The sequence below is a fragment of the Rhinoraja longicauda genome, chromosome 16 (assembly GCF_053455715.1).
Source record: "Rhinoraja longicauda isolate Sanriku21f chromosome 16, sRhiLon1.1, whole genome shotgun sequence".
Lineage (NCBI taxonomy): Eukaryota > Metazoa > Chordata > Chondrichthyes > Rajiformes > Arhynchobatidae > Rhinoraja > Rhinoraja longicauda.
In genome coordinates, this window is record NC_135968.1 from 45,209,684 (window position 1) to 45,343,512 (window position 133,829).

General features: G+C 45.6%; 3 protein-coding genes and 1 long non-coding RNA gene across 4 annotated transcripts; 2 read left to right on the forward strand and 2 right to left on the reverse strand.

Annotated features, from left to right (window-relative positions):
- Positions 1-5,238: 5,238 nt before the first annotated feature.
- On the reverse strand, positions 5,239-10,961 carry LOC144600975 (uncharacterized). The gene is made up of 3 exons (XR_013548208.1): positions 10,868-10,961; positions 6,777-6,877; positions 5,239-5,629 (listed from the first exon to the last, which is right to left on the reverse strand). It is a non-coding gene; the product is annotated as an uncharacterized LOC144600975 (long non-coding RNA).
- Positions 10,962-19,601: 8,640 nt separating this feature from the next.
- cep55l (centrosomal protein 55 like) lies at positions 19,602-44,534 on the forward strand. Its single transcript, XM_078412887.1, has 8 exons — positions 19,602-19,778; positions 23,721-23,999; positions 30,811-30,864; positions 33,415-33,541; positions 35,399-35,715; positions 37,276-37,347; positions 43,339-43,464; positions 44,102-44,534. Exons 1-8 carry the CDS (start codon positions 19,602-19,604, stop codon positions 44,288-44,290), a joined length of 1,341 nt encoding a protein of 446 aa, XP_078269013.1. The 3' UTR covers positions 44,291-44,534.
- Positions 44,535-63,639: 19,105 nt separating this feature from the next.
- Positions 63,640-92,565, forward strand: LOC144600840 (free fatty acid receptor 4-like). The gene is made up of 4 exons (XM_078412728.1): positions 63,640-63,851; positions 77,943-78,492; positions 90,772-90,900; positions 92,143-92,565. The coding sequence occupies exons 1-4, from the start codon at positions 63,640-63,642 to the stop codon at positions 92,563-92,565; spliced, it is 1,314 nt and encodes a 437-aa protein (XP_078268854.1).
- A 387-nt stretch (positions 92,566-92,952) lies between these two features.
- rbp4 (retinol binding protein 4, plasma) lies at positions 92,953-107,796 on the reverse strand. The gene is made up of 6 exons (XM_078412888.1): positions 107,644-107,796; positions 106,805-106,939; positions 106,580-106,713; positions 104,380-104,486; positions 100,707-100,919; positions 92,953-93,156 (listed from the first exon to the last, which is right to left on the reverse strand). The coding sequence occupies exons 2-6, from the start codon at positions 106,922-106,924 to the stop codon at positions 93,143-93,145; spliced, it is 588 nt and encodes a 195-aa protein (XP_078269014.1). The 5' UTR covers positions 106,925-106,939; positions 107,644-107,796; the 3' UTR covers positions 92,953-93,142.
- Positions 107,797-133,829: the final 26,033 nt, after the last annotated feature.

Sequence of the window (133,829 nt, forward strand, 5' to 3'; positions counted from 1 at the left end):
GACACAGGAGTTTCGACCGCCCCGACACGGGAGTTACGACCGCCCCGACGCGAGAGTTTCGACCGCCTCTACACAGGAGTTTCGACCGCCCCGACACAGGAGTTTCGACCGCCCCGACACAGGAGTTTCGACCGCCCCGACACGGGGTTTCGACCGCCCCGACGCGGGAGTTTCGACCGCACCGACGCGGGAGTTTCGACCACCCCGACGCGGGAGTTTCTACCGCACCGACACGAGAGTTTCGACCGCCCCGACGCGAGAGTTTCGACTGCCCCGAAGCGGGAGTTTCGACCACCTCGACGCAGGAGTTTCGACCACTGGCTGCGGGTGGTTTGACTGCCCCGACCGCGGGAGAATAAAGAGGAAGGAGATTGGACTTTATTACCTTCCATCACAGTGAGGAACATGGGGAATCCGCTGTGATGGATGTTTACGTTAACCTTTATGTAGTTGTGTGTCTTGTTGCTTTTTTTGGTATGGCGGTATGGTAATCTGAATTTCACTGTACCTTAATTGGTACATGTGACAATAAACTGACCTTGAAACCTTGAAAACCTTGCAAGGATGAGTGAACCAGGAGCGGTCTCTGCCAAAGACAGGAAGGGGTGGTGATGGGAAGAAGTAACTGGCGGTGGGATATCTTTGAAGGTGGCAAAAGTGTCGGAGAATGATTTGTTGGCTGGTGAGGTGAAACGTAAAAATGAGAGGAACTCTGCCCTTGTTTCTCTGGGGGAAAGGGGAGCAGGTGTAGAACTGCAGAACACAGAGGAGACGCGAGGGAGGGGTCCATCTATCACAGCAGGGGGGAAAGCACATTTACTAAAAAACACAACATCTCAGATGTCCTGGAATGGAGATTCTCATCTTAGTTTAGAGATACAGCGTGGAAACAGGCCCTTTCGGCCCACCGGGTCCGCGATGACCAGCGATCCCCACACATTAACACTATCCTACACCCACTAGGGACAATTTTTACATTTACCAAGCCAATTGACCTACATACCTGTACGTCTTTGGAGTGTGGGGGGAAACCGAAGATCACAGAGAAAATCGAGGTCATGGGGAGAACGTACAAAATCCGTACAGACAGCACCCGTAGTCGGGATGGAACCCGGGTCTCCGGCGCTGCATTCGCTGTAAAGCAGCAACTCTACCGCTGCGCCACCGTGCCGCCCAATATTGAGAGCAGATCCAGCGGAGATGGCAAAATAGAGCGTTGGGGATAGTGTCTTTGCAAGATGCAGTGTGGGAGGACTATCTGCAGTAGTCCAGATAACTGCAGGAGTTGGTGGGATTGTAATAGACATGAGTTGATAGTCTTGCTGGACAGTCTTGATGGAAGGACAGTGTAACGGAGACAGAGAGATCACGAAACGGGAAAGAGGTGTCAGAGATAGTCCAAATGTATTTGAGGGTATGGTGGAAATTTGTGGTAAAGTTAACAAAAGCAGGAGGCAGCCCTGATACGGTTGTCAATGTAACAAAGAAAGAGTTGGGGGTGGGGGGGAGGGGGGGTGGTATCAATGTATATTGACAGGGCGGCACGGTGGCGCAGCGGTAGAGTTGCTGCCTCACAGTTCGGTTCGATCCCGACTACAGGTGCTGTCTGTACGGAGTTTGTACGTTCTCCTCGTGACCTGCGTGGGTTTTCTCCGAGATCTTCGGTTTCCTCCCACACTCCAAAGACGCACAGGTTTGTAGGTTAATTGGCTTGGCAAATGTAAAAATTGTCCCCAGTGGGTGTAGGATAGTGTTAATGTGCGGGGATCGCTGGGCGGCACGGACCCGGTGGGCCGAAGGGCCTGTTTCTGCGCTGTATCTCTAAATCTAAAACAAAAATCTATATTTGGTACAAAGGCTGTTTTCCATAACCAACAAAAGGTCAGGCATAGCTGGGGCCCATTCTACACCTTTAACATGAAGAAAGTGAGACTGTCAATGTTAATGGAGATGTTGTTGAGGGTGAGGATAAGTTCCTCCAGGTGGGGGAGAGTGTTGGGAAATGATTGGGTCTCAGTGCAAGGAGGAACTGGAGATCCTGATCCCTTCCTGGTAGGGCATAGAGGTGCAAAGGGACTGGACGTCCATGGTGAAGATGAGGTAATGGGGGTCTAGGAGTTGAAGAGTTGAGGGGCATTGTCTCCGATGTAGGTCAGAAGGACTGGACAAGGGTGGATATGATGTACATTTGGAGATGAGTTCTGTGGGGTAGGAGCAGACATAAACAAAAAATCCAAATTTAACGTGAGGTAAGTCAGTGATTTCCGATCTTTTTCCTCTCTCCCTTCTGTTTTAGAGGAGTGTGCTTCCTCATGGATTCTGACATACTCCCTTCATAATTTATAAACTGCATATTAAGATACTTTATAAGGTGAATTTTCATATAATCCAGTTACACTGAAGCAAGGGGAGTTGTAAAGAAATCAAATGTATTTCTTGCATATTTATTAACTTGCCAATCTGATCTGTCTTTCCAAATTCTTATGAAAACACTAGACCAAGTTGATCCGTTGGGCCCAAACCTCTCCTGCATTGGTGCAGCACCCTCTCCTCTCCCCTCCCCCCCTCCCCCTCCCCCTCTCCATCCCCTCTCCTTCCCCCTTCCCCTTCCCCCTTCCCCTCCCCCCACTCCATCTCCCTCAACCCCCCTTGTCCTCCCCTCTCCCTCCCCCCCCTTCCTCCCTAGGAGATAGATTTAGACTTTAAAATGTGAATAACTTTAAAAATATGACACCGATTTCAATGAAACTTCTTCCATTAGCACCAGAGGGGCGACGGTGAGTAAGGTGGGCCTAAAATTGTTGTGCTATCGTGCACCGTTTTGGCTGAAGTTCAGGAACAAACAAACAAACAAACAAACTAGAGTCTTAGTATATAGATGGCCTTTTGGTCCTGTATAATCTGCTCTGTCATTCAATAAGATTGTGGGTGATCTTTTACGTCAGTAGCATTTCCCTGCTGTAACCCCATTTTCTTTGAATCCTTTTTTATTTTTAGAAAATACTCAGCAACTCAACCTCTTCAAAGTGAATTGATTCACTTCCTTCTGGATGAAGAAGTTTCTTTTCATTGCTACCCTGAACATTTGACCCCTTATTTTGAGACTGTGGCAACCGGATCGAAACCCTCAACCAATCGGAAACATCAAAATGGCATCTATCCTGCCAAACCCTGCAAGAATTTTTCAAGGAGATTGAGATTGGACAGATATGTGCAAAAGTGGAAACTACAGAGCAATAAATAATAGAGTTGAGGACTTTGAGAACAATGTAAATTCTGATCGTTTACAGTAGGATAAACGAGAAACGAAATAACTTTCAGGATGGACTAATTTTTTTACCAAGTCCTTCAGAAATTAGAAATTCAGAAATAAAGATAGCAGAATTCATTGTAAGAATTCATGTAAGACTTTAGAAAGGACTGGTAGATGGGCGGCACGGTGGCGCAGCGGTAGAGTTGCTGCTTTACAGCGAATGCAGCGCCGGAGACTCAGGTTCGATCCTGACTGCGGGTGCTGCACTGTAAGGAGTTTGTACGTTCTCCCCGTGACCTGCGTGGGTTTTCTCCGAGATCTTCGGTTTCCTCCCACACTCCAAAGACGTACAGGTATGTAGGTTAATTGGCTGGGTAAATGTAAAAATTGTCCCTAGTGGGTGTAGGATAGTGTTAATGTGCGGGGATCACTGGGCGGCACGGACTTGGTGGGCCGAAAAGGCCTGTTTCCGGCTGTATATATATGATATGATATGATATGATAGATACAAAATGCTGGAGTAACAGCATTTGAGGACAGGCAGCATCTCTGGAGAGAAGGAATGGGTGACATTTCGGGTCAGGACAATTCTTCAGATTCTGGTATTAGTTTATTATTGTCTTGTATACCTACATACATTGAAAAACTAACTAGATACATGAAACACTTTGTATAGTATCATACTATACATGAATACAATCAAACCATACACAAGCATGGCAGGTAGTGCAAAGAATGGTGAATACAGTGTTATAGCTTTATAGTTGCAGATTTAAAAACAGAGTAAGGTCTGCAAAGAGGTATGTTGGGAGATCGGGACTACATCCTTAGTTTATGAGCAGTTTACTGCTCAGTTGTCTAATAGCAGTGGGGAACAAGTTGTTCCTGAGTCTGGTGGTGTGTGTGCTTTTAAGCTTTTATATCTTCTGCTCGAAAGGAGAGAGAAGAAGGAGGAATGAAGAGTGTGTAAATGATCATCATTATGTTGGTTGCTTTCCCAAGGCAGCATGAGGTGTAGATCAAGTCGATGGTGTGGAGGCTTGCTTGTGTGATGGACTGGGCTACATCCACAATTCCCTGCAATTTCTTCCCAATAGTTATAATTAAAGTCATTTGGAATCAGGGGACTGCTAATCCCAAATACGTGCAGGTTTGTAGGTCAATGTGCATCTGTAAAATTGCTCCTAGAGTGTTGGCAATGGACGGGAAAGTGGGATAACATATAACCAATGTGAATGGGTGATCGAGGATCGGCGCGGACCCGGTGGGCCGAAGTGTCTGTTCCCATGATGTAGCTTTTAATCAATCAATTAATCTGCAAGGGGGGGTGAGGGCAGATGGAGGGGGGGGGGGGGGGGGGGGGAGAAGCGATGTATCGATGGTGTCTTTCACTGCCATAAAATCTGTGATTTTCACCTCTTAAATGTAAAACCCAAGCGGTCATTGGTGAATTTCCACTGAGCCATGAAGCGATGGGGCTTGATGCTGGTGAACCTCACTCATTGAGACATTCACCACTTAGTCCGTTTGCCATGGCAGAGATCGCTATCCACGAAACACGTTGTGCATTCATCTTGTCCCTTGCACAGCAAATTCGGCACTGCCCAGAGTCTTACACTCAATCCATAAACTCTCTTTTTGTAATGGGAAAATCCAAGTTATTGCATTTAAAAAAACAAATTGACCTAGCTGTCAAATAATGTGTAAACAAAATAAAACTGAAGTGTGACTTTTTCACTACAGTTTGCATTAAGGGTGCTATAGGAACTTGTAAGACGGGCAGACTAAAAAGATATGTATCCGTAGCCATATGTTTACTTTGAATGTGCGAAATTCTAAATGTGGTCCGATATCTGTTATACCTTTGTTATGACTCTGGACGGACCACAAGTACACGTGTTTAAAAGGTTATAATGCTGGAGCTTAAATCCAGGCTGTTTATTCCACGGCCACCTGGAACCAGAGTGACCACCTAATCACCTCATTCTCTTATATACACGTTACTACACAGGCAAACAAAGTAGTCCTTGTGATACAACAAAGTACTCCTCGCAATATCACAACACTAAACGGCAAAACATTTAACAGCATCTTTTGCACATAATTACATGGAGTGTTTAAGCGCAGGTTGTCGTAGTTTCTCGTGGTCCCTGCCGTAGGTGGACGTCCTAGGTCGCGAAGACTGGGTCGCCAGTTGTCGGCAGCTTGCCGTCGCCTAAGTGGTAGGTTGTCGTAGCTTGTCGTGGGCATTGTCGTGGTCATTGTCGTAGGGTAAAATAAATTACGTTTATCGGCGATCTGCTACGACTTTGACAGTGGCCGGCAAATCGCGTAACTGGGACAGGCCCTTTATAAAGCACACATATCACATCACTCCTTCAATAAAGGAAAGCAAAAGGAAAACCATCAAAAATAACTATTCACTCTCTGCATATAAACAATAGACAATAGACAATAGGTGCAGGAGTAGGCCATTCAGCCCTTCGAGCCAGCACTGCCATTCAATGTGATCATGGCTGATCATTCTCAATCAGTACCCCGTTCCTGCCTTCTCCCCATACCCCCTGACTCCGCTATCCTTAAGAGCTCTATCTAGCTCTCTCTTGAATGCATTCAGAGTATTGGCCTCCACTGCCTTCTGAGGCAGAGAATTTTGACACAAAGGCCTCTGGTTGTCTTGCCACACTTTGTTGAGCCTCGGTTTTCCCTGTTCCATCTGTATGTTCACCTGTGAGCTGAAGTTATGCTTTTTATTCAAACATCCTTCATTGTCATGGCATGGTACACCTTTGCCTGTCCTATTTGGTCTTCTGTACTTATTCAAAGTACAGTGGAGGAGTATACTTATGGGTATCAGAAGATATCTTGCAATGAAATTCACAAGAATATTTTATTTATCTGCTAATTGTCTTGGCTTCATTAAGCAAATATCCTGCTTGCATCTATGGGACTGTTATTTCATTTCTGTGCAGACTGCAATGTGTTCAGAATGCATGTAAAGCTTTCTCCTGGCTGGTGTAAAAATTGCAGAGCAATTTGCATTAGATGTGGACACAAAAAGCTGGAGTAACTCAGCAGGTCAGGCAGCATCTCTGGAGAGAAGGAATGGGTGACGTTTCAGGTCAAGACCCTTCTTCAGACTGGTGTCAAGGGAGGGGGCGGGACAAAGATAGGATGTAGTCGGAGACAGGAAGACGGGTGGGAGAACTGGGAAGGGAGAGGGGATAGAGAGGGAAAGCAGGGACTATCTGAAGTTAGAGAAGTCAATTCTTTCCTATGCATCAGATCAATAAAATAAAATATTTTGGTTCAATAAAATATTTAAAATACCAATCCAGCTCTCCAGAGCAGAATCTGCCTTTGTGAAGCGGGGCTGTGGTGGGGATGGGTTCTCGATGGGCTTGCATTTTTGGACTGCCTTCAATTCGTGTTAAAATTCCCTTCTAAAATCCCACATAAAGGCAATATCCAATCACAAAGAAAATCTTTGAATTCCAATCGAGAGAAAATAGAGAAATCTCACCTTCACCTTCAACCTCTTGGCCATGGTGTTTCACATGGGCTCACTACTCCCATCATCTTTATCACTAACAAGGTTATCCTTGATCAGAGGTCACGCAGCATCTGTGGAGAAAGTAAGATGGTTAATGTTTCAGTTCGATAACCTTTCATCAGAACCCAAAATCCTAAATATCTAGTTTTTGACCCATGAACTATCACATTTTTCTGCAACTATCAACCAGCTCAATCTCCGATTTTGTTGCCCTGAAATCCCGCTGAACCCATGCCACCCGCTGCTTCCAATGACGCATCACACGCTCTTAACTCCAACAGGTGTAATTGTGAATCAATATTACAGACAAATGGATTAGCCACCCTCCAACAGATCTAGTTAAACAACAAAAGCAATATCAATTTGTCCCCATTATCATTCAGACCTGCTCACCAGGACCATGCTTAAAACCAAGGGCGGCATGGTAATGCAACGGTAGAGCTACTGCCTTACAGCGCCAGAGACCCGGGTTCCATCCTGACTGTACAAAGTTTTGTACGTTCTTCTCATGACCTGCGTGGGTTTTATCCGAGTCTTTTCGTTTCCTTCCACATCCCAAAGACGCACGGGTTTGTCAGTTAATTGGCTTGGTATAAATGTAAAATTGTCCCTAATGTGTAGGGTAGTGTGAATGTGTGTAGGGTAGTGGTAATGTGCTGGGATTGCTGGTTGGTGTGGACTCGGTGGGCCGAAGGGCCTGTTTCCGCGCTGTATCTCTAAACTAAATTAAACTAAATATAACCACTGGGTTATGTTTTCTGTGCCAAACTGTTTCCCTGAGAAAATAACTGCAGATGCTGGTACAAATCGAAGGTATTTATTCACAAAATGATGGAGTAACTCCCCATTTAGAACGGAGATGAGGAAGAACTTTTTCAGTCAGAGAGTGGTGAAGGTGTGGAATTCTCTGCCTCAGAAGGCAGTGGAGGCCAGTTCGTTGGATGCTTTCAAGAGAGAGCTGGATAGAGCTCTTAAGGATAGCGGAGTGAGGGGGTATGGGGAGAAGGCAGGAACGGGGTACTGATTGAGAGTGATCAGCCATGATCGCATTGAATGGCGGTGCTGGCTCGAAGGGCTGAATGGCCTACTCCTGCACCTATTGTCTATTGTCTATTGTCTAACTCAGCAGGTCGGGCAGCATCTCGGGAGAGAAGGAATGGGTGACGTTTCGGGTCGAGACCCTTCTTCAGACTGAAGAAGGGTCTCGACCCGGAACGTCACCCATTCCTTCTCTCCCGAGATGCTGCCCGACCTGCTGAGTTACTCCAGCATTTTGTGAATAAATGTTTCCCTGAGTTCCTCCATCTGAGCCTCCGACAAGTGCCATGAAATTCGACTGCAAATGCAGCTGTCTCCATTGTTTCCATTCCTTCTCCAGTCCTCCAGGGCAAACCTACAAACCCTCCCTCAGACCGAGTTCCAGATTGCCAATTTCCCCTGTGTTTTCTCTCCTAATACTTCATTATACTCATCTTTTTCTATGTTATTAATCTCCTGCACCGTTGGTCCTTACCCTTTTATCTGGATTCCCTTTCACTGCGGTCTCCACCCTTTACAAAGCTGCTGTGTCATTCCTTTACGACAGTGCTACCATTTCTTGCTCTTGGTAATTTGCACGCCTAATGTGAAAACATATCTACCCTGTTCACCTCCAGTTCTTTTGAAAATTGTGAAATGGGAAGTCATTCCAATTGCAGGTTAATTCCTGATTTTTTTTTTTAATCCACTATGTGCTGGCGTTGATGGCAGAGAATAGATAAATATGAATTCTATTTTTTTACCCGGATATATTCTAATTATAACTTTTCGGTTCTCTGAAATTTGTTCAACTCCAGTTGGAGAAGAATATTTGAAACAGACAGGAAGAGACTGACTGGAAATGTGATAAACCATTCTGCAGATGAAGCAACAAAGGACACACTCAGGAGTGACTGGAGTGAGTCAAATGTGTCATTGCCATAAGTTATAATGGTGACTCATTCTTCCCACAAAATACGTCAAGCAAATACAACTTCTAAGATAGGCACAAAATGCTGGAGTAACTCAGCGGGTCAGGCAGCATCTCAGGGGAGAAGGAATGGGTGACGTTTCGGGTCGAGACCCTTCTTCAGACTGATGTCGGGGAGAGGGAGCGGGACAAAGATAGGATGTAGTCAGAGACAGTAAGACTGGTGGGAGAACTGGGAAGGGGGAGGGGATAGAGAGGGGAAGCAGGGACTACCTGAAGTTAGAGAAGTCAATGTTCATTTAGCTGGGGTGTAAACTGCCCAAGCAAAATATGAGGTGCTGTTCCTCCAATTGTCGCTGGGCCTCACTCTGACAATGGAGGAGGCCCAGGACAGAAAGGTCAGATTGGGAATGAGTTGAAGTGCTGAGCCACCGGGAGATCAGGTTGATTGAGGGACTGAGCGGAGGTGTTGAGCAAAACGATCGCCGAACCTGTGCTTGGTCTCGCCGATATAGGGAAGTTGACATCTGGAACAGTGGATACAATAGATGAGGTTGGAGGAGGTGCAGGTGAACCTCTGCCTCACCTGGAAAGACTGTTTGGGTCCTTGGATGGAGTCGAGGGGGGAGGTAAAGGGACAGGTGTTGCATCTCCTGCAGTTGCAGGGGAAAGTGCCTGGGGAGGGGGTGGTGTGGGTGGGAAGTGATAACAATGAGCTATTCAAAGAAGGAACTAAGTTATTTGCAATTCTTCATTTAGTTAATGACACATTTCTCCCCACTGGAAGAATAACATGTAATTAGAATGGCATTTCACTGCTTAAAAATGAAGGGCAGAAAAGGGCTCATAATTTGCAGTTGTAATGACAATAATTCTATTGCGCAAATGGAAAATACTTTGAACATGGCAGATATGAATTGAAACCAGGAAATACTGGAAATTCTTTTGCAGGTGAGGTGACATCTGTGGAGGAAGGAACAGAATTAACACTTCAGGTCTATGAAAGGGTAACATTCGTTTTCTAAAGGTGTCAACAACTCTAAGATTGTTATGAGTGTGCAGTTTTACATATAAACCTCAGTTACTGCCAGTGGATGAATCTGTGCTGTTGGAACCTTCCCCATCCCATATCAAAGGGTTGGGTTAGGCCAATCAGATGGACCTGCGTTCACATATTCAAAAAGTCCTCCAGCAATAAAATACATTTTTTAGATTTAGATTTAGATTTTTTTTAGATTTAGAGATACAGCGCGGAAACAGGCCCTTCGGCCCACCGAGTCCGCGCCGCCCAGCGATCCCCGCACATTAACACTATCCTACACACACTAGGGACAATTTTTACATTTACCCAGTCAATTAACCTACATACCTGTACGTCTTTGGAGTGTGGGAGGAAACCGAAGATCTTCGAGAAAACCCACTGCAGGTCACGGGGAGAACGTACAAACTCCGTACAGACGACGCCCGTAGTCAGGATCGAACCTGAGTCTCCGGCGCTGCAATCGCTGTAAGGCAGCAACTCTACCGCTGCGCCACCGTGCCAGAGGCCTTATATCTTTAGCTTGGATACATGAAATCAAAGTAAGTTCTCAATTCTGTAATATGCCTTAAACTATTACTTCGCCATAAACGTTTGTATGTCTGCTACATATAATTATCGTAATTTCTGCCAAATCACTCGATTTTAATGTAAATTGTTCATTTGCATTTCAGATTCCAGTTTAATCATATGTGCATGTTTAGATTTTTAGCTAAAATTCTTTCCCACTTGAAAATCTATATATATTACTAGAACTCTCATCTTGTATATTTGTGGGTTTTGTGGGTTTGTGGATAGATTTGTTCCCGAAATACAACCAAAAAGGTACACGATAACGCAACAATTTTAGGCCCACCTTACTCACCATTGGCCTGCGGTTCAAATGGTTGTTATATTTTTTAAGTTATTCACTTTTTAAACTTTAAAAATCACTTTTTAAACTTTAAAAATCACTTTTTTAACTTTAATAAATCCCTTTTCCACTTGCCCTGCCCGTCAGCCATGTTCGACGTCACAATAGGAACCCAACGGGTCCGCGCCTGCGCAGTTGGGGCCCGTTGATCTAATACTTACGTAAGATGGCCGCCGGATCCGCGCGTACGCATTTGGGTGAGGGTTGCCGTTCAGAGGGGGGCCGAGTTACGGGAGTGGCGGCCAATGGGGGGGGGGGGGTGAGGAGAGCTCTCCTGCTGCTGGCTACCACGATGGCCGCCCGTGGCAGGATTGAGTGACTCCCTCTCCCCTTTCCTCTCCCCCCTCGCTCGCCCACCCCCGGCCCTGGAGAACACTCCCCGGTTGGCAACGGGTCCACATGTCGTCAGTTGGGGGAGGGTTGTCGGGCCTGCAGGAGAGGTTTGGACATAACGGGGGTTGCCAGGCCCGCAGGAGAGGTTTGGGCTTAACGATCCACGCCCGGCTAGTAGTGATTAAAACTTGCCCTGGGAGGATGCTGCGAGAATGTTTCAGTATTGGGCGATCAGTCGGCTTGATGACATTGCAGCCAAAGATAGACAAAAAAAATTCCGGTTTAAACCAGCATCTGCAGTTCATTCCTGCACATGACAATTGCAGCCATCAGGTGGCAGAGTTTTCTATCTGAACGCACACCTAACAGCTGCTGAGTCGGAGACTGAGAGACTTTCTCACCAGAATTCACTGGATCTTTGCCTTTATATAGAATCGTCGGTAAGCAGGAAATTACAACAGCAACTTCAGACATTTTTAAATGCATCCTTTCGAGACTGACTACAGTTCAATTTCAACAACTGCTCCTTGGTTTTCTTTCCTCCCAGACATGGATTTTCAACCAGTTTACTCATCTTTAATATCTAAAGTGATTTTGTCCCTTGATGAGGCAGTTCTGACCCCTCATCTCTGACCCCTCTCACCCTGTCCACAAACTCTTTGAAGCACTTCCCTCTGGAAGTCGACTCTGGACTGTCAAAGCAGCCACAGCCAGACATAAAAACAGCTTATTTTCCGCGAGTAGTAGCTCTACTCAACAACCCATAGTCTGTAGTCTCTTTTTGCTCTGGTTTATTTCACTCACATGTTTAAACTGTAATGTTGTATTCTTAATATTTTCATGTTTTATGCTTTATTCGTAATTGTTTACTGTATGTTCTTGTTGTTCCTTGCGAGCGGAGCACCAAGGCACATTCCTTGTATGTGTACATACTTGGCCAATAAACTTGTTCATTCATTCATTCATTGAAGTGGGGTTGTGGTGTCAGCGGGTTGGATTTACCTCGGCCCCATTTCTCCAGTCCCCGGGTTTCCATCGATATAAGTGGGCGAACACCCTGCTCAGTCGTGCCAAGCAACACACACTAATTACATCGCTCCCCCAATCGCATATCTGAGAACACCAGCCACGGATAAAGCTTGTTGGGGCACACCTACGAGCCCTGGGTCACTCAGCGAAGCGCACAGCGCTCCAGTCCCTTCATTTGGCTGGAGTGCTTCTCACTGGGAGATTTCACTCAGGAACACAGTTATGCTTTGCTGTGCCATAACATTTATAGTCATACAGGTCAGAAACACACCCTTCGACTCGCACAGGCTTCCTCCCACGGACCCTCCCATCGATCCCCCCCCCCCCGATACCAGCACCCATCTACATTAGGGGTAATTTGCAGTGGCCAATTAACCTAACAACCCACACATCACTGGGGCATGAAACTGCGGTACAGTGAAAAGCCTTTGTTGCGTGTTAACCGGTCAGTGGAGAGACAATACATGATTACAATTGAGCCATTTACAGTGTACACATACATGAGGAAGTGAATAAAGCAAGATCAAGCCAGTAACACCCGAACACAGATAATCCAAGGGTCTCTATTGACATAGATAGTAATTCAGGACTTGTTGTGGTGCCTGATAACAGCTGGGAAGAAACTGTCCCGGAATCTGGAGGTGTGGGTTTTCACACTTCTCGACCCACTCCAGCAAATTGTTTTGTGGCTGCAGAGATCAGGGTTGAACCTGGGACCCGGGAGCCGTGAGGCAGAAGTTCCAATTAGCCACGCTAGCTTGCAGCCACTTGACACAGCATGGATGGAATCATTCCCCCCACCACCACCATCCTGGACCTGACAGAAAACACACACACAAAATGCTGGAGTAACTCGGCCAGGCAGGCAGACAGGCAGGCAGGCAGGCAGCATCCATATAGGACAGGGATGTGTAGGAAGGAACTGCAGATGCTGGTTTATACCGAAGATTGACACAAAATGCTGGAGTAACGCAGCGGGTCAAGCAGCATCTCTGGAGAGAAGGAATGGGTGACGTTTTGGGTCAAGGCTTCTTCAGACTGAGAGTCAGGGGAGAGGGAGACGAGAGACATGGAAGCGTAAGGTGTGAAACGATCAAAGCAGAGGCCATGAACAAGGAAATGTAGACCAAGGATCATTGTTAGCTATGGGGATGGTGGCAATGAGGCATACAATCAGTAAAATTAATCAGGAGGACAGTGAAACTGGTCAGAGAAATGGGGTGAGGGAGGGATGGAGAGAGAGGGGATACAAGGGTTACTTGAAGTTAGGGAAGTCAATGTTCATACCGCTGGGGTGTAAGGTGCCCAAATGAAATATGAGGTGGTGTTGCTCCAATTTGCATTGGTCCTCACTGTGACAGTGGAGGAGGCCTAGGACAGAGAGGTCGGTGTGGGGAGGGGGAGGAGGCCCAGGACAGAGAGGCCACTGTGACAGTGGAGGCAGCCCAGGACAGAGAAGTTGGTGTGACAGTGGAGGGAGAAGGCCCAGGACAGAGAGGGTGGTGTGACAGTGGAGGGAGGAGGCCCAGGACAGAGAGGGCGGTGTGACAGTGGAGGGGGGAGGCCCAGGACCAAAGATACTAGAGGAGCAAGATAGACCACTCGACTCTAAAAACCCTAGTAGGTCACGGGTAAATTTTGGCGCCATTTTAGTAGACAGAATCGCTGGAATCGTCATGGCATCTACAAGCACAACTCACTATCCTGCTGTAAATTGTTCAAATCGCCAAAGCAAACGAACCGACCTGCCTTTCTTCAAGTTCCCCAAGAACAAAGAAAGGTGAGAAAATATAATTTTCTGTCGTTTATCATACTATTAAAATATTATTTTCACCTGGTGAGAATGTTTGCTCTCCCCCCCCCTTCCCAATCCAGGATACCTGGCTATACTTATGACATATTGTAACAATAATTTAAAAGAATATAAAGTATGCATAACTGAATAAAAACTCTTTTTAATAGTAAAGTTGTCCATTTTTACACTGCTGTACATTTTTGGCTTTGTTCTTGTGCTAAAGCATGCATGCTTAGTGTCTCAGGTCCAAAAGAGAATAGAATGAAAATGCTAAAAGGGTCTATGTAGGAAGATTTTAAAAAGCTCTTCTACATTTAAGGTAAATTGACATATTAGAGGAAAAATGCATCTTCGATATACAGGTCTCTCTCTCCCCACCCCCTGAAAACAATTGCACTGTGATATATCATCCATTCTGCAGGTTTGTGGTTAGAATCAAATTTCTTCTTATAAGTTAATCCTATATGATCTTTTCTGTAATTTCAGATGTCAACAGTGGGTCCAGAATACTTGTCGACAAGATCTCCTACACCGAACTTGGGAGTACTTGTCAAACCACTACCGTCTTTGTTCAGAACACTTCGAACTTCCAACAAGCAGACCAAGAACAGGCTATAATGGAATGCAGTTCCAACGCTCTTGCAGATCCCTGATCCACCGAAACGTCTGTCCACCCCACGCAGGGCACTCGAGGAAGAGTGAGAATCTCCCATCTTCACCAAAGCCTTCAAAGCAGCAAAGAGGTAGGCCTAATTGCAAGTACTATTTTCCTATAAAAAATTACATTAATTTTCTCCCTTTGGCTAAATTACAAATTTGTATTCCAACGATACAATTGGTACTGGTACAATATGTAATAACATGTATGGTACTTCTCTTTACATTTGTAATAGAATATGTACTTGTATTTTCTTTTGGTAGACTGAAATTGGTGCATCACATCTATTTTTATTTGATAATTAGTAGTAGATGCTGATTTATTTACATGTGTATGTTAAATCTGTCTCATTTGTATACTTCTCATTTTTTTTCCCCTTTCCCATGAATTTTTGTCTTGGCAGTGTCACACAACGCACAGGCCGAACATTCTTACTGCTTTGCTGCAGACCAAGTTCATGAGAATGAGCCCAGCAGTGTTTCTCCAACTCCTGATACAGATGATCCTGAATTCACACCAAATGTACACGACACCAGAGCTCTGAAGAAGGAAAGACAGCGTACGTTCCGCCTCAAAAAAAGAGTGGAACTGTTGAGAAGATCAACGGACAAGGAAAATAAAGAAAGTAAAACAATTAGTGACTTGTCCAGAGGAGCTGGTGAATTCTTACAAAAACCAGCACTGTCTTTCTTTGAGGCACAATTGCGGAATGTGTCAGGACGTAGATCAAGACAATAGACAATAGGTGCAGGAGTAGGCCATTCGGCCCTTCAAGCCAGCACCACCATTCAATGTGATCATGGTTGATCATTCACAATCAGTACCCCGTTCCTGCCTTCTCCCCATACCCCCTGACTCTGCTATCCTTAAGAGCTCTATCTAGCTCTTTCTTGAATGCATTCAGAGAATTGGCCTCCACTGCCTTCTGAGGCAGTGAATTCCACAGATTTACAACTCTCTGACTGAAAAAGTTTTTCCTCATCTCCGTTCTAAATGGCCTACGAAGAAGACGATGGAGTTATTCAGACAAGGTGCTTGTCTTGTCCGTCTACCACCAGAGTTCCCGTGCATACCAGTTCTGCCAGCGCATTTTCACACTTCCATCAATCACATCACTGCCTAGGTGGTTGAGTAATATGGAGGTGAGGCCTGGGTTTCTCCCTTATGTCTTTGAACTTTTGAAAGACAGGGTAGCAGGTGGAGAGGGATACGTTCTGTGTAGTGTCCTTTGATGAAATGGGTCTACGTGCAGGACTCTCATACAATATTACAGTAGATTCGGTAGAGGGTTTAAAAGACTTTGGATCCCTAGGGAAGGCGTCACGGCCTGCCAACCATGCTCTCGTTTTCATGGTCAGAGGCTTGATGGGAAAATGGAAACAACCGAGAGGTTACTTTCTGTCACAAGACACCACAACGGCTGACAAACTGGAAACATTACTGAAAGAATGCTTACAAAAGGTGAAGGCCATTGGACTACAGCCTGAGGCCGTGGTTTGTGACCAAGGCTCAAGCAATCTTCGAATCTACACAAAATTGGCTGTGACAGAAGATCATCCTTTCTTCATCCACGGGGGAGACAAGATCTATTGTTTGCATGACCCACCACACTTGTTAAAAAACACTCGGTCAAATTTGGAAAAGTATGTTTTTGAAGTCAAGAGAGAGGATGGCAATAAGAAAAATATCCGATGGTCACTTAAGTGCGGCACAGTGGCGCAGCGGTAGAGTTGCTGCCTTACAGCGAATGCAGCGCCGGAGACTCAGGTTCGATCCCGACTACGGCCGCCATCTGTACGGAGTTTGTACGTTCTCCCCGTGACCTGCGTGGGTTTTCTCCGAGATCTTCGGTTTCCTCCCACACTCCAAAGACGTACAAATTTGTAGGTTAATTGGCTGGGCAAATGTAAAAATTGTCCCTAGTGTGTGTAGGATAGTGTTAATGTGCGGGGATCGCTGGGCGGCGCGGACCCGGTGGGCCGAAGGGCCTGTTTCTGCGCTGTATCTCTAAATCTAAATCTAAAAATATTCGCAACTTTTATGACCTTGATTCTCAGTTGCCCATTAGAAAAGCCCATAAACTGACCAGAGGCCAGAACTTTGTTCTAAACAGCTTCTCTAAAATGAGAATTAACAAGGCAGCGCATGTGCTCAGCCATTCGGTTGCAGTGGGCGTCTACACGTATTCAGCTCTTGGAAAGTTGCCTGGGGAAGCTATTTATACGGCAGAGTTCATTGAAATGATTGATGGACTGTTTGATTCATTTGACAGCAGGTTTTTCAAGGACCCCAAGATGTAGAGGAGGCCTATCTCAGACAATTCTGCGCATAGGTCATTTTTTGATTCATGCTTGCCTGTACTCCAAAGTTTGACAGTGCTTGGATCAAAAATGTGTTGTTTGTCAAGGGATGGCAGCTTGCAATTGCTTGTGTTTCACGGCTGTGGCAGCACATGAAGGAAAGCACAGACGTTTGTTTTCTGTTCACATCTCGGCTTAATCAGGATATTGTTGAGAATGTGTTCTCCACTATTCCAGCAAAAGGGCGGATTCTCAGACAATACATCAGCGAAGGAGTTCCGATGTGCTTTCCGAATGGTTATGGCAGCTGAACTGATAAAGCCACTGATGAGTGCAAACTGTTCCCCCAACTCTGACACGTTTATCTTAAAACTGCAAACACTCACAAAGAACAGAGTAAAGAGACCATCTTCATCCATCTCCCATGCCAATAAGACAAAACAGGGCAATGCAGTCTACAGCATTTTACTTGATCTCTCTGAAGTGAATACACTGGCTTACATCACAGGTCACATCTGTCACACAATCATCACTTCACATGAACTGTCCTCAACATGCCAGACATGCAGAGAAGTTCTACTACGGCCTGATGCACCTTGGCCAAAATGGCGGCGCTGCCCTAGCAGCTGCGGCTTACCTGCGGTCCGTTTGTCTTTGTGTTTTGTTGTTTTTTTTGTCTTAATTGTAGATGTGATGTCGTGTTTTTGTGGCTGTGTACTATGTGTGTGTGTGGGGAGGAGGGGGGGAACTGTAAAATTGTAAATTTGTCCCTTCCGAACGGAGACCCGACCTTTGTTTTCTGGGTTGGGTCTCCGTTCCTGCTGTGGCCTACCATCGGCCCAACTCCTGGAGCTGGCGGCCTCCAGGGCTCTGGTTCGCAGAGCCCACGGACCGGACTCACCATCAGCGGAGCCGGCCGGACTCACCATCAGCGGAGCCGGCCGGACTCACCATCAGCGGAGCCGGCCGTTCTCGGAGGCTGCGGGAGCGGCTGCGACTCGCCTTAGGCTCGGGCCGCGTAGATGCCGACATCGGGAGCTCCGGTAGCGGCAGCGTGTTCGCCCGCCCCGGATCGTGGGGCTTGGGTCGGCCCGCCGCGGACATTTCACCGTCTGGCGCGGGAGAGGGGGGAGAGGGGGAGGAGGGGAGAGGGGGAGGAGGGGTAGAGGGGGGGAGAGAGAGAGAGCTAAACAAATAGAGGAAATCACAAGAAACTAGAGATATTTGTGTATTTTTACAATACTGGCACACAATAATGTGGCATAGGGGGTCAAATTTCAAATTCCTTCAAAAAAGATGACAAGCACTTTATTGGGTTCATGACTAACATAGTATCAACAAAAATATAAGAAAAGATAGCATATTGATGGCAAGCTTCCGAAAATGGCATCAGAATACGCAAATACATTTTGTGTAATGGTTGTCACTTGGTGTCCACCAGGGACCTGGTTGGCACAGTAAGTGCACGTATTTCTTATTCCTTTCTATGTTTATGAATACCACATGGACCAATAAAAGTGCAAACACCGTTTCCACTTCATTCACCTGATCATGTAGTGGAATACTGCATCCATCTGTGTGGACACTGCAACATGCATTACGTAAGAAAAACATACGTTACAATTCATTGTGTCTTTGGCTACATTTCTAAGTAAAGGTAAATTTCATTGGTACAACTTTGGTCCTCATGTTGATAAACAGCAATAAAAGTTTCCAAAGGTGATGGAAAGACTGGAGGAAAGACTCGGTGCTGAGCGCTCTCTTATACTTGCATTAAGGAGGCAATTAAAACACCTGAGCAATTACAAATGCCTGTGAAGCCATGTGTCCCAAACATTATGGTGCCCTGAAATGGGGGGACCGTGTATAAACATGGATAGGTGACGATTCACAGAGTGCTGGAGTAACTCAGCGGGTCAGGCAGCATCTGTGGAGAACATGGATAGGTGACGATTCACAGAGTGCTGGAGTAACTCAGCGGGTCAGGCAGCATCTGTGGAGAACATGGATAGGTGATGTTTCACAGAGTGCTGGAGTAACTCAGCGGGTCAGGCAGCATCTGTGGAGAACATGGATAGGTGATGTTTCACAGAGTGCTGGAGTAACTCAGCGGGTCAGGCAGCATCTGTGGAGAACATGGATAGGTGACGTTTCACAGAGTGCTGGAGTGGCTTGGCGGATCTCCATCTTGCCTGTCACAGAGTGTGTGTTTGAGCAATAAAGGGGGGGGGCTGGGGAGGAAGGATGGGGGGTAAATGGGCAGAAACAGTAAGAAATAATAAAATCGGAGAAATAAAGCAGGGGAAAACATTAAAAAATAAAAATAACAAAAAAACGTGAGTTGATAGGTGAGATATGTTTTGCATTTTAATGGTATCATCAGACATACTGTCCCCCACAGGCATGCGAGAGGAAGGGCGAACGGCGGGGTTTGCCTACTAAAATGGCGGCCGTTCCTTTGCGGACTACACTTCAGTGTGGGCGATATCGACGGAGTGGTTCATCGTGCTCCTCTAGTATCTTTGCAGGACAGAGGTGTGGAAATGGGGGGGGTGACGCGGAGCCGCGCCTCGATCCAGCGCCTCCAGCTGCGCATGCGCTGCGTCCCGAGATGCGCCACGGCCGCAAGCGCGCGGGGAGATTTGAATCGGTTCCGTCACAGTCTGGCGGTTGGAGAGCGGCCGCTCGGCCCCTCAGTTCCTGGTAGCCGCCGCTCGGCCCGTCCTTGCCTGGTAGCCGCCGCCGCGCTCAGCCCGGGCCCGCACCCGTCGCCGCGGAAAATGACCTCCAAGAACATCATGAGTGGCCGCTTCGGCTTCGGTCCCGGCAAAGCCGCCGTGTCCACGTCGGACGGCGAAGCGGACAGGCTGCGAAAGGAGAACGCGTTGCTGAGGAGGTCCGTGGAGGAGCTGAGCAAAGGGCGGACGTGGGAGAGGGAGAGGAACCGACTGCTGGAGGTGGGTCCCTGGGCTGGGCTCTCGGCCTGTCTGCCTGCCTGCCTGCTCTGGGGGATGCCCTGCCTGCTTGCCCTGCCCTGCCCCGGGGGGTGCCGAGCCGAGCCGAGGCTTGGTGGGGCTGGAGGCCGAGTCAAGGCGCGGGTGCAACGGGCTGTGGTGGGATGATGTTCTGGGGTAATATACAGACACATAGAGAATAGGTGCAGGAAGAGGCCCTTCGAGCCTGTACGCACCGCCATTCAATATGATCATGGCTGATCATCCAACTCAGTATCCCGTACCTGCCTTCTCTCCATACCCCCTGATCCTTTAGCCACAAGGGCCACATCTAACTCCCTCTTAAATATAGCCAATGAACTGGCCTCAACTACCTTCTGTGGCAGAGAATTCCACAGATTCACCACTCTCTGTGTGAAAAAAAACTTTTTCATCTCGGTCCTAAAAGACTTCCCCCTTATCCTTAAACTGTGACCCCTTGTTCTGGACTTCCCCAACATCGGGAACAATCTTCCTGCATCTAGCCTGTCCAACCCCTTAAGAATTTTGTAAGTTTCTATAAGATCCCCCCTCAATCTGCTAAATTCCAGCGAGTACAAGCCCAGTCTATCCAGTCTTTCTTCATATGAAAGTCCTGCCATCCCAGGAATCAATCTGGTGAACCTTCTCTGTACTCCCTCTATGGCAAACAGAGAGTGGTGAATCTGTGGAATTCTCTGCCACAGAAGGTAGTTGAGGCCAGTTCATCTTAAACTGTGATCCCTGATTCTGGACTCCCCCCAACATTGGGAACATTTTTCCTGCATCAAGAGTGTCCAATCCCTTAAGGATTTTATATATGTTTCCATAAGATCACCTCTCCTAAATTCCAGTGACTGACTATAAGCCCAGTCGACCCATTCTTTCATCATATGTCAGAACCTACACTGCACTCCCTCAATAGCAAGAATGTCCTTCCTCAAACTAGGAGACCAAAATTGCACGCAATACGCCAGGTGTGGTCTCACCAGGGCCCTGTACAACTGCAGTAGGACCTCCTTGCTTCTAAACTCAAATCCTCTTGCTATGAAGGCCAACATGCCAATTTTCTTTCTTCACTGCCTGCTGTACCTGCATGCTTTCTTTCAGTGACTGATGTACAAGCACACCCAGGTCTTGTTGCACCTTTCCCCTTTTCCTAATCTGACACCATTCAGATAATAACCTGCTTTCTTGTTCTTGCCACCAAAGTGGATAACCTCACATTTATCCACTTTATACTGCATCTACCCAACCTGTCCAAGTCACCCTACAGTCTCATATCCTCCTCACAGCTCACACTGCCACCCAGCTTTGTGTCATCCGTAAACTTGGAGGTGTTACATTTAATTCCTTCATCTAAATCGTTAATATATATTGTAAATAACTGGGATCCCACCACTGAGCCTTGCGACGTCACACTAGTCACTGCCTGCCATTCTGAAAAGGACCTGTTAATTCCTACTCTTTGCTTCCTGTCTGCCAACCGGTTCTCTATCCATGTCAATACCCTACCCCAATACCATGTGCTCTGATTTTGCACACTAATCTCGTGTGTGGGACCTTGTCAAAGGCTTTTTGAAAGTGCAGATACACCACATCCACTGACTCTCCCATATCCATTCTACTTGTGACATCCTCAAAAAATTCCAGAAGATTAGTCAAGCATGATTTCCCCTTCATAAATCCATGATGACTGACCGATCCTGTCACTTCCTTCCAAATGCGCTGCTATTACATCATTAATAATCGACTCAAGCATCTTCCTCACTACCGATGTCAGGCTAACTGGTCTATAATTTCGTGTTTTCTCTCTTCCTTCTTTCTTAAAAAGTGGGGTTACATTATCCACCCTCCACTCCAGTAGATAGAGTGATAAAGAAGGCATACTGTATGCTTGCCTTCATTGGACGAGGTAATGAATATAAGAATCAAGAAGTTATGATGCAGCTCTGTATGGCTTTGGTTAGGTTGCATTTGGAAAATTGAGTGCAGTTATGTTGCCCCATTACAGTGGAGGCTTTGAAAAGATTGCATGTTTACCAGAACGCTGCCTAGGTTAGGGGCTATTTAGCTACAAGAAGACTTTGGGCAGTCTGAGAGGAGAGGAGTCCTGATAGGTGCATATAAAATTGTGAGAGACTTAAGGTAGACTGCCCAAACCATTTTCACAGGGTGGAAATATCAAGGACTATAACGGACATAAATAGCTTTAACTCGTGAAGGGCAAAATTTAAAGGAGACATGTGGGGCAATTTTTGTTTATACAGAAGGTGGCGTGTGCCTGGAATGCATTGCCACGGGTGATGGTCGTGGCAGATTTGCTACGGGGCATTTAAGAGACTTTTAGAATGGAGGGATGTGGATCATGTGTGGGCAAAATATATTAGTTTATCTTGGCTTCATATTTGGCACAAGAATTGTTCCAAGAGCCTGTTCCAGTGATGATATGTTGTATGTACCAGTTAGTGTCGGGTGGTTGAAGTCGTCACATCACGTGTGTCCCCCCCCCCCATTGATCTACTAATTCTCTAAGGTCTGCTCGAACATCACGCTAGACTCGGTGGGCCGTAGGGCCAGTTTCCGCACTGTATCTCTAAACTAAACTAAACTGAGGTGTCTGGATGTCACTGATAATGCAGGATGTTGATACTTCAGGATACTTGGGGAATGTAATGTTATTTGAATGTCAAAGGTAGGTGTTGAAATTCTGTTTTGTTGAAGATGGTTATTGACTAACACTTCATGGAGCAAATGTTATGTGGCACTTCGCAGCTCATCCCTGAATGCTGTCTAGGTCTTGCTGCATGCAAGCATGGGCTGCTTTCTATGCTGACGTATTGCAGATGCAATTGATGATTGATTTTCTTTCATTCATATGTTCCATTTCCACTCATATGCAATCTGTGGCATAAAGGTGTGCAACTGACCAGTGCATCCCCCTCACCCCCCCCCCCCCCCAAGACATTCAATTATATGATTATGAGTGTTTGAACTAAAATACCGTATTCAGGAAAAAAAGTGAATTCTGGAAGTTTGCGAATTATTGTCAGAGTGGAGAGGTGCTTTCCTACCCATCTCCAAGTAGACCTTTTGTGTTTTACCAAGTTCAAGCTAAAAAGTCCACGCTCTCAGTCCAATGCAAAAATATCTTAAATTTGTACTATTACATTGATTTGGACTTTAATCACAATTTTGCCCCACTGTTTCCCTTGGAGTAATGTTTTAATGAAACAAAAAATATTTTTACATGTGCAGTATTTGATGACACTCAGTGTTTCAGTTTAGTTTATTGTCACATGTACTGAGGTACAGTGAAAAACTTTTGTGTACTATCTAGTCAGCTGAAAGACAATACATGATTACGATCAATCCATTTACAGTTTATTGATAAGTGATAAAGGAATAACATTTAGTGCAAGATAAAGCCTGTAAAGTCCGATCTAAGATTGTTCGGCGGTCACCAAATAGGTGGTAGGATGATTCAGTTGCCTGATAACAGCTGGGAAGAAACTGTCCCTGAATCTGGAGGTGTGCGTTTTCACACTTCTATACCCTTTGCCTGATGGTTGAGGGGAGAAGAGGGAGTGCCCGGGGTGCGACTCATCCTTGAATATGCTGCTGGCCTTGCCGAGGCAGCGTGAGGTATAAATAGAGTCAATGGAAGGGAGGTTGGTTTGTGTAATGGTCTGGGCTGCGTCAACAATTCTCTGCTATTTCTTGCGGTCTTGAATAGAGCTGTTCCCAAACCAAGCTGCGATGCATCCTGGTAAAATGCTTATGCGCATCTGTAGAAGTTGGTGAGAGTTGTAGGGGACATGCCAAACTTTCTTAGCCTTCTAAGGATCTAGAGGCAGTATATAATTTTCTAAATATGAAATTTTAAGGCCATATCTTTACAAAGATTTTTTTTCCCCTTGTCTCCAGAAAATTCTTACTCTTGAAACTATAAAACAAAAGCACATCCAAGAACTTGAACAGAAAGATAAGCAGATTCTGACTTCGAAAGATCAACCGTCAAAATCAGGTGGGAAAGAGGTGACTAGTCTACGTAACCAGCTTGCAGAACAAAATAAAGATGCCAAAAAGAAGGAACAACTCTTCAAGTCCTTGGTTGAAGAAACTGAAAATCTGAAAAATGAATTGTCTGCAATCACTTTAAAATGTAAAGAACTTGAAATCAAAGTTCCAACTCTTCAACCCTCGGTAAAATAGTTTATCAACTATTCTTAAATTTATAGATGTATCTAAAACTTTCCTAATTCTCTGTTCTGCCGCTAATATCTTGATGGGTTTACAATAATGATCTGTCCTAATTTCATGTTTTGTAATCCTGTCTTTTGATAAGGGTGTAATTGACGGGAGGAGAGGGGGATATATCTCGGGTCGATGAGTGCAATAGTATTCTTGTGCTTTAAAAAAACTCCAAAGATATTTGTTTAAGTTGGGGAAACTGCAGAAGTGACACAGGAAAAAGAAATGCTGAAAACTGCCATTCTGAGATTTGGTGTTGAAGACACACTTACATTTTGCATAGAGATCCATGCAATCATCTCTGCACAACAATTAATATAAATCAAGAAAACGGGGTAACATTTGGCGACGGTTATGCAGGTCAGAGAGATTATGAACCAGGGGATGTCCTAGGATAAGCTAACCATGGTTTAATGATGCAATACTTAACCTTGCTTTGTCTTTGGAGCCCAGCTTCTTGAAAATTGTTGGCATTGCACTTGTTTAGGTGTAGAGAGTAATCACGCTCTTGGCTTCCTCCTGTTAGGTGGTGGAAAGACCTTGGGTGTCAGGAGATTCTTCACTGTTACAGGATACTCGGCCTCTGATCACTTGCAGCCATGGTCTTTATGTAGCTGGTCCAATTGAGCTTCTAGTCGGTGGTGTTGATGGCAGTGGTAATGTTATTGAATATCAAGGTCAAAGATGATCATTGTCTGGCAATTTTGGTGGAACGAATATTACTTCCTATGGATCAGTTGATGCCTAAGTGCCTAGTTCTTGTTGTAAGCGGGCATGGGCAGCTTCATTTGAAGAGGACTTGCAAATTAAATTGAGGATTCTCACATGAGGTTATTGGTGACGTGGTTGAAGATGGACATTGTCCTGAGGAACTCCTTCGGTGATTTCACGGGACTGGTGTGATTGACCTCTAACAATCAGAACCATCTTCCTTAGTGCAATGTATAACTCCAGCTACGAGAGGGTGTTCTTTTTTGACACCCATTGTCTTCAGTTCACACACAGTCAAAGACTGCCTCATTTCTCCTCATTTGGTACATATCTGGACCAAGGTTGTAAGGTGGTCTGGTGCTGAGTGCTCCTGCAAATCCTGGGTGGGGTATTAGTGAGGAAGTGCAAGTGATAGGATGTCTATGGCACTGATTAAGAATAGACTTTTGAGCCATTAATTAAGTTTTGGACGTTCTGCTATTTGGTGATCAGGGCATATATGTGCATATTAATAAATGATCTTGTGTGCTTGGCTTTATCTCCGGAGAAAGCTGAGATGAATAATTTATTCTGCACTTCTGGTTAAACATTGTTGGAAGACTGAAGCCTTTGCTTCAGGATGCACATGTTGGGGCCTTTCATTGTTGATAATGGGAGTGTTCTTGGAGCCTCCTCCTTCGACCACAACTAATCATGACTAGCTGTGTGGTGATTGCTGAATCTCAATCTGGTCTCTTGGTCCTGAGCGCTTAAAGGATTTCATTTATTGTAATGTAAAATAGAATAGTAGAGGGAGAAAATTGATGTGACAGCTTTTGGGAAACAGTTGTCATAATATGGTTAATGAAAATGACAATACAGAATCAACTGCTTGTAGGAAATAAATATTTAACTGCAAGGGGACTAATATTAGTGAGATCAAGAAGGATGTACAACTGTAGGATTGGGATCAATAATTGGTAACCAAAGCATCATTGAATAATGGGAGAGAGAGAGGGAGAACCTTCAGAATAGAAGAGGTATGACAATGGGAATCAGCATGGATTTAAGAAAATTCAATTTGTTGGTTGATGAATTAGTGTACTTATGTTGTTTACGTGCTTGTTTAAAAAGCATTTAATTAGGGACATAACGACTTGTTTGCATATTTCATTTGCTTTTTTAAACAGTTTTTTTCTGCTCGACCTGCTTTCATCAAAGATTTGTGTGCCATAATTTCCAAATGTCTGCCCTTGCAGCCCTTTACAGTTACCAATTAAATTCCATTACTGGTCCTTATTCTACTGTTTAAATGTGTGTGATTGCATATTTCATCAATCACTGGATGGCTCCAGAAGTCTGATTCTCTTCAATGCCTCCTACATTGCCATATTTATTTCCTTATGATGTAAGAAACCTGTCAGCTATTGAGTCTATGTCATCTCTCTACCCATTTATTTTCATATAATCTGTTGTTTTATGTACACTGATTATCCTGCCTACAAACCTAATTGACCTACCACCCAGCATGTCTTTGGGATTTGGGAGCAAACTAGAGCAGCTATGGAAAACCTGTATATTATCAAGCAAACTCCACCTGGGCAGCCCCTGAAGTCAGATTCTTGAATTCCATACTTATTTAAGATAGTCACAAATGATTGCTTTTGGCTCATTCATGAATCCATGTTTTTCAAGTGCCAATTAATTATTTTTCTTGGATAACTATTTTCCTGAAAAGCTTCCCACGTCACACCTCATGCCGAGATTTTTTGCCCCTACAAGTAAACAATGTTGAAGCACAACATACATACCCAATTGCTGGTGATATTTATCATAAAAGATTAACATAATATCTTAAGAACAATGCATTCAGTACTTGGCACTGAACTGTACAATACAGGTCCAACATTTCAAATGTATCGAGTGGACTGATTTCTACTCTTGGCTAAAATTCTTATAAACTCTCATTATAGAGAACAGCTTTGAATTCTAATATCCTGTAGATAGAATTTTAACATGGGCTTGAAAAGAGAATGAGGGTATGAGCTGTGTAGCCTAAAGGCCAAAATGTTGCTTTGTTTTATCTTGTTCTCGTTGGAATAGATGTAAAAAGAGTGACCAGTGATTCCAGCAAGAAAATGTTATCTTCGGGCCAAGAGCATCTCTCCGCACACTTCCATTTCATTTCACGTTGAATTTGTCCACTTTTTAAAAAATCTTCCCTGGGTCCTTATTTGGATTATTTCATATTTTATCGTATAGACCAGGTTCTTAAAACAATATGTTGACAGTTGCACCAATATTTTAATAAGTGCCACTGTTCTTTCCCTTGAAAAAGCAATCGTTGGGAATTTGCTGATAATTGGTGATTTCTTGTCAACATTATTCTGTTTATCATCTATTTCAATGATTTAGATAAGAACATTCAGGCATGATTAGTAAGTTTGTAGATGAAAATAAAGTGGGTGGTATTGTAGATGACGGAGATGGTTGTCAAAAAGTGCAGCAGGCTCTTGATTGGTTGAGCAGCTGGGCTGATGAATGGTTGATGGAATTTAATAAAGAGAAGTGCATGGTGTTGCATTTTGGGAAGTCTAGCCAGGGCAGGACCATGGTAAATGTCCAGGCTCTGGGGAGTCATAGAATGATACATGTGGAAACAGGTCCTTCGGCCTGACTCTCCCACACCGGCCACCAATGTCCCAACTACACTAGTCCCATTTGCCTGCGCTTTGTCCATATCCCTCCAAACCTGTCCTATCCATGTACCTGTCTAACTGTTTCTTAAACGATGGGATAGTCCCAGCCTCAACTACCCCCTTTGGCAACTTGTTCCATACACCCACCACCCTCTGTGTGAAAAAGTTACCCCTCGGATTCTTATCAAATCTTTTCCCCTTCACCTTGAACCTATATTCTGTGGTCCTCGATTCCCCTACTCTGGGCAAAAGACTCTGCATCCACCCGATCTATTCCTCTCATGATTTTGTATACCTCCATATGATCTCCCCTCATCCTATTGCGCTCCATGGAATAGAGACCCAGCCTACTCAACCTCTCTGTCTGAAGAAGGGTCTTGACCCGAAACGTCAACCATTCCTTCTCTCTAGAGATGTTGCCTGACCAGCTGAGTTACTCCAGCATATTGTGTCTACCTTTGATTTAAACCAGCATCTACAGTTCTTTCCTACTCAACCTCTCCCTATAGCTCACACCCCCTAATCCTGGCAACATCCTCTTAAATCTTTTCTAAACCCTTTCAAGCTTGACAATATCTTTCCTATAACGTGGTGCCCAGAACTGAACACAATATTCTAAATGCGGTCTCACCAATATCTTATACAACTGCAACATGGCCTCCCAACTTCAAAACTCCATACTCTGACTGATGAAGGCCAAAGTGCCAAAATCCTTTTTGACCACCTTATCTACTTGCGACTCGACCTTCAAGGAACCATGCACCTGTATTCCTATATCCCTCTGCTTTACAACACTACCCAGAGGCCCACCATTTATTGTGTAGATCCTGCCCTTGTTCGACGTCCCAAAATGCAACACTTCACACTTTTCTGTATTAAATTCCATCAACCATTCCACTGCCCATCTGAGCAATCGATCCAGATCCTGCTGCAATCTTTCACAACCATCCTCACTATCTGCAAAACCACTAACTTTTGTATCATCAGCAAACTTGCTAATCTTGCCCTCTTTGTTCTCATTCAAATCATTGATGTAGATGACCATCAGTGACAGGCCCAGCACTGAACCCTGAGGCACACCACTAGTCACAGGCCTCCAGTCTGAAAAGCAACCTTCCACCATCGCCCTCTGCTTCCTTCCATGGAGCAAATTTGTTATCCATTCAGCTATCTCTCATTGGATCCCATGCGATCTAACCATCCAGAGCAGCCTTTCATGCGGAATCTTGTCGAACGCCTTATTGAAGTCCATGTACACAACATCTACAGCTCTGCCCTCGTCAACTTTTTTGGTCACGTCTTCAAAAAAATCAATCAGATTTGTGAGACCCGACCTCCCATGTACAAAACCATGCTGACTATCCCTTATCAACCCTTGCCCATCCAAATGCCTGTATAACCTATCCCTCAGAATACTCTCCAGTAACTTACCAACTACAGATGTTAAGCTCACCAGCCTATAGTTCCCAGCATTTTCCCTGCAGCCCTTCTTGAAAAGAGGCACAACATTTGCCACCCTCCAGTCTTCCGGCACCTCTCCTGTATTTGAGGACAACTCGTAAATTTCAACTAGGGCTCCCGCAATTTCCTCTCTAGTTTCCCGCAATGCCCTCCGATATGTCTGATCAGGCCCTGGAGATTTGTCTACCTTCATATACGACAGTACCTTCAGTACTTCTTCGACGGTAACCCTGACTGCTCTCAAGACACTTCCAGTGACTGCTCCAATTTCCCCCGTCCTACTGTCTTTCTCCTCAGTAAATGCAGAGGAGAAATACTCGTTTAGGACCTTGCCCATCTCCTGTGGCAGAGGTGACCGTTTGATTCCTGAGAGATCCCACTCTCTCTCTAATTACCCTTTTCCCTTTTATGTATTTATAAAAACTTTTGATATTGTCCTTAATGCTACCCGCCAGAGCTATCTCCTGGTCCCTTTTTGCCCTTCTGATTTCCTTTTTCAGTTTACTCCTTAGTTCCTGAAACTCCTCCAGGGGTGCACTTGATCCCAGCTGCCTATACCTGTCCAGCAACTCTAAACTGACTCAGTGTACTAATAGTATACAATTGTACTATATCTGAGATGCATATCTAAGATGTATCTAAGTGCTTATGTAAGTGATACTTCAAGTCAAGTCAAGTCAATTTTATTTGTCACATACACATACACGATGTACAGTGAAATAAAAGTGGCAATGCCTGCGGGTTGTGCACAAAAAAGAATTACAGTTACAGCATATAAATAAAGTTAATAAGTTACTATTAGTGTCGACAAAAATGTAGTCTCTGGGGTTATAAAAGTTGACAGTCCTGATGGCCTGTGGGAAGAAGCTCCGTCTCATCCTCTCCGTTTTCGCAGCGTGACAGTGGAGGCGTTTGCCTGATCGTAGCATCTGGAACAGTCCGTTACTGGGGTGGCAGGGGTCCCTCATGATCTTGCTTGCTCTGGATCTGCACCTCCTGATGTATAGGTCCTGCAGGGGGACGAGTGTATTTCCCATGGTGCGTTCTGCCGAACGCACTACTCTCTGCAGGGCCATCCTGTCCTGGGCAGAGCTGTTCCCAAACCAGACTGTAATGTTGCCGGACAGGATGCTCTCTACAGCCCCAGAGTAGAAGCAATGAACTTGTACTGAACCGTACACAAAATGAAATTCCCTGTACCTTGGTACTGGTGACAATAAAGTGTCATTGAAATTGATAAGCTGGGTCTTTATTCCTTGGAGCACAGGAGGATGAGGGGTGATGTTATAGAGGTGTATAAGATCATTTTGAGGATTAGATATGGAAATGCAGAGTCTTTTACCCAGAGTGTCTGATTTAAGAGCCAGAGGGCATAGGTTTAAACTGATGGGGGAAAGATTAATGGGAACCTGAGGAGCAACGTTTTTACATAAAGGGCTGTAGCTATGTGGAACGGGCTGCTAATGGAGGTAGTTAAGGCAGGCACTATCACAGCGTTTAAAACAATATTTAGACAAGTGCGTGAATATGATAGGTGTGGAGGGATATTGGTCAAATGCAGTCAGATGGGACTAGTGTAGTTTGGGCATGTTGGTCGGCATGGCAAGTTGGGCCGAAGGGCTTGTTTTCACGCTATAACTGTATTGAGTGCAGATTTGTACCAGATCTTCTGCTAAACTAGTGTCAGATTAAACTCCTCGCATCATCGTTACCTAGGACAAGACTTGGCTGCTGAAGAAGGCTTGAAGTGGTCTTTTGGAGTAAATTCCATTTTCAGCATTTAAAAAAATGACCTAAAATTATCAGGCTGGTGAATTAGAAATGAAAGAAAAATGTTAATATGAGGATGTGCTGACTGATTTTATTAAATATTACCTCACCATCGTCTTAATTTTATTTTTCATGAATTATAGAGCCGAGCTGCATCATCACAAGAATTTAGAACTATTGAAGCCCAACTGACAGATGTAAGTACATATCACAAAACATTATGCATATCTATACATAACTAAAACTCTCATCTTGTATGTATGCATGCATGTATGCATGTTCCTGAAGTACAGCCAAAACGGTACACGATAGCGCAACAATTTTAGGCCCACCTTACACACCTGCGGTATGCATTGATCAAGTTTCGTTACATTTTAAAAGTAATTAACTTGATAAACTTTAATAAATGCCGGGAGGATTGGCGCCCGTCCCAGCGTGCCCCACGCCTGACCTTCCTTGTGTGGTGCAGTGCGGTGGCAGGAGGGTCAAAGAAGATGGCTGCCGCGATGGCCGCCCAGGGGCGGGGTGAGTGGCTCCTTCTCCTCTTTCCACTCGCCCGGCCCTGGGGGAGACTCCCCGGCCGGCAACGGGTCCACGTATCGTCAGTTGGGGGAGGGCTGCCGGGCCCTGTATCTGCGCTTGCGCAGTTGGGGAGGGTTGCCGGGCCCGGCGGCCGTTCTCCTGCTGCTGGCTGCCGCGATGTCCTCCCAGGGCCGGGATAAGTGGTTCCTTCTCCTACCTTGCCCGCCCCGGTCCCACAACGGGGACCCAACGGGTACACGGGTCGTCTAGTCTAAGATAAAAACAGAAAATGTTTGAAATATTCAGGTCGGGAAACATTGGTGGAGAGTGAAGCTAACTTTCAATTCTGATGAAAGATCTTCAACTTAAAGCTGCCAAACTTCCTTTCCATAAATACTGTAACACCTGCAATGTCACTCAAAATTAATGTAGGAGTTATGTAGTGAGTCAATAGTGTTCTTTACATTTGTGTGCAAACATAAAAAAGGTTTTATTTTCCAAGTAGTGCAGGATTCCATCATGCATCATGGTGACTTGTGGACTCAGGTGCCCACTTGGTTACAGATGATCTAATTTGCACAACTCTGGTTCAAATTCTCCCCTGGATATTTAAAGCATTTTTCAAGATAATAATATTAATTAAAATGATTCAAGGCTTTCATAATGACTGGATATGTAATCCATTTGTTTAATTATGGTTAGTGTTTTGGTGAATAGAAGAATTAGAGCAAGTGTGGGTATGATATAGATACTGTAGCTGTAGACAGTGAACATTTTTGATTTATGGATAGGCCTCGGGAACAGAACTCTTAAGTAACTTGGAGACTGTCTGTTCCTAGTTTTTCTGTGAGGGAAGTAATGACATCAAGCACTTTTCCTGATAATACCACTACCCAGGTCTAGGGTTAAATAGGCCAAAGAAATACCACGGGTTTCTTTTGAACAAATTCAAGTATTATTTTGGAAACGCAAGAAACTGCAGTTGCTGGAATCTTGAGTAAAACACAAAGTGCTGGACAAACCTACTAAGTCAGGCAGCATCTGTGGAGGCAATGGACAGACGATGTGTTGGGCTGTGACCCTTCCTCGGTGATAGGAGGGGGGGTGGGGAGGAGAAAGCTGGCAGAGGTTGGGGCAGAACAAAGCTGGGCAAGTGATAAATGGATACAGGTGAAGGGGGGTGTTGATTGGCAGACTGCCCCACCCCACCTCTCTGTTCTAGCTTTCCCCTGCGCTCTGTCTGGGCTGTTCATTCCCTCTACAGATGCTGCCTGACCCGCTGAGTTCTTTCAGTACTGTATTTTGCTCAGGTTTTATTTTTGATTCTATGAGGCATTCTGACTTATGAGTGCTCGATGCATGAGAAACATGAATACAATGTCCACGTCTCTTTCACCTGCAGGATGGTAATAAATCTGCATTTTCATTTATATTTGAAAATTAGTTAAATACTTCACTCTAAATATGTATTGAGGCAGGGAATACAATATTTTTTGTTTCTCTTCAGAGTAGCAATGTTAAAAGTTTTATTACTTGCAGTTAGAATAGTTCTTAAGTTCCCCACTAGATGTCACAAAATAGTATCGAATTATTTAGCTATTAATCTTTTATGTTATTTGGTTTGATGGGAAAAATTGGTATCAATGTAGATCTTTTTTCTGGGTTCTCCTACAAAGACACAATCAAATTGTCTCTTGGTTGTAAAATAACAATATCTTCCAGCATAGTTTGTCTACACAGTGATTAGCTAATGCTAACACTAGCCGGATATATGCCTGTTCCTTTTTGGCCTTTCAAGCTGTACCTGGTGCAGCATATTGGTAATGTTCACTGTTCTATTCCCCATTGCTGATAATTAAGTATTGTATAAAGGCAGCATAATTGTACTTCAGTTATCAGGTTGAAGGCTTTGCTACTTGAGGCAAATGGGTGAATCTACGCATTCTTATTAAATCAAGTCAGTCCATGACTCCACAATAATTGATACTAAAAGTTCTGCTTGCTGCAAATATTTGTGGTCACTTAAAGAAAGTTTAAACTTGTAGCAGAGCAGTAACTAAGACGACAGAAACAGGTTATGGGTTGGTCAACCGAAAAGAGAAATTAATATAATTTATGTAAATCTAATGGCCTTTGTGTGTGCCTGGTTTTTTGCAACTTAATAAAATGCACATGTTACTTGCTGATGTATATCATAAATAGCATATTATAATTTTCTCCATCAGGCTCTTGAGAAAAATCAGCACTGGCTAGTTTATGACCAACAACGAGAGGCCTATGTTAGGGGGCTGCTGGCCCGGATATTTGAGCTGGATCAGGAAACTGGAAAACCTTGTGATACCAACGCAGCAAGTATGGAGAAACAACATTCCTGTTTGACTTTTCATTTTAATGAACAGCCCTGTGTACAATAATAGTTTCTTCAATACTCCCTTGTGATAAGCATTACAATATAGAGCGCAATATACATTAATGACTTGGATGAAGGGATTAAAAGTACCATTAGCAAATTTGCAGATGAAACAAAGCTGGGTGGTAGTGTGAACTGTGAGGAAGATGCTATGAGGTTGCAGGGTGACTTGGACAGGTTGTGTGAGTGGGCTGATGCATGGCAGATGCAGTTTAATGTGGATAGGTGTGAGGTTATCCACTTTGGTGGTAAGAATAGGAAGACAGAGTATTATCTGAATGGTGTCAAGTTAGGAAAAGGGGACGTACAACGAGATCTCGGTTTCCTGGTGCATCAGTCACTGAAAGGAAGCATGCAGGTACAGCAGGCAGTGAAGAAAGCCAATGGAATGTTGGCCTTCATAACAAGAGGAGTTGCGTATAGGAGCAAAGAGGTCCTTCTGCAGTTGTACAGGGCCCTAGTGAGACTGCACCTGGAGTACTGTGCGCAGTTTTGGTGTCCAAATTAGAGGAAGGATATTCTTGCTATTGAGGGCGAGCAGCGTAGGTTTACTAGGTTAATTCCCGGAATGGCGGGACTGTCATATGTTGAAAGACTGGAGCGACTAGGCTTGTATACACTGGAATTTAGAAGTATGAGAGGGGATCTTATCGAAACGTATAGGATTATTAGGGGGTTGGACACGTTAAAGGTAGGAAACATGTTCCCAATGTAGGGGGAGTCCAGAACAAGGGGCCACAGTTTAAGAATATGGTGTAGGCCATTTAGAACGGAGATGAGGAAAAACTTTTTCAGTCAGAGAGTTGTAAATCTGTGGAATTCTCTGCCTCAGAAGGCAGTGGAGGCCAATTCTCTGAATGCATTCAAGTGAGAGCTAGAGAGAGCTCTTAAGGATAGCGGAGTCAGGGAGTATGGGGAGAAGGCAGGAACGGGGGTACTGATTGAGAATGATCAGCCATGATCACATTGAATGGCGGTGCTGGCTCGAAGGGCCGAATGGCCTACTCCTGCACCTATTGTCTATTGAGATACTCCTGTAATTAAAGATCAAGTGCTAAAAGGCAAATCTATCTTTGAACCCTAAAATGGAAGCACCCATTTCCCATATTTCATCCAGCAGTATTTCTTCTGTTGTAAATGTGAGCTGCACATCTTGATCTTAACAAAATTATTAAGTAATCTATAACTCTCTGAATAATGAAAATGAAAACCTTTAGATTTTGAATGACCGGTGTCATTCATTGAACTTTCTCATCTATTTTCTCACATTGCAATCACTTAATTTATATTCCAGGCCTGTTATTTACTGTGAAATATACTTGATTCATTTGTCCTCTTATACTAGGCCTATTGTATAAAAATTCCTTAATGCTTTGCTTGTAATATCTTTTTCCCTCTGGCTCCAGTGGGCTTTCACTAGAAACTGTAAAATATGTTCCAGACTGTTCTTAACTTTTATTAGTTGAAACACAATTCCCTCATTATCCTTGCAGGAAATATTTTTGGGTGAGTTCTAGTTCTTGAATTAGTCAATTGTTTTTATTAGAGGAGCATTTCCAATGTTTTCGGTCAACAGTAGGAGTAGTACAGATCGCATGTTTACTATCAAATATATATGTATTCTAATCACACTTTATATGTATTTTTCATAAGTACTCAACTAATTGTCTTAAGTCTACATGTAACAATGTTTGGCATGTTCGATTTTTTTTTGTTCCTGTGATTGTAAGGATCTTGTTAACGTGGCTTTTATTTTGCCATGTAACTATGTCTTAAATTACATTTCCACGTTCATGCAGGTCAACTGTCAGAAGATAAACAGAAACAATATGAGCAACTAATTTTATCTGCTAAAAATGGTTTTGAAGTACAGCATGAGATTGCAGAGGGACTCAAGTTGGAACTTTCTGATTTGAGAAAGCGTTATGAAGAAAAGAACTTGGAAGTCAGAGCCATGAGTATCAAATTACAGACAGAACAAGGCTGTAACAAATGGAAGGCTGATGAAGAAAGGAAGAGTTCAGTTGAAAAGATGCAGAGACTTCTAATGGAATTGGAGACCTTAAAAGCCCAAAATGAAGAGGAGAAGAAAAGATCGACTGACCTCTTGTATCAGGTTAGCATTTAATTATATCTAATACTGTTTTGTTCTGTTCTAGCTGGTGCCATTTCTCATAATTTGTGAGCTAACAGCATAGAACTGTATAAACAGAAACTCACGAGAGTCAGGGAGTGTAGTCGCTATTACAGAAGAGAAGGTGCTTGGATGACTCAAAGGTCAGAGGTAGTTGTCACCTGGACCAGATAAACTGCACCCCAGGGTCACTCGAGTCAGGAGTGGTTCCAGATGACTGGAAAATCGCAAATGTAACTCCACTGTTGAAGAACGGAATGAAGCAAAAGAAAGGAAATTATAGGCCAGTTAGTCTGATCTCTGTGGCTGGTAAAATTTTAGAGTCCAATGTTAAGGATGAGGTTTTGGGGTATTTGGAAGCACGTGATGTAATATGGTGAAATCAGCATAGCTTTGTTAGGAGGAGATCTTGCCTGACAAATCTGTTGGAGTTTTTTGAAGAGTTAACAAGCAGTATGGGCAAAGGAGAGTCAGTGGATATTGTTTACTTGGATTTTCAGTTTGCCTTTGATCAAGTGCCACACGTTAGACTGCGAAATGAGATAGGAGACCATGGTATTAGAGACAAGATTGACTGACTGGCAAAAAGCAAAGAGTAGGAATAAAGGAGATATTTTCTGGTTGGCTGCTGGTGACTAGTGATGTTCCACAGGGGGCCAGTGTTGGGTCCTCTACTTTTCAAGTTATACGCTAATGATCTAAATGAGGGAGTTGCTGGCTTTCTGTCCAAGTTTGCGAATGATACAAAGAGAAGGGGCAGGTAGTGTTGAGGAAGCAAGGACTCTGCAGAAGGGCTTGGACAGGTTGGGAGAGTGGGCAGAGAAGTGGCAGATGGATTATAGTGGAGCAAAGTGTGGAGCCTAGCATTTTGGTGATAGGAATAAAGGTGTAGACTATTTTCTAAATGGGGAGAGAATCCAGAAATTAGTTGTGTAAAGGGACTTGGAGTGCTGGTGCAGGATTCCCATAAAGTTAATTTGCAAGTCGAATTGGTAGTACAAATGCAATGCTAGCAATTATTTCAAGAAGGCTAGAATATAAAAAAGAGGGATGTAATGCTGAGGCTCCATAAGGTTCTGGTCAGGCCGCATTTGGAGTATTGTGAGCAATTTTCTGCACCCTAGCTGAGGAAGGATACTTAATGTTGCACTGTTTATCTGCACACTGGACCGCTTGTTTGTAATCATGTCTTTTCTTTGAATGGATAGCATGCAACAAAAGCTTTTAAATTACCTCAGATCACGTGACAATAAGAACATCAACTAAATTAAACTAAACAAAGTTAAAACAGTTCAGGTATTTCACCAGGTGATGAATATAACATAACAATTATCAAAAATTCTGGCCAAGTTGGCTACTTTCTATTTACAAACTGGAACCACTTGTTTTAAAAATTGATAACTATCTGAATATTTAAAATATTTTCTGTTCATTTGGGCAATGTGATTGACTTGATCCGTGTCTGAATCTGATTAAATGTTATTTCAAACTGTCTACTTTTTACTTACTTAAACAACTATGTTCTTAATATTGTTTATTTAGATCCAGCTCCTTCAAAAGTCCTCCATCAACCAACAAGAAGAACAATCAAAAAATAGAACAATGGAACAACAGGTATTGTTATGAAATAACGCTAATTTAGATTCAAGCTTAACTCTCAGAACATTTACAAACTCTTAATTCAAGGTTATCCATATATAAAATTATGAATGTTAATGGGATTGTACACAAACGGACTTTGTGACTGATATGCTTAACCCTTGGCCTTTGTTCTTGGCAGTAAAATATATGCCTGAAATGGTCAGTATCATGTGAAAGAAGTTTAAGGACATTATCTTTTGAAAGTCAAACCATATATTATGAATATACAAACTGAAATGAAGAAAAGCAGAGTGACATCTTGGGTCATGGATGGTTTTGCCAATGCTGAAGAACTTGCAAGCCATGGCAATCAGCGAGTTGCTATCCTTTCTTTGCTCTTTCAACTCGCCATGTGTTCTTTAGGTTTTCTACTGGAAATAGGATTTGAGTACAGGAGTAAAGAGGTCCTTCTGCATTTGGTGAAACCACACCTGGAGTATTATGTGCAGTTTCGGTCTCCTAATTTGAGGAAGGACATTCTTGCTATCGAGGGAGTGCAGTGTAGGTTCACAAGGTTAATTCCTGGGATGGTGGGACTGTCATATGATGAAAGAATAGAACGACTGAGCTTGTATTCACTGGAATTTAGAAGGATGAGAGGGGATCTTATAGAAACATATAAATTTTTAAGGGATTGGACAGGCTAGATGCAGGAAACATGTTCCCGATGTTGGGGAGTCCAGAACCAGGGGCCACAGTTTAAGAATAAGGGGTAGTTGATAGGATGTCTGTAGGGTGTTTGAGAACAGCTACCTTTGTTTCAGTTCAGTTTGGTTTATTGTCACATGTACTAAGGTTCATTGAGAAGCTTTTGTTTCGTGCTATCCAGTCAGTGGAAAGACAATACATGATTAAAATCGAGCCATTCACACTGTACAGATACATGATAAGATACATGACCAGGTAAAGCCAGCCAAGTCTGATCAACGATAGCCAAGGTTCACCAATGAGGTAGATAGTAGTTCAGGGTTGCTCTCTAGTTCTCTAGCTCTCTTGTAAAGTCCCTAAAAGCTTCAACATTGATCTTCTTGCAGAAATGTTTCTTGTGATGCTGCTGTTTTGGAGACTGGTTGATAGCAATGAGACAGTTTAGATGGTGATCAATGCAACAGTCATCAGTGCCTGTCATGGCATAGATGATGTGGACATCTACGTAGTTCCTCACTCAGTATCATATAATCTAATAGATGTTTGTGTTTCGACCCTCTGAAACTAATGATTCCATAAAATTCTTACTAAGATCATGAGTAGAATTAGGCCATTTGGCCCATCGTCTACTCTGCCATTCACTCTTGGCTGATCTATCTCTCCCTCCTAACCCCATTCTCCGGCCTTCTCCCCGTAACCTCTGACACCTACACTAATCAAGAATCTATCTATTTCTGCCTTAAAAATGTCCATTGACGGCCTCCACAACCTTCTGTGGCAATGAATTCTCCACCTTTTGCTAATCCATTGGTAGCTGAAACAAACAAAAGTCAGTGTATTCTCCCAAACAGTTTGCTTCAGAAAACGTTTCAAGATCTGTCATATGATGCGTGACAATTGCAAGAAAAGCCTAGAAGCCTCCTTGAACAATGTAATATGCCGACGGATTATTGGGAATGCTTGAGCCAGGACTGCTCAAAATGGAGGAGGAACATTTGGAGTCATATTGAGAACCTCCAGTCCATGCCTTGAGGGCATAGACACACAGAGTTTGCTTTTGAAAGAATGTACTACCTCACAAACTATCCTACTCACCACAGTGTTGGACAACTCCTTTCCCATCTATGCCATTCCCATATTGGCTTCCCCAGTCACCTCCAAACCCACAAAACTGCTGAGGAACCAAATCTTCATTGGACCTGAGGGACTTGCTAAGGAAAAAGTCTCTATGTTCTTTTGTAAATGATCCAATTTATTAATAAATCTTCCTATGTGGCTTAGTTTACTGTTATTCCTACACTTTATACAGCCATTTGGGTTTGCAGTGGCAAATCTCACCCCAAAATTTATGATAATTTATACGTTCGGAAGTTATAGGAGCAGAATTTGGTTATTTGGCCCATCAATTCTACTTCGCCATTCAATCATGGCTGATCTATCTTTCTCTCGCAATCCCATTATTCTGCCTTAATCACATAACTCTTGACACCCGTACTAATCAAGAATCTATCTATCTCTGTCGTAAACATTTCCATTGACAGCCTTCTGTGGCAATGAATTCTACAGATTCACCACCTTTTGACTAAAGAAATCCCTGCTCGTCCCCTTTTTAAAAATATGTTTTAATTCTGAGGCTATGACCTCTGGTCAAGATTCAAGAGTGTTTTATTATATGTCCCAGATAGAACAATGAAATTCTTACTTGCTGCAGCACAGCAGAATATGTAAACATAGCACACTAAACAATATGATAAACGAGAGGAAAAAAAAGTTCAGTGTGTATATATACACATACTCACAAGTACGCACATGCAATAATAATAGTCTGTTGGAGTTCAGAGTTTATTTGAGGTTGTGGTGTTTAATAGCCTGATGGCTGTAGGGAAGAAGCTGTTCCTAAACCTGGACGTTACAGGTTTCAGGCTCCTGTACCTTCTTCGCTACAGCCATCAGGCTATTAAACACCACAACCTCAAATAAACTCTGAACTGCAGGGGTGAAATGAGAGTGTGGCCAGGGTGGTGTGGGTGTCTGATGATGCTGGCTGCCTTTTTGAAGCAGCGACTCCGATAAATCCCTTCGATGGTGGGGAGGTCAGAGCGAGTGATGGGCTGGGCAGTGTTCGCAACCTTTTGCAGTCTTTTCCGCTCCTGGACATTCAAGTTGACAAACCAGGCCGTGATGCAACCAGTCAACATGCTCTCTACCGTACACCTGTAGATGTTCAAGATAATCCTCTTTGACATACCAAATCTCCTTAATCTTCTCAGGAAGTTGAGGCGTTGATGTGCTTTATTTATAATTGCTTCAGTGTGCTGGGTCCAGGAAAGATCTTCGGAAATATGCAAAATAAGCCTAGGAATTTGAAATTTTTTATTCTCTCCACCATAGTCCCACACCCTCCCACTAGCGGAAACATTCACTCTATCCAGGCCTTTCACTATTCGGTAAGTTTCAATGAGATTCCTCCTCATTCTCCTAAAAGACGGCGTGTACAGGCCCTGTGCTGTCCAAATGCTCGTATATGTTAACCCTCTCATTCCCGGGATCATTCTCGTAAACCTTCTCTGGACTCCCCAGCACCAGCACATCCTTCCTTGGATATGGAGCCCAAAACTGCTCGCAATACTCCAAATGCAGTGTGACCAGTGCTTTAAGTTGAAACAAAATGGCGGCACTGCCCTAGCAGCTGCCGCTCACCTGCGGTCCATTTGTCTTTGTGTTTTTGTTGTTTTTTTTTGTCTTAGTTGTAGTTGTGATGTGGTGTTTTGTGTTTGTGTACTATGTGTGTATGTGGGGGGGAGGGGGAAACTAACACTGTAAATATGTGTCCCTTCCGAACGGAGACCCGACCTTTGTTTTCTGGGCCGTGTCTCCGTTCCTGCTGCGGCCTACCATCGGCCCAACTCCTGGAGCTGTCAGCCTCCATCGGACTTACCATCCAAGTCCGTGGATCGGACTTACCATCACCGGAGCCGGCCGTCTTCGGAGGCTGCGGGAGCAGCTGCGACTCGCCTTAGGTTCGGGCCGCGTGGATTCCGACATCGGGAGCTCCGGCAGCGGCAGCGTGTTCGCCCACCCCGGATCGCGGGGCTTGGGGCGCGAACATTTCACCGTCCGGCGCGGCCTAAGATGGCCGCGGGATATTTCTCTGCTGGGCGGGGGTTTCAATGTCGGGAGCCACGACCGCCCCGACGTGCAGCAACAGCGGCAGCGACAGCGTGTTCGCCCGCCCCGGATCGGACTTATCATCAGCGGAGCCGGCCGTCTTCGGAGGCTGCGGGAGCGGCTGCGACGCGACGCGCCTTGGGCTTGGCCCGCTGTGGACCGTCCGGTGCGGCCTGCAACCACAACAACCTGGCTGCGGGCGAGGACAGCAGGAGAAGGGAAAGACATTGTGGCCTTCCATCACAGTGAGGAGAGGACTGGAGGAGACTCACTGTGATGGATGTTTCTTTGATGGATGTTTCTTTTTTGTGTGTTTTTGGGGTTGGGTGGTTTGAGTGCCTGTTTGATGCTTTTATTGTTGGACTGTGTTTTTGGGGGTTTTTGGGGTGTGTGATTTGAATGCCTATTTAATGCTTCTATTGTTGGACTGTGTTTTGGGGGGTTTTTGGGGTTGGGTAATTTGGGTGCCTGTTTAGTGCTTTTATTGTTGGACTGTGGGTGATTGAATTAACATTTTGTTCAAGATGGCCGCGCCGTTGTGTTTGGCTGCCTGCCACTATGTTTCTTTTTTTCCTAGTCAGATGTGCAGCACTTTGGTCAACGTGGGTTGTTTTTAAATGTGCTATACAAATAAATTGACTTGACTTGACTTGACTTATAAAGCCTCAGCATTTCATCCTTGTTTTAATATTCACATTTGCCTTCCTTACTACCAATTCGACTTGCAAATTAACTTTTTGGGAATCCTGTACCAAGTCCTTTTGTACCTCTGATTTCTGAATTCTCTCCCCATTTAGTAAATCAGTAGTCTACACCTTTATTCCTACTATCAAAATGCATGACTCCAAACTTTGCCACCTTTTTGCCCACTCTCCCAAGCTGTCCATGTCCTTCTGCAGAGTCCCTGCTTTCTCCACACTACTTGCCCCTCCACTTATCATATCATATCATATATATACAGCCGGAAACAGGCCTTTTCGGCCCTCCAAGTCCGTGCCGCCCAGCGATCCCCGTACATTAACATTATCCTACACCCACTAGGGACAATTTTTACATTTACCCAGCCAATTAACCTACATACCTGTACGTCTTTGGAGTCTTTGTATCATCTGTAAACTTGGCCACAAAGCCTTCAATTCCTCATCCAAATCATTAATATACAATGTGAAAAGTAGCAGCCCCAGCACTGATCACAGCGTAACCCGCTTGTCACTAGCAGACAAACAGAAAAAGCCCCCTTTATTGGCACTCTTTGCCTTCTGACATCTGGCCAACTTGCTATCCATGCTAGTATCTTCCCTCTGATACCATGGGCTCTCATCTTCTTTAGCAGCCTCACGTGTGGCATCTTATCAAATGCCTTCTAAAAATCCAGGTCACCAACATCACTGACTCTTCTTTGTCTATGCTGCTATTTATTTCCTCAAAGACTTCCAACATGTTTGTCAGGCAAGTTCTCCCTTTCACTAAACTATAATGACTTTGGCCTATTTTATTATGAACTTCTAAGTACTCGTCCTTTATAATGGACTCTAAAATGTTACCAGCCGCTGAAGTCAGATTAACTGGCCTATATTTTCCACTCTTCTGCTTTACTCCCTTCGTGAACAGCGGAGTAATATTTGCAATTTTCTAATCGTCTGGAACCACTAGTGATTCTTGAAAGATCACTGCACACTACTTACGACTCCACAATCTCTAAAGCCACATCTTTCAGACCCCTGGGGTACAGTCCATCTGGTCCAGGTGACATCCACCATCGGACCTTACAGCTTCCCAAGCACCTTCTCCTTAGTAGCCACTCCCCCCCCCCCCCCCCCGGTGAAGAGTGATGCAAAAAACATTCAATTCATCCCCCATTTCTTATTTCTCCAGCATCATTTTCCAGTGGTCCAATGAAATCTTTTCTGATGCAGACAGATTAGTAAATTATCTTGCAATATGATAACTAATACTGCACACAGTTCTTCCAGTAACCATACTAGTATACCGTTATAGCATTATATTCTTTCTATTGACGTCCTGCTGCCACAAAGGATCTGTAGACATTCTCTTGAAAGTTGCTTTGTTCAAGAAAAGATCATTTAATATGGAAGCTAATTCCTTTTTATAAATTATCTTCAGTTGTGAAATTTTAATTGTTTTTAGATGCAGAACATTTCCTCAGACTTTGAAAGCGAGAAACATGAACGTCAAAATCTGCAGCATCAGTTACAGAAAGTCTTGAAAGAGTTGCGCAAGGCACGAGAGCAAATCGCGAGGCTTGAGAATACAGTAAGAATCAAGATAATTTATTTGAATACTATCCATTGTAAAGGCTGGCTATTTTTTCATATGTGATCATATTATTTCATGTTGTGATGACAAATCTTTGAGGTATAATGTGAGGAGAACAATAGCAGGCTTCCGGGATGGATGAATACATGGTTCATCACTATTCAATGACGTGAAAATTAATACTGCAAGATAGTAAGTGTCACATTTTGGTGGGAAGAATGAGAAGAGGCAATATAAACTGGAGAGCACAATTGCAAATGGAGTCTTAAATAGGGTAGGAAAGAACTGCAGAGGCTGGTTTAAATCGAAGGTAGACACAAAATGCTGGAGTAACTCAGTGGGACGAGCAGCATCTCTGGAGAGAAGGAATGGGTGACGTTTTGGGTCGAGACCCTTCAGACTGATGTCAGGAGAGTGGGTGGGTACTCCATGTAGAGTACACCATATCAGCGACAATAATAATATATACAATAATTATCATGTGATTTTGGACTACCCAGTCTGAGTCAAAATAATTGGCAAAAAAACCCCGTTATAATACACATCTTACAAAATCTTTGCCCGGTAACACCACTGGAATGCATTTTATTCAACTTTGCAGAGATGCTTTTAAAATTACATCTTTTTATTTCAGCAAATGGAAGACAAGCAGTACCAAGAGCCAGTGTTGAACAGAAACAATGAAGATGAAGAAAAAGTAAATTTTCCAAAATCCAAAAATCATCTTGATGAGAGCTTCCTGGAATGTCCCAAGTGTAAAGCTCAGTACCCCACCAGTCAGCATCGTGATCTGCTGCAGCATATTGATCATTGCAATTACTAACATCCATGTCTTTTTTTCTTTTCTCCAGTTTCACTCTCAAAGCTTGCAATCCCAAAGATCTGGCAGGGGAATTTTTGGACATTGGATGGGTTTGATTATTAGAATACATACAATGCATGGTTGAGTTCCCTGCGATTGTTTAGCATATTGCCTTCATCATTTTTTTTCTTGTAATGGCATTGATCATAATTCACTGGAATTGAACTCCCTTCGCGAAATGTTCTAAGTGAGAAAAATGTATAGTTTATCATGCCGAAAAATAACATATATAAATACCTGCATTTATAAATATAGGTCAGAACGTTTCAGCTTTGTTGCGCGATCTTATAATCTCATTAATGCTTCCATCCTATGAGTCAGTGAAACTCTCAAACTGCCATCATTTGTGTAGTTAAAGCAAGCTGACATGGCAAAGTAAAACTGGGGAAATGGGTGTTATGTTATGGCCAGAGTTCTGCTTCACTGAATAATTAAGCACTCCAGACTTTGCTGCCATTCATTAATATATTCCTCAGTAGAACAAAGGAGCATTTAAAATTTGCTTCCCCTCTGCATTTGGTTATCGGTTTGCACATGAAAGTAAAACTGTGAAATATTCACATTGCTTGCATTGAATAAGTTTGCTAAAATATCTAGTTTTATGCATTATTTTTATACTTGGGAATATAATGTTTTGATGAAATAAATATAGTTTACTGCTCCTTAATAGTTTATTGTAACTTGAAGCTGCAATTCTTTTCCTCTGTAAACCTGTTCAACTTGGACACCAAAAGCACATTCTTTTAAGAGTGTTGATGTTCCTTCACCGTTCCATTCTTTACATCTCCTGACCAATCAAGGTGAACTGAGAACCACAAAAGCCTGCTGCCTTTTTTTGGCTAGTGGCTACTTCAGAGCCTGAATTTTTGGCACTTTTTGTATTTTTTTCAGTCGTCATGGTCAATTATGATATTTGGAAGTCTTAGAATCAAGTTATTTTAAAAACAGTTTTACATTTTATCCACACAGCCAATTATTTCACACAATTGAGGTTATCAGAGGTTTGTTTTTATGAGGTTGTAAATATGAAGTGACCATGTTCAATTAGTTTTGTCAGAGAATGAATGAAGATTAGATTACCAAATGCAATTGTTTCAAGTGTCTGGTTTTATTGCAGGAAGCACTGAGGTGGAAAGAAATTACTGCAACTGTTTTCAAGTTACAGGAAAATATTATGACAAAGTACTGAATAAATACTACTGTTGAAAGTATTCTAATTATTTCAGAACAATTTGTTCGAAGATGTGTGCTTTTTAGAATGTTTATTTATATGTTCCTTTGGATTAGGATATAAACGTAAAATCTTTTGGGTAAAGGATTTGTGAAAATTAAATGATGCAGGTCTCTCGCTCCATATTTTCTGTTCAGGAATGCACTGTTCTATTATGAAATACATCATCATTTGAATCTGTTCTACTTTGCACTGTAGTTTAAGCCTAAAATGGGCAACGGGTAGGATGATTCAAGTTTGGCCCCCATTCATGTGTGTGCTGCAGCGCCAGACCACAATAACTTCCTTACAGATTTTTGAAAGTACTTTACAGTAGTTTTGCAAATATTTTTAAACGGTCTGTATTTAAATGTTGTCAATGATCCATTAGCAGCCTATGTACTATGATGCCAACCAATTGCGAAAGTTAAAGTATTTTTTAGCCTGTCACAACAAATGGCCTAATGGTGCTTCCTTGCACAATATTGTTGAAAAGTGCCTGGTCTCAAACATCATTCCAGGGAATAGCTAGGATAATAAAATAGGGAGGGGTTGTGGGTGGGAATTGTGATTTTCTAATACACTGAAATGACCCACTTTATTCTAACTCCAAATACATTTTCAGATACCTCATGAAGTTTCTCCTCCTGACATAAATATAGTGCTACTAAATTCGTTTGAATTTATGGTTAAATACTGATATTTGAGTTCAAACCAGGAACCTCTGAAAATTAAGAATTTTTACAAAACTTAAATTATTTAGGTGAAGTCAGAAAGGGTTGTATAAAGTTTATACGTAAATTTTCTACTTTTTAGCTATTTGTCTATTTTTATAACTATATATACTTGTAGTAAAAAGTTTCACCCTGTTTGATTCCTTTTTGCTTGGGGTAATGTTTATTTGTAAAACATAATATTGACAGTGCATTTTTATGTAACTTTTTAAATAAATATCAGATGATTTAACAATTGGTTTAATCATTTTATTTCCATGCATCGATGAAACATGCTAAGAGTAATTTGATGTTGATTTTCAGCCTCGCTAAAAAAAGGATATATTCTGAGACATTAGGAGATTAGTGGGCAAAATTAGGGCACATGGTATTGGGGGTAGGGTACTGACATGGATAGAAAATTGGTTGACAGACAGAAAGCAAAGAGTGGGGATAAATGGGTCCCTTTCGGAATGGCAGGCAGTGACCAGTGGGGTACCGCAAGGTTCGGTGCTGGGACCCCAGCTATTCACGATATACATTAATGACTTAGACGAAGGGATTAAAAGTACCATTAGCAAATTTGCAGATGATACTAAGTTGGGGGGTAGTGTGAATTGTGAGGAAGATGCAATAAGGCTGCAGGGTGACTTGGACAGGTTGTGTGAGTGGGCGGATACATGGCAGATGCAGTTTAATGTAGATAAGTGTGAGGTTATTCACTTTGGAAGTAAGAATAGAAAGGCAGATTATTATCTGAATGGTGTCAAGTTAGGAGGAGGGGGAGTTCAACGAGATCTGGGTGTCCTAGTGCATCAGTCAATGAAAGGAAGCATGCAGGTTCAGCAGGCAGTGAAGAAAGCCAATGGAATGTTGGCCTTCGTAACAAGAGGAGTTGAGTATAGGAGCAAAGAGGTCCTTCTACAGTTGTACCGGGCCCTGGTGAGACCGCACCTGGAGTACTGTGTGCAGTTTTGGTCTCCAAATTTGAGGAAGGATATTCTTGCTATGGAGGGCGTGCAGCGTAGGTTCACTAGGTTAATTCCCGGAATGGCGGGACTGTCGTATGTTGAAAGGCTGGAGCGATTGGGCTTGTATACACTGGAATTTAGAAGGATGAGGGGGGATCTTATTGAAACATATAAGATAATTAGGGGATTGGACACATTAGAGGCAGATAACATGTTCCCAATGTTGGGGGAGTCCAGAACAAGGGGCCACAGTTTGAGAATAAGGGGTAGGCCATTTAGAACGGAGATGAGGAAGAACTTTTTCAGTCAGAGGGTGGTGAAGGTGTGGAATTCTCTGCCTCAGAAGGCAGTGGAGGCCAGTTCGTTGGATGCTTTCAAGAGAGAGCTGGATAGAGCTCTTAAGGATAGCGGAGTGAGGGGGTATGGGGAGAAGGCAGGAACGGGGTACTGATTGAGAGTGATCAGCCATGATCGCATTGAATGGCGGTGCTGGCTCGAAGGGCTGAATGGCCTACTCCTGCACCTATTGTCTATTGTCTATTGTCTATTAAGTAACTTAAATTTGTTCAGACGAACCCCAAGCAACATTACTGAGGCCTGGGCCAAGTTCACAACCAAGTTTGTCTAACTGAACCTCTCAGTCTTCAGTATGGGGCTGGAGTCAGTGAGCAACCCTTCTATGTCCTAATGTAATTTCCTTTGATTCAAAGGTAATTGATGTGGGAACCTTAGTTACGTTCCTCACTTGTGTCCTTTTTGAAGTTACACGTGACCCCCATATCTACTTTCGCCACCCAAGAAGAATGGTGAATGGAATTTAATGAAGAGAAGTGTGAGGTGTTGCATTTTGGAAAGTCAAACTAGGGCAAGACCCGCACAGTAAATCGCAGGGCACTAGGGAGTGTTGTAGAGCAGAGAGATCTACGAGTGCAGGTACACAGTTCCTTGAATGTGGCATCGCAAGTAGATAGGCTGGTCAAGAAGGTTTTCGACATATTGGCCTACATCAGTCAGTGTTAAGTATAGAAGTTGGGAGGTCATGCTGCAGATGAGCAAGATATTGATGAGGCCATATTTAGAGTATTGTGTTCAATTTTAGACACCCTGTTATAGGAAAGATGTTAAACTAGAAAGGGTGCAGAAAAGATTTACAAGGATTATGGCGGAACTCGGCCTAAGCTATAGGGAGAAGTTGAACAGGCTCGGGCTTTATGACTTGGAGCGCAGAAGGATGAGGGGGATTTTATAGAGGTGTACAAGACCATGAGAGGAGTAAATTGGGTAGATGCAATGTTTTACCTAGAGTAGGGGAATCGAGAACCAGAGGACATAGGTTTAAAATGAGGGAAAGATTTAATGGGAACCTCAGGGGCCACCTTTTTACACAAAGGGTGGTAGGCGTATGGAATGAGCTGTCAAAGAAGCTAGTTGAGGCAGGTACTATCAGACTAAGAAACATTTGGACAGGTACATGGATAGTATATGTGTGGGAAGGAACTGCAGATGCTGGTTTACACCAAATATAGACAATGCTGGAGTAACTCAGCAGGTCAGGCACCATCTCTGGAGAAATGGAATCGTGGTGTTTCCACGAGACCCTTCTGGCATAGGAGAGGGTCCAGAGGAGGTTTACGAGAATGATCTGAGGAATGGTTGGGTTAACATGATGAGCGTTTGACGGCACTGGGCCTGTATTCTCTGGGTTTTAGAAGGATGAGGGGGACCTCATTTAAACTTACCAAATAGTAAAAGACCTGGATAGAGTGGATGTGGAAAGGATGTTTCCACTAATGGGTGAGTCTGGGACCAATAGCCATACCCTCAGAATAAAAGGATGTACCATTAGAAAGGATAATATCCCATGTTTACATCAGACAATCTCTAATTAAATATTAAAATTTGGAAGGAATAATATTGGTATTCACACTGTCCTCTGGTTCTCGATTCCCCTACTCTGGGTAAAACATTGCATTTACCCAATTTACGAGAATGATCTGAGGAATGGTTGGGTTAAGGAATTTCTTTAGTCAGAGGATGGTGAATCCATGGAATTCATTGCCACTGTAGGCTGTGGAGGCCGTCAATGGACATTTTTAAGGCGGAAATTGAGAGGTTCTTCATTATTACGGGTGTCGGGGTTATGGGGAGAAGACAGGAAAATAGGTTTGAGAGGGAGAGATAGATCAGCCATGATTGAATGGCGGAGTAGACCCGATGGGCCGAATGGCCTAATTCTGCTCCTATGACATATGAACCTTGGGCGCTGTCTGTGTGGAGCTTGCAGGTGTTCTTCCTGTGACCGGTTTTGGTTTCTGCTGATTGCTCCAGAAGTCAAGATTACGGCAAAATCCTATCGTTTCTGCAGGTGGGCAGACTCAACACTCCTATTTCGGTCTGAAGAGGGACCCTGACTTGAAACATCATCCCTCCATTCCCTGCACTGATGCTGTCTGACCTGCTGAGTTCCTCCAGCATTTTGGTTTAAGCGAACTTGGCTGTTTAAGTAATTCTTGTAATTATAAGATTGGACATTCCCACTCAGTGTGAATAACAATATTATTCCTTCCAAATTGTAATATTTAATTAGAGATTGTCTGATGTAAACATGCCTTTTAAGTTTGTTCCCCCATTGTGCAGTGTGTAATTTAGCTTTTTGACTGAGACTCTTAAATAAATATGCTTTACCTTAAGCATTTATACAGGACACAAAATGCTGGAGTAACTCAACGGGTTAGGCAGCATCTTGGACGAGAAGGAATGGGTGACTTTTTGGGTCGAGACCCTTCTTCAGACTATGTCTGGGGAGGGGGCGGGACAGAGATAGAATATTCTATCTTTGTCCCACCCCCTCCCCTGATATCAGTGATAAAAAGGGGCTCGACCCGAAACGTCACCCATTCCTTCTCTCCCGAGATGCTGCCTGACCCGCTGAGTTACTCCAGCATTTTGTGTCTACCTTCGATTTAAACCAGCATCTGCAGTTTTTTTCCTATGCATTTATATATTTTAATATACAAAATTCACTTGGATGTATGGATAAAAATTGAATTAGTCTGCAGGAGTAAGGGTGTAGAGTTGGGCAGTACTGCCGAGCAGGAGGTTTTGGGGGATGAGGCGTTGGGCAGTGGAAGAGTTTGGGATTGGATGGGATGAAGTGCAATAAAGATTGAGATTGAAGGGAGATATGATAAGGGAATGGTGTGTGTAGTTAGCGTGTCAGCGTGACTGGGCGGCACAGCGGTAGAGTTGCTGTCTTACAGTGCTTAGTGTCAGAGACCCGGGTTCCATCCTGGCTACGGGTGGACTTTGTACGTTCTCCCCGTGACCTGTGTGGGTTTTCTCAGAACTTTGGTTTTCTCACTCCAAAGACGTACATGTTTGTAGGTTAATTAGCTTGGTGAAACTTGGCCCTAGTGCACTAGTATTAGTGTATTAATGTGCGGGGGTCACTGGTCGGTGCGGACTCGGTGGGCCGAATGGCCTGTTTCCGCGCTGTATCTAAACAAAATGATGGCTGAAGGGGTTAAAGGCGAAGACGAGGGGGACTCTGTCCCTGTTGCGATTGGAGAGAAGGGGAACAAGAGCGGGGTAATGAGGAGACATCTGTAAGGGCCTCGTATATGGGTCTTTATTCCAAAAGACTGCCCAAGTAGAAATGGGTGTCCAGTCAATTGCTTCCTAAAAGTGGAATTGTACAATTTCTGTACATTTTGGATGCTTTGTGGTAAAGCTGTTGAAGAGCAGACTCTTGTTCTGGATTTCATAATGAAAAGGTGAGAGGCCCTTTGGCCCATGGCCCAAGGAGTACCATTGAACCAATGATGCATCAGATCAAAGTTACACAGGTTACTTGTGCGTCTTCGTAGATCATCAGCCAATTGTAATGCCAGCAGTTCTTGTTTACAAAAGAACTGTAATATACAGAGGTCTAAACATTTTTTTTAAATGAAAAGCAAAGAAAATACTGTTTACCTCCCAGGGGATAATATCTATCTTCTATATACTAAAACATTTGTTTGTTTTGTTTGTTTGTTCCTGAACTACAGCTAAAACGGTACACCATAGCACGACAATTTTGGCCCACCTTATTCACCGTCGTCCCTTTGGTGCTAATGGAAGAAGTTTCATTGAAATCAGTGTTATATTTTTAAGGTTATTCACATTTTAAAGTTTAAATCTATCTCCTAGGGAGGGAGGGGGGCGGATGGAGAATAAGGGGGGTTGAGTGGGGGGGAGGGGGGGGGGAGGAGAGGGTGCTGCACCAATGCAGGAGATGTTTGGGCCCAATGGGTCCACTTGGTCTAGTATAATATAAAGGGATAATAAAATCCTGCATGGGTTTGCTCCGGGATCTCCCGTTTCCTCCCAAACTCCAAAGATGTTATTTGGCTTTGGTAAAAAAGTAAATTGTCCCTAGTGTGTGCAGAGTAGTTTAAATGTGCGGGGATCGCTGGTTAGTGTGGACACAGTGGACTGAGGGGCCTGTTTTTGCGCTATATCTCTAAATTAAACTAAAATATTTATCATTATTTATTCACAAAATGCTGGAGTAACTCAGCAGGTCAGGCAGCATCTCAGGAGAGAAGGAATGGGTGACGTTTCGGGTCAAGACCCTTCTTCAGACTTCAGACGGATCAGTCTGAAGAAGGGTCTCGACCCGAAACGTCACCCATTCCTTCTCTCCTGAGATGCTGCCTGACCTGCTGAGTTACTCCAGCATTTTGTGGATAAATACCGTCGATTTGTACCAGCATCTGCAGTTATTGTCTTATACATGTCATTATTTATAATCATCCTTTTCCACCAATTGTATTTTTTGTCTGACAACAGCTGCAATATGTATTAGGTACATCAGCAATCAAACACTTCATCTACAATATTTATTTAATATTTTGCAAACAATGAATCATATTTTTATAAGTACTGATATAGCTAAACTAAGGTCAGAAAATATTTTATTTGTTTACAAGTTTACTGAGCTTTATATAGGTTCAGTACAAACAATGCAATGACATAATTTGCCATGAGAAACGTTATTTGCCTCAAGTTGTTTTAAAAATGCTTTTATCTCCATTGTCAAATAATATCAGATTATGCAATAGATAGACACAAAAAGCTGGAGTGACTGAGCGGGCCACACAACATATAACCATATAACCATATAACAACTACAGTACGGAAACAGGCCCGTTCGGCCCTACCAGTCCACGCCGACCACTTTCCAAGACCTAGTCTCATCTACCTGCACTCAGACCATAACCCTCTAATCCCCTCTTATCCATATACCTATCCAAATTACTCTTAAATAATAAAATCGAGCCAGCCTCCACCACTTCCACCGGAAGCCCATTCCATACAGCCACCACCCTCTGAGTAAAGAAGTTACCCCTCATGTTACCCCTAAACTTTTGTCCCTCAATTCTGAAGCCATGTCCCCTTGTTGGAATCTTCCCCACTCTCAAAGGGAAAAGCCTACCCATGTCAACTCTGTCCGTCCCTCTCAAAAATTTAAAAACCTCTATCAAGTCCCCCCTCAACCTTCTACGCTCCAAAGAATAAAGACCCAACCTGCTCAACCTCTCTCTGTAGCTTAAGTGCTGAAACCCAGGCAACATTCTAGTAAATCTCCTCTGTACCCTCTCCATTTTGTCGACATCCTTCCTATAATTTGGCGACCAGAACTGCACACCATACTCCAGATTCGGCCTCACCAATGCCCTGTACAATTTTAACATTACATCCCAACTTCTATACTCGATGCTCTGATTTATAAAGGCAAGCATACCAAACGCCTTCTTCACCACCCTATCCACATGAGATTCCACCTTCAGGGAACAATGCACAGTTATTCCCAGATCCCTCTGTTCCACTGCATTCCTCAATTCCCTACCATTTACCCTGTACGTCCTATTTTGATTTGTCCTACCAAAATGCAGCACCTCACACTTATCAGCATTAAACTCCATCTGCCATCTTTCAGCCCACCCTTCCAAAAGGCCCAAGTCTCTCTGTAGACTTTGAAACTCTACTTCATTATTAACTACACCACCTATCTTAGTATCATCTGCATATTTACTAATCCAATTTGCCACACCATCATCCAGATCATTAATGTAAATGACAAACAACAGTGAACCCAACACAGATCCTTGGGGTACTCCATTAGACACTGGCCTCCAACCTGACATACAATTGTCAACCATTACCCTCTGGTATCTCCCATTCAGCCATTGTTGAATCCATCTTGCAACCTCACTATTAATACCCAACGATTTAACCTTCTTAATCAACCTTCCATGTGGAACCTTGTCAAATGCCTTACTGAAGTCCATATAGACAACATCCACAGCCTTGCCCTTATCAATTTCCCTGGTAACCTCTTCAAAAAATTCAAGAAGATTAGTCAAACATGACCTTCCAGGCACAAATCCATGTTGACTGTTTCTAATCAGGCCTTGTTTATCCAAATAATTATATATATTGTCCCTAAGTATCTTTTCCATTAATTTTCCCACCACAGACGTCAAACTAACAGGTCTATAATTGCTAGGTTTACTTTTAGAACCTTTTTTAAACAAAGGCACAACATGCGCAATGCGCCAATCTTCCGGCACCATCCCCGTTTCTAATGACGTTTGAAATATTTCCGTCATAGCCCCTGCTATTTCTGCACTAACTTCCCTCAATGTCCTAGGGAATATCCTATCAGGACCTGGAGACTTGTCCACTTTTATATTTTTCAAAAGTGTCCGTACCTCCTCTTCTTTAATCCTCATAATTTCCATCACTACTCTACTTGTTTCGCTTACCTCACATAATTCAATATCCTTCTCCTCGGTGAATACCGAAGAAAATAAATTGTTTAATATCTCCCCCATTTCTTCCGGCTCAGCGCATAGCTGTCCACTCTGACTCTCTAATGGACCAATTTTCTTTAGAGAAAAGGAATAGGTGATGTTTCGGGTCAAGGACCTTCTTCAGACCCAGAAGGGTCTCGACCCGAAACGTCATTATTCCTTTTCAGCAGAGATGCTGTCTGACTCGCTGAGTTACTCCAGTTTTGTGTCTACCTTCGGTTTAAACCAGCATTTGTAGTTCCTTCCTCCACATAGGATTATGCAATGATGGGTGAAAGATGACAACATACCGCGCTTTTGCGGTTGCAGCTCCTAGACTGTGGAACAGCATCCCTCTCCCCATCAGAACTGCCCCCTCCATCCACTCCTTGAAGTCCAGGCTCAAAACCTATTTCTACTCCCTAGCGTTTGAGGCTCATTGAGGAGGCGCTGTGAACTGTTTGTGTGCTACTGTATGTTTCATTTTTTTTCCATTGGAACCTAATCAGATGTACAGCACTTTGGTCAACGTGGGTTGTTTTTAAATGTGCTATACAAATAAAATTGACTTGACTTGACATACAGGTATTTGCAGAATAAACAGAGCTCATTTAGATGTGTTTATTTACACAGCTGAATATAAATATACTAAATCTTTAGCAGTCACCCAGCAATGTTTCTCACTCTTTTTTCACTTGTTCCCATGTCCACGATAGTCTCTCCTATTTGTCTCTCGACAGTGTTGGCCATTCTCTGTCGAAGGTCTTTGGAATTTGTTACTTAAAGCAACAATATTGCATAAGCTGCTGCTGAATCCAGCAATCTGATATGTTACATTGTCATCCACGCTGACAGATGTATAATGAATGCAATCCTGTTCTGCAAAAGTGAAAATATAATTTTTCCATGTGAAGCGAAACGCTTTGCTTGTGCCAATCTAATATACTGTTTGCATCGGCATCCTCCTACATTGAAGAAACCAAACAAACACAGACTGGAAGACTGTGTTGGAAGGAACTGCAGATGCGGTTTAAACCGAAGATCGACGCAAAAAGCTGGAGTAACTCAGTGGGTCAGGCAGCATCTCTGGAGGGAAGGAATGGGTGACGTTTCGGGTCGAGACCCTTCTTCAGACTGGCAGACTGCTTTGCAGAGCATCTACATTCAACCCAAAGTGAAGATACACTCCTGGCGAGAGATATGTGGGAGATCAGACCTGGTGGCCGGTACGAGCAAGGACAGAGCCAGCAACGGGCACAAACATCCGGCGGCCACCAAGAACAAGGACAGACCCAGCGAACCACAAAACCGCCAAGAGTTAGGTGCCGGCAGCTGATGAAAACAAAAATATGGCGACCACCAAGAATGAAGGCCATTTGGCCACGTGTGGCGGCAGACCTGGAAGTGTGGCGGGCTGCTGCCTACAGGCGCAAGCCCTGAAGACCGGAGAATTGAGGAGGGAGCTGCTGTTGACTATCGACATGAGGGGTGGGCCGGTGGGAGAGGGACCGGGACCGCCTGCAGGAGGCACCCTACGGGACACTGGTGGTCGAGCAAGGAGAGGGATGTCGGGTGCCAGGCCTGCAGCAGCCTGGGGCTTACCTGGATCAGGGGCGCTCCAGTACCTCCAACATGTAGACCAGACTTTGAACTTTTTTTTTCTCTTTGTAAACGACGCCAAAATAAGACAGCTGTGCATTTGCGGGTTGTGCAAAAGAATTTCACTGTGATGTGCAGACGTGACAATAAACAACAATTGTTGAATTTAAGAGAGAGTTAGATAAGAAGAAAGGGGAGGCCATTTAAAACTGAGGTGAGGAAAAACTTCACCCAGAGAGTTGTGAATTTGTGGAATTCTCTGCCACAGAGGGCTGTGGAGGTCAATTCACTGGATGAATTTAAAAGAGAGTTAGATAGAGCTCTAGGGGCTAGTGGAATCAAGGGATATGGGGAGAAGGCAGGCACGGGTTACTGAATGTGGATAATCAGCCATGATCACAATGAATGGCGGTGCTGGCTCAAAAGGGCCAAATGGCCTCCTCCTTCACCTATTGTCTATGTTTCTATGTTTCTTTCACTTCTGCAGTGCTTGTTTCTCAGTTGAAATTGCTTTGCGATGTGGCTTTGGCCCAGGTTGGCCCAGAGAGTTTGAGCTGTTGCTTCTTTGAACAAGTATTGAATAAGAACATTTGAAAATTGAGTGGTGTTCTATGCCCCTCGTGCTAAACCTGCCATTCAATATGATCATGGCTGATCTTCCCTGGGTTATTTTCTTCCTGCCAATACTCCCCAGCTGTCCATTTCCTGACTGTTTTAAGGCAGCGCGGTGGTGCAGCAGGTAGTGCTGCTGCCTCGTGTGCTGGAGACCCGGGTTCGTTCCTGACCTCAGGTGCTGTATGTGTGGAGTTTGCATGTTCTCCCTGTGGCTGCGTGGGTTTCCTCCCACATTCCAAAGACCTATGGGGTTGTATGTTAATTGGCCTCTGTAAATTGCCCCTTGTGTGTAGCTCAACACCTGCGCTCGGTCCCCGTTAACCAATCTGATCTCCCGGTGGCTGAGCACTTCAACTCCCCTTCCCACACCCAGTCTGACCTTTCTGTCATGGGCCTCCTCCAGTGCCATAGTGAGGCCCACTGGAAATTGGAGTAACAGCACCTCATATTTTGCCTGGGCAGCTTGCAGCCCAGTGGTATGAACATCGATTTCTCCAACTTTAGATAGTTCCTCTGTCCCTCTCTTCCCCTCCCCCTTCCCAGATCTCCCTCTATCTTCCTGTCTCCACCTATATCCTTCCTTTGTCCCGCCCCCCTGACAACAGTCTGAAGAAGGGTCTCGACCCGAAATGTCGCCCATTCCTTCTCTCCTGAGATGCTGCCTGACCTGCTGAGTTACTCCAGCATTTTGTGAATAAATACCTTCGATTTGTACCAGCATCTGCAGTTATTTTCTTATACTACCTTGTGTGTAGGGAGTGGATGAGAAAGTGGGAAAACATAGAGCTATGGTGAGCAGGTGATCGATTATGAGACTAGAGTCAGTGGGCCGAAGGGTATATTTCCATGCCATACCTCTAAACTAAACTAAAACTAATTTATCTACTTCTTTAAATACCCCCAGTGATCTGATCTTCACAACTAGGGTTGCCAACTTTCTCGCTCCCAAATAAGGGTCAAAAGGTGACCTCACCTAGCCAGCAGCCCGTGCTCCCGCTCCACCAATGGCGGCCACCCGGGTCGGGAGCCGGGTTGCTACGCAACCTCCGTTAGGCGGTGCCTGGGCCACCAGGCCTCCGCTGTCCGGGTCTACAGCGGTCTCTGGGCTTACAGTGTCCGGGCCTACAGTGGTCCCTGGGCCTACACGGTCCGGGCCTACAGCGGCCCCCAGACTTACAGTGTCCGAGCTTACAGTGTCCGGGCCTACAGTGGTCCCTGGGCCTAAGTGGTCCCTGGGCCTACAGTGGTCCCTGGGCCTACAGTGTCCGGGCCCACACTGTCTGGGCCTACAGTGGTCTCTGGGTCTACAGTGTCCCTGGGCTTACACTGTCCCGGGCCTACAGTGCCCCCCGGGGCTAATACGGGACAAGGGCGGGCCCGTTCAGGACAAACCAATTTACCCAATATACGGGATGTCCCGGCTAATACGGGACCATTGGCAACCCTATGCACAACCCTCTGGGTTAAAGAATTCCAGAGATTCATCACCATCTGCAAGAAGAAGTTTCTCAGCTCCCCAGTTTTGAATATCCGTCCCTTAATGTTGCCTCCTCTTGAGATCAGTTCTGTCATTACACCTCAGGATCTTGAAGTTTAAATGAGGTCACCCTCTCATTCTTTTAAACTTTAAAATAATGTAGATTTTGTTTCTTTACCCACTTGTGACAATTCTTCCATTGCCTGTAATTGGCCTGGATCTTGGACTGACCCCTTGGACTAACTTTGATGGTATGGGATGGGAATTGGCTAGGATAGACTGGCAAATTATTCTTAAAGTGTTGGCAAAATGCTGGAGTAACTCAGCAGGTCAGGCAGCATCTCAGGAGAGAAGGAATGGGCGACGTTTCGGGTCGAGACCCTTCAGACTGATGTCAGGGGGGCAGGACAAAGGAAGGATATAGGTGGAGACAGGAAGACAGTGGGAGATCTTCACAGAGGGGGAGCAGCGAGAGAGCATGTTGCTAAACTCTCGTCGAAGAGAGGAGGAGAACTTCTTCAAAGTGGACATACCTTGAGGAGAAATCGCAGTGGAGCAACAAGTAGTATAAGAAAATAACTGCAGATGCTGGTACAAACCTTCGATTTGTACCAGTATCTGCAGTTATTTTCTTATACTTAAAGTTTTGCCGGTGGATATGCAATGGCAAAGATTTAAAGACCGCATGGATGAATTACAACAATTGTTCATCCCTGTCTGGCATAAAAATAAAACAGGGCAGGTGGCTCAACCGTGGCTAACGATGGAAATTAGGGATAGTGGTAAATCCAAGAAAGAGGAATATAAATTGGCCAGAGGGAGCAGCAAACTGGAGGACTGAGAGAAATTTAGAATTCAACAAAGGAGTTAATTAAGAGGGGGAAAATATTGCATGAAAGAAAGCTTGCGGGGAATATAAAAAACAATTAATTAACTTCTATAGATATGTGAAGCGGAAAAGATTAGTGAAGCCAAATGTAGATCCCTTACAGTCAGAAACAGATGAATTTATAATGGGAAAACAAGGAAATGGCGGACCAGTTAAACAAGTACTTTGGTTCTGTCTTCACTAAGGAAGACACAAACAAACTCCCAGAAATACTAGGGGACCGAGGATCTAGTGGGAGGGAGGAACTGAAGGGAATCCACATTAGTCAGGAAATGGTGTTAGGTAAACTGTTGGGACTGAAGGCAGATAAATCCCCAGGGCCTGATGGTCTGCATCCCAGAGTACTCGAGGAGGTGGCTCTAGAAATCGTGGACACATTGGTGATCATTTTCCAAAGTTCTATAGACTCTGGATCAGTTCCTGTGGACTGGAGGGTAGCCAATGTAACCCCACTTTTTAAGAAAGGAGGGAGAGAGAAAACAGGGTATTACAGACCAGTTAGCCTGACATCGGTAGTGGGGAATATGCTTGAGTCAATTAGTAAATATGTAATAGCAGCGCATTTGGAAAGCAGTGACAGGATCGGTCAAAGTCAGCATGGATTTATGAAGGGGAAATCATGCTTGACTAATCATTTGGAATTTTTTGAGGATGTCACAAGTAGAATGGATAAGGGAGAGCCAGTGGATGTGGTGTATTTGCACTTTCAAAAAGCCTTTGACAAGGTTCCACACAAGAGATCAGTGGGCAAAATTAGAGCACGTGGTATTGGGGGTAGAGTATTGACATGGTTAGAGAACTGGTTGGCAGACAGGAAGCAAAGAGTAGGAATTAACAGTACCTTTTCAGAATGGCAGGCAGTGACTAGTGGGGTGCCGCAAGGCTCAGTGCTGGGACCCCAATTATTTACAATATATATTAACGATTTAGACAAAGGAATTAAATGTAACATCTCCAAGTTTGCGGATGATACAAAGCTGGGTGGCAGTGTGAGCTGCGAGGAGGATGCTATGAGGCTGCAGGGTAACCTGGACAGGTTGGGTGAGTGGGCAGATGCAGTATAATGTGGATAAATGTGAGGTTATCCACTTTGGTGGCAAGAATAAGAAGGCAGATTATTATCTGAATGGTGTCAGATTAGGAAAAGGGGAGGTGCAACAAGGCTTGTGTGACCTTGTACATCAGTCACTGAAAGTAAGCATGCAGGTGTAGAAGGCAGTGAAGAAAGCAAATGGCATGTTGACATTCATAGCAAGAGGATTTTAGTTTAGGAGCAAGGAGGTCCCACTGCAGTTGTACAGGGCCCTAGTGAGACCGCACCTGGAGTATTGTGTGCAGTTTTGGTCTCCTAATTCGAGGAAGGACATTCTTTGTATTGAGGGAGTGCAGTGCAGGTTCACCAGATTAATTCCCGGGATGGCGAGACTGACATATGATGAAATAATGGATCATATTCACTGGAATTTAGAAGGATGAGAGGGGATCTTATAGAAACATAAAATTCTTAAGGGATTGGACAGACTAGATGCAGGAAAAATATTCCACATATTGGAGTCCAGAACCAGGGGTCACAGTGTAAGAATAAAGGGGAGGCCATTTAGGACTGAGATGAGGAAATACTTTTACACCCAGAGAGTTGTGAATCTGTGGAATTCTCTGCCACAGAAGGCAGTGGAGGCCAATTCACTGGATGTTTTCAAGAGAGAGTTAGATATAGCTCTTGGGGCTAACAGAATCATGGGACATGGGGAGAAGGCAGGAATGGGGTACTGATTTTGGATGATCAGCCATGATCATATTGAATGGATATGCTGGCTTGAATGGCTAAATGGCCTCCTCCTGCACCTATTTTCTATGTTTCTATGTTTCAATGCCAATATATCCTCCTTTAAGTTAAAGGGACCAAAATGGTGAAAGGGTCCTCCAGGTGTGGCCTCACGAGTTAGCTGGACACCAACAACAATAGTTCACTATTTCTAAATCCCAACTCTCTTGCAAAAAGATGTATGCTATATTCCTTCCTGACCACTTACTGCATTAGTCCCTTTATTCACAGGTGGCGTAGCGGTAGAGCTACTGCCTTCCATCGCCAGAGATCTGGGTTCCATCCTGACTACAGGGGGTTGGCTGCACGGCGTTTGGATGTTCTCATGACCTGCGTGGGTTTTCTCCAAGATCTTCCCTTTCCTCCCACACTCCAAAGATGTACAGGTTTGTAGGTTTCACAAAATGCTGGAGTAACTCAGCAGGTCAGGCAGCATCTAGGAGAGAGGGAATGGGTGACGTTTCGGGTCGAGACCCTTCTTCAGACTGATGTTAGGGGAGGGGGCTGGACAAAGATAGGATGTAGTCGGAGACAGGAAGACTAGTGGGAGAAGGGGGAGGGGAAAGAGAGGAAAAGCAGGGACTATCTGAAGTTAGAGAAGTCAATGTTAATACCGCTGATCCAAACGAAATATGAGGTATCACAAAATTTTGGAGTAACTCAGCGGGTCAGGCAGCATCTTGGAGAGAAGGAATGGGTGACGTTTCGGGTCGAGACCCTTCTTCAGAATTATGTCAATAGACAATATACAATAGGTGCCGGAGTAGGCCATTCGGCCCTTCGAGCCAGCTCTGCCATTCAATGTGATCATGGCTGATCATTCTCAATCAGTACCCCGTTCCTGCCTTCTCCCCATACCCCCTGACTCCGCTATCCTTAAGAGCTCTATCTAGCTCTCTCTTGAATGCATTTAGAGAATTGGCCTCCACTGCCTTCTGAGGCAGAGAATTCCACAGATTCACAGCTCTCTGACTGAAAATGTTTTTCCTCATCTCCGTTCTAAATGGCCTACCCCTTATTCTTAAACTGTGGCCCCTGGTTCTGGACACCCCCAACATTGGGAACATGTTTCCTGCCTCTAACGTGTCCAACCCCTTAATAATCTTATACGTTTCAATAAGATCCCCTCTCATCCTTCTAAATTCCAGTGTATACAAGCCTAGTCGCTCCAGTCTTTTAACATACGACAATCCCGCCATTCCGGGAATTAACCTGGTAAACCTACGCTGCACGCCCTCAATAGCAAGAATATCCTTCCTCAAATTTGGAGACCAAAACTGCACACAGTACTCCAGGTGTGGTCTCACTAGGGCCCTGTACAACTGCAGAATGACCTCTTTGCTCCTATACTTAGGGGGGGCGGGACAAAGAAAGGATATAGGTGGAGACAGGAAGACGGTGGGAGAACTGGGAAGGGGGAGGGGAAGAGAGGGATAGAGGAACTATCTAAAGTTGGAGAAGTCGATGTTCATACCACTGGGCTGCAAGCTGCCCAAGCAAAATATGAGGTGCTGTTCCTCCAATTTCCGGTGGGCCCTGGAGGAGGCACATGACAGAAGGTATGGAGAAGTCAATGTTCATACAGCTGATCCAATATAGAGGTCAATGTTCATATTTTGTATGAATATCAGGTATGTAGGTTAATTGGCTTGGTGTAAATGTGAAAGTTGTCCTTAGTGTGTGTAGGGTGGTGTTAATGTGCAGGGATCGCTGGTCGACGCAGACTCGGTGGGCCGAAGGAACAGTTTCTGTGCTGTATCTCTAAACTAAAACTAAACTAAACCTCAATGATTTAGCAAAACATGCAAAGTACATTTAATTTAGAGTTAAGTAGTAAATTGGATTACTCAGTTTTGAGCTCTTGGCTGCGTTGTTATTGGTGAAAGCAAAGATCCTTTATCTTGGGAGTTGGAGAGAAACTTGTTTTCATATCCAAATACTTATTTCCAAATACATCTCCAATCAGTTTATAACCATGAGTAATTATATGGCCAGTGATATAGACATGCCAGAATAAGGATGTGGACATTATGCTTAACTGAAGCACCTTAACTGAAGCACTAATCTCCAGTTATCCCAGTAGGCATGATACACAATTTAATACCAACAGGGACTTAGATGTCAAAGGGGAGAATGTAGAATAGATCATTGTTAGCTCGGGGAAGGTGAAAACAAAGCATACAAAGATAAAATTTAATCAGGAGGACAGTCAGACTGGTCAGAGGACTAGTATCGGGAGGGATGGAAAAAGAGGGAAAGCACGGGCTACTTGAAGTTAGAGAAGTCAATGTTCATACCGCAAGGGTGTAAGCTACCCAAGCGAAATATGAGGTGCTGTTCCTCCAATTTGTAACCATGAGTAATTATATGACCAGTGATATAGACATGTCAGAATAAGGTCTCACCCTGACAGTGGAGGAGCCCCAGGACAGAAAGGTCAGTATGGGAATGGGAGGGGCGTTAAAGTGTCCAACCCTCATGAAGAATGTTAAATAAATCAAAACACGTTTTCATCTTTCTGGAGTTTCCTGAGGGAATTTGTTTCCCGTAATGTACAGATATGTATTGTTTGCCGTTTGTGCCTTGAATTGGAGGGTAGGTCAAACATCTATCCTGGGGTAATGCAACAATAAAGCCTGAGAATAGGAGGAAAGGAAAGTTTGGGTTTGGATTTACAAGTTTTAAAAGGCAGAGCAGTTGATTGTGTTGCCGAGCCCGATATTGGACGCACCATCAGGGCGAGGTGAAAGGCCGGTAAGAGTGGAGAGGCAACCGGGTCTGACCTACCGCGCCTTCGAGGTGAGCTGCGGGAGCTCCCCCCCCCCCCACCCTAGGGGACCCCCAAAGGTGGACGGACGAGGAGGGACATCGCTAGGGGTGCCAACTATCTCACTCCGAAATAAGGGACAAAAGGTGATGTCACTGCCCCTCGTGACTTCACCCAGCCAGTGGCCAAGTGCTCTTGCTCTACCAATGGCGGCCGCTCGGGCCGGGAGGCGGGTTGCCATGCAACCTCCGCTAGGCGGCGCCCGGACCTCCGGGCCTAAAGTGTCCGGGCCTACAGTGTCCGGGCCTACAGCGGCCCCCGGGCCAAATATGGGACAAGGGAGGCAGTCCCGTACGGGACAAACCAAGTTAGCCGAATATACGGGATGTCCCGGCTAATACCAGAGGCATGTTGGCAACCCTAGACATTGCGTCCAAGGAAATCGATGGCTGGCGGCCTGCAACAGCCTGGGACTTGCCTGGAACGAACACCGCTCATGAGAATCACAGCACGGACTTTGAAGATGGTGCCAAACTGTGGCGCCCCTTGCATGCAGGCTCGGTAGACTACATCTCTACACTTGCTAATCGGGGATTGGAGGAAGGACAGGACAAATCTTGGTGGGTACTGGTGTGGTGGGTGTAAGTTAGGGGAAGGAATGTAGGTGGAAGGGGAGAAATGGGTGCAGTCAGTTGGGGCACAGGGAAGAAGGGGGGGGGGGAAGGGAGAGTGTGTTGTTTGTCATGACAGTTTATAGACCTCTGTCGGGCTGAGCACAGATCTACAAGCTCCTGACCAGTTGAAACTGAATCACCCAGAGAGTTGTGAATCTGTGGAATTCTTTGCCACAGAAGGCAGCGGAAGCCAATTCATTGGGTGTTTTCAAGTGAGAGTTAGATATAGCCCTTGGGGCTAAGTGAATCAAGGGATATGGGGAGAAAGCAGGAACGGGGTACTGATTTTGCATGATCAGCCATGATCACATTGAATGGCGGTGCTGTCTCGAAGGGCCGAATGGCCTCCTCCTGCACCTATTTTATATTTTTCTATGTTTCTAATTGTTACTGATTCGTGTTTGTCCACCGTATTCCACCCCTAAATATATTTGCATTTACATTACAATATCCATAAACCCTTATCTATAAGTGGAATCGCCAGGGATACAATCATCTGCAATCTGCATTTATGATATTTATTCTGGTGGATGACTTTTTCAATGTCATGCAATATAGCCATTGAGGTCTAGTAATGTTTATGTAAAATGACTGCTCCATGATGTTTCATCTTCCACAGATGTGAAGTGGCCGAATATGCGAGCTCAAGTACGTGGAAGAGATAAGCAGTCAAAATTACTGTTTAAGGGAGGATAGATTATTTTCCCAGTTACCTATTTAACATACGATTGTGATGATTTATAGATATAATGTATATGTTATTAATGTACACGTGGTATTAGATCCAGAATATGATACATTGTCACATTCACTGGAGTTTAGAAGGATGAGAGGGGATCTTATAGAGACGTTTAAAATCATAAAAGGACTGGACAAGCTAGATGCGAGAAAAATGTTCCCAATGTTGGGGGAGTCCAGAACCAGGGGCCACAGTCCAAGAATAAAGGGGAGGCCATTTAAAACTGAGGTGAGGAAAAACTTCACCCAGAGCGTTGTGCATTTGTGGAATTCTCTGCCACAGAAGGCAGTGGAGGCCAATTCACTGGACGAATTTAAAAGAGAGTTGGATAGAGCTCTAGGGTCTAGTGGAATCAAGGGATATGGGGAGAAGGCAGGCACGGGGTACTGATTGTGGATGATCAGCCATGATCACAACGAATGGCGATGCTGGCTCGAATGGCCAAATGGCCTCCTCCTGCACCTATTTTCTATGTTTCTATTGAGGCATAAAGCATAAAAGATAGACACATATTTCTTCCTTTATACTGTGTTTCCAGTCCACTCTTTCTCTAAGACCGCCTTACAATAACATGCACAGACTGGAGTAACTCAGCGGGACAGGCAGCATCACTGGAGAGAAGGAATAGGTGACGTTTCGGGTCGAGACCCTTCTTCAGACTCAGAGTCTGCCAAGCATCCCTCAGTCTGAAGAGGGATCTCGACCCCGAAACATCAGTCATTTCTTTGCTCCAGAGATGCTGCCTGTCCCGCTGAGTTACTCCAGCTTTTTGTGTCTATCTTCAGTTTAAACCAGCATCCGTAGTTCCTTCCTACACAACATACACAGTCAGCTCTCCTGGTGCTGCTGCTGCCAAATCCTTTGAAGTGCACTTTGGGGCTGCCAAGCATCTCAGGAAATGTCACCCCGAATATACACAATCATCAGTTATATAAATACCTCATCATTTCAGAAAAAAATGCGTCGTAGTTTTAGTTTAGTGTAGTTCAGAGATACAGCGCAGAAGCAGGGCTTTGGCCCACCGAGTCCACACCGACCAACGACCCCTGCTCATTAATGCCATCCTACACGCACTGGGGACAGTTTACATTAATTCCAAGTCAATTAACCTACAAACCTGTATGTCTTTGGAGCGTGGGAGGAAATCGGAAATCTTGGAGAAAACCCACGCAAGTCATGGGGAGAACGTACAAACTCCGTACAGACAGTACCCACAGTCCCGGCCTCTGGAGCTGTAAGGCAGTAATTCTACCCCTGTGCCACCATGCCTAATCCTCCGCTCCATTTCTTCAACACCATCATATTTGCTGTTTGTATTTGGAGCAGCATTTAAATCCTTAATTCCTCGCCATCTCCATTCAATAGTATGATTGCTTAGATTCTCCTATTCTGTTTGCCAGAGTGTGGTTCTGACAGACCACAATGACGTGAGTCATTGGTACAGTAGGTAAACAACGTTCACCTCCAAGATGGCCGCGCCGTTGTGTTTGGCTGCCTGTCGTCGCTCACCTGGAGATCGTAGTGTTCTTCGAGCCACTTTGGTTTACGACCGCCGAACCCTCCTGTTGATCCGACCCTCCGTCGTCGACTTCTTCAGTCCAGGTCCCGGACAAAGTTTCTTCCAGCGATCGCTCCTCGATCAACTCCCGGTAGATGTGCGGGCCCAGCCTTACATCCACCGCCGCACGCACCGCGCTAGGAGGCGGGGTAAACGCGCGGGAACATTCAAAAATTTAAAAAACCTCGCCCGCGCTCATCCAACAGCGGCCTACCTCGCCCAGCGCTGCGAAGTCGGACCTGGTCGACCTTACAGCTCCATCCACCGGCGCTCCCTCGAGCTCAGGTATGCCGCTCTTCGACCGATCATCCCGGTCCCTGGACTGCCGGCCCGTGGGCTCCCAGCAAGGCCATCTGTGAAGCGCAGCGGCGTGGTCTCCCTGAACCTCCGCCCGCTGGCGTGGGAGCTGCTACCGGACCGAAGCTCACCTGCTGTCCCTGCTGTCCCTGCTAAAGTGGCCCTGATCAACGCAAGATCCTTACAGAACAAGACCTTCATCCTCAACGACTTCTTCATCACCCGTGGATTGGACTTCTCACTGCTCACAGAATCCTGGCTTAACCCTGGTGAGCTTGCTCCACTCGTGGAACTCTGTCCTGATGACTTGTACTTCTTCACCTCACCTAGGCTCTCCGGACGCGGTGGGGGCTTAGCCACTGTGTTTAAGAAACATTTCAACTGCCGCCTCCTGAACGCTGATCATTTCTCCAGTTTCGAGGTGCAACTAATTAAAGTAGGCCTAGCCTATCCCCTCTTAATTGTTCTTGTGTATCGCCCACCAAAAATGCATAAGGACTTCATCACCCAATTTGCTGATCTGATTTCTAGCATTTTGCCCAAATTTGACCGGGTCATGATTCTTGGTGACTTTAACATTCATGTTTGCTGTCCCACTAAGCCTCTTGTGAGTGAATTTATGCATCTGGTTGAGTCCTTCAATCTGACTCTTCACACCACGTGACCCACTCACAAGTTAGGCCATACTCTCGACCTAGTGTTATCATCCGGATTCCCAATCAACAACATTGAAACTACTGAAGCCTGTCTATCGGACCACAGCGCTATCATTTTTGACGCATCTCTGCCTGTATCTCCCGCAAAATCTCATCTCCCTGTTCGCTACTCCCGCGACATAAATTCATTGACTGCCAGTAAATTCTCCGAGGCTCTCACAGCTGCACCCAACATCTGCACTATTGAGGCCTCTCACCCCCATCTCAGCACTGAGGATCTCGCCTCTTTATTTAATATCACTTGCTCTTCCATCCTGGATTCTATCGCTCCCCTTAAAATGAAAAAGCCTAAGCCCAAAGGTCGACCGTGGCTCAATGACTCCACCAAAGCCCTAAGAAGGGAGTGCAGAAAATCAGAAAGGAGGTGGAAATGTGACAAGCTTCAAATTTCCTTCGAAATTCTGAGAAACAATCTTCACAAATACCAGGAAGCAGTAAAGTCTGCTAGAGTACAATACTTCTCCGACCTTATTTCCAAAAACTCTCATAACTCCAAGGTCCTATTTAATAATAATAATAATAATTCATTTATTTTATATAGCGCCTTATCGGGTGCTCAAAGCGCTTTACAAAAACAATCAACATAAAAACAAACAGACAAACTATCCTAACGGAAAAGCGGCGAATAAACAACGCCAGCGTCCTCTCACGTCAGGGTCCGGCAGTAGACAACAAAAAGCACAGGACACACAGATACAATTTTTACACAAACAGCCATCACAGTGATTGCTCTAGGCACACCCTCACTGTGATGGAAGGCAAAAGTCTTATCTCCTCCTCATTCTTCTCCCGCGGTGCCACGAGGTGATCGAGGCTCCCAACTTTTTGAAGCCCCCACCGGGCGATGGAAAGTCCCAGGGCCGAGCCGAGCAGGCCGATGAAAGTCCTGAGCCCCCACCGGGCGATGGAAAGTCCCAGGGCCGAGCCGAGCAGGCCGATGAAGGTCCTGAGCCCCCACTGGGCGATGGAAAGTCCCAGGGCCGAGCCGAGCAGGCCGATGAAAGTCCTGAGCCCCCACCGGGCGATGGAAAGTGCTGCGGCCGAGCCACGCAGGGTGATGAAGGGCCTGCGAGCGGGTCAATCGTACCTCGCACTTCAGGGCGGTCGAAGCTGCTACGGCTGGAGCTCCCAAAAACCGGTCGCCAGCCAGGGACCTGCGAACTCCCGATGTTGCGGTCTGCAGGGCCCACGGCCGAAGCCTCCGAGATGGTAAGTCCAGGCCCTGCGACCGGAGTCTTCAAGGTCGATCCCAGCTGGAGGCCGCCGACTCCACGATGTTAGGCCGTAGTGCGAACGGAGATACGACACGGTAAAGGTCGCATCTCCGTTGAGGAGGAGATTTGATAAAAGGTTTCCCCCAACCCCCCCACCACCCCCCCACACACACAGAGTTAAAAATAAAACAAAACGTACATTAAACGACGACATAGACAAAAAACAAAAAAAAAGACAGAGAGAACAATTAGAACAATTACCTCTGTCATATGTCCCGCCCCCAGTACCAGCTTAGTTGGGTCCCCTGCTAAGTGCGAAGAATTTCGCTAAATTTTTCACCAACAAAGTTGAGAACATTAGAATGAACATTTCCCCTCCCACCCGTGACCTAGCTGTCTCACTAGTCTGTTCATCTAAATTGGACTGTTTCCAACCCGTCACTCTATCCTCCCTTGCAAAGCTTGTCTCCGCTATGAAACCTGCAACCTGCCCCCTTGATCCTGCCCCCACTGCCCTTCTGAAGGATGTCATTGCAATAGCCGGTCCCAGCATCCTCTCTATTATCAACAGTTCTCTGGCCACTGGCACTGTTCCAACCAGTTTCAAGCACGCGGTGGTCCAGCCCCTACTGAAAAAACCTAACCTAGACCCCACCTTGCCTAGCAACTACAGACCCATTTCCAAACTGCCATTCCTGTCAAAAGTCCTTGAAAAGGCAATTCTAAACCAATTAGTGCCCTACCTGCACCAAAACACCATCCTGGAAAGTTTCCAGTCAGGTTTCAGAGCCCACCACAGCACAGAGTCTGCTTTGTTGAAGGTACACAACGACCTGCTTCTCGCCATCGACACCGGCGACTGTGCAATCCTGCTCCTTCTCGACCTCAGCGCAGCGTTCGATACAGTGGACCACACCATCCTTATTGACCGTCTCCGGTACGCGGTTGGCATTGATGGCACTGCCCTGAGCTGGTTCGCTTCGTACCTCAAAGATAGGAGTTTCGCCATCAACATAGGCAGTTATTCCTCTGCTCCAGCTAGCCTCTCCTGCGGAGTTCCACAAGGCTCCATCCTAGGCCCCATTCTCTTCTCTCTATACATGCTCCCCCTTGGCCAAATCATTCAAAGGCACGGCATTTCTTTCCACTGCTATGCCGATGACACTCAGCTTTACCTCCCCCTGAAACCCAACAACCAGTCAAATTTAAACAGCCTCTTACACTGCCTTGAGGACATAAAATGTTGGATGGCACAGAACTTCCTCCAATTAAATGAGAGCAAGTCTGAGGTCATCCTATTCGGCCCCCCCGACTCCATCAAATTGATAACAGGCAGTCTTGGAAGTCTATCCTGCCTAGTCAAACTGCATGTCAAAAACCTCGGCATGATATTTGACTCTGCATTAAAATTTGATAAGCAAGTCAACGCTGTGGTAAAAGCCAGCTTCTCCCAACTTTGAACCATAGCTAAAATCAAACCTTTCCTCCAATTCGACGACACAGAAAAAATCATTCACGCTTTCATTTCCTCCCGCCTAGACTACTGCAACTCCCTATACACTGGGATCAGCCAATCTTCCCTGTCCCGCCTGCAACTGGTCCAAAACGCCGCAGCGAGACTCCTGACGGGTACCCGTAAAAGGGACCACATCACCCCGATTCTGGCCTCTCTCCACTGGCTCCCTGTACGGTACAGAATCAACTTCAAACTACTCCTATTCACGTATAAAGCCCTAAATGGACACTCCCCCCCCTACATCAAAAATCTTCTAACCCCCCTCTCTAACTCCAGGTCCCTCAGGTCGGCCGACTTGGGGCTACTCACTATCCCGCGGTCTAGGCTTAAGCTCAGGGGTGGCCGCGCTTTTGCGGTTGCAGCTCCTAGACTGTGGAACAGCATCCCTCTCCCCATCAGAACTGCCCCCTCCATCGACTCCTTTAAGTCCAGGCTCAAAACATATTTCTACTCCCTAGCGTTTGAGGCTCATTGAGGAGGCGCTGTGAACTGTTTGTGTGCTACTGTATGTTTCATTTTTTTTCCATTGGAACCTAATCAGATGTACAGCACTTTGGTCAACGTGGGTTGTTTTTAAATGTGCTATACAAATAAAATTGACTTGACATGACTAATTAGTGCATTGAATGAGTAATGTCTGAACAGCTGACACACCAAAGCTAAATAAACAAGTTAAGGAGAAGATAGAGAATGGCTCTAGGGATGAGAAATTGCAGTCACATGGGTAATCTAGAGTAGGTTTCCACATAGACAAAGAAAAGCAAGAGGATTTTAATCGAAGCTAGACACAAAATGCTGGAGTAACTAAGCGGGTCTGGCAGCATCTCGGGAGAGAGGGAATGGGTGACCCATTCCATCTCTCCCGAGATGCTGCCTGACCCGCTGAGTTACTCCAGCATTTTGTGCCTACCTTCGATTTTAACCAGCTTCTGCAGTTTTTTTCCTACACAAAGGATTTAAATAGAGATGTCTCTATTTAAGTCTCTAATGTCTGGCTGAGACATTAAACTAATGCAAAATATTTTCCAGTGGCTGGAGACTGAATTATGTGAGGTGACAGATTTAAGGTGATTGGGAAAAGGTAAGGAGCTTTTCCTGATGCAAATGATCAAGATTTGGAACGCAAGGCTTGACGAGCTTTAGATAGGAATTCAATAACCACCTTCAAGAATGATTTGGATAAATATATGATGGAGAAATGAAAGTATAGGTGCCAGGGAAAAACAGGGGAGTGAGATTAACTTGATTAGTCTACTACAAACCCAATGCTCATTGGATGGGTTTTACCACCTTATTTGTGTTCTGACCCTGTAGTCGTATGATATTTGCCATGTTCCCTGCTGCACTGGTTGCAGATACAAACAGTTCTTGACAGTTCTGGTTTGGTGAGAGATCCAGGCAAGAGGTCTGGTCTCTTTGAGGTCAAAATGGATTTTATGCCAGTCAACACAATATTGGAATGCAGCTGATTATACACCGATCAGCCAAAACATTATGACCACTGACAGACGAAGTGAATAACATTGATTATCTAGTGTAAGAAAATAACTACAGATAGAAACATAGAAACATAGAAAATAGGTGCAGGAGTAGGCCATTCGGCCCTTCGAGCCTGCACCACCATTCAATATGATCATGGCTGATCATCCAGCTCAGTAGCCTGTACCTGCCTTCTCTCCATACCTCCTGATCCCTTTAGCAAAAAGGGCCACATCTAACTCCCTCTTAAATATAGCCAATGAACTGGCCTCAACTACCTTCTGTGGCAGAGAATTCCACAGACTCACCACTCTCTGTGTGAAGAAATGTTTTCTCATCTCGGTCCTAAAAGACTTCCCCCTTATCCTTAAGCTGTGACCCCTGGTTCTGGACCCCCCAACATCGGGAACAATCTTCCCGCATCTAACCTCTCCAACCCCTTAAGAATTTTATATGTTTCTATAAGATCCCCCCTCAGTCTTCTAAATTCCAGCGAGTACAAGTCTATCCAGTCTTTCCTCATATGAAAGTCCCGCCATCCCAGGGATCAATCTGGTGAACCTTCTCTGTACTCCCTCTAAGGCAAGAACGTCTTTCCTCAGGTTAGGAGACCAAAACTGCACACAATACTCCAGGTGCGGTCTCACCAAGGCCCTGTACAACTGCAGCAGAACCTTCCTGCTCCTAAACTCAAATCCTCTTGCTATGAATGCCAACATACCATTCGCTTTCTTCATTGCCTGCTGCACCTGCATGCTTGCTTTCAATGACTGGTGCACCATGACACCCAGGTCACGTTGCATCTCCCCTTCTCCCAATCGATCACCATTCAGGTAATACTCTGCTTTCCTGTTCTTGCCGCCAAAGTGGATAACCTCACATTTATCCACATTATATTGCATCTGCCATGCATTTGCCCACTCGCCTAATCTATCCAAGTCACTCTGCAGCCTCCTAGCATCCTCCTCACAGCTAACACTGCCACCCAGCTTCGTGTCATCCGCAAACTTAGAGATGTTGCATTTAATTCCCTCGTCCAAATCATGCTGGTACAAATCGAAGGTATTTATTCACAAAATGCTGGAGTAACTCAGCAGGTCAGGCAGCATCTCAGGAGAGAAGGAGGCACTGTAGGCCCGGACTTTTTAGGCCCGTGGGCCGCTGTAGGCCCAGACAGTGTAGGCTATCGGAGTGTGTTCTTCAGTCTGAAGAAGGGTCTCGACCCAAAACGTCGCCCATTCCTGAGATGCTGCCTGACCTGCTGAGTTACTCCAGCATTTTGTGAACATTGATTATCTTGTTACAATGGCACCTGTCAAGGGGTGGGATATATTAGGCAGCAAGTGAACAGTCAGTTCTTGAAGTTGATGTGTTGGATGCAGGAGAAATGGGCAGGAGTAAAGACCTGAGCGACTTTGACAAGGCTAAATTATTATGGCCAGACGACTGGGTCAGAGCATCTCTGAAACGGCAAGGCTTGTGGGGTGCTCCCGGTCAGCAGTGGTGAGTACCTACCGACAGTGGTCCGAGGAGGGACAAACCACAAACCGGCGACAGGGTGTTGGGTGCCCAAGGCTCATCGATGAGCGAGGGCAACGAAGGCTATCCCGTCTGGTCCGAACCGACAGAAGGTCGACTGTGGCACAAGTCAGGGAAAATGTTAATGGTCACGGGAGGAATGTGTCACAATACACAGTGCATCGCACCCTGCTGCGTATGGGGCTGCACTCGGAGGACCAACAGCATATTAGGCAGGTGGTCATAATGTTTAGGCTCATCAGGTCATAATGTTTTGGCTGATCGGTATACTGTGCAGATGCTTTAATTGGATGTTTAGGCAAAGCACTTCACTCGTGTCGAAGTCTCGATCCATTATAAGACTCAAGGAATGGAATCATTAACCATCAGCAGTTGGTTTATTTAACTTGCCCAAGGGGAAATGTGTCTCAATCAAAGGCCGTGATCACATCTGCAATGTTAGTCGGCCTTTACAGGACATTTATACACAAAGGAGACGACTATTGATAATGTACAAAGATGAAGTAGATCAACGTGTTAATCATCAGGGGTGCACGTAATACACCAGGAGATGACTTTTGATGATATGTTAATCAATGTGTTGACCATGTTGCTAAATTTGCATCAATCACACAGGTTTCAGTTTAATTTATTGTCACATGTACCGAGGTACAATGAAAAGCTTTTGTTACATGCGGAAAGACAGTACATGATTACAAAGAGTCATAGAGGGATATGACCACGACCGCCCCGACGTGCAGCAACAGCAGCAGCGTGTTCGCCCGCCCGGATCGGACTTATCATCGGCGGAGCCGGCCGTCTTCGGAGGCTGCGGGAGCGGCTGCGACTCGCCTTGGGCCGGCCCGCTGCGGACCGTCCGGCGCGGCCTGCAACCACAACAACCTGACCGCGGGAGAAGACGGCAGGAGAAGGGAAAATACATTGTGGCCTTCCATCACAGTGAGGAGAGGACTGGAGGAGACTCACTGTGATGGATGTTTCTTTGATGGATGTTTCTTTTTTTGTGTGTTTTTGGGGTTGTGTAATTTTAATGCCTATTTAATGCTTTTATTGTTGGACTGTGGGTGACTGAATTTCGTCCAATATTGGATGACAAATAAAGCTATCTTGAATCTTGAATCTTGATCTTGAATGTGGAAACAGGCCCTTCAGCCCAACTTGCCCACACTGGCCAACATGTCCCAACTACACTGGTCCCACCTGCCCACGTTTGGCCCATATCTCTCTAAACATGTTCTATCCATGTACCTGTTTAACTGTTTCTCAAACGTTGGGATAGTCCCTGCCTCAACTACCTCCTCTGGCAGCTTGTTCCATACACCCACCACCCTTTGTGTGAAAAAGTTACTCCTCAGATTATTATTAATTCTTTTCCCCTTCACCTTAAACCTCTGTCCTCTGATCCTCGATTCACCTACTCTGGGCAAGAGACTCTGTGCATCTACAAGTCTGAAGAAGTATCCCGATCCGAAACGTCACCCATTCCTTCTCTCCAGAGATGCTGCCTGTCCTGCTGAGTTACTCCAGCATTTGGTGTCTATCTTCGATTTAAACCAGCATCTGCAGTTCTTTCCTATACACTGAGCTACCTGATCTATTCCTCTCATGATTTTATACAACTCTATAAGATCACCCCTCATCCTCCTGTGCTCCAAGCAGTACAGTCCCAGCCTACTCAATCTCCCCCAATTGAGCCATTTACAGTGTATAGACATATAATAAGGGAATAACGTTTAGTGCAAGGTAAGCCAGCAAAGTCCAATCAAGGATAGTCCGAGGGTCACCAATGAGGTTATAGCAGTTCAGGACTGCTCGCTGGTTATGGTAGGATGGTTCGGTTACACTATTGTGTCAAGTATCCCATTAGACTTTGTGATGCGGTCTCAGAATCCACACCTGAAACAATGGATGCAGTAGATGAGGTTGGAGGAGGTGCAAATGAACCTCCGCCTAACCTGAAAGGACTGCATGACTCGTTTTCACCTAGTCCACAGCTAACAATGGACCGCTTCCTTGATCATCGTTACATTTTTGCATATCTTTCATTTCTTTGGTCTATTTTTCTCTAAATCGTTGTCCATATCACTCGTTTCCCTTTCCACCGACTCTCAACCCAAAATGCCACCCATTTCTTCTCTCCAGAGATGCTGCCTGTCCCGCTGAGTTCCTCCAGCATTTTGTGCCTGTCTTCGGTGTAAACCAGCATCTGCAGTTCCTTCCTACACAGGACTGTCGGGGTCCCAGGACAGAGTCGGGGGAGGAGGTATAGGGATGGGTGTTGCATCTCCTACAGTTGTCTCCTTGTAGTCTCAGCGATTGATTTGTAACACCCTATTTCCATAGCTGTTTTTTGTAATGATCCTGCAATGATATGCTGGCCCATAATTATATCTGCAACTTAATGTCTCCTGCAATATAAGACGGTTTAGCAAACAATTTTGGGGACAATTTGATCGTCCTGACAAGTCCTGTGTGATAACTCATTCTCATGACATTCCAATCCATAGACATTCCCTGATAACCCTGATAAACAGACACTCCTGATAAGACCCTTTGTTGATACCGATCACTATTGGGCATGTAACAACAGACTAATAGATAAGCTTTTATCTCTGCATACTCTGTAGTCACTACCACTGACTTTCAACATAGTCAAAACAGATGGAAAGATTCAAAGGATCATTGTACATCAACTATAACAGTCCACGTTTGATTTACATGTTTGTTTATTGAAACATTCATTATTTTGTTAACATGTATGAATCCCGGCAATATCTTCCAGTGTTGCCAAATCAGCTGTCCTTATGATCAGATCACCAATGCACGAGAATACATTTAAAAAAAAGTTTACTTTTACTAGAATAAATCTGGACTTTTTTACCAATGATTCCCCAAATAAGACGATCTGCTGACTTTCGTTGTCAGACATATCTACACTTTCCCCGCTTCCATTTAATTTAAGAAGCATTGTGTTTAACCTCAACGGAAGGTTCGAGGCCCCCGACCGCTGGAGGACAAAGAAGGGAGAGATTGAACTGTTTTTCGCCTTCCATCACAGTGAGGAATGTGGAGGAGTCACTGTGGGGGATGTTCATGTTAAAATGTATTTTGTGTGTCCTGTTGCTTTTTATTGTTATGATTGTATTGCGACACGGTGGCGCAGCGGTAGAGTTGCTGTCTTACAGCGAATGCAGCGCCGGAGACTCAGGTTCAATCCTGACTACGGGCGCCGTCTGTACAGAGTTTGTACGTTCTCCCCGTGACCTGCGTGGGTTTTCTCCAAGATCTTCGGTTTCCTCCCACACTCCAAAGACGTACAGGTATGTAGGTTAATTGACTGGGTAATATGTAAAAATGTGTGTAGGATTGTGTTAATGTGCGGGGATCGCTGGGCGGCGCGGACTTGGTGGGCCGAAGGGCCTGTTTCCGCGCTGTATCTCTAAATCTGAATCTAAAAAAATCTAAATGAAATTCCTCGTATGTTGCAAAACATACTTGGCTAATAAAGTATTATTATGATTTGATTGTAGGATCATTTCATAAAACAGCTTTGGAAATGGGTTATTTTAAATCAAAATGCTGAGAATACAAGGAGGCAAATAGCTGATGTAGAATTGTGGATTATTGAAGGCAAGTGCATTAACACCGAACAAGTCCTGCCGATTGAGACAGGAGAAATGGACTGATTCAATCATTTCCACCAGGGGGCGCCGCGATGGCAGCCTCGCCTACAGTCTGCTGTCGTTTTTGAACTTTTTTTGTTATTTTGGTGAGTTTTAAAAGTCTGTGTTAATGTTCTCTGGTTTGTTTTATGTGGGGGTGGGGGAGGGGATCGGGGGGGGAACTTTTTTTCAATCTCTTACCTTGCCGGAGATGCGATTGTTTTGTGGATCGTATCTCCGGTCGCTCTGCGGCTTAACATCGTGGAGCTGGCGGCCTTGCTCGAGACTGACTTTGAGCGTCACCGCGGGGCGAGGACTTACCATCGGAGCGTGCGATCCCTTGCCTGGGATCGACACTCCAAAGCGGCCTGCAGACTTTAACATCGAGGAGCTCGCAGTCTCGGGTAGAGATCGGTCAGGAGCTCCAAGCTGCACGAGGTTCGACTGGTCCCGACCCGCGGTAGATCGCCCGGCACGGGGGAGCTGAGATTCCCCCCCGATGCAGGAGCTTGATCACCCCGACGAGGAAGGCCCACCGCCGGCTACGGGAGTCAAGATCGTCCCGTCAACGGAAGGTTAGAGGCCCCCGACCGCTGGAGGACAAAGAAGGGAGAGATTGAACTTTTTTTCGCCTTCCATCACAGTGAGGAATGTGGAGGAGTCACTGTGGTGGATGTTCATGTTAAAATGTATTTTGTGTGCCTGTTGCTTTTTACTGTTATGACTGTACGGCAAATGAAATTCCTCATATGTTGCAAAACATACTTGGCTAATAAAGCATGATTGTGATTGTGATTGATTTATGAAGAGTACCTTTTCAAAAATATGTTCAGATTATTAATATGAGACAATACTGTGGCATCCGTATGGTTATTCAGATTTGGTAGAAGGCTCTAATTAAATAGATATAACCCAGGGTAAGGCCATTTATCTTTCAGTGATAGGAATCTTAAATATGCTCAAAGGATTATTTATCCACTGTTTGACAAGTTAATTTACAATTGTTTTTGACTTTACTTCCTCATAAGGCAGCAATATGAAAGTAATATTCCAAGGACAGAGGAATGAAATAATGTTCATTAAAAAAACATATTGAGGAAGTATGATGATAATATTTTATGATCTGCAGCCTTCGGTAAACATATAAATGCTGGAGGATGCCAGTTGAAAATGTTCATAATCTGCAGTGTGGCTAAAGCAAAAGAGCTGCCCTTCTGAATAGGTTTGTGAAATACCCGAAGAACTTTGAATCTACAGGTTGCTGATTTTTGCCTCTGTGGCTTTTTTCCATGTTTAACTCTGTATTGCGCTGCTTAGCATTCCAAAGATGGAGTATCATTCACATAATTTACTGAAAAACAGTGAGGCGAACAGATCACTTTTCACGTTTTTTTCTGAATTCAGGTCCTCCAACCAAATCATCGCGATCACGATTGAGTCGGTGGTACTGGGGACGGTTTTTCTGGTCTCCATGTTGGCCAATGTCTGCATGATCGTGCTTGTCATCAAGGGCAAGAAGCTGGCCAATTTACAGTGCTTTGTGCTCAACCTCTTCTTGGCCGATATTGTCTTTGTGGGGGTCATCCCAGTCATAATCACTGTTCGCTGGACTGAGTCCTGGACCCTCGGACCTTACGTGTGTCACATACTGTTCTACATTATGGCCACAAGTGGTTGCGTGACCATCATCACCTTAGCTGCCATTAGCGTCGAGAGATCCACTGCCATTTTGAATCTGCGCCTACGGTCTCCTCTGCATCTCAAGTGGGTGACTGCAGTTGTTCTGGCCATTTGGTTATTTTCAGCCCTCACATCTCTGCCGCTGTGCCTTTATTTTCAGATGATGACTGTTCAGGTTCAAGGCCAGGTAAGACTGTGATCTAAATAACTTAATGTGTAGGAAGGAACCGCACGCAGATGCTCTTTTACACCGAAGATAGACGCGAGTTGCTGGAGTATCTCAGCGGGACAGGCAGCATCTCTGGAGAGAAGGAATAGGCGATGTGGTCGAGTTCCTTCTCTCCAGGGATGCTGCCTGTCCCGCTGAGTTACTCCGGCATTTTGTGTCCATCTAAATAATCTCATGTCAGTCCAGCACAGTCCAGTCCAGTGTAATTGTTTTGTCTATATTGTATTAGAGGTCAGTTTGTTTAATTCAGTAGATTAGGTTTAGCTTGTTATGGATAAAGGTTTACCCTTTGTACTGTCCGCTGTGTGTGATTGCAGCATCTGGACTGCTTTAATTTCGCTGTACTTTGTGTAGTGACAATAAAGGTTTTTTACATTTTTTTTACATTTTACATTTTTTACATTTACATTTACATTTACATTTACATTTACATTTTACGTTTACATTTACATTTACATTTTACACAGAGCAATCTTGAAATATTTATAAAAATTTGCACTGAAGGATTTGAAATGATCATTTTAATTCCATGTCGACAACAACACAGAAAGCTTGGCTTTGTTATATGAATGTCACAGCAGTTCACTGTTCGGTCTCTTGAAACCCGGCTTAATTTCTTATTGTAAACTCCGCATTTTGATTAGGTTCTTATCAAATGCTTCGGGAGATATAGAGTAATGGTGGGAGAGGTGAAACCTGCTGCTTTAGAAGTTCTGCAAAAGTATTTGAATTACCAAATCCCAATCAGCAGAATAGTTTAGAGATACAGCACGGAAACAGGCCCTTTTAAGGGGGTTGAGGGGGAGGGGAGGGGGAGGGGAGGGAGGGGGTGGAGAGGGTGGAGAGAAGGGGGAGGGGGGAGGGAGAGGGAGGGGAGAGGGGAGGGGGAGGGAGGGAGGGTGGGAGGGGGGGAGGGGAGGAGAGAGAGGGGAGGGGAGGGGGGGAAGAGTGGAGGGGAGGGGAGGAGAGGGTGCTACACCAATGCAGGAAAGGTTTGGGCCCAACAGGTCCACTTGGTCTAGTATGCAATAAATATAAAAAGATAAGAGAAATACTCTGGAGGGTTATCGAATCTTAAAGTTAGAAAGGTCATAGAGTCATAGAGTGATACATAGAAACATAGAAACATAGAAAATAGGTGCAGGAGTAGGCCATTCGGCCCTTCGAGCCTGCACCGCCATTCAATATGATCATGGCTGATCATCCAGCTCAGTAGCCTGTACCTGCCTTCTCTCCATACCCCCTGAACCCTTTAGCAAAAAGGGCCACATCTAACTCCCTCTTAAATATAGCCAATGAACTGGCCTCAACTACCTTCTGTGGCAGAGAATTCCACAGACTCACCACTCTCTGTGTGAAGAAATGTTTTCTCATCTCGGTCCTAAAAGACTTCCCCCTTATCCTTAAGCTGTGACCCCTGGTTCTGGACTCCCCCAACATCGGGAACAATCTTCCCGCATCTAGCCTCTCCAACCCCTTAAGAATTTTATATGTTTCTATAAGATCCCCCCTCAGTCTTCTAAATTCCAGCGAGTACAAGCCCAGTCTATCCAGTCTTTCCTCATATGTAAGTCCTGCCATCCCAGGGATTAATCTGGTGAACCTTCTCTGTACTCCCTCTAAGGCAAGAATGTCTTTCCTCAGGTTAGGAGACCAAAACTGCACACAATACTCCAGGTGCGGTTTCACCAAGGCCCTGTACAACTGCAGCAGAACCTCCCTGCTCCTAAACTCAAATCCTCTTGCTATGAATGCCAACATACCATTCGCTTTCTTCACTGCCTGCTGCACCTGCATGCTTGCTTTCAATGACTGGTGCATCATGACACCCAGGTCACGTTGCATCTCCCCTTCTCCCAATCGGTCACCATTCAGGTAATACTCTGCTTTCCTGTTCTTGCCGCCAAAGTGGATAACCTCACATTTATCCACATTATATTGCATCTGCCATGCATTTGCCCACTCGCCTAATCTATCCAAGTCACTCTGCAGCCTCCTAGCATCCTCCTTGCAGCTTACACTGCCACCCAGCTTCGTGTCATCCGCAAACTTAGAGATGTTGCATTCAATTCCCTCGTCCAAATCATTAATATGCACTAAATAACTGGGGTCCCAGCACTGAGCCTTGCGGTACCCCACTAGTCACTGCCTGCCATTCCGAAAAGGACCCGTTTATTCCTACTCTTTGCTTCCTGTCCGACAACCAATTTTCTATCCACCTCAAAACTGAACCCTCAATACCGTGTGCTTTAAGTTTGTACACCAATCTCCTATGTGGGACCTTGTCGAAGGCCTTCTGTGGGGATACAGTGGGGAAACAGGCCCAACTTGCCCACACCGGCCAACAGTGTCCCAGCTACACTAGTCCCACCTGCCTGCGCTTGGTCCATATCCCTCCAAACCTGTCCTATCCATGTACCTGTCTAACTGTTTCTTAAACGATGGGGTAGTCCCAGCCTCAACTACCTCCTCTGGCAGCTTGTTCCATACACCCACCACCCTCTGTGTGAAAAAGTTGCCCCTCAGATTCCTATTAAATCTTTTCACCTTCACCTTGAACCTATGTCCTCTGGTCCTCGATTCCCCTACTCTGGGCAAGAGACTCTGTGCATCTACCCGATCCATTCCTCTCATGATTTTGTACACCTCTATAAGATCTCCCCTCATCCTCCTGCGCTCCATGGAATAGAGACCCAGCCTACTCAATCTCTCCCTGTAGCTCACACCCTCTAGTTCTGGCAATATCCTTGTAAAATGAACATATGATGAATTTGGCATTTTGGTATTTGGGCATCAACCCAGATTAAGCAACTACTTTTCTCACCTACTGTCTAAGCTGGAGCGAACAAAATCGGTATATTTTTCAGCAACTTTGTTTTATTTGTAGGCACTGATGTTTAGAAGGGAACAGAAGGGCCCTAATTAATGCACTTTGTACACATTTACCGAGCTGGCTCATTTGTAAAACCAGTGAGAGTGGATGCGAGGGGAAGATGTGAAAAAGCCATAGTTCTGTGGACATCAGCATGGATTCATAACAACGTGACGGCACGGTGGCGCAGGGGTAGAGTTGCTGCCTTACAGTGAATGCAGCGCCGGAGACTCAGGTTCGATCCTGACTACGGGCGCCGTCTGTACGGAGTTTGTACGTTCTCCCCGTGACCTGCGTGGGTTTTCTCCGAGATCTTCGGTTTCCTCCCACACTCCAAAGACGTACAGGTATGTAGGTTAATTGACTGGGTAAATGTTAAAAAAAAAAAAAATTGTCCCTGGTGTGTGTAGGATAGTGCTAATGTGCGGGGATCGCTGGGCGGCGCGGAATCAGTGGGCCGAAGGGCCTGTTTCCGCGCTGTATCTCTAAATCTAAAAAATCAAAAAAATCTAAAATCTAAAATCTAAAATCAGCTCCAGAATTGTTGGGTTATAGTCGAATAAAATAAATTAATTCAAAAACATGCAGCTTCCTCCAAAAAAGGGCTTTATATTAATTCAAATGTTATTATGTTGACTAAACGTAATGGCAGTCTAACAGGTTAAAATCCTACCATTTATTATACAATTAAATATTGAAAAATTGCATTGAAAGTACTTCAGTATATATAAGCAGAAAAGTAAAGCCTAATCATACACTGATCAGCCAAAACATTATATCACCATGGGCACTCTGACCGGTCTGAGGCTACGCAGCCCCATACGCAGCAGGGTGCGATGCACTGTGTATTATGACACATTCCTCCCGTGACCACCATTAACATTTTCTGTGACTTGTGCCACAGTGTACCACTTGTACCACAGTGTACAGTGTACCTTCCGTCAGTTCGGACCAGACGGGATAGCCTTCGTTGCCCTCGTGCATCGATGAGCCTTGGGCGCCCAACACCCTGTCTGTTGCCGGTTTGTGGTTTGTCCCTCCTCGGGGGGGACGGTCGGTAGGTACTCACCACTGCTGTCGCCAAACGCAATGGCAGACGATGCGGCTTTGTGTCACGTCTTATCATGCTAGAGCTCATTTTCTTGGAATGAAACCCCCACATAACATGGGGGTCACATGTAATAAGAAAATATGCAAATTCTTCCCCCTTGTCTCTGTAGCTTGCTGATCGTAGCGACAGAAACAAGGGCCCAGACAACTGGGAGCATGCCTAAAATGGACTTGACCGACTCATTGTATTAACCCTACTGAATTATTTTTGAAACAAGGATCAATTAAGTGCAAATCTTTAGTTTGGTGTAGTTTCTTATTGTCATGTCTATCGAGATTAGGGTTGCCAACTGTCCTGTATTAGCCTGGCCATCCCATATATTGGGCTAAATTGGTTTGTTCCGTATGGGACTGCCCTTGTCCCATTGTAGGCCCATGCGCTGTAGGCCCGGACACTTAGACCTGGGGGTCGCTATAGGCCCGGACAGTGTAGGCCTTGAGGCCCGGGCGCTGCCTAACGGAGGTTGCGTGGCAACCCGCCTGCCGTGCCGGGCGGCCGCCATTGGTGGAGCGGGAGCACGTGGCCCCTGGCTGGGTGAGGTCACGTGAGGTGCGGGGCGGTGTTGTCACCTTTTGTCCCTTATTTAGGAGTGAGAAAGTTGGCAACCCTAATCGAGATACAGTGAAAAACTTGATTTGTGTGCTAACCAGTCAAATCACACCGCACATGAGTATAAAGTGACCAAAGAATGAAATGATTGAAAATAGATTCTGTTCTTGAACAGCACCGACAGCATGTTCTGGCACCATCTTGCAGCTCTCTAGTCTCTGATTGTGACGGAATGCGATTTCTGACTTTCTCTCTTTAAGGCCCGGTGTCCTGGTGGCACAGGATGGATCATGTCGGGGTTGGTCTGGCCCAGTGTGATACTACATGATACTGTAGGGGTGCCAACTTTCTCACTCCCAAATAAGGGACAAGGTGACGTCACCACCCGCGCCCCACGTGACCTCACCAGCCAGCGGCCACGTGCTCCCTCTCCACCAATGGTGGCCGCCTGGGCCGGGAGGCGGGTTGCTGTGCAACCTCAGTTAGGCGAACACACTCTGCCCCGCCCCCTGAACACACTCCGATAGCCTACACTGTCTGGGCCTACAGCGGCCCACGGGCCTAAAAAGTCCAGGCCTACAGCGGCCCATGGGCCTAAGACGGGACAAGGGCGGTCCCGTACAGGACAAACCAATTTAGCCCAAAATACGGGATGTCCCGGCTAATACGGGACAGTTGGCAACCCTATAATACTGAGTGATAATGGTTCAATGATGCCCCATTTGCATTATCTATCAGAAATAAAAATAGAAAGTGCTGGAAATGCTCAGCATGTTAGGCTGCATCCTCTCATAACAGAACTGTCAAACTGGAAAGGCTAATTATCTGAATATTTTAAACTCAGTGTGGAGCTGTAGCGACATCGAAGCCAAGCTAGGCATGCCTTGCTTCATTCAGATAGCACTCCAGCTCAGGATTGGAAGTATTTGTGGATCTTTTAATTTGTGCTGAAACTTACAAAGACCTAAAAGAGGAGACATTAACCATCATCACCTGGGTCATTTCGTCCAAGGTTGTGGGCGGCACGGTGGCACAGCGGTAGAGTTGCTGCCTTACAGCTCCAAAGACCCGGGCTCCATCCCGACTACAGGTGCTCTCTGTACGGAGTTTGTACGTTCTCCATGTGACCACGTGGGTTTTCTCTGGGTGCTCCGGTTTCCTCCCACACTCCGAAGATTTTCGGGTCTGTGGGTTAATGGGCTTCAGTAAAAAAATAGTAAAATTGTCCTTAATGTGCCAGGATAGTTAATGATTGGCACGGACTTGGTGGGCCGAAGGGCCTGCTTCTACGCTGTATCTCTAAAGTCTAAAGGTTGTGGGAGAAAGAAATGTTTGTTTTCCTCGTATGTATGCTAACACAAAACATATTGTTGATGGTGGAATTGTACACTGACCTACAGAAAATCCCCAGCATGTTTAACTCTCATTTTATGGTGACACATTTGCTTTGTGTGATAGATTATTTTATGAGTTAATTATACAACAGCCAGCATTCCTGTGGTCCTTTGACTTTCAAAATAATCCAAGGTAACTCAAATTTCACTGTCCCTTAGGTAGACACACAATGCTGGAGTAACTCAGCGGGTCAGGCAGCATCTCATAGAAACATAGAAAATAGGTGCAGGAGTAGGCAATTTGGCCCTTCGAGCCTGCACCGCCATTCAATATGATCATGGCTGATCATCCAACTCAGTATCCCGTACCTGCCTTCTCTCTATACTCCCTGATCCCTTTAGCCACAAGGGCCACATCTAACTCCCTCTTAAATATAGCCAATGAACTGGCCTCAACTACCTTCTGTGGCAGAGAATTCCACAGAATCACCACTCTCTGTGTGAAAAAAAACGTTCTCATCTCGGTCCTAAAAGACTTCCCCCTTATCCTTAAATTGTGACCCCTTGTTCTGGACTTCCCCAACATTGGGAACAATCTTCCTGCATCTAGCCTGTCCAACCCCTTAAGAATTTTGTAAGTTTCTATAAGATCCCCCCTCAATCTTCTAAATTCCAGCGAGTACAAGGCGAGTTTATCCAGTCTTTCTTCATATTAAAGTCCTGCCATCCCAGGAATCAATCTGGTGAACCTCGGGAGAGAAGGAATGGGTGATGTTTCGGGTTGAGACCCTTCTTCAGACTGATGTCAGGGGAGTGGGCGGGACAGAGATAAGGAAGTGTAAGGTGTGAAAACAGGTCAATGTAGATGAAGGAATATGTAGAATAGATCATTGATAGGAAAAAAACTGCAGATGCTGGTTAAAAGCGATGGTAGACACACAATGCTGGAGTAACTCATGCAGCATCTCGGGAGAGAAGGAATGGATGACGTTTCGGGTCGAGACCCTTCTTCAGACTGATGTCAGGAGGGGGGGACAAAGATAGGATGTAGTCGGAGACAGGAAGACTAGTGGGAGAACTGGGAAGGGGGAGGGGATAGAGAGGGAAAGCAGGGACTATCTATTTCACTGTACCTTAATTGGTACATGTGACAATTAAATTGATTCTTGAATCTTGAAGGTGTTTCACAGTAGTATACAGGAAAAGTAGCAGTTCCCGCATTGATGTTAAGAAATATTAAAACGACAATAATTTGGAAACAGTTGTATGATTTTTATTTAAAGGGACTGATTGGAGATTGCTTTGAACTTTGGTAGTGCAATTAAAACTACATGAAGACATATTTTAGAACTTTTAAAATGAAGCAGAAGGAGCCAGGAGATTAATTTGGCAATTGGCAAATGTTTGATCTTGGCCATAATTCAGAAGTCTAGATGGGCTCTTTAGTAACAGTAAAAACATCACTGATATTAAGATAATAACAAATTAAATTGAGGATTAATGTTTAAAAATGTAAATCAGTACGAATATAAAATTACTGTTCACTATAATTTTAGTTTAGAGATACAGTGCGGAAACAGGCCCTTTCGGCCCACTGAGTCCGCACCGACCAGCGATCCCCGCACATTAACACTATCCTACACACACAAGGGAGATTTTTTAAATTTGCCGAGCCAATTAACCTACAAACCTGTACGTCTTTGGAGTGTGGGAGGAAACCGAAGATCTCAGGGAAAACCCACGCAGGTCACGGGGAGAACGTACAAACTCCGTACAGACAGCACCCGTAATCGGCTCTCCAGCGCTCCAAGCGCTGTAAGGCAGCGACTCTACATACTTTGCCGTATAATTTAAAAAATTCCAGAAGCCATTTGATGAAGTCTTGCAGAAAAGGATGTCATTAAGATCAAAGCCCATGGAATAAAAATAAGTTTATTAACATGGTGGTAATGGTAGAGCTTCATTAGAAGTACTGTAACTGGAACCAAAAGGTTCTAGTGAACAGTAATTTTTCTATTTGGAGGAAAGTGTACAATAGAGATCAGTAGCAGCACTATTGCTGTTCATATTATTTGAAATGACTTGGGTGTACGGGGCAACATTTCTGAATATGTAGATAGCACAAAACTTGAGGGCCTAGTGAACAGTGAGGAGGATGCAGGATACAGTATTCCACCGGGTGGCGCCGTCAGCGATGGCAGCCTTGCCAACATTCTGTCTTTTTTTGTTATTTTTAGAGTGTTTTAAAAGTTTGTGTTAATATTTTCTGGTTTGTTTTATGTGGGGGGTGGGGGAAACTTTATCTCAATCTCTTACGTTGCCGATTATTTGTTGGATGATGTGAGGTATTGTGATGAGAGTTTATGGACTTGATACCTTCATGATGTCTTCCACCGTGGTGCTAACAGTGACCCTTCATCTACATTTCCTTGATCACCGCCTGCTCTGATCTGTCATTTTCACACCTTACTCTTCCATCGATGCGCGAGGGCAACGAAGGCTATCCCGTCTGGTCCGAACCGACAGAAGGTCGACTGTGGCACAAGTCACAGGAAATTTTAATGGTGGTCACGGAAGGAATGTGTCACAATACACAGTGCATCGCACCCTGCTGCGTATGGGGCAGCACATGGAGGACCAACAGCATATTAGGCAGGTGGTCATAATGTTTTGGCTCATCAGGTCATGATGTTTTGGCTGATCCGTGTACTATTGACTTGTTTCCAAATTTCCCTGCGCAGAATTGTGCGGCACGGTGGAGCAGCGGTAGATCTTGCTGCCCTACAGCGCCAGAGACCCGGGTTCCATCCCGACTACGGGTGCTGTCTGTACAGAGTTTGTACATTCACCCCGTGACCTGCGTGGGTTTTCTCCGAGATCCTCGGTTTCCTCCCACACGCCAAAGACGTACAGGTTTGTAGGTTAATTGGCTTGTTGTAAATCTAAAATTGTCCCTTGTGTGTGTAGGATAGTGTTAATGTGTGGGGAACATTGGTCGTTGCGGACTCGGTGGGCCAATCCCTGCACCAGTAAAGGACTAAAAGTTATGCTGCAACCATTCAATGTTCAAAACACAAAGTGCTTGTGTAATTCAACGAGTCAGGCACCATCTGTGGAAGGAATGGACGGGCGATATTTCAGCTCAGGAATCTTCAGTCTGAACAAAGGTCCTGATATGAAACATTCACAGCTGCTCCAAAGATCCTTCCACAGATGCTGCCTGGCCCACAGAGTTCCTCCAGCACTTTGTGTTTTGTTCAAGATCTGTACTTCCTTGTGTACAATGGTATGGTACTTTATTTGTCACATACCGAGGTACAATGAAATTCATTTTTGTATACAGTTCAATACAAGTACATCTAATAGGGTTGCCAACTGTTCCGTATTAGCCGGGACATCCCGTATATTGGGCTAAATTAGTTTGTCCGATACGGGACTGCCCTTGTCCCGTATTAGGCCCAGGGGGCGCTGTAGGACCGTACACTGTAGGCCCGGACACTGTAGGCCCGGGGGCCGCTGTAGGCCCGGACACTGTAGGCCCGGAAGTCCGGGCGCTGCCTAGCAGAGGTTGCATAGCAACCCGCCTCCCGGCCCGGGCGGCCGCCATTGGTGGAGCGGGAGCACATGGCCGCTGGCTGGGTGACGTCACCTTTTGTCCCTCATTTGGGAGTGGGAAAGTTGGCAAACCCTAATACCTAATCACTTAGAGACATTTTAGATAAGCATCTCAGATACAGTACAAGTGTATAGCAGTAGTACACTGAGAAAGTGTACAGAGTCGCCAGTTTGGCGCCATTTTCAAGTCCCCGTTGTTGTAAGTGCAGGGGTCTTGACCTGATCTTGAAGGCCCGTTGTCCTGGTGGCGTTGCAGGGTCGGCCTGGCCAAGCATAGCCGTGGTGTCCTCCACTGCCGCACCACCGCTGTAGGCCGCGTGTGGTCCACGCGCTCAGCCTCTTGGATCGGCGCCTGTAGTCGGGATCAAACCCGGGTCTCTGGCGGTGTAAGCACTGTAAGGCAGTAACTCTACTGCTGCTCCACCATGCTGACCAGTCACCCAAGAAATGTCATAAATACAAGCGCGTAATGAAATCCCTCATTCACACGAAGCTCACTGCGTGAACAGTATATATATAAGGTAGTGATAAATACAGCAATGGACCAAACGCAGGCAGTGGGGACGAGTGTAGATGGGACGTGTTGGCTGGTGTGGGCAAGTTGTGCAGAAGGGCCTGTTTCCACTCTATAACTCTAGGACTATAACAATATGTACGAGACTCACAAATATAGAAACATGGAAACATAGAAAATAGGTGCAGGAGGAGGCCATTTGGCCCTTCGAGCCAGCACCGCCATTCATTGTGATCATGGCTGATCATCCACAATCAGTAACCCGTGCCTGCCTTCTCCCCATCTTCCTTGATTCCTCTAGCCCCTAGAGCTCTATCTAACTCTCCTTTAAATTCATCCAGTGAATCGGCCTCCACTGCCTGCTGTGGCAGAGAATTCCACAAATTCATAACTCTCTGGGTGAAAAAGTTTCTTCTCACCTCAGTTTTAAATGGCCTCCCCTTTATTCTAAGTCTGTGGCCCCTGGTTCTGGACTCCCCCAACATTGGGAACATTTTTCCTGCATCTAGCTTGTCCAGTCCTTTTATAATTTTATACGTCTCTATAAGACCCCCTCTCATCGTTCTAAACTCCAGTGAATACAAGCCCGGTTTTTCCAATCTTTCCTCATATGGCAGTCCCGCCATCCCGGGGATTAACCTCATGAACCTAAGGTTTGTAGAATGGTATGAGACTGTAGAGCAAAATCCAAGTAGTGCAAAAGAATATTAAACTATGATTTACACTTTCCCTAAAGAAATGAAAATCCTTCTTTCAGTACCGAAAACCACAGTGTGCACAGCTGTCCAGGTGTGGCTCCAACGAAGTCTTTTAGGATTCAACAAGACTTTCTTTGTCAAATACTCCAACCACTTTACAAAAGGGCAAATATCCTATTTGCTTATTGTATCTGCATGTTAACATATAAACGCCCTCATCCCAATGGGCATTAGAACATTTTAGTCTCTCACGTAACGAATATTCAAATTTCCTCTTCCTCCTTATCAAGTGAAAAACCTAATACTTCCCTACATTATACATCATCTGTCATCGTTTTGCTCATTGGCATAAAAGCCAAGTTTACCTATATGCAAAGTTCTGTGGGAAATACTCTGAAAAGCAGAAGAATCTAGATGGGGTGACATTTTTGCTACAATCAGTCGACTAGCAAGTCCCTGAGCTACCAGTTGTCTGTCACCCCAAGTCCTTTTAGGTGAGGCAGAGGTTCACTTGCACCTCCTCCAACCTCATCTACTGTATCCGTAGTTCCAGGTGTGGACTCCTACATATCGGTGAGACTAAGCGCAGGCACGGCGATCATTTTGCGGAACACCTCCGCTCAGTTCGCCTAAACCTACCTGATCTCCCGGTTACTAAACACTTTAACTCCCCCTCCCATTCCCACACTGACCTTTCTGTCCTGGGCCTCCTCCACTGTCAGTGTGAGGCCCAGCGCAAATTGGAGGAACAGCACCTCTTATTTCGCTTGGGCAGCTCACACCCCAGCGGTATGAATTTTGATTTCTCTACCTTCAAGTAACCCTTGCTTTCCCTCTCTCTCCATCCCTCCCTCACCCTGGGTCTCCAACTAATTTCACTGTCCTCCTGATTAAATATTACTGTTTGTATGCCTCATTGTCACCTTCCCATCCGCCAACAATGAACCATTCTACATTTCCTTACCAGCATCCGCTTTGATCTGCCCTTTTCGCACCTTACACTTCTATATCTCTGGACTCCCTCTCCCCTGACTCTCAGTCTGAAGAAGGGTCTCGACCCGAAACGTCACCCATTCCATCTCTCCAGAGATGCTGCCTGTCCCGCTGAGTTACTCCAGCATTTTGTGTCTATCTTAATTGTCCAGCTGAGAGTGATCCTCAACTCCTCCAATGTTCAAAATGAACACAAAACTCATCTTCTGATGAGGCACATTACAGGCGCAAGACACTCAGAGAGTGGCCAGTTTTACAAACCTTTTTATTCAGATTTGCAGTGCTCACTTGGTTATTTTTGATCGCCATTCTGCATTTTCACCGTCTTCAGGCTTTTGTTACATTAGGTTTACAGCACCATTTATGTTATTTAATCTTCTCTGCCTCTCCACAATCACTGTACCATCCTTTCAGTTCAGTTTAGTTTAGTGTCTTGTTTCTTAATTAATACGTGATGGATTTCATCATCTCTCTCTCTCCAGAAATGTATCACTCAGTTGGTTGAGCAAATCTCATTTGGAATTAATGCTATGCTTTTCATATTTAAACAGGAATATCAAATTTGTACACTGGTCTGGCCCAACACCCTGCAAGAGATCATTTGGGATGTGTTCTACAGCCTGGTTGATTTTGCTGTTCCAGGATTAATCACCGTCATCAGTTACACAAAAATATTAAAGGTATATGCTTTTCAATCAACAGAACTATCTACATCTACATATTACTAAAACTCTCATCTTGTATATGTATACGTATATATATTGCATATTTGTACGTGCCCGAAGTACAGCCAAAACGGTACACGATAGCGCAACAATTTTAGGCCCACCCTACTTACCATTCCCCCGCGGTCTCGATTGATCAAGTTTTGTTCCATTTTAAAAACAATTAACTTAATAAACTTTAATAAATGCGCACCCCCCCCCCCCCCCGCCAGGAGGACCGGCACCCATGTGTGCCTGACCTTCCTCCCATGGTGCAGCGCGGCGGCAACTACAAACACCTGTGAAGCCATGTGTCCCAAACATTATGGCGCCCTGAAATGGGGGGACTATGTATAAACACTGCTGGAATTTCTACATGGTGAAACCAAAATGTGTAAAAATGGCCTTTACTAAAATCTGACAATGTGCACTTTAACCACAGGTGATTTTTTTCCTATTACAAATCTCAAATTGTGGAGTACAGAGGCAAATAAATAAATGGTGGGTCTTTGTCCCGAACATTATGGAGGGCACTTTAGCTCACGGTCCTGTGGGACTCATTCTGCAGCATTTCCCACTGTGCATCATGGACCAGAACCAGGGGGCACCCTCTGTCCCACATCACCCACTGACTGCCCAGAGTCACCCACCCTCTGTCCCACATGCCCATTGCCCAGTGGCACTCACTGTCCTGCACGAACAGTCATCTGGAGTCCCCCATGCGGTGCTCCACAAGGCACCAGCCCAGAAACATTCACCATTTTGCATGGACCCCTGCCTTGGATCACCAACTGAGCCACATCACCCTCTGCCCAGTCACCCACTGTCCCACGTCACCGACTGCCCAGTCATCCTGTGACTCACATCACCCTCTGCCCAGTCACCCATTATCGCACACACCCACTGCCCATAGTCACCCTCTGTCCCCCTTGCCCAGAGCTGCCACGTGTTCCTTTCCCCAGTCACTCAGTCACGCGTTCCCCACAGCCCACAGTCACCCTCTATTCCCCAGCCTGGTCATTCACGGTCCCACACACCCCCTGCCCACTCACCCACATGCCCTCCCTAACCAGAGCCACCAGCATCTCAACCATCCAGTCTCCAATAACCATCTTTGTGATAATACCACTCTCTCAGAAATCAAGATTAATGTTGTACAAGCTAATGTAAGACTGGATAATAATATTTTGCCTGTGTGATGATACCACTTTTTTGCAGATTACCAAAGCTGCCCAGAGAAGATTGCAAGCCAATAGGCCATGTCCAGCTCACCAACAGATGATCCGAGTTTCCAAACAGGATTATTGGCTCTTCAGGACTCTCCTAGTGCTCATGGTCTCTTTCTTTATCATGTGGACTCCTATTTTTTTTATTATCTTTTTGATTCTAGCGCAGAACTTCAAAAGGGACTTGTTACTGTCCTCCACCTGGTTCTTCTGGGTCTGTGCATTTACACTTACCAACTCCGCTGTGAATCCTATTTTATATGGTGCCACTCAATTCAAGAACAAATGGCAATATATTCTTCATTGCTTACACTTATCCCGATTTAAAAACCGTGGCAACTTGGCGACAGAACACACATTGAGGAAAGTCAGAACTCAAGATCAACAGACTCCACCTCCTATTATTTACGACTAAGTTATCAACCGGGAGAATCGATCTTCATGCAGCTAACGACGTGATCAAACCTGAACAAGGCTCAATAGGTATCGTTAGGCGGAAGAAAACTGATTCCAAATATTGCTATGTTTATTATTTTGCATCTTAGTGAACGTTCTTATCACTCTTGTTAAATATGTATCATTACTGCAGGATTAATGCAAAATTACTGAAGGCTTCTTTTACAATTCCTTGCACAGTTGAATCTGCCAGGTTGGAGCGGGAGTTAATTAAAGACCATAGATTGAAGAATTCTACAGTTCTATTGTAAGAATGTTAGATTACCAAACTTTCCTTCCTTGCTATGGGTCAACCTAACCTGTGATATTGATTTAAATTTAAATAAATGTAGGATTTATGGACGAGTGTTTGTCATAGGTTTATTTGATAAGTAATAATACCACAAAAGCAATCTATGACTGGAAGTCCACTTGCACTTAAATTGTGAGCTTGAGAACAATATATTCGCAAGGTAACCGAAGCTAGTCCAAGCGTTGATTTCTGGGCCAATCTTCACAGTCGCGATCATTGCCAAAGTGGCACTCATCCAATCGATCTATGAACATGAATCTGCAGAAGAAGCAAAATGCATACCATTCAGATACTGAAACCATGGCTTCAACATTCTCGAGCAAGAATGGCAATCGATTCAGGCAGCTCAGAGTGAATATTCTTCTTAATCAATCATAAACACAGCAAAATTTTAATGTAAAAAATTAGCAGGAAAATCTAAAGATATTAGCAGTGTGATGGACATTTCCTCTCCACTCCAACAGACATGAAATTTTAGAAAACGTTACCTTGAGCAGCATTGGAGATACGCTGGCATGGAGATCACTGCCATTGAAACTAAATTCTCAAAGGAACAAAAGGTGGCGCAGCGGTAGAGTTTCTGCCTTACAGCGAATGCAGCGCCAGAGACCCGGGTTCGATACCGACTACGGGTGCTGTCTGTACGGAGTTTGTACATTCTCCCCGTGACCTGCATGGCTTGGTAAATGTAAAAATTGTCCCTAGTGTTAATTTGCGGGGATCACTGGTCGGCGTGGACCCGGTGGGCCGAAGGGCCTGTTTCCGCGCTGTTTCTCTAAACTAAACTAAACATCTAATTTCTCACTGACTAGTCTGGTGTTTGTCTGACCAGGAAACTATAAAGGGTGGAGTGTGTAGTCATTTAATTTTCAGGTGGCAATCTCCCTGTATTTTAAGAATATATTGCACTTACTACATTGCATGGCATTGAATGCAATGTCCATACATATTCAACTGACATTTTAAAAATATTTCAATGAATTTCAGGTGTTGATCTTCTATAGTTCCATCTCTCCATTGAAGTCTCAAAATCTAGTGCTGATGCAAACTTAAGCAGTCATAGAAACATAGAATATAGGTGCAGGGGGCGGCCATTTGGCCCTTCGAGCCAGCACCACCATTCATTGTGATCATTTTAGTTTAGAGATACATCGCGGAGACAGACCCTTTCGGCCCACCAGGTCCGCGCCGACCAGCGATCCCCGCACATAAACACTATCCTATACCCACTAGGGACAATTTTTACATTTACCAAGCCAATTAACCTGCACACCTGTACGTCTTTGGAGCATGGGAGGAAACCAAAGATCTCGGAGAAAACCCACGCAGGTCACGTAATCAGTAACCTGTGCCTGCCTTCTCCCCATATCCCTTGATTCCACTAACCTCTAGAGTTCTATCTTTTAAATTCATCAGTCAATTGGCCTCCAATGCCTTCTGTGGCAGAGTATTCCACAAATTCACAACTCTCTGGGTGAAAAAGTTTTTTCTCACCTCCGTTTTAAATGGCCTCCCCTTTATTCTTAGACTGTGGCCCCTGGTTCTGGACTCCCCCAACATTGGGAACATTTTTCCTGCATCCAGCTTGTCCAGTCCTTTTATAATTTTATACGTTTCTATAAGATCCCCTCTCGCCCTTCTAAACTCCAGTGAATAGAAGCCCAGTCTTTCCAATCAACAGAAAATTTGCCCCATTATTCCATATAGCCGAATATTAATGTAGTTGAGCTAAAACTCTAAACTAAACTAAATTAAACTAAAAGTAAAATGCTGTTAAAGGATATGGGTTTAATTGGGCCAGGAAGACAATTATTCAATCGTAATTTCCAATTCATACTGAATAAACTAACTTGTGCATATTTCTCATTTTATATTATTCATTGTAAAATCAACGTTATTCATAGTTAGTTTAACTGGCTTGGTATAAATGTTTAAAAAATGGCCCTAGTGTGTGCAGGGTGGTGTTAATGTGTGAGGTTCGCCAGTCAGTACGGACTCGGTGGGCCGAAGGGCCTGTTTCCACGCCGTATCTTTAAACTAAACTCAAAGAATAGCAAATGAAAATAAAACCGGTCAGATTGAGGCAATCTGCAAATCAAAACACAAACTGCTATAAACATGCAGCAAGTCAGGCAGCACTTGTAAAGAAACAGAGTTAATGTTTCAGCTCATAGAGCTTTCATCGCTACCCCCTTCCGCAGATGCTGCATTGCCTGCTGAACATTTCCACCATTTTCTGTTTTTATTTAACGTTCAACAACAATTTTGAAAGCAGTTTGTAGAGGAAGAGAGCTTCTGCACAACACAGGCTGGAATGATCACTCCACCACAGTGGAAATACATCATTAGTTTCTCGAGACACAGCGCGGAAACAGGCCCTTTCGGCCCACCGGGTCCACGCCGACCAGCGATCCCCGCACATTAACACTATCCTACATCCACTAGGGACAATTTTTACATTTGCCAAGCCGATTAACCTACAAACCGGTACGTCTTTGGAGTGTGGGAGGAAACTGGAGATCTCGGAGAAAACCCATGCAGGTCACGGGGAGAACGTACAAACTCCGTACAGACAGCACCCGTAGTCAGGACTGAACCCGGGTCTCCGGCGCTGCATTCACTGTAAGGCAGCAACTCTACCGCTGCACCACCGTGACCGCCCTCATTGCAAGTTTCTATTACTGGTTTTCATCACAAATGGGGCGAAAGAAATTTAGACTGAAATGCTGGGAGCGAGGAGCTGGGTTGGATTGAAAGGAAATGTGTGGAAATTAAGAATTTAATACATCAGTGATAATATCTGAATATCTGATAATATCTGAAGAAGGGTCTCGACCCGAAACGTCACGCCTTCCTTCTCTCCCGCGATGCTGCCTGACCCGCTGAGTTACGCCAGCATTTTCTGTCTACCTTCGATTTGAACCAGCATCTGCAGTTTTTCTCCTACACATATCTTAAAAATGACTTAAGGGTGCACAGATATAACATTTCAGTTTTCACAACTTACTAAAGATGAAAAATGATTGTTGAAATAAACGGTTTGTATTCTGAAATTGTAATGTTACTCATGCTGTGACTCTCTTTAGGTTTCTAAGATGCTACACCAGCCGTACGTGCCTCTGTAAAGCACATCTTTAAACAGTGTTATTAAATGAACAAGCAACGACAACACCCAAGCATAACAATTGTCAAACAGTCATGAAAAGCTGCCAAGGTTTTGGAATGCTTTAGAGCATTTCATTCTTGAATTCAATGTGATACATTTGTTAAAGTGCACCACATGCTTTACACATCTTCCCAGTTCGCCCACCAGTCAACTTCAGATAGTCCCCGCTTTCCCTTTCTATCCCCTCCCTCTTCCCAGTTCTCCCACCAGTCCTCCTGTCTCCCACTACATCCTATCTTTGTCCCGACCCCTCCCCTGACATCAGTCTGAAGAAGGGTCTCAACCCGAAACGTCACCCATTCCTTCTCTCCAGAGATGCTGCCTGACCCGCTGAGTTACTCCAGCATTTTGTGTCTACCCACATTTATATCTATTGTGAATTGATTCAGAAAGTACCGAAAGGCTAAATCATGTTGACCGACCGTCAGTTTGCAGTTACCAGCCACTTGGGGCCTCTGCACAATGCTGTCTAGTTTAGTTTAGAGATTCAGCACGGCATCAGGCCCTTCGGCTCACTGAGTCCTCACCGACCAGCGATCTCTGCACATTAACACTACCCTACACACACTAGGGACAATTTTACATTCATAACAAGCCCATTAACCTACAGACCTGTACGTCTTTGGGGTGTGAGAGGAAACCGAAGATCTCGGAGAAAACCCACGCAGGTCACGGGAAGAACGTACAAACTCCGAACAGACAGCACCTGTAGTCGGGATCGAACCCGGGTCTCCGGCGCTCTACCTCTGCACCACCGTGCCACCACTGTCATCTACAAATACGCAGCTAAACATGGGGGTTTTAGAATAGCTGGTGGTCAGATCTATTGCGAGACACACTGTTGAGCCAGAAGCGGACTCCTGACACACAGGGGAAAGGGATGTCTGTGTTTAGCATTTAACTTCAAATTGGCTGAACCTATTTGGAACTAATTTTTACAGTAACTGGAAAGACAGGGTTCCAGTTCCTTTTGACTGATTGAGAGATACAGCATGAAAACAGGCCTTTCTGCTCACCGAGTCCTCGCCAGTCATCAATCACCCGTTCACAGTAGGTCCATGTTAAACTAGGGGCAATTTACAGAGGCCAATTAACCCACAAACCCGTCGTTTCTGGGATGAAACCAGAGCACCCGGAAGAAACCCACGTGGTCACAGGGAGAGCATGCAAACTCCACACAGGCAGCACCCAAGGTCAGGATCAAACCCATGTTCACTGCAGCTCTACCAGCTGCACCACTGAGGCATCCTTGAAAATGCTTTCCACCCTACACTCCTTTAGTTATGATGTCCAGGTTTGGGGAATTATTTTACCTAATAAACATGTTAGGTCTGAGTAAAAAGATCCCCTAGTTTATGATAGTGATGGACTGATTTTGTAAAAATATTATTGAAGTCAGTCAAAGTTACATAAACTAAGATGTGGATAATTTTAATAATATAATTATGAAAAAATAATAATATTTTTTTTAAATTACAATATTTTGAGCTCTGGAAATTGGCGTTCATACAAAGTGGCAAGAATGTTTGAGAGTATATTGACGTTAATTTGTCTTTGCTTTCCTTCAGCAAGTTATTTTTAGCAATGACTGCACTTGTGCAAGTTCATAGAAACATAGAAAATAGGTGCAGGAGGAGGCTGTTTGGCCCTTCGAGCCAGCACCGCCATTCATTGTGATCATGGCTGATTAACTTTATCAGTAAGTAGAAAAATAACTGCAGATGCTGGTACAAATGGAAGGTATCACAAAATGCTGGAGTAACTCAGCGGGTCAGGCAGCATCTCAGGAGAGAAGGAAGGGGTGATGTTTCGGGTCTCGACCCGAAACGTCAACCATTCCTTCTCTCCTGAGATGCTGCCTGACCTGCTGAGTTGCTCCAGTATTTTGTGATACCATCTTTATCAGTAACCCGTGCCTGCCTTCTCCCCATATCCCTTGATTCCACTAGCCCCTAGAGCTCTATCTAACTCTCTTTTAAATCCATCCAGTGAATTGGCCTCCACTGCCCTCTGTGGCAGAGAATTCCACAAATTCACAACTCTCTTGGTGAAAACTTTTTTTTTCTCACCTCAGTTTTAAATGGCCTCCCCTTTATTCTTAGACTGTGGCCCCCTAGTTCTGGACTCCCCCAACATTGGCAACATTTTTCCTGCATCTAGCTTGTCCAGTCCTTTTATAATTTTATACGTCTTTCTAAGATCCCCTCTCATCCTTCTAAACTCCAGTGAATACAAGCCCAGTCTTTCCAATCTTTCCTCATATGACAGTCCCGCCATCCCGGGGATTAACCTCGTGAACCCACGCTGCACTGCCTCAATAGCAAGGATGTCCTTCTATTGAGGCAGTGCAGCATAGGTTCACGAGGTTAATCCCCTGGATGGCGGGACTGTCATATGAGGAAAGGTTGGGATTTACCCTTGCAGCTTGTATAGTGGAGGCCGACAGTGGTTGACAATTGAGTGGAAGTGGTGAGGAGGCATTCCTGGACCTTAGACCTAATCTCTAAGCAAATTCCCGGAGCAATGCAGCAGTGGGAAAATCAAGAGTCCTTCAGCAGGAAGAAAAATGCCCCACAGTATGAAATCTTGGACAGTACATGCCTGCGTTGGGAAGGTAAGCTTCATTTAGTTTAGCGATACAACATGGATACAGGGCCTTTGTGGCCCACCTAGTCCACAATCACCCATTCACACTAGTTCTGTGTTGTCCCACTTTCTCACCCACTCCCTGCACACTAGGGACAACCTACAGAGGCCAATTAACTTTCAAACCTCTACGTTTGTAGAGCGCGAGAGGAAACCGAAACACCCAGAGGAAACCCACACAGTTACTGGGCGAACATGCAAACTCCACCCAGACAGCACCCAACATTGGTGTCAAGTTCAGGTCTCTGGCGCTGTCAGGCAGCAGCTCCACTCGCTGTGCCACCCGACACACAATCACACGTCGAAGAGGGAGAGCTTCCAAATGTCTGCTAACACTGAGAAGAAAGCTCGAGGGTTAGAGGGAATTGGAACAGAGCCTAGGATGTAGCCCAACCTGGGATGTAGTCCAGTTTGAAGTAGTTGCAGATCAATGATAACTCTCATTTGAGAGATGGAGGCAATGGACCAATGCTAGAGAACGAGTGATCAGGGCGGCACAGTGGCAGTGCTGTTTTACAGCGCCAATTCCATCCTGACTACGGCTGCTGTCTGCACAGAGTTTGTACGTTCTCCCCGTGACCTGCACGGGTTTTCTCCGAGATCTTCGGTTTCTCCCACACTCCAAAGGCGTACGGATTTGTAGGTTAATTGGCTTGGTATAAATGTAAATTGTCCCTAGTGTGTGTCCGATAGTGTTAGTGTGCGGGGATGGCTGTTTGGCATGGTCTCGGTGGGCTGAAGGGCCTACTTCTGCACTGTATCTTGAAACTAAACTGAACTAAACTAGAAGGTGTGGAAGTTAAATGTAAGAGTTGGCTGCAGGGTGGCAGATCAATACACACTGCCAAGATCGGAGAGAAACATTCCCTCCGTTAAAAAGGAGAATAAGAATATGTGTCAGACTCAGTAAACAAGAGGAAACTTATGAGGGAGCTATTAGAAATGTGGAGGACTGAGAGGGAGAGGTAGCGAAGAGGAGGCTTGTACCAATAGTTGCCATTTCCCTCGTGAGAGAGAGAAGGTGGGCAACTGGAGGCAGCTACCCTGGGTTTAAAAGCCATTTTCTGAATTGTAAGGGATCGAGATTCTCAAAGCTGCAGAAATAAATCTGCCCCAATAGGTTCTGGTGCCAGAAGCCGAGGCAGACTGGATAGGGCCATTGCTGGTGCAAGATCTACAATTCAGACTGGAAGGACTTGCAGTAAATATCTATTGTATAATAGGAAGCCAGCGATCTCACCAGAAAGCTATTAGACTGAAGAGAGCGGGAGCCCCCACACCCATCATGTACACTTTTTACCGAGGTGCCATCGAGAGCATCCTCAGCAGCTGCATCACTGTGTGGTTCGGAAGCTGCACAGCCTCCAGCCGTAAGACCCTGCAGCGCATAGTGAACACTGCTGAGAGGATCACTGGCGCCTCACTCCCAACACTCCTGGTCCTTTACACCACCCGCCTCACCCGCAAAGCATTGAGCATTGTGGGTGACCCCTCCCACCCCTCCAACAGCCTCTTCACCCTCCTGCCTTCAGGGAGAAGGTTTCGCAGCCTGAGGTCAAGCACCACCCGACTAAAGAACAGTTTTTTCCACCAGGCTGTCAGGATGCTGAACTCTCTCCCCTCCCTTCCTCCTCTCTCCCCTGCCCCTATGGGACCTGGACTTTAACACCCCACACACACGCACATCCAGCACCAGACACTTTTTAAAAAAAAATTTGAAGTGACTATATTTTATATTTTATGTTTTATGTTGATTGTTGTTTGCTGTGCCTTTTGTTTTATGCACTTTGTTCCTCGGGATTGTGGGAAACGGTATTTCGATTTTCTGTCTGTGTGAACTGGCTGAGGATTGACAATAAAATTGACTTTGACTTGACTTGACTTTGAGATGGAATCATCATTGGCTGCAAATATTTTTTTCAATAATCCCCGTAAAAATATCATAGTCGACTCACAATGGAAGAGCGAACTCATGCAATGATTTTCATTCCTTTACCTGTTTGAGGAATACGTTTGTATTTGAATGCCAGACAGACGTGCTCCTGCCATTTTCGGACAATGCGCTGTTTATCAAGGGTCAGTCCATCAGGGTTGCGTGAGAACACAAACGAGTAGCTGTCCGCACATGTCCTGTTTTCATACAGCTTCCGGCACGTGTATGTGATGGCATAGTTATCATAATCTGTGTCAATGATCCAGTGATCATCATCTGAAAGAAAGAAACATTGCAATGTATTCTGCACCCCACGCACAGACACATAATCCATGATAGGTCGATCTAAGAAAATAACTGCAGATGCTGGTACAAATCGAAGGTATTTATTCACAAAATGCTGGAGTAACTCAGCAGGTCAGGCAGCATCTCAGGAGAGAAGGAATGGGCGACGTTTCGGGTCTGAAGAAGGGTCTCGCCCCGAAACGTTGCCCATTCCTTCTCTCCTGAGATGCTGCCTGACCTGCTGAGTTACTCCAGCATTTTGTGAATAAATATATCCAAGATAGGTCTGTTCCACTGAACTGTTCCAAAGCTCCACTGTCCACTTTCCTTCCCCCTGTTCTTCAGAAATGTAAACCTGTGAAATGTGAAGCTGTTAAATCAGTGCCGACATGGACCAAATCTTGTTCACCCAGCGCCCGTGTGCTTGTCGACCACCTTGTTTTAAAACCCTCACACTTGTTTTTGAATCTATCTTGCTCTCTACCCTTCCAAGTCTCTGTAATCCCAAGATCAAGAAACTACGGATGCTGGAATCTCGTGCAAAAACAAAGTGCTGGAGGAGCTCAGTGGGCCAGGCAGGATCAGAGCAGGGAACGGAAATACAAGGATTTGGGTTGGGACCCTTCTTGAGACTGATTCAATCTGTAGAAGGATCACAACCCATAGCATCATCTATCCATTTCCTCCACAGATGCTGCCTGACCCACTGAGTTATTCCAGAATTTTGCTTTGTGCTCGACAAATAAAAGACAAATGTCTTCGCCTAATTTTTCCATATGTTTCCATCATAAATAAAAGCAGTTGGTGGTTTTGCACAACCCATCACATCCTTGTGATTGCAATGCTAGAGCAGTCACTTCAGATGGTCTTGGGATTACCAGGAGAGCATGACCCTCAGAAGTTCTCTGTTCCATGTCCTCAGCTGCATCACACATTAAAGAACCCACTGTCCTTGAAATAGGACCAATCACCCATTGCCAACAATTAAGCAGGAACATTGTATTCACCTCCCTGTCGTTTCATTGCTCTACCCCATACATTTATACACCGATCAGCCACAACATTATGACCACTGACAGGCGAAGTGAATAACATTGATTATCTTGTTACAATGGCACCTGTCAAGGGGTGGGATATATTAGGCAGCAAGTGAACAGTCTGTTCTTGAAGTTGATGTGTTGGATGCAGGAGAAATGGGCAGGAGTAAAGACCTGAGCGACTTTGACAAGGGCCAAATTGTTATGGCCAGACGACTGGGTCAGACAGTGTTCGTACACTTGGAACACTAAAAAAATTCAAGGACCTTTCAACGACTTTCAAGGTCCAAAAATCCGATTTTCAAGGACCAAAATCCAGCAAACATTGATGGTTTTTCCCCAGTTTTTCTCCGTATAGGTAAGAAAATACGGTTTTCAAAACAGTTAATTTGGTGTATATATGGTTAATTAGTAAATACTACGATGATTTTGTAGGGTTTTTGGTTTATGCGGCGAGTTTCCCTCAACTCTCCCCGACTATTTAACTTGTCCCGGAGTCGCGTCACGGTGGCGCAGCGGTAGAGTTGCTGCCTTACAGCGAATGCAGCGCCGGAGACCCGGGTTCCATCCTGACTACGGGCACCATCTGTACGGAGTTTGTACGTTCTCCCCGTGACCTGCGTGGGTTTTCTCCGAGATCTTCGGTTACCTCCCACACTCCAAAGACGTACAGGTTTGTAGGTTAATTGGCTGAGCAAATGTAAAACTTCTCCCTAGTGGGTGTAGGATAGCGTTAGTGTGCGGGGATCGCTGGACGGCGCGGACCCGGTGGACCGAAGGGCCTGTTTCTGCGCTGTATCTCTAAATCTAAAAAATCTAAATCGAAACCGTGGCTGTGGGGACTGGAGGCAGAAGCTGCCGGCGAAGGTTCACCGGAGAGTGGATCGCCACCAACCCAGAGCCGGGACAAGGCGAGAGATCGCAGCGCCCCCTTGCAAACAACAAACACAAGGGAACTTCCCTCCTGGCCGCTGCCACCACGGGGATGCGGGGCTTTGGAACAACAACTACAACACTTGTGTTTGTTCTTATTTCGCTGCGTTAGAGGGAGACGGGGCCGGGGAAGAGAGTGGAGGAGCGGCGCAGATCTCACTGGCGCTGGGAGAGAGAAAGAAAATTCTAAGAATGGAAACAAAGAAAGGAATTTTCAAAGATTTCTGGCCAGTAGTAATTACTCGTTGAAGTCTAGGATTTGTTTTTAGTAGTTTTGAGCAACGTGAACGGGTATTTGTCAATCGTGCATGCTATTTGTTTATTTATAGGTTGTTTACCTGTCCAGCAGAAGTGTGATGTTTGTATGAATGTAACATCTTGCACAACCCTCTGGTTTGACACACATTTGGAATAACAAAACTGTGGCACTTGAATATTTACAGACTGAAGAAAAATCCCTGCCCGAAACACCGTCGACCTATTCCCACCACAGATGCTGCCTGGTCCGTTGAGTTCCCCCACCATTTTATGTTTTCCTCAAGATTCCAGCATCTGCAGTTGATAGTGTCTCTATTTGTAGACAGTGATTTGTAAGGTCTGGGTTTGGGATGTCCCATTTCACATGTCCCGTACCCAAGCAAACCCGTCCTCCCTGGTCTTATGCAGACACTGAATGCCGGAGTAACTCAGCGGGTCAGGCAGCATCTCGGGAGAGAAGGAATGGGTGACGTTTCGGGTCGAGTCCCATCTTCAGACTGATGTCGGGGGAGGGGGCGGGACAAAGATAGGTTGTAGTCGGAGACAGGAAGACTAGTGGGAGAACTGGGAAGGGGGAGGGGATAGAGAGGGAAAGCAGGGACTATCTGAAGTTAGAGAAGTCAATGTTCATACCGCTGGGGTGTAAACTGCCCAAGCGAAATATGAGGTGCAGTTCCTCCAATTTGCGCTGGGCCTCACTCCGACAAAGGAGGAGGCCCAGGACAGAAAGGACAGATTGGGAATGGGAGGGGGAGTTGAAGTGCTGAGCCACCGGGAGATCAGGTTGGTTAAGACGGACTGAGCAGAGGTGTTCAGCGAAACGATCGCCGAGCCTGCGCTTGGTCTCGCCGATGTAGAGAAGCTCCCCCTCCCTGATCATATACCATGCGCATTGGTTTGGCCAACCCTGAGGTGGTTGTTTAACCTAAAGCATTAAAGTCGACCACCATCAGAGACGAAATGTGCAGGGAGGAACTGCAGATGCTGGTTTGCACAGAAGATAGACGTACAATGCTGGAGTAACTCAGCAGTTCAGGTGGCATCCCTGGCTGGCAGAACTCATTGCTTCTCTCCAGAGATGCTGCCTGTCCCACTGAGTTACTCCAGCAATCAGGGATGAAACACAGGAATCCCGTTTGTTTTTTTTACACACCGAAGCCGAGGCCTTATCTCTTCTCCACCATCCCAAGCCACGCACACTCTCACCCGGCCAGCTTACTCACTGCCTTTCTGCAGATGCTCTGCTGCCCCCCAGTACTTCAGTTTGAATTTGGCTGGGTTCGCAGTGTGGTTGAACGTTCCCATCATCTCGGCACACACGATCCACTCTCTGCAGTAAGGCAACACAATGCAACTGTAGTTGGACAGGGCCCTGGTGAGACCACATCTGGAGTATTGTGTGACAATAGACAATAGGTGCAGGAGGAGGCCATTCGGCCCTTCGAGCCAGCACCACCATTCAATGTGATCATGGCTGATCATTCCCAATCAGTACCCCGTTCCTGCCTTCTCCCCATACCCCCTGACTCCGCTATCCTTAAGAGCTCTATTTAGCTCTCTCTTGAATACATTCAGAGAATTGGCCTCCACTCCCACCTGAGGCAGAGAATTCCACAGATTCACAACTCTCTGACTGAAAAAGTTTTTCCTCATCTCCGTTCTAAATGGCCTACCCCTTATTCTTAAACTGTGCCCCTTGGTTCTGGATTCCCCCAACATTGGGAACATGTTTCCTGCCTCTAACGTGTCCAACCCCGTAATAATCTTATATGTTTCGATAAGATCCCCTCTCATCCTTCTTAACTCCAGTGTATATAAGCCTAGTCGCTCCTGTCTTTCAACATATGATAGTCCCGCCATTCCAGGAATTAACCTAGTAAACCTACGCTGCACGCCCTCAATAGTAAGAATATCCTTCCTCAAATTTGGAGACCAAAACTGCACACAGTACTCCAGGTGCGGTCTCACTAGGGCCCTGTACAACTGCAGAAGGACCTCTTTGCTCCTATACTCAACTCCTCTTGTTATGAAGGCCAACATTCCATTGGCTTTCTTCACTGCCTGCTGTACCTGCATGCTTCCTTTCAGTGACTGATGCACTAGGACACCCAGATCTTGTTGTACGTCCCCTTTTCCTAACTTGACACCATTCAGATAATAATCTGCCTTCCTATTCTTACCACCAAAGTGGATAACCTCACACTTATCCACATTAAACTGCATCTGCCATGCATCCGCCCACTCACACAACCTGTCCAAGTCACCCTGCAACCTCATAGCATCTTCCTCACAGTTCACACTACCACCCAGCTTTGTATCATCTGCCAATTTGCTAATGGTACTTTTAATCCCTGTGCAGTTTTGGTTTCCTAATTTGAGGAAGGACGTCCTTGCTAAGGAGGCAGTGCAGCGTAGGTTCATGAGGTTAATCCCCGGGATGGCGGGACTGTCATATTAGGGAAGATTGGAAAGACTGGGCTTGTATTCACTGGAATTTAGAAGGATGAGAGGGGATCTTATAGAGACGTATAAAAGGACTGGACAAGCTAGATGCAGGAAAAATGTTCCCAATGTTGGGGGAGTCCAGAACCAGGGGCCACAGTTTGAGAATAAAGGGGAGGCCATTTAAAACTGAGGTGAGAAAAAACTTTTTCACCCAGAGTTGTGAATTTGTGGAATTCTCTGCCACAGAGGGCAGTGGAGGCCAATTTACTGGATGAATTTAAAAGAGAGTTAGATAGAGCTCTAGGAGCTAGTGGAATCAAGGGATATGGGGAGAAGGCAGGCATGGGTTACTGATTGTGGATGATCAGCCATGATCACAAAGAATGGTGGTGCTGGCTCGAAGGGCCAAATGGCCTCCTCCTTCACCTATTTTCTATGTTTCTACAAATGTGGTGAAGGTGGGGGAGGGAAAGGGAGAGGGGAAGAGAGCGGGAGGGGGGAGAGGGGGAGGGAGGGAGTGGGGGAGAGTGGGAGGGGGAGGGAGAGGGGGGGAGAGTGGGAGGGGGGGGAGAGTGGGAGGGGGAGGGAGAGGGGGGGAGAGAGAGAGAGGGGGAGGGAGGGAGGGAGGGAGGGGGAGGGGGAGGGAGAGGGAGGGAGGGAGGGAGTGGGGGAGAGGGGGAGGGAGAGGGAGAGAGAGCGGGAGGGGGGAGAGGGGGAGGGAGGGAGTGGGGGAGAGTGGGTGAGGGAGGGAGTGGGGGAGAGTGGGAGGGGGAGGGAGAGGGGGGGAGAGTGGGAGGGGGAGAGAGAGGGGGGGAGGGAGGGAGAGAGAGGGGGGGAGGGAGGGAGGGGGAGAGGGAGAGGGGGGGAGGGGGAGGGGGAGGGAGGGAGGGAGGGAGGGGGAGAGGGAGAGGGGGAGGGGGGGAGGGAGAGGGAGGGAGAGGAGTGGGGGTTGAGCAGTCTACAGACCCAGTTACTCACGGCAGTAAAGTGACCAGCCCTTTCGCCTTGGCGATCATCGTCCCGTTGTCAATCCTGAAGTCGGCGTGGATGTTACTCTCCAGGAACAGACCCTGGGGCTCCTTCTTTGCGAAGCCGTACCATTTGCCCGTGTACTGTGGGAGAGGAAGGGCGGCCGGTGAGCGACAGTGACTGCCCTCCCTGACCTGCTGCCCCAGCCCGGAGACCCCCTCCCCTGGAACCTACCCGGGTCATGTTGAAGTTCTCCTTCACGTGGAAGCTGTCCACCACGCAGTCGGACTTGGCCAAGCAGCTGGGCATGGACATGGACACCAGCATCGCCAGCACGGTGCGCCACCACAACATGGTGTGTGGACAGTCCTGGGGAGACGTGGAAGACGGAGTGAGTGAGACCAGCGATACTGGACATTGCATAGCTGCTGCGGCCACTGGCCCTGCCACTGGCCCTGCCACTGGCCCTGCCACTGGCCCTGCCACTGGCCCTGCCACTGCCCTCTCTCACCGCACACAGGCAGCAGCAGCCTGGCCACCTTTACACTGCTACACTGCGCGGTACACATCTCAATCAACCGACTCACACACACACTGTGGTGCAAAGTAAATCAATTCACACACACACTGGTGCAAAATAAGTTAATTCATGTACACTGTGTGGTACAAAACAAACCAATTCACATACACTGTGCTACAAATTAAATTAATTCACGTACACAGTGGTACAAAATAAATCAATTCACGTACACTGGTGCAAAATAAATTAATTCACACACACTGTGGTTCAAAATAAATTAATTCACGTACACTGTGGTTCAAAATAAATTAATTCACATACACTGTGGTACAAAATAAATTCATTCACGTACACTGGTGCAAAATAAATTAATTCACACACACTGTGGTTCAAAATAAATTAATTCACGTACACAGTGGTACAAAATAAATCAATTCACACACGCTGTGGTACAAAATAAATTCATTCACGTACACTGGTGCAAAATAAATTAATTCACACACACTGGTACAAATCTGAAATAAACCAATTCAAATCTCCATCCAGTCGTTACCTTTAATCCAGTTGTGACTACGGAGCTCCGAGGATATTTTTTTCCAGCAGTTGCTTTCCTCTGTAGCAACTACATGCAACGACCACCCCACACACACAACCCCGTGGCGTCTGCCTTTCGCAATCTGTCCTTCCCTCCCCCACCCACACTGGGTAAAGCATTGGGATGTAAATCATTGACCGCCTCTTGTGTTCTCAACTGTTACATAACCGCGGCATTTCGTCTCCTCTGCCCCAGATCAACTCTCCAAGGGTAAAACCCCATGGCGACCTCATCAACCCCCCCACCCCCACTCCCCACCCCAACACCCCCCCCCCCCCACTCCCCACCCCAACACCCCCCCCCCCCCACCACCCCATCCCCCTCCCCCCACCCACCCCACCCCCAACACCCCCCTCCCCCCACCCACCCCACCCCACCCCAACACCCCCACCCCAAACGCCCAGTAAAATATTCCCATCATTCAGGCTGAACTGCAGAGGAAAATCAAATAGAGCGATTTTCCACATAACCCTTGTTTATGCAGCCCAACTTTATCTGGTCATATTATGGGAGAATATTATTTTATGCATGATATTATTTGCTAGTATTTTATACATTAGACATTGTTACGGCATTATTTTATACATTATTTTAAACATTATTTTATACATTATTTTAAACATTATTTTATACATTATTTTATACATTATACTCCAAAGACGTACAGGTATGTAGGTTAATTGGCTGGGTAAATGTAAAAATTGTCCCTAGTGGGTGTAGGATAGTGTTAGTGTACGGGGATCACTGGGCGGCACGGACTTGGAGGGCCGAAAAGGCCTGTTTCCGGCTGTAGATATATGATATGATATGATATGATTGTCGTTTAAGGTTTGTAACTGCTTAGGCATTAGGCGCCTGTCTGTAACTAATTAAGGCGCTCTAGACATTCCGTGCCCTTGACACGTCTCTGTAACATAACACTCCTTTGTATAACACTCCTTTGCTTTAGCCTTGATGATAAGGGTAGCAGAATCCGAAGGGATGCGGACATTCATCAATGAGCAGGATTTAATGGTGGCAAGAGAAGAGATAAGGAAAAACATAGGCCTTGGGGGGATGGATGGATGTGAGGGATGGACTAGCAGGAAATAAGGGAGGCAAAATATGAAGGGATGTGAGCATTGAGATAAGGATATATTACTAAATGGGATTTAATGGTGGCGGGACAAACAGGTACTACAAAGCAATGAAGGACTGAAGAAAGGGAGTGTGGGAGAAAGGGAGTGTGGGCACCGCCATTCAATGCGATCATGGCTGATCACTCTCAATCAGTACCCCGTTCCTGCTTTCTCGCCATACCCCCTCACTCCGCTATCCTTAAGAGCTCTATCCAGCTCTCTCTTGAAAGCATCCAACGAACTGGCCTCCACTGCCTTCTGAGGCAGAGAATTCCACACCTTCACCACTTTCTGACTTATAGTTCTTAATTAACACTTCCATTTCATCACACATATTTATATCAAAATATAAATATATCAAAATTCATATCAAAATTTATATCATATTTATATCATTCCGTGGGCCATTTCGTAACCAATTTTTTCGTCCTTTTTTCCCATTTCTCAGAGTGTTTTTTAATATCCTCTTTGGATATGGGGAATTTCTTAGTAGTTCAACTGCAGTTATTTTATTCATTGTACTCGTCTTATGTTATGTTAGTGCACTTGGTCAGTCAGTTTAAATGCAGTCCTTGTTTTCACTCCGTTCCGCCTCTATAGTCACTATGGTACCTATTACGCTATTTCTATTTTCTACAGTTCTACTATATTCCTTTAATATTTTGCAATTTTTATTTTTTATGTTATCCAATTATTCCAATTTTTTAATTTTTTTATCCTGCTCGTACAGACCCCTAGCCGACCAGAGTAATCCCCGGTTCAACTAGAGCGGTATCCACAGGTCGCCTTGTCTATTCAGTCCCCTATCCTCTTAGGGCGGTATCCACAAGAACGTTTTATCCTGCCCGTACAGACCCCTAGCCAACCAGAGTGATCCCTAGTTAACTAGAGCGGTATCCACAGGATGTTTTATCCTGCCCGTACAGACCCCTAGCCAACCAGAGTGATCCCTAGTTAACTAGAGCGGTATCCACAGGATGTTTTATCCTGCCCGTACAGACCCCTAGCCAACCAGAGTGATCCCTAGTTAACTAGAGCGGTATCCACAGGACGCTTCACCCTGCCCGTACAGACCCCTAGCCAACCAGAGATCCCTAGCTAACTAGAGCGGTATCCACAGGACGCCTCATCTATTCAGTCCCCTATCCTCTTAGGGCGGTATCCACGAGGTCTTCGTTACGTCACAAACTCTTACTCAACTAAATCTACTTTCTTAACTTATCTATTTTCTACTTACCCCACTGCGCAGCCTTCTTGAGCAATCTTCCGGGTCTCTTTTTAGAATAGTTTAGACAGATTCTTTGGATCGGAGAGGCCCTTGGACCGCCTGGGCGCTCCTGTGCCACCAGTGGTCCCCCGTTTTCAACAGGCCATTAGTCCAAATAAAGCGGAAAACCGCCTACCTTTTTTGCGGGTGGCCACCCTTTACCTGTTGAACCGGGGAGCCCCTGACGGGCTTGGAAGCGCCTTTAGCTTGTCGTCCGTTATCGAACGGGCCTCTTTCCGATCCTGCCGACTACGCCAATTTTGTCGTGGTTACCGGTGTTCAAAATGAAGCAGATGACACGGAGAATTCTTCAAGAAGTTAAAAGCCTTTATTTGCAAACAACGGCTGGAACAATCAGGATGTCAACCATCTGACTGCCCACTTAGTACACCGGGCAGCTTATTTTTATAGGGTTATTCTAAACCTTATCTCCTTTGCATTACCTCATACCCACACTCCCTTTCTCCCACACTCCCTTTCTTCAGTCCTTCATTGCTTTGTAGTACCTGTTTGTCCCGCCACCATTAAATCCCATTTAGTAATATATCCTTATCTCAATGCTCACATCCCTTCATATTTTGCCTCCCTTATTTCCTGCTAGTCCATCCCTCACATCCATCCATCCCCCCAAGGCCTATGTTTTTCCTTATCTCTTCTCTTGCCACCATTAAATCCTGCTCATTGATGAATGTCCGCATCCCTTCGGATTCTGCTACCCTTATCATCAAGGCTAAAGCAAAGGGACAAGCTAAAGCAAAGGAGTGTTATACAAAGGAGTGTTATGTTACAGAGACGTGTCAAGGGTACGGAATGTCTAGAGCGCCTTAATTAGTTACAGACAGGCGCCTAATGCCTAAGCAGTTACAAACCTTAAACAACAATGTATAAAATAATGCCGTAACAATGTCTAATGTATAAAATACTAGCAAATAATATCATGCATAAAATAATATTCTCCCATAATATCTCCCTACCAGCCAGAGGAATGAACGAGGAGGACCCAAAATATCTGGGATGGTTTTATGGTTTCACAAGTCCTTTCCTTGCACGATTTGCACGATTCTTTATTCTACAATAGCTGACACCAAACGTTGACACCATCTGCTTTAGGTGGTGGACACGGCACGGTGGCGCAGCGGTAGAGTTGCTGCCTTACAGCACTAGCAGCGCCCTTGAACCCGGGTTCGATCCCGACCACGGGTGCTGTCTGTGCGTTCTCCCCGTGACCTGCATGGGGTTTTTTCCTCCCACACTCCGAAGGCATACAGGTTTGTAGGTTAATTAGCCTGGTATAAAAGTAAAACAAAATGTCCCTAATGTGTGTGTGCGGGGATCGCTGGTCGGTGCAGACTTGGTGGGCCGAAGGGCCTGTTTCAGCGCTGTATCTCCAAACTAAACTAAACTAAAAAAACAAACGTTTGTGGGTTTTGCCGAACTGGGTCACTGACTGCAGAAATGCACTTTGTACGCGAGGTTTTATTTGTTAAAACAACGTTATCTCCACACGTTGACTTTAGCTTTTGTCCATAAATATATTCTGAATCAAAAGGTTTATCAAGTTCACCGTGCCTCAGAGCTTACTCCACAACCTTTCGCTGCATAATTTAATAGGATCCATGTCCAAGTTGTATAACTAGATCTTTGCAATATATATTACAAACAGAAGAATTTATGAAACTCCAGACCGAACCTTTGGTTGGTACAGCACTGAAATCCACAGGGCATAAGTTACATTTTATATCGATATATATCTCGGCCAAGATGCCCCATTTAAAGGTAGTGGCATTTCCATAGAAACATAGAAAATAGGTGCAGGAGGAGGCCATTTGACCCTTCGAGCCAGCACCGCCATTCATTGTGATCATGGCTGATCATCCACAATCAGTAACCCGTGCCTACCTTCTCCCCATATCCCTTGATTCCACTAGCCCCTAAAGCTCTATCCAACTCTCTTTTAAATTCAGCCAGTGAATTGGCCTCCACTGCCTTCTGTGGCAGAGAATTCCACAAATTCACTACTCTCTGGGTGAAAAAGGCTTTTTTCCCATCTCAGCTTTAAATGGCCTCCCCTTTATTCTTAGACTGTGGCCCCTGGTTCTGGACTCCTCCAACATTGGGAACATTTTTCCTGCATCTAGCTTGTCCAGTCCTTTTATAATTTTAAACATTTCTATAAGATTCCCTCTCATCCTTCTGAACTCCAGTGATTTGCCTCCATTTGACCCATATCCCTCTAAACCTTTCCTTTCCATAAACTTGTTGTTCTTGTTGTTCTACTACTTGTTCAAAATGTTGTTCTACTACTTGCCTCCGCCGCTTCGCCTGGCAGCTCATTCAACGCCCTTTGTGTGGTGAGACCCCTCAGGTTCCTATCATTTAATTCCTCTCTCACTTTCAACCTATGCTCTCCAATTCTGATTCCCCAGGCCTGTGCCTCCCATAATTTGATATATCTCTAAAGATCACCCCTCAGTCTCCTTCACTCTGGGGACTAAAGCCTTTCGCAGCCTCTCCCTATAGCTCACTCCCTTGAGTCCTGGCAACATCCTTGCAAATCTCTTCTGCACTCTTCCCTGCTTAGTAACATCCTTCCTTTAGCAGGATGACCAAAACTGAGCACAATACTGCAAGAGCGAGAATGTTGTTTTGCTTTGCAACAAAGTAGGAAATGCCGAGGTGTCTGGGACATTTCCTCCATCTCCATTTTCCCTTTTATTCCCTCTTCCCTACGAGGTTGTAGCTTTTGCATGACTTACAGGCCCCAAGAATCTTCCTGTGGCTTGTTAATCAGAAGATGGTTCTTCTTATCCAGGATTGAGCAGATCTTCCTGCCCAGCATTGATTACATCACATTGGTATCTCAAATGGAGGGTGTACATTTCAAAAATCTGTCTGGTCCTCACATAGGGTTGCCAACTATCTCACTCCCAAATAAGGGACAAGGTGACGTCACCGTCCTGCACCCGTGACCTCACCCTGCCAGCGACCACATGCTCCCGCTCAACCAATTGCGGTTGCCCGGGCCGGGAGGAGGATTGCTACGCAACCTCCGTTAGACGGCGCCTGGGCCTCCGGATCTACACTGCCCGGACCTACAGTGCCCGGACCTACACTGCCTGGGCCTACACTGCCCGGACCTACACTGCCCGGCCCTACACTGTCCGGGCCTACAGCGTCCGGGCCTGCAGCGTCCCCCGGGCCTACAGCATCCGGGCCTACAGCGTCCCCAGGGCCTACAGCGTCCGGGCCTACAGTGTCCGGGCCTACACCACCTGGGCCTACAGCGTCCGGGCCTACAGCGCCCCTCCGGGCCTAATACGGGACAAGAGCGGTCCCGTACGGGACAAACCAATTTAGCCCAAAATACGGGAAGTCCCATCTAATACGGGACAGTTGGCAACCCTGGTTGTAACTTTTGCATGACTTACAGGCCCCAAGAATTTTCCTGTGACTTGTTAAATCAGAAAATGGTCCTTCTTATCCAGGTTTGAGCAGATCTTCCTGTCCAGCATTGATTACATCATGTTGGTATCTCAAATGGAGGGTGTACATTTCAACAATCTGCCTGGTCCTCAGGTGAACTGGCTACAAAATGGACCCCAGTGCTCACGTTGTTCCTGACCTAATGTCAAACATACACCGTTCAGCCAAAGCATTGTGACCTGATGAGCCAAAACATTATGACCACCTGCCTAATATGCTGTTGGTCCTCCGTGTGCAGCCCCATACGCAGCAGGGTGCGATGCACTGTGTATTGTGACACATTCCTCCCGTGACCACCATTAACATTTTCTGTGACTTGTGCCACATTCGACCTTCTGTCGGTTCGGACCAGACGGGATAGCCTTCGTTGCCCTCGCGCATCGATGAGCCTTGGGCACCCAACACCCTGTCGCCGGTTTGTGGTTTGTCTCTCCTCGGACCACTGTTGGTAGGTACTCACCACTGCTGACCGGGAGCACCCCACAAGCCTTGCCGTTTCAGAGATGCTCTGACCCAGTCGTCTGGCCATAACAATGTGGCCCTTGTCAAAGTCGCTCAGGTCTTTACTCCTGGCCATTTCTCCTGCATCCAACACATCAACTTCAAGAACTGACTGTTCACCTGCTACCTAATATATCCCACCCCTTGACAGGTGCCATTGTAACAAGAAAATCAATGTTATTCACTTCACCTGTCAGTGGTCATAATGTTTTTTCTGTTGCACAGAAAAAGGTAGATAAATGTAATCTGTGCAATAAACCTCATTGCAAACTTTGAACATATGTGATTTGTAATCACAATCATGAATGAATGAAAACCTTATTGGCACACGCGACAAGCCGCAGTGATATTCTTTGTTTTGCACACCCAAGGTATGTAAAGAGTCGCCACATAAAGGGCGCCAACAAAGTTACAAAGTGTCCCACGCCAGGTCCTCCTATGTTCTTTTCCCCCTCCACCCTCACGCCGGTCCCCCCCACCGCGGGTCCTCCTATGTTCTTTTCCCCCTCCACCCTCACGCCGGTCCCCCCCACCGCGGGTCCTTCTTTGTTCTCGACGGGGCATCCTCTGGCACCCACGTGGTCTGCCTTCGACCACCAGCCCGACCTCGACCGCCGGCGCCCTCAGCAATCGCTAGGGTTGCCCACAGTCCCGTGTTAGCCGGGATATCCTGTATTTTGGGCTAAATTGGTTTGTCTTGTACGGGACCGTTCTTGTCCCGTATTAGGCCCGGGGGGAACTGTAGGCCTGGACGCTGTAGGCCCGGACAGTGTAGGCCCGGACGCTGTAGGCCCGGACAGTGTAGGCTCGGACACCATAGGCCCGGATAGTGTAGGCCCGGACAGTGTAGGCCCGGACGCCGTAGGCCCGGACGCTGTAGGCCCGGACACCGTAGGCCCGGATAGTGTAGGCCCGGACAGTGTAGGCCTGGACGCTGTAGGCCCGGACACTGTAGGCTCGGACACCGTAGACCCGGATAGTGTAGGCCCGGACAGTGTAGGTCCGGACACTGTAGGCCCGGACACTGTAGGCCTGGACACTGTAGGTCCGGACAGTGTAGGCCTGGACAGTGTAGGTCCGGACACTGAAGGCCCGGACACTGTAGATCCGGACAGCCTAGGTCCGGACAGTGTAGGTCTGGACAGTGTAGGTCCAGGGGCCGCTGTAGGTCCAGACAACGTAGGTCCGGACAGTGTAGGTTCAGACAGTGTAGGTCTGGAGGCCTGGGCGCCGTCTAACACAGGTTTTGTAGCAACCTGCCTCCCGGGCCGGGTGGCCTACATCGGTGGAGCGGGAGCACGTGGCCAGTGGCTGGGTGAGGTCACGTGGGTCGCAGAGCGGTGACGTCACCTTGTCCCATATTTGGGAGTGAGTTGGCACCCCTAGCGATCGCCGATCTCACAGTCTTTGCCTCTTTACTCAATCTCTCTTCACCAATTAAACCATTTATCTCAAGAATCAATCTAGGATTCTTTGCTGCATTAACTTCAAGGCAGGTACATCTTCCCTTAGGCAGGACATCAAAACTGTGTGTAGCAGTCTAACAATCATAATCAATCACAATCATACTTTATTAGCCAAGTATGTTTTGCAATATACGAGAAATTTCATTTGCCGTACAGTCATACTAATAAAAAGCAACAGGACACACAAAACCCATTTTAACATGAACATCCACCACAGTGACTCCTCCACATTCCTCACTGTGATGGAAGGCGAAAAACAGTTCAATCTCTCCCTTCTTTGTCCTCCAGCGGTCGGGGGCCTCGAACCTTCCGTTGACGGGACGATCTTGACTCCCGTAGCCGGCGGTGGGCCTTCCTCGTCGGGGCGATCAAGCTCCTGCACCGGGGGTGGGGGGGATTTCAGCTCCCCCGCGCCGGGCGATCTACCGCGGGTCGGGGCTTGTCAAACCTCTTGCGGCCTTTGAAGCTCCCGACCGGTCTCAACCCGAGACTGCGAGCTCCGCGATGTTAAAGTCCACAGGCCGCGGTTGGAGCGTCAATCCCAGGCAAAACCCAATTGAATTGCTTCCTTACTTTTGTCATTCCAACCCCCTTGCAATAAACATCAATAAACATTATTGCATTCCCAATTATATGCTGTTCCTGCAAGTTTACATCCTGCATTTCATGAGGCAGCACACAAAGAACAGGCATTTTTCTACTCTTTTTGCCAAAGTGAATAACCCCATATATTCACACATCACCAGTAAATATGAATATCACAATCACAGTCACAATCATACTTTATTAGCCAAGTATGATTTGCAACATACAAGGAATTTCATTTGCCATCCAGGCAAGGGATCGCATGCTCAGACGGTAAGCCCACACCCCGCGGTGGGGCTCAAAGCCAGTCCTGAGCAAGGCCGCCAGCTCCACGATGTTAGGCCGCAGAGCGACCGGAGATACGATCCGCAAAACAATCGCATCTCCGGCAAGGTAAGAGATTGAAAACAAGTTTCCCCCGACCCCCTCCCCCACCCCCCACATAAAACAAACCAGAGAACATTAACACAAACCTTTACAACTTACCAAAATAAAAATAAAAAAGGATGAAAAGGAAGACAGACTGCAGGAGAGGCGCCACCCGGTTCAACTCTGAATACATTACAATATCTCTAGATCTGTTATTAGCAGGCACTAACAGCAGGTGAGGGCTCACTACTGATTTCTGTGGCACCTCAGTATCTGAACACAACCCGCTTAATTCCCAGTCTTCATATCTGTCCTTTATTGGTATTCGATTTTTTATTATTATTGTTAGGTACATTGAAATGCAGTGATTTTATTAAATGTGTGATTTCCAGGTCATAGAGTCATAGAGTCCTACAGCACAGAAAGAGGCCCTTCGGCCCATCGTGTCCGCGCCGCCCGTTACCAAACACAGTCTAATTTTAATCCCATTTTCCCGCATTTGGACCGTAGCCCTGAATGTTGTAGCATTTCAAGTGCCCATCCAAATGCCTCTTAAACGTTGTGAGTGTTCCCGCCTCCACCACCACCCCAGGCAGTGAGTTCCAGACTCCAACCACCCTCTGGGTGAAAAAGTTATTTCTCACATCCCCCCGAAACCTCCCTCCCCTTACCCTGTATCTATGTCCCCTCGTTGTTGAACCTTCCACCAGTGGAAGAAGTTCCCCGCCATCTACCTTATCTATGCCCCTCATGATCTTGTACACCTCGATCATGTCCCCTCTCAGCCGTCTCTGCTCCAGGGAAAACAACCCCAGTCTGCCCAGTCTCTCCTCATAGCCGAGGCCCTTCATCCCTGGCAGCATCCTGGTGAATCTCCTCTGCACCCTCTCCAAAGCTATCACATCCTTTCTATAATGTGGTGACCAGAACTGTACACAATACTCCAGCTGTGGCCTCACCAGTGTTCTGTACAATTCCATCATTACCCCCCTTCTTTTATATTCGATGCCCCGGCTAATGAAGGCCAGTAACCCATATGCCTTTTTGACCACCCTGTCCACCTGTCCTGCTGCCTTCAAGGACTTGTGTACCTGCACTCCAAGGTCCCTCTGTACCCCTGTCTTCCCTAGGGTCCTTCCATTCATGGTGTACTCCCTCTCCAAGTTATTCCTGCCAAAGTGCATCACCTCGCACTTTTCAGGATTAAATTCCATCTGCCACTGCTCCGCCCATCTGACCATCTCATCTATATCTTCCTGCAGCTTGCAGATCCCTTCTTCGCTATTCACCACCCCCCCTAACTTTGTGTCATCTGCAAACTTGCTGATCATGCCCTGTACGTTGACATCCAGATCATTAATGTAGATTACAAACAGTAAGGGACCCAACACCGATCCCTGCGGCACCCCACTGGACACCGGCCTCCAGTCACAGAAGCAACCTTCTACCATCACCCTCTGCCTTCTATCACTAAGCCAGTTTTTTTATCCATTTTGCCAAGGTGCCCTGGATCCCATGGGCTCTTACCTTCTTGACTAGTCTCCTGTGTGGGACCTTGTCAAAAGCCTTACTGAAATCCATGTATACCACATCCACTACACTACCCCCATCTACCTCCTTGGTCACCCCTTCAAAAAATTCAATCAAGTTAGTCAGACACGACCTTCCATTAACAAAGCCATGTTGACTATCCTTAATTAACCCTCGATCCTCCAAGTGAAGACTGATTCTGTCCCTCAGAATCTTTTCTAGCAGCTTCCCCACCACCGATGTCAGACTCACCGGCCTGTAGTTCCCAGGTTTATCCCTACTGACCTTTTTAAATCAAAAGTTTCAGGGTTTCAAAGGTCTTTTATTGTCACGTGTACCAATTAAGGTACAGTGATATTGAAATTACCATGCAGCCATACTAAACAAAAAGCAACAAGACACACAATTACATAAAAGTTAACATAAACACCCGCCCACAGCGGATTCCCCACATTCCTCACTGTGATAGAGGGCAATAAAGCCCAACCTTCTTCCCTCTTTATTCTCCCGAGGGGCAGTCGGGGCAGTCGGGGCAGGCGAACCATTCGTGGGGCGATCGAAGCTCCCGCATTGGGACGGTTGAGGCTCCTGTGGCTTGGAGCTCCCGAAGTTGATCTCTACCAGGGATCACCAGCTCCACGATCGTAAGCCCGCAGGCTCCCGCGGTTGGAGCTCCCGAAGTCGGTCTCCAGCAGAGGCCGCCAGCTCCACGATGTTAGGCCGCAGTGCGGACGGAGATATGATACTTTTAAAAATCGCATCTCCGTCGAGGTAAGAGATTTAAAAAAGTTTCCCCCAACCCCCACCCCTCCCCACACCCCACATAAAACAAGCTAAAGAACACTAAAACATACGTTTAACACATACTATTAAAACAACAGAGATGGATGGGACAGACAGACTGTTGGCGAAGCAACCATTGCTGGTGCCACCTGTCACACCATACCATAAGGGAAAATAAACAGAATATAGTATTACAGCTGCGGTGAATGTGCAAATAAAAAAAAGTACAAAGACCACAACAAGGTAGATTGGAAGATCGGGAATTTCATCATTCCCTGGCATATGACAGATCTTTTAGGAAGAAGCTGTTCCAGAATTTGTTGGTAACTGCTTTGAAGCTTTTGTATCTTCTGCCCATGGGTGAGGGGAGAAGAGAGAATGACCAGGTAGTGGGCAGTCCTTGATTATGTCATACTTCCTGAGGCAGTATGACGTTCAGATTGATTCAATAGTGGGGAAACTGCATGATGGACTTAGGCTGAGTTCACAACTCTGCAATTTCTTGTGGTCTTGGGCAGAGCAGTTGCCATACCTACCTGTGATACATCTAGATAGGATGCTTTCTATGGCGCATCTGTAGAAATTGGCAAGAGTCATTGGAGGCATCTTGAAATACCTTAGCCTTCTGAGTTTGTCGAGGTCTTGGTGTTTTTTCTTGGCTGTGGAGTCAAAATGGTTGGAAGAGGACAAGTTGTTGGTGATGTTGGTAAACCTGAAGCACTTGACCATCTCATCATCTGCACCACTGATATAGACCAGGGCATGTATTCCACCCTCTTCCTGAAGTCGATGACCAGTTTCTTCATTTTGCTGGTAGACACAAAATGCTGGAGTAACTCAGCGGGTCAGGCAGCAAGTTGGGAGAGAAGGAATGGGTGACGTTTCGGGTCGAGACCCTTCTTAAATGTTAACAGTACCCCGTTGAGCAGATATAAACTGATGTCGTTTTCGGATTTCTCCCCAGTTCCACTCTACACGTCGGTCAAATTCCACCCTGCTCTCCAAACGTACCCAAAGGCTCCATGCAGTTCATTGCAAACCTTTTTTCTTCATATAGACTGACATGACCTGCAATATTTATGTGTAAGTATATGAAAGACACTTCAGATGTCCCTTTGGGCTGTTTTTTGCTGGAGTGAGGGGTGCCCATAAGGATGTAAATAAAATCATGATGGCAGGCAAGATGAATAGCCACAGTCCATTCCCTGGAGTAGGGCCGTCTTAAAAAATAGAGGGATGGGTTTCAGGTGAAATATCTAAAAGAGATCTGAGGGGCAACCTTTTCACAAGCAGTCTGAAGAAGGTTCTCGACCCGAAACGTCACCCATTCCTTCTCTCCAGAGGTGCTGCCTGTCCGGCTGAGTTACTCTAGCATCTTGTGTCTGCCTTCGATTTAAACCAGCATCTGCATTTCTTTCCTGCACATCTTGCCTTAATGCTGGGGTGGCTTTAACATCTACTATCGTGGAGTGTTTTGAGAGGCTGGTCACGGCACACGTGCACTCCAGCCTCTCTGACAGCACTGATCCGCTGCAATGTGTCTTCTGCCGCGACAGATCCATGGCACACACCATCTCCCTGGCCCTGCACGTTTCTACGGAAAATCTAGATAAAAAGGGGGGCACGGTGGCGCAGCGGTAGAGTTGCTGCCTTACAGCGAATGCAGCGCCGGAGATCTGGGTTTGATCCTGACTACTTGTCTGTACGGAGTTTGTACGTTCACCCCGTGACCTGCGTGGGTTTGCTCCGAGGTCTTCGGTTTCCACCCACACTCCAAAGACATACAGGTTTGTAGGTTAATTGGCTTGGTATAAGTGAAAATTGTCCCTAGTGGGTGTAGGATAGTGTTAATATGCGGGCATTGCTGTTTGGTGCGGACTCGGTGGGCCGAAGAGCCTGTTTCCGCGCTGTATCTCTAAACTAAACTAAACTAAACTAAAAACAAACACCTATCTCAGCCTCCTATTTATGGACACTCAGGTTCGATCCTGACTACGGGTGCTGCACTGTAAGGAGTTTGTATGTTCTCCCCGTGACCTGCGTGGGTTTACTCCGAGATCTACGGTTTCCTCCCACACTCCAAAGACATACAGGTATGTAGGTTAATTGGCTGGGAAAATGTTAAAAAAATTGTCCCTAGTGGGTGTAGGATAGTGTTAATGTGCGGGGATCGCTGGGCCGAAGGGCCTGTTTCCGCGCTGTATATATATGATATGATATGACTTCAACACATTCCAAACCAAACTCATGTCCAAACTCCCAGACACCGGTTTCAGTATCTCCCTTTGCCACTGGGCCCTTGACTTCCTGACCCAAACACCGTAATCTGTCAGAATGGGCAACAAAATATCCTCCACAATAATTCTCAACACCAGGGTCCTATAATCTAACCTGTATCTGCGTTAATAGCAGTAATATATTACCTAAGGTAGACACAAAATGCTGGAGTAATTCAGCGGGTCAGGCAGCATCTCAGGAGAGAAGGGATGGGTGAAGAAGGGTCTCGACCCGAAACGTCACCCATTCCTTCTCTCATGAGATGCCGCCTGACCTGCTGAGTTACTCCAGCATTTTGTGTCTACCTTCAATTTGAACCAGCATCTGCAGTTATTTTCCTAACATATTACTGACATCATACGTACACTGTACCTTTAAAATATAGGCACTTTGATTTTAAGCTTGTCAGTTCTGGATTCCTTTATTAAAACAAATAGTTTCTTTCTATCAATTTGTTACTTTGTAATATCATTAAAGTAGTTTAAACTAGTATAGTTATAATACCTCCCTAACCTTCTAAATTCAAGAAACTGCAATCTAAGTTTATTTCAGCTGAACCCACTGAGCCCAGTTACGTGGCTGTTCAAGGCCAATTGTTGACTCTAGTCCATTTTAAAGGATAACTGAGAATGGACTTTAGCAAATACAAAAATGACCAAATAATCACAAAAATAAAGCACAGAGGTCCAATTGATGTTTATACCAAAACAAGCTCTCTGAAAATGATATCCAACCTTACTTACATACAGTATGTTTTTAGCATTTGTCTTTTAAAATCTCACTACATCTCTCTTTGAAAAGCAATCATTGATTTAGTTTTAAGTTTAAAGTTTTAATTTAAACTTTAGTGGAGACTTTTAAAATTTCCTAATGAGCCTCCCAGCAAATTAAAATTTACTTTTCCCTTGATCCTCGAGGTCATTAATCAATCTTCCTTAAAACGTCCCTGAATGTTTAAGATAATTTACTGCTCTTCTTGGAATGAAGGGCGGCACGGTGGCGCAGCGGTAGAGTTGCTGCCTTACAGCGAATGCAGCGCCGGAGTCCCGGGTTCCATCCCGACTACGGGCGCTGTCTGTACGGAGTTTGTACGTTCTCCCCGTGACCTGCGTGGATTTTCTCCGAGATCTTCAGTTTCTTCCCACACTACAAAGACGTAGGTTAATTGGCTTGGTAAATGTAAAAATTGATAGTGTTAGTGTGCGGGGATCGCTGGTTGGTGCGGACCTGGTGGGCCGAAGGGCCTGTGTGTCTGAGAGTATATGTGGATATATTCACACACTGACCTTTTTCCTGGTTTATTACATTGTTTGCAGTGCAAAAAGGGTCTCGACCCGAAACATCACCCATTCCTTCTCTCCAGAGATGCTGCCTGTCCCGCTGAGCCACTCCAGCTTTTTGTGTCCATCTTCGGTGTAAACCAGCATCTGCAGTTCTTTCCTAAACATAAAGTGTTTACATATTTTGTGCTGCTGTAAAAATGTCACAGAAACATAGAAACATAAAGAATAGGTGCTGGAGGAGGCCATTCGGCCCTTCGAGCCAGCACTGCCATTCAATGTGATCATGGCTGATCATCCACAATCAGTAACCCGTGCCTGCCTTCTCCCCATATCCCTTGATTCCGCTAGCCCCTAGAGCTCTATCTAACTATCCCTTAAATCCATCCAGTGAATTGGCCTCCACTGCCGTCTGTGGCAGAGAATTCCACAAATTCACAACTCTCTGGGTGAAAAAGTTCCTTCTCACCTCAGTTTTAAATGGCCTCCCCTTTATTCTTAAACTGTGGCCCCTGGTGCTGGACTCCCCCAACATTGGGAACTTTTTTCCTGCATCAAGCTTTTGTCCAGTCCTTTTATAATTGTGTACGTTCCTACAAGAGTCATTCAATGTCATTGTTCTATCTGTGACATGTGACAACAATAAAACACTCTTGACTCTCTCTAACTTGTTCGCACTGGGACCCCATGAGTGCCCTTCGATCATCTGCTCTCGCCGCTGTTTGGGAGGGGTGGGGGAGATTGTGTTCTCTGGAGCTATGTGGATGAACTGGAGAAACTGTGCTTTGCAATTGTGCCGCCTAAACACCGTGCTGGTGGTATTGTTTAACCCGGTGATTTCTGACAGATCTCAACAGAAGAGAGCTACCATTTAAAGTTCCATTCATTTTCGATGATTGCTTGAATTCGAAAAGCACTTTAGCAAACTCCGGGGTGTAAATAGCAACCCTGTTGATCGGATTGCGGGAAATTACATGCAGCAACGAGGAATGAAGTCTTTCGACTCAATTCACCGACGCGAGGTTGCAGAACGTTACTTTAGAAGGGGAATAGATGCAATTCGCAGACTTCACAGCGAAGGTGTTTGACTTGTCCAACCATGTGTGGCCGATGTACACAGCATGGACGCGAGAACAGTACTTTGAAAACTCAATCGATGACATTTGCCGATGGGCGAACAGCGTTTGACTGATTATACCAAGACTGTCGAGCTAAATAAATGTGGCAGCCCAGCGTACATTTAGGAGATACAAGGAATTGCACATAAACCCCAAAATGCTGGTGTGACTGGGCAGCAACTCTGGAGAGAAGGAATGAATGGGTGATGTTTCGGGTCGAGACCCTTCTTCAGATGCTGATTTACGAATAAAAACCCCAGAGTGCTGGAGTAACTCAGCGGGTCAGGCAGCATCTGTGGAGAACATGGATAGGTGATGTTTCACAGAGTGCTGGAGTAACTCAGCGGGTCAGGCAGCATCTGTGGAGAAGTGAAGAAAGGTACCCATCCAGAATGTCACCTATCCATGTTCCCCAGAGATGCTGCCTGACCCGCTGAGTTACTCCAGCACTTTATGTTGTTTTTTTTCGTAAACCAGCATCTGAAGAAGGGTCTCAACCCGAAAAGTCACCCATTCCTCCTCTCCAGAGATGCTGCCCGACCCGCTGAGTTACCCCAGCATTTGTGTCTTTCTTTCAGCCTACTTTTGCTGTCTAGTCCGGCGTTCCCCAAGTCACGTCAAAACGCACACTCCAAATCTTTCGCACAATTTATCCTTTTAATATATTTCTTTAACGAAATGGATTAACATTAAACATCTTTCTGGCATTAAACTGCGATGCTTTCTCGCATTGCACGCCCTTGGTCTAAATTTACCATGAAAAACTCACGTGGACCTGTGATCTTTCCCACGAATTGACTGCGTAAATGGACTGGTCATTCGCAAATGCTACATTGGGATTGGCAGTGTAAGAGCGGTCAGGATTTGAACTCCCGACGCGACGTTAAACAGCGCCCCAGAGTATGCTCAGTCTTTGCCTGCAGACAACCTTCCAAAGATTGTGGCAGCTCAGCTTCGGAAAGAATGGGTGAGAATTGTGGAGACAAGGGGTGGCAGCTTCAACACACACTGACCGCCAAGGCCACTGCTCACATCTCACCCCATCTCCCTTCCTTCAGTGATGCGAATCTAAAACGCAGAGGGAATTGGAGCCAACATGGGCAACGTTAGCAAGGAAGCAGTCGAGCAATGTTTGGAGAAAACCCCCACAGTTTGCCAAAGAATAGTTGGACAGGAAGCTCAGGTCAGAGTCGACCAGTCACAATCTACAACAGCACCAAGGTAGAGCTGAAGGATGGGGCTTCCTTCAAGGACTAGGCTTGTATACACTGGAATTTAGAAGGATGAGAGGGGATCTTATCGAAACGTATAAGATTATTAAGAGGCAGGAAACATGTTCCCAATGTTGGGGGAGTCCAGAACAAGGGGCCACAGTTTAAGAATAAGGGGTAGGCCATTAGAACGGAGATGAGGAAAAACCTTTTCAGTCAGAGAGTTGTAAATCTGTGGAATTCTCTGCCTCGGAAGGCAGTGGAGGCCAATTCTCTGAATGCATTCAAGAGAGAGCTGGATAGAGCTCTTAAGGATAGTGGAGTCAGGGGGTATGGGGAGAAGGCAGGAACGGGGTACTGATTGAGAATGATCAGCCATGATCACATTGAATGGCGGTGCTGGCTCGAAGGGCCGAATGGCCTACTCCTGCACCTATTGTCTATTGACCTGTGCAAGTTGGAGGAGTGTCGGACATTGTGTTTAAGCTTGTCAAAGAGACGCAGGGCCTCTCCGACGTTGACAAACAGATGCATAAGATTCTGCGATGGATTGTCACCCTGGCCAACGCAGACAGATATTCAGGTCGAGGAATGGTGTTGCTGAGCTGGCCACAAGACCTGTCAACGTGACTAAGGACTCCAGTTTTGAAAGTAAGCTTGTGGCTCCACAGGCCGAGATAGTTTCCCCGGTGAACATGGGGATCGTGGGATGGACCGCACACACTAAGATAGTTTCCCCGGTGAACATGGGGATCGTGGGATGGACCGCACACACTAAGATAGTTTCCTCGGTGAACATGGGGATCGTGGGATGGACCGCACACACTAAGATAGAGGGTGCAGAACATTGCTGATGTTAAAAAGTTGAGTGAGTTATTTAAATATCATATCTTCAATGATATTTAACACAATTCAAAATGAATAATGAATCAATTTGAATATAGGTTTCTGCAAGCAGTTTTCTTGAAACAGTTCTTGTCTGACAAGTGTGCAGAAAGGAACTGGTTTAAATCGAAGATAGATACAAAAAGCTGGAGTGGGTCAGAGAGCATCTATGGAGAAAAGGAAGAGGGGTCTAAAGAAGGGTCTCGACCCTATACGTCACCCATTCCTTCTCTCCAGAGATGCTGCCTGACCCGCTGAGTTACTCCAGCATTTTGTGTCTATCTTTGGTTAAACCAGTTCCTTCCAACGGGGTCGGATCCAGTCTGGGATCTTGACTGAAACGTCACCTCTTCCTTTCCTCCAGAAATGCTGTCTGACCCGCTGAGTTACTCCAGCATTTTGTCCATCTATTGTCTGAAGTGTCTTTCATATGCTTGCACATAAATATTGCTAGCCATGGAAGTCTACATGCAGAAAAAAAGGTTATAATGAACTGCATGGAGCCTTTGGGTAAGTTTGGAGAGCAGGGTGGTATTTGACCAACGTGTAGAGTAGAACTGAGGAGAAATCCTAAAACTACTTCAGTTTATACACCGATCAGCCAAAAGATTATGACCTGATGAGCCAAAACATTATGGCCACCTGCCTAATATGCTGTTGGTCCTCCGTGTGCAGCCCCATACGCAGCACGGTGCGATGCACTGTGTATTGTGACACATTCCTCCCGTGACCACCATTAACATTTTCTGTGACTTGTGCCACAGTAGACCTTCTGTCGGTTCGGACCAGACGGGATAGCCTTCGTTGCCCTCGCGCATCGATGAGCCTTGGGCGCCCAACACCCTGTCGCCGGTTTGTGGTTTGTCCCTCCTCGGACCACTGTCGGTAGGTACTCACCACTGCTGACCGGGAGCACCCCACAAGCCTTGCCGTTTCAGAGATGCTCTGAACCAGTTGTCTGGCCATAACAATTTGGCCCTTGTCAAAGTCGCTCAGGTCTTTACTCCTGCCCATTTCTCCTGCATCCAACACATCAACTTCAAGAACTGACTGTTCACTTGCCGCCTAATATATCCCACCCCTTGACAGGTGCCATTGTAACAAGATCATCAATGTTATTCACTTTGCCTGTCGATGGTCATAATGTTTTGGCTGATTGACAGCAGAATATCTTTCCCTGGGTAGAAATGCCAAGTACTAGAGGGGATACCTTTAAGGTCAAAGCGGGGAAAGTTTAAAGGAGATGTGTGGGGCAAATTTATTTATGCAGAAAGTGGTAGGTGCTAGGAGATGCTGCCACGGCAGTGGAGAAGTTATGATAAGGGGTTTTATGAGTTGATTTTAGATTTAGATTTAGAGATACAGCACAGAAACAGGCCCATCAGCCCACCGAGTCCGCGCCGACCAGCGATCCCCGCACACTAACACTATCCTACACCCACTAGGGACAATGTTTACATTTACTCAGCCAATTAACCTACAAACCTGTACGTCTTTGGAGTGTGGGAGGAAACCGAAGATCTCTGAGAAAACCTTCGCAGGTCACGGGGAGAACGTACAAACTCCTTACAGACGGCGCCCGTAGTCAGGATCGAACCTGAGTCTCCGGCGCTGCATTCGCTGTAAGGCAGCAACTCTACCGCTGCGCCACCGTGCTTGTGTAGGAAAGAACTGCAGATGCTGGTTTAAATCAAAGGTAGACACAAAATGCTGGAGTAACTCAGCAGGTCAGGCAGCATCTCGGGAGAGAAGGAATGGGTGAAGTTTCGGGTCAAGACCCTTCTTCAGTCTGAGGAAGGTCTATCTTTGGTTTAAATCAGCATCTGCAGTTCCTTCTTCAGACTAAACCCATTGCATGACTGGATGGTGGAGGCATGTACTCTCCCAATATTTCAGCAAGTATCCAGAGAGCATTGAGTCATCAAAATGGAAGTCTATAGACAAGTGTCTGGTAAATAGGATTAGCAGAGAAGGCTACTTGATGGTTGGTGTAACAGGGTGGCCTGAACAACTTGCTTCTGTGATACATGTCGCACATTGCTATGTATGTAACTGAAGAGAAACACAAAAAGTTGGAGAAACTCAGCGGGTTAGACAGCATCTCTGGAGAAAAGGAATAAGTGACGTTTCCGGTCGAGACCCTTCTTCAGTCTGAAGAAGGTCTATCTTTGGTTTAAACCAGCATCTGCAGTTCCTTCCTAAACATGTTATGTATGTAAATTTGATGTGTGTGCATGTTTATTTAGATGCAAGCATAACGTATGTGCTTGATTAAATAGATATTAATCCCTGATAATTATTGCATTCTGAGTAGATGGACCGAATATACTTTGAATTTGTTAACGCAGTTCCATGTGTTATTACGTCAGGCTCCACAGCTATTGACTCACGACTCCTTGCTAAATCATGCCAACGATGGATAATCCATCTGTGATCATTAGGTTGATTGGGGTGGGAGATCAAAAGGGATCCCGGGGATGTGCATTTTTCAGGAGCCGTCTTATCTGAGCCGATTGTGTTGTCATAAGGTTGGAATGTCTGAAGTAACTTCCCTTCTGGGAACTCGTTTGCACCAGAAAACTTTGAGTTCTTGCACATGTTGTTATCTCCATTCCTGATAAATCACATTGTAAACTGGGATCAAAACGGGGAAAATGGACAGGTTTTTGAATTGTCTGCCTAATACATACACCGAACAGCCAAAACATTACGACCAGATGTGCCAAAACATTATGACCACCTGCCTAATATGCTGTTGGTCCTCCGTGTGCAGCCCCATACGCAGCAGGGTGCGATGCACTGTGTATTATGACACATTCCTCCTGTGACCACCATTAACATTTTCTGTGACTTGTGCCACTGTCGACCTTCTGTCGGTTGCTAGACCACGTTGCAATCCGCATCGATGAGCCTTGGGCGCCCAACACCCTGTCGCCGGTTTGTGGTTTGTCCCTCCTCGGACCACTGTCGGTTGGTACTCACCACTGCTGACTGGGAGCACCCCACAAGCCTTGCCGTTTCAGAGATGCTCTGACCCAGTCGACTGGCCATTACAATTTGGCCCTTGTCAAAGTCGCTCAGGTCTTTACTCCTGCCCATTCCTCCTGCATCCAACACATCAACTTCAAGAACTGACTGTTCACTTGCTGCCTAATATATCCCACCCCTTGACAGGTGCCATTGCAACAAGATAATCAATGTTGTTAACTTCGCCTGTCAGTGGTCATAATGTTTTGGCTGATTGGTATACATATCAGACTTCAAATGACATTTGCTGAGAGGAAACGAGAATGAGGTGTAGGCTCTAGAGACTAATGAACACCTTCTGCTCAGAATATCTGTGAACGTTTAAAAATATTATGTCATTTTTCACTGTGTGTAAAGGAAAGCAAAACTGCTTGAGCTAGAAATCTGAAACCAAGACTGAGACTGTCAGAAGCACGCAACAGGTCTTAGTGGAGGGAGAAATGAAGATCCTGTTTCGGCATTGATGAAGGATGGTTGATTTGAAATGCTAGCTTTGTTTTTCTCTCCACAGATGCTACCTGACCTACAGAGTGTTTCCAGCTTTTCTGTAACAATGCAGGAGGTGGCATTTATTCTTTGCTGAATTTTAGAATCTGTTGTTTAGCTCCAGCGATGGCAAGAAATAACACTGAAGATAGACACAAAAAGCTGGAGCAACTCAGCGGGTCAGGCAGCATCTCCGGAGAAAAGGAATGGGTGGCATTTCAGAGGACTGAAGAAGGGTCTCGACCCGAAACGTCACCTCTTTCTTCTCTCCAGAGATGCTGTCTGACCCGAGGAGTTACTCCAGCTTTTTGTGTCTATGTTCAGTTTAAACCAGCACAAGAAAACACTATTGGCTAGAATAACCGTCCCAACGCGGGGAGTTTCGATCATCCCGATGCGAGGGCCTCGGACAGTCGGCAGCGGCGACTGTGGACGGTTCAACAGCCCCGACCGCGGGTGAACAAAGAGGAAGATGGTTGAACTTTATTACCTTCCATCACAGTGAGGAATGTGGAATCCGCTGTGGTGGATGTTTATGTTAAACTTTACTTTATGTGGCTGTGTGTCTTGTTGCTTTTCACTTAGTATGGCTGTGTGGTAACTCAAATTTCACTGAACCTTAATTGGTACATGTGGCAATAAATTAATCTTGAATCTTGTCCTGTCCCTTCCCACATACGTCTGAAGCACCTCATACAATCAATTACTTTACAATTGAAATACCATTTCAATAACGTCCAATTCTAAGGCCCCCCCATTGCTTCATCTTTACCATGAAAGTCCATTCCCTTTAAACTTCCATCCCCCACTAGGAAGGTCTCAAGTTATTCACAGACCCGATCAAGTCCCCTCTACTGCCACTCCCCTCTACCTGGTGGAAGATGTTCTCTCCCTCACTAACCTCTCTGTTGACTCCTCTCACTTCTCCAACAGTACATCAATGGGCCGAGCTATGCCTGACTTTATGTCGGTGATGTTGAACAGTCCTTGTTTCAAAGCTACACTGGCACCGTGCCCAAGTGTGCCACTGTGGGCGGCACGGTGGCGCAGCGGTAGAGTTGCTGCCTTGCAGCGAATACAGCGCCGGAGACCCGGGTTCCATCCCGACTACGGGCGCTGTCTGTACGGAGTTTGTACGTTCTCCCCGTGACCTGCGTGGGTTTTCTCCGAGATCTTCAGTTTCCTCCCACACTCCAAAGACGTACAGGTTTGTAGGTTAATTGGCTTGGTAAATGTAAAAATTGTCCCTAGTGGGGGAGGATAGTGTTAATGTGCGTGGATCGCTGGTCGGTGCGGACCTGGTGGGCCGAAAGTGCCTGTTTCTGCTCTGTATCTCTAAACTAAGCTAAACTCTTCCTCCACCACATCAACAACTGCATCGGGGCTGCCTCTTGCACCTGTATAGAGCTTGTTGATTCCAGCAACTTTACCACTGACTTCCACCTTGCCCAACATTCACGGACTATTTCTGACATTCCTCTCTTCTTTCTCGATGTCTCTTTCTCCATGACAGGGAACAGATTATTCTGCCTAATATGCTGTTGGTCCTCCGTGTGCAGCCCCATACGCAGCAGGGTGCGATGCACTGTGTATTGTGACACATTCCTCCCGTGACCACCATTAACATTTTCTGTGACTTGTGCCACAGTCGACCTTCTGTCGGTTTGGACCAGACAGGATAGCCTTCGTTGCCCTCGCGCATCGATGAGCCTTGGGCGCCCAACACCCTGTCGCCGGTTTGTGGTTTGTCCCTCCTCGGACCACTGTCGGTAGGTACTCACCACTGCTGACCGGGAGCAGTTTCAGAGATGCTCTGACCCAGTCGTCTGGCCATAACAATTTGGCCCTTGTCAAAGTCGCTCAGGTCTTTACTCCTGCCCATTTCTCCTGCATCCAACACATCAACTTCAAGAACTGACTGTTCATTTGCTGCCCAATACATCCCACCCCTTGACAGGTGCCATTGTAGCAAGATAATCAATGTTATTCACTTTGCCCGTCAGTGTTCATAATGTTTTGGCTGATCAGTGTATATCCCTTGTCTGGATTCATATTCCACTCCTCGTCTCTCCTTATCTTACACCCATTTTGTCTCCTTTTCACCTCTAGCCTTTGTCCACCCATCCGCCAATGAAAACAAAATCTCCCCACCTCCATCTACTTATCACTATTATCCCCCTCATTGGTGACCCTCGGTCTATCCTTGATCGGACTTTACTGGATTTATCTTGCACTAAACGTTATTAAGATCATGAGTGATAGGAGTAGAATTAGGCCATTCGGCCCTTCATGTCTACTCCGCCATTCAACCATGGCTGATCTATCTCTCCCTCCTAACCCCATTCTCCTGCCTTCTCCCCATAACCTCTGACACCCGTAGTAATCAAGAATCTATCTATCTCTGCCGTAAAAATATCCACTGACTCTACTTCCACAGTCCTCTGTGGCAAAGAATTCCACAGATTCACCACCCTCTGACTAAAAAAAATTCTCCTCATCTCCTTCCTAAAAAAACGTCCTTTAATTCTGAGCCTATGACCTCTAGTCATAGACTCTCCCACTAGTGGAAACATCCTCTCCACATCCACTCTATCCAGGCCTTTCACGATTCTGTATGTTTCAATGAGGTCTCCCCCTCATTCTTCTAAACTCCAGCGAGTACAGGCCCAGTGCCGACAAACACTCATCATATGTTAACCCACTCATTCCTGGGATCATTCTCGTAAGCCTCCTCTGGACCCTCTCCAGAGCCTGCACATCCTTCCTCAGACATGGTGCTCAAAATAGCTCACACTATTCCAAATGCTGCCTTACCTGCGCCAGCACGGTAGCGCAGCGGTAGAGTTGCTGCTTTACAGCGAATGCAGCGCTGGAGACTCAGGTTCGATCCTGACTACGGGTGCTGCACTGTAAGGAGTTTGTACGTTCTCCCCGTGACCTGCGTGGGTTTTCTCCGAGATCTTCGGTTTCCTCCCACACTCCAAAGACGTACAGGTATGTAGGTTAATTGGCTGGGTAAATGTAAAAAAATTGTCCCTAGTGGGTGTAGGATAGTGTTAGTGTGCGGGGATCACTGGGCGGCACGGACTTGGAGGGCCGAAAAGGCCTGTTTCCGGCTGTATATATATGATATGATATGATATGATAATAGAGCCTCAACAGCATATCCCAGTTTTTGTATACAAGCCCTCTTGAAATAAATGCTGGCTTTGAGTTTGCTTTCTTTACTACCGATTCGACTTGCAGATTGATTTTTGGGGAATCCTGCACTATCACTCCCAAGGTCCTTTGCACCTCTGATATCTGGATTCTCACCCCATTTAGAAATGGGGAAGTCGTCCCATATCCCTGCTTGCTACCAAAAGATTTATTTTCCATAACAAGACATAGCTGAAAGTCCATATTAAATCTGATAACACCACCCTTGGATTCAAAACATTCCACACAAAACCACTTGACCCTCGATGTAATTTGCCGACTATTTTAATACCATGACCTCCTGTATTTGTTCTAACAAACTATCTTCATAATATTCAATAATTATACAGGATCCATTTTTAGCCTTCTCTTGGGGGTCAAGGAAAGAGCGTTCATGCTGCGGTCCTGTTTCCACCAATCTTTCCACCTATACGCACAAGAAGCGCCAGACGCCATTGCATGCAGATGCCGGGAAGCGTGTTTGGCTCTGGCTGAACAGTTTCTAATCTTGTGATGTGGACTCGATAAGAAGCCTTCTCTTCTGAAGAGAGAAGTAACCCAACCTCTCCATCTCTCCACATTACTGCAACCCCTCATTCCCTGGGGTAATCTTGGAAAATCCCATTTTACTCCCCCCAATACTGTGGCAACTTCTCCAGGTTAAATTATCAGAGTTTTGTACAATATTCTGGCTTGATTTGTAAATGGTTACCATCTTCTAACAAAGGCATTCTTCAGCTCACATTGGCCAAACTCCAAATAACTGAAGGGAGGTTACCTTCAGGAAGCAGTTTATGTCCAATCAGCCTAATGGTGTCCCTCAGGAACTGAGTTCCATTGTTATACATTTTCCACGGTCATAGAATATGAGTGTAGAGGTTGGGATATCATGTTGCAGTTGTGTAAGATATTGGCGAGGCCGCATTTAGAGTATTGTGTTTAGTTCTGGGCACCATGTTAGAGGAAAGATGTTGTCAAGCTGGAAAGGATACAGAGAAGATTTACGAAGATGCTGCCAGGACTGCAGGGTGTGAGCTATCGGGATAGGTTGAGTAGGCTGGGTCTCTATTCCATGGAGCGCAGGAAGATGAGGGGTGGTCTTATAGAGGTGTACAAAATCATGAGAGGAATAGACAATAGACAATCGACAATAGGTGCAGGAGTAGGCCATCCGGCCCTTCGAGCCAGCATAGAAACATAGAAACATAGAAAATAGGTGCAGGAGTAGGCCATTCGGCCCTTCGAGCCTGCACCGCCATTCAATATGATCATGGCTGATCATCCAGCTCAGTAACCTGTACCTGCCTTCTCTCCATACCCCCTGATCCCTTTAGCCACAAGGGCCACATCTAACTCCCTCTTAAATATAGCCAATGAACTGGCCTCAACTACCTTCTGTGGCAGAGAATTCCACAGACTCACCACTCTCTGTGTGAAGAAATGTTTTCTCATCTCGGTCCTAAAAGACTTCCCCCTTATCCTTAAGCTGTAACCCCTGGTTCTGGACTTCCCCAACATCGGGAGCAATCTTCCCGCATCTAGCCTCTCCAACCCCTTAAG

Coding starts and splice junctions, on each gene's coding strand:
- cep55l (XM_078412887.1), top strand. CDS start 19,602: ATGACCTCCAAGAACATCATGAGTGGCCGCTTCGGCTTCGGTCCCGGC. Junction 30,865..33,414: donor TTGAAGCCCAACTGACAGAT/GTAAGTACATAT, acceptor TTTCTCCATCAG/GCTCTTGAGAAAAATCAGCA. Junction 37,348..43,338: donor ATAGAACAATGGAACAACAG/GTATTGTTATGA, acceptor AATTGTTTTTAG/ATGCAGAACATTTCCTCAGA.
- LOC144600840 (XM_078412728.1), top strand. CDS start 63,640: ATGTTGGCAACCCTAGACATTGCGTCCAAGGAAATCGATGGCTGGCGG. Junction 63,852..77,942: donor GAAGGACAGGACAAATCTTG/GTGGGTACTGGT, acceptor TGCGCTGCTTAG/CATTCCAAAGATGGAGTATC. Junction 90,901..92,142: donor GTTACACAAAAATATTAAAG/GTATATGCTTTT, acceptor ACTTTTTTGCAG/ATTACCAAAGCTGCCCAGAG.
- rbp4 (XM_078412888.1), bottom strand. CDS start 106,924: ATGTTGTGGTGGCGCACCGTGCTGGCGATGCTGGTGTCCATGTCCATG. Junction 106,714..106,804: donor AGAACTTCAACATGACCCGG/GTAGGTTCCAGG, acceptor CCTCTCCCACAG/TACACGGGCAAATGGTACGG. Junction 104,487..106,579: donor GGGCTGGTCACTTTACTGCC/GTGAGTAACTGG, acceptor GCCTTACTGCAG/AGAGTGGATCGTGTGTGCCG.